A 144,179-nucleotide genomic window follows, 5' to 3' on the forward strand; every position below is an offset into this window, starting at 1 on the left:
TTATGTCAAAATCTGTTTTGTGGCCAGCTGTAGATTCAGTTTCCACAAATGGTGCAGTAAATTGCTGCTTTTGTCTAATCAGGCTTTGGTAAAAGTTTTAGCCAATAAAAAAAGATCTGGAATGACTTGAAAAATTAAGTTCTGCAAAATCTTGGGTGCCTGGCTTCTGGAAGCACTATTAAAATCCACAGCTGACAATTACTGCCTTAAGAATTTTATTTTAGTAAAATATCTTAATGGTCTAAAATTAGAAAGGAGCATGAGCCCTTATTGTTTGCTAAATAATCAGGGAAAAAAGTTTGGCTAACACTAGTGTATGCTAAGTATTTTTTCTTATTTTATACAAATACAAAAACAGACATTTTGTACTTCAATGTACTGTGGTCCTCGCATCATACCTTCTATGATATGTAAGTCTCAGACACCATAGTAGCTGAAAAAGCCCCAAAACATCTTCTTCAAGAGATGTTTTATGAACTGATTGATGTGAGATTCTCAAAGTTTCTCACCTGGAGATCTGTGAAGATGCAGACTTCTTTGACCCTGTACGAAGAAATGAGTCTCGTCACTGAATAACACCTTCCTCCATTCTTCTTGCGTTCAGTTCTTGTATTTCAGACCCCATTGATACCGTGTTTTCTTCATTGAGTTGGTAAGAAGTTGCTTTTTGACTGGTCTTCTTGCCCTTCTAACGCAATTTTGAATGACATAATATTCCTCAAAATTTCATCATATATCCCAAAATTAGATCAACCGTACTGCAAAACACAGCTAATGATGCCATCTGTGTGAAAAAAATGACTCTTAAAGGAAATCAGTGGGTCCAGCAAGCCTACATCAGCTACCATGCTGAAAATATTGTAAAATGACCATTTGTTTCCATTAATTTGCACAAGGGGGTACATTGTATAAAACAGTAGTCATGGTTTAGCCTTATGTGCACTTGTATGATATGTACAATTATAACAATACATTTGTATTTCAAGATCACTCAACTGTAACCAATTAAAACACTGCAAATGACTCAAAATAAATTTTAAGAGTCACCTATACAACCAAGTTAACAATCAGTCTTTTTAGTAAAAATAAACATTAATACATTAAAAAAAAACAGAACAAAGTAACACTAAGGGTTCAATATAAAAATTAATACAGGTCTTCAACTATAATGAAACACTAAGAGAAAGTTATTATTCAAGGCATATGTTAATTAAACATATGTCTTAGATAAATTAATTAATAAAAGTAATTATAAACAAACAACAAAAGAGAATAACAATCACTTTAATTAGAGAATAAATACAGATATGATTATGCCTTATACACTAGAGGTTTAGTACACTTCATTGAAGCTACATAGCCACTAAATGTTTATCTTTGCACTTCACCATAATAAGCTACTCCAATAGGCAAATGGAGTTGCTACGCAATGTTTTGGTGAAGTGTGCATTGAATAGCCAGCAATAACGGAAACCAGCAAACCACAGTTAAACAGTTCAGTAAAAAGGGCAGACAGCAGAATGACCAAGAAGAAGCAAGTAGCAAATGGAGAATTACAAAAATCTGACACGTACAATGATAGACAAAGAGGAAAGTTGGCAGGAATTGAGAAAAAGGGGGCTATGTGGTCAGAGTTCAGACTGAAGTGTGATGAAAAGGACAAATTCTACATGCAAGTATGTAAAGATGATATCCCTTGCTTAAAGGAGATCAGTGAGATTGAAGCAACAGAAGGAACACACTGAGAAATAGAGAAAGGTAGCGCATTAAACAAATACGTGAAGGAAACCATGGTTGAGCTGGCCAAAAGTGTCACCAATAGGGCTTCACAAGGAGTGTCATGTATCAAGACAAAGACCTGAGGAATGAACTGAAAAGTAGAGTAGGCATATAGAGTAAGATTAGAGTATTCCTGGCTCACAATATTGATGATAGCCACATTGAAAGGATAAAGAACTGGGAACCAGAATAAGGGAAGCTTGAAATTAAAAGGAGTTGCAAAGGCAACCTTCTGGCATATGGCAAGTGACAAGATGAGTTTGACTGGAATCAGCTCAGAAAAGGAGGTTGAACATCTGTAAGCAAAGAGCCCTAAAACAGGTGACCTCTTGCAGGTTGATGTAAGAAACAACCATGAAATTGTTGGGGTAAATCACAATCAAATGGTTCACCAAATGAAATTGGTAATGGAAATATGTTCAACAAACAATCAGAAGTTCAAGCATGTTGATTTGAAATGAACTTCTGTCTGGTGTCCAAATCATCATCATTTAGAGATAACACATAACACATAACACATAACATAACACATAACAGTTCATGTTAAGTTTAATACAAGAGTATTATTTAGTTAATATTTTGTAAGCATTAAAGTAAGATATTTTTAAGCAAAAATTCTGGACAGTGTGATTACATTACTGCTTAAGAATTATTTCTTGTGTAATAAAATTGTTGTGATTTGACGTTGTTATATGAGCATTCTGAATTTTTTTCATTTTATGCAAGTATTATTACATCATGATGTCTTGCAGTTAGCAAAAACTTCTAGTCCTCATTTTTAGGTAACCAAAACAGTGCAAGTAAGAAAGTTAGTGAAAGTTAAAGTTGTTTCAGTTTAACATTAATGAGTAATTTCTGAAGTGAAAATCACTGTTTGTATTCTAATAAAAGAGAAAGGATAACAATATGTCTTGTAAGTAAATCTCCATGTATGAACCTTTAATGAAAAAAGAGACTTATTTAAAGCTCTGGGTACAACTATGATGACTAACAGTGTAATGAAGTTTTGTAGATACTTATAACTTTTTTTTAAATATATTATTTTAAAACAAATAGACTGCATGCTGTCTGTTGTTGAAATTTATTGCCAACACATCACAGACATATACTTTAAAAATATTTGACCTCTATGAAACTGACATTGGCAAGTCAGCTATGATTACAGTGTTAAATGTGGGTAGAAGAATAAAATGATAGCAGAAGTAGGCCAACATGTGCACCAGTTACGGTGGAAAATTGTATACAGATTATAATCATGCTATATAACCATGAACATTGATTTTAATAAATGAACAGAGAGAGGTGAGCAGCTTATGGTAACTATAAGAATGACACCACCCTTCTGAGCATGTTACCAAGTTAAAATTAAAACTGCAAATTTTACCACCCTTAAGAGCTAGTAGAGAAGAAATTACATGTTTGTAATGCAGACAGTTTCTGTAGCTGGACAAAGTATACAATATACATTTTACATTATTTTTTAAGCCCTTGAAAAATTTCTCCCCCCAATTAACTGTTGTAAATGCTTTCTTAGTTGCATGTCAACAAAACCCATTTGGTAAGCTATCCTGTGTTGCTATGTGACAGTTTGAAGTTTATTAGCATGTTTATAACCAACAGAAAGAGCAAGTTTTGCTCTTGAATGTTTTTACTGTGATGCTAAATGTACATGCACACTTTCAATTTCAAACAGAATGAAATTAAGCTAAATCCACTGTTCTCTCATAGTATATGTAGCACTTGGCAATTGTTTCTTGCCTTATATGCATTAGTTTGATGTACAGATTACATTAAGGTGTTCATTTATATTCTAATTATGCATTACTTGTGTTTTAAAATGTATATTTGAAAGGTTTAATTATTTTCAGCTGTTTAACTTGTAGCATGAATTGTGAAAGAGTATTGGCATAAATAGTAAGACAAAGAATGGAAAAGAAGAATTAAAAATATACAAAGTAAAATCTTCAAGATTTGAAAATTCACATTTCAGCAGATTTCTGTAAAGAGCAAAAACATCCGTACGTATTTCCATTTCTTAATTTTAACATCTCATTGCATTGTACATTGATAACAATGACTGGAGGGAATGCAACTAAGAAGCTCAAGAATAACTAGTTAAAGATGAAACCTGGGGTAGCTGATAAGAAGTAGGATATCACCAAAAATGATCAGAACTTAGTGGACAAAGAGAAAAGATGCTATATTTGTTATAAAATGGGGCACAATGCAAATGAGTCCAAGTCTATTACCAACAAGTAACAGCAGAAATCTCAACTTTATAAGTGGCTGAAGCTACCTACAAAACAGTGTTGGCAAGAAATATGAAAAGACTGACTATTGCTACCAGAAGAAAAAAAACAAAAAAACCTCAGGTTCTTCACAAGAAGGAATTTCTATCACCAAGATTACTCAGTGCATGATTAATGGTCAGTTTAAAACTACAAAATGGATCAACAGTACCAGTGGTAATTGGAGAAAGTGACAAACATTGAGAGGTGCCAACAAACCACAACACATCAGTAGGTGAAGGCTATGTTATGGATGAGAAAGTGAAAGTCCTACAAGACACTGGACACAATGGTTAACTGTTGTTTGAAGCTAAGCATAAAGCTACACAATGGGCTTTCTATGCTGTGCCCCACCACAGGTATCTAAACCCATTTAGTATTGTAAATCCACATACTGGGAGGCATAACAGTGAGAACCAGTCTAGTATCTGATGAAAATATGATTGATAAAATAGACCTGTGTGTACTGTTTGAAGGGACAGTGATAAAGTTTTGCACAGCAAGAATAAAGGTAGATAATTCAAACTACATGGGAGATGTTGAGGCCATTTGTGTGAAGGCACTGTTCTATTACTTGGTGATTGGCAATAGACCAGGCAGTAGAAGTTTGGAGGAACCACTCAGAAAGAAGACAGATGAAGCATCTGCAGTCACCACATGAGCTTAGGAAAAGAAATCCAAGCACAAGATCAACCCTTAAAAGATAAGGTGTCTTGTGCTGGATCTGTACTGGTAAACAGATCATAGTAATAACATAATATTAGATTCAAGTAACAAAGCTAACTTGTGAGGTGATCGTAGGAGCAAAGATGGCAGTCAGTAATACTTCAAACTTATACTGGTCAGATGTCATCATGGACGTGACCTGGTTCAGAGGTTGTATAAGCAATTGATTAAATGTAAAACTTGAAGTTGAAACAAAGAGATCCCTTCATAAAACAGTGACATGCAAGGTTGAAACAAGAGAAAGGATACTGTAGTCAGAGGAAGAAGGAATTAAAATGCTAGGTGGAGTAGAAAACCCAACCAAGTTCGAATCGACTAAAGATAACCTGGCTATGAAATAAAAAACAGAGAAAAAAATAAGGTCAATCTTGGCTGACAACATCAACAGATGAGGAACAGGAGACCAAAAGAAAGCTTTGAGTTGAGTTAAAGCATCATTTAGTGAATTTCTTAATAAAGAGTACTCCCAACAGAAAATTTGATGATGAAGAGACCATTATGTGAAAAGAACAAGGTCCACTAAAGAGAAGTGGTCCAAAACAAGGTTTACAGCACTGAGAATATGATAAGCAAGGAGCAAATATGTAGAGAAACTCCAGGTTTTGAAAACATAGGGTTCTGCATCATGTGTTCCATAACAGTTGATATCCAAAATGACCACAGAGGTGTCTGAATACATCTTAACTAAATGATCCACCCAAAGGAGAAAAAAAGAGAATTAATCCTAGATCCATGTGCCTGATGTAAGCTTGTCTTTCAGAGATGCTTCTCAATCACAGAAGGACACATGAATGATGCTATCAGTTTGGTCTAGATAGATCCTCCAGCAGAAGAGAGGTAAACCATGAGTAATTCCATTGGTTGTGCAAGGTTGATTGATTGATTTAGTGTTTTATGGCACAAAGCAGCTAGGCTATCTGCGCCAAACGTCCAGTAAAAAGGTAAAAATAAATGAAATGTAGTAAAATATATAAAAGGAAATGAAGGTAAAACAAAACATCATTGAAAACCAGAAAAAAGCATAAACCCAATGTTGACACCTAGTTTACAATGTTAAGAGAAGAGCAAAGCAGAGTAAGAGAAGTTGTAAAAGACTTTCTCTAGCAAAATGGTAATGATCATACCCCACCAGGAAGACTAACAGGTAAGTACAAGAACCATCGTCAACCACCTGAAGTTGGCCTTTCCAGTCCTGGTTCCGGGTTATGTGTCATAACAGCCATTAACAAAAGGTAACGTAATAAAAGTGTGAAAAGACATGCAGCAAAATTGTAATAACAACTTGCCAGGACGACTAACATATAGTTCAAACAGCAGCGTTAGTCAAGTTGGCCTTTCCAGTCCTGGTGTCGAGTTATTTAATGTTCTTGCAATTTTCCAATTACAAATTGAACTAGAGAGATTGAGATTCTGAAAAGGGAACCACAATTACAAAGGTGTAATGAATAAATATCCAACACTTAAATAAGATTAAAAAGATTAATGGCCATTAAAAAACCAAAAACTTTATTAAAATGGACAGTGTGACCATCACCAATAACACTGTCCAATGTTACGAACAAATCCTGGGACAGAACATGTTTAAAATAGTGCCGTCGATGAGAGTCCTAACTATGGCAAGAAAGTAAAATGTAACTTACAGTGATTTGAGTGTTACACAAACTACACACTGATGCAACTGTTCCAGATAAAAGAAAACGATGAGTTAAAAACTGTGACCAATGCGTAGTCTAGTAAGAACAACTTCCTCCTTCCGAACCTTACAGATGTTAGACGGCCAAAACCCAATATAGGGTTTTATTTGGAATAGCTTGTTCTCCCGTTGCTCACTCCAAGAGGACTGCCAGCTGGCACAGAGCCGAGCCTTGAATACAGGACAATAGTCCATGTATGGAATAGGCACAGTGGTGACAGTGCCAGAGCAGATAGATTTAGCTGCTATGTCTGCAAGCTCATTCCTGCGAATACCAATGTGGCTTGGTATCCAGAAAAACTGGATAGAAGTAGATGTTAATGAGAAATGGATCAGTTGGTTTTGAATATCAGCAAGAACATGGTGTGAGCCAACGTGAAGCGATTCCATGGCCAGTAGAGAACTAAGCGAGTCTGTATAAATAGTGCAGTTGGAGTACTGCTTAGCTTCAATATGATCCAACACAAGAGATATGGCGCACCATCAGAGTGAATACAGAAGCTGAAGAGGGGATTCTGCGCACAACCACCGAACCGCAACAAACCATGGCAGAGCCCACAGAATTACGTGATTTGGAACCATCCGTATATATTGGAATGGAATGATTATTAGAAAGATGTTTAGTAAATAAAATGCGGTACTTCCAATTGGGAATATCTGCCTTTTTCAGATGACTTAAAGAAAGGACATATTTGGGGGCTGTAATAAGCCATGGTGGGATGGGCTGACCAGTGGATTCTGCAATGTTATCCAAGGACAGACCCAATTCATCCAATTGTGCCTGGATGTGAAGGCCAAAAGGAGCAATGGCAGATCATCTGTTCTGAAAAAGTATGGCCCACTGAGAAAGGAAAATACATCCCCAGGTGGGATGCTTTAGTAAGGAACGAAGTTTCGAAGAATATAGTAAAGACAGTTCCAAATGGCGAAGGTGCAAAGAAGGTTCATGAGATTCTACATATAAGCTTTGAACTGGGGAAGTGCGGATGCCCCAGTGCAGAGTCGAAGTCCTTGATGATGAATGGGGTCCAGAATCTTTAAAGCCATAGACCATTGATCCATAGTCGAGTTTTGATCAAATAAGAGCACAATATATTTTTAACATAGAACATCGATCCGCTCCCCAACTGACAGTAGAGAGGACACGGAGGATGTTCAGTGCTCTTGTGCATTTGACCCGAAGCTGCTTTAAGTGTGATATAAATATCAGCTTACGGTCATAGATAAGCCCCAAGAACTTGGTCTCAGGAATCACTGGCAGCGAAACTTCATCGATACAGAGTTCAGGATCAGGGTGAATACCCCGTTGGCGGCAAAGGTGCATGCAAACGGTTTTAGAGAGATAAAAATTAAAGCCGTTAGCCGTAGTCCACTTCAGTACATGATTGAGGGCAGTTTGTAGTTGCTGCTCAATATATCTCATGTTTAATGACTGGCACAAGATGTGAAAGTCGTAAACATAAAGCCTATTCGCAACAGTGAGAGGGAGTTGTTCAGTGATGGCATTTATCTTTATACTGAAACGTGTGACACTCAAAAAACAGCCCTGAGGGACTCCAAGTTCCTGTACAAAAGAACGAGAAAGTGTCGTACACGAACTTGGAATCTCCTGTGCATTAAAAATTTTTTAATAAACGAGTAAATGGCCACGTAACCCATATATATGGAAGTCTCGCAAAATGCCATACCTCCACGTTGTATCATAAGCCCTCTCAATGTCAAAGAATATTGATACAAGATGTTGTCATTTGAGAAAGGCTTCTCTGATTGACGTTTCAAGTTGAATTAGATAGCCCGTGGTGGAGTGCTGTCATCAGAACCCACACTGGGTGGGCAAGAGGAGTTTGTTTGATTCGAGGAACCAAACAAGACGAGCATTAACCATCCTCTTTAAGGTCTTACAGAGACAGCTCGTCAAAGCAATTGGATGGTAGTTTGAAGGAATCTTGGAATCTTTCCCAGGCTTAGAGAAATGTAAGATAACAGCCTGGCACCAGGCATCAGGAAAAACATTCTCCTGCCAGATCCGGTTAAAAACAATTAGAATAATATCAAGAGAAGCAAGAGAGAGATAGTGCAGCATGTCATAGTGTACATCATCAGGTCCAACAGCTATACTGCCAGACTGATAAAGGGCCATTTTCAATTCCAGTGTAAAGGGACAATTATAGTCAAAGAGACAGTCAGTTCGAAAGGAAAGAGGTGAACGCTCTGCCCGAGTCTTGATGGCCAAGAAGGTAAAGGAACAAGCAGAAGTGCTAGATACCCAAAAAAAGCTTTCACCTAGAGTATTAGAGATGCTCTGGACATCAGTTACTCTTGGTTATCAGAGAGTAAATTCGAGAGGGGGACAGAATTGTAGTGCTCTGTCCCATATGATCTTGGAACTGGTGGTAGAAGATATGTTAGTTGTAAACTTAATCCAAGATTCCTTCTGGCTTTGATGTCTTACCCCCTAGCATGTGCACGGGCTCGTTGGAAAGCGATGCAGTTCGAAAGTGTGGGATATCTACGAAAAGTATCCCAGGCCCATTTTTGAGCCTTCCGTGCCAAGTGGCGAGCAGGATTCCACCACGGATGAGAATATCGTGGGAAACGTGTCGAGGTTTTAGGAATACACTGAGCAACTGCTTGTATAATACAGTTAGTTACCGCTGCCACACAGTCATCTATTGATGGCTGATTCACGATGGATCAAGTTCTGTGAGAGCAGTGAATGTGGACCAATCTCCCTAATCCAGCTTCCACTGGGGCCACAGCCAGTCTCTCTTAAAAGTATAGGAAAATGATCACTGTCTAGTGGATTATTGTCAACTCTCCAAGAAAAATGGGAGAATAATGAAGGGGAGCAAACCGAGAGATCAATAGCAGTAAAGGACTGACAAGTTGCGTGAAAATAATTGGAAGAACCCTTATTGGAAAGAGAAAGATTGTGACCAGAGAGCATATGCTCCACAGAGTGATCCCTTTTATAAATAACAGCACTTCCCCAGAGGGGATGATGTCCATGAAAGTCCCCCAGGATTAGAAAGGGAGACAGCAACTGTTCAACGAGAGCATCAAGGTCTGATTGATCATATGTCTCTCCAGGGGATAGGTATAGAGAACAAACAGTGATGGTATGACCCAAGGAAACACGGTTGGCTACGGCCTCCAAGGGTGTGTTGAGTGACAAAGACAGGGTGGGCACATGCTTATCAACCAATAGTGCCACCCCTCCATGTACTCGTCCATTACACAGCCTGTCATTTCTGTATAGAGAAAACTGCCAAATGGTGACTGTATCAGCAGGTTTTAGAAATGTTTCTTGTAAGAAAAGATATACAGGATGGCAGGAAGCAATCAGTGCTTTGATATCATCCAGATCAGAAAGTAAACCTCGACAGTTCCATTATATCAAGATGGCCATTTTTAATGACAGATAGGCGAAGTGGCTGGAGAACCCTTCTGTTTACAACCAGGTCTTTTTTCGTTACTGTCCTTATTCGGAGGAGGTCTATCGACCTCCATGGATCCTGCTCTGGATCGATTGGGCAGGTCTATGTTGTTGGAAGGGGTTTCCAGTGACTGAGGATGCGAACGAATGATTGTTTTGCATCTTGGGGTGGGAGAAAAAGATGTATCAGAAGAAATGCCTGTATTTGAAACTAAAGGATGTGGATCTTGAGGTTTGTTGGAATTTATGGGAAGAACAGAAATGGGTGTAGAAGTCGATTTATCAACCTTTTTAACCATGGAGGTCAAAAGGCTTTTCATTTGTTTTGAAAACAATTCTGTTGGAGGCACAGAGAGATTTGTCTGCACTTCCACTGTAGTTGTGGAACGAAGTGCAGCAACATATGTCCTAGATGGTGTGGCGGACAGCAATTTCCAAGCCTCAGGATAACTAATGTTGAGTCGTTTTCAGATGCTGCACCTCTTTTCCCTCCAACCATTTTGGGCAAGAACAAAAGTAGGGAGGGTGAGAACCATTGCTGTTAACACAATGTGGGTGTGTCACACTCATAGGCATTATGATCCTTGCCACCACAACGAGCACATGTCAGGAAACCACGACATGATGTCCTTGAGTGGCCAAACCTCTGGCATTGGAAACATTGGAGGGTGTTTGGAACGTATGGCCATACCCTGCAAATTAGATAACCTGCCTTGATGGTGGCAGGTGCACGTGGTGAGGTAAATGTCAAAACGAGGATATCTGTCGGCAGTGTAACTCCATCTTTGCAAGTGGAGATGCGCCTCACTGCAGAAACTCCTTGAGTGGAGAGACCAGCGAGAATCTCTGACTCGGGGACGTTCTTCAAATCCCTCTCAACAATAACTTCTCGTGATGAATTCAAGATAACATGATGGGTAACCTCAATAGGTACATCCCCAATTGCCTTTGAATTCAAGAGGAGTTCACTGTGTTGGGATGTGGATGTTTTAACCAATATGTCTCCAGATCGAAGCTTCTTTACTAACTTTGGAAAGCCAGCAAGATCCTCTACTCCCTTCTGAATAAGAATGGGGGACATCTGCCCTAAAGGTTTTTCTGAAAGAGAATGTAATATAAGAAAATGAGGTATGTGTGTTACAGATGTTGAAGATTGCTGCTCAGAGTCTTTAAGACATGGTCGTTTACCTATTGACTCTTTTTTTACTATTTTATTTAAATTTTTTGTAGGAGAATCTATAGGAAAAAAGGAAAATTTCGGTACCCACTGACCCCAACTATCATGGAGTCCTACGAGGGGACGCACTACAATATCATGCAAGGACATTGCAGCAACTATACCCAAATACCAGCATCAGACACAATGTCCACAACACCCATTGAGAACTTCCAACACTGGCACTTGGTTGACTCTAGCCCAAGTGGACCAGCCGATTGACCCAAGGGGGGCCACCCAAAGGCTGCCCGTCTACAGGAATTCAGGGCCAAAGTGGTGTGTTAGGTTTGGACCCCTCAACCACCAGAATCCTCTCCTCCCCTTCACAAGTCACCATGCACGGCAAACACGTGGGTGGATGTTTAGATCCCAGAGGAGATAAACTGAAAGAACAGAACCTTCCCTGGGAGGTCCCCTCACCACGTACAGGAATCCACGCCGAGGCGTGGTTGTGCAAGGATCATTTGCAAGGTGCACATATGAACATGACTTAATAGGATAAGAACCTCCAGTAAAACTATGGTTCCCAGAATTGACAGAACCTTTTGTACAGTATGAATAGGAGAAGTGAAAATCTTAGTAACCAACAGTTTCAGAGCTAACAAGCCTAGCAAATTGAGAAAATAGTTGGAGTCCCAGATCAACAAGATATTGGGTGAAAGTGAGGAAGACAGGCAGCAAGGAAAAGCCCCAATAATGTGGTTAAAGATGTAATTATAAATTACAATCCTAACTGAAGAAGAGAAAGAAACATCATGAGAATGTGGCAACATGGTGGAATGGATCTGAAACATCGACCTTGTCACCCACAGTTCCAGTGAAATGAACCAAAAGAGGAAAAACATTTTTCATAAAAGTGTAAGACAACCAAAAATTGATTAAGGTAAGGTTGATAACTAGACACCAGTCCCCAAGTCTTGCTGGAGACTGCAAAAGGTAAGAGTAAAATCTCCAAGGAGGATTGAATACTCTTTCTATGGCTTGTTTGTTGAATAATTCTGACACTACCTTCTTGGGATATTGAAGAGGTATGGGGCTGGATGAAGGAGAAAAGGAAACAGGATGAAGACTGAGAAGAGAAAGTCTATGGAAAAGAACTTGAGAAACTCATCTGTCAGAAAAAAGGTTTAACCACTTGTGTGCAAAACAACAACAGACAAATTCCCACAGGCTTACATCCAAAAAGAAGTTGAACAGGAGTTTGTAACAGCTGAAAAATTAAGATAAAAGTAACGAATGATGACAGGTGACCTCCACCATTTATTAATGGAATTGAGACAATCCAAAGAAACTTCAGTAAGAAGAAGGGGAACTAGACAAGGATACCATACAAAGGATTTTTTTGGTATTTGGCATTTATTGGCATAAAGTAACTAGGCTACCTGTGCCAACAACTGGTAAAAAACTGTAAAAGTAAAATTGTTATAAAATGTAAAAATGAATGAAAGTAAAAACTAAAAGTTCAAAAAGAAGGTAAAAAGTTAGATAGAATTAAAAAGTCCAATGGCCCTTAAAAATTTTTAAATACAAGAAAGGTGGACACAGTTACCATCGTCACTAATACTGTCCAGCAGAGATAAACCTGTGGAAAAACATGAATATGGATGACACCACAAGAGTAAAACAGAGGCTATTGTGACTAGAGTGTCACTCACAAAGGCCACACATTAATGTATCAGTCCCAGATAAAATAAAACAACGAATTTAAGAACTGTGACCAATGTGTAACCTAGCCAAGACAAATTACTCCTTCTGATCCTTAAGGAAACAAAATGGCTGCAGATCAACAGAAAGTTTGATCTGGAAAAGCTTATCATGTTACTCACTCCAAGTCGACTGCCAAATGGCAGGGAGCCAAGCCTCAAGTACAGAACTGTAGTCCATATAGGGAACAGGCACAGCAGTGCTAACACCAGAGCATATAAACTTAGCTGTAGTGTCAGAGAGCTCATTACCATGAATACCGACATGGCCAGGAAAAGCAGATAGAAACAAAATATAAAGAAAAATAGACCAGTCTGGTTTGAATATTGATGAAAACAGAGTTAGAACTAGCATGAAGCAATTCTTCCCATCAGAGAGCTAAGAGAATCAGTATAAATAGGACAATTGGTGTACTGCAAAACATATACATGATCCAGGAAAAGAGAAATGCCATACATTTCAGCAATGAACACACAAATTGTATGTGCAACCACTTGTACCACAACAAACCATGGCATAGTCCACAGAGCCAACTGATTTCAGATCATATGCATAAACACAAATTGAAGAAAGGAAATGACATGGAACCAGCTGTGCTCATCCAAAGGTTTATGATGAGTCCACTTTGTTTTTGGACTTATAAAGCTGGTGCCCCTCATACTGACATCTTGGAAGAAAAGTACCTAGGGTTTGGTATGGAAAAATGTGGGGCCTTCCAATGCACATTACCCCCTTGGAGAGTCCGGAGGAACAGTGCTGTGGAAACAGTGCAATAAGTGAAGCTTAATTTTTAAAAGCAAACTGACTCTAATCTATTCAATTAAATGATCTGCTGGGATGGGCAGGATCTCTATCCTTTACTTATGATAGTCCAAAAGTGTCAGTCTAGTGTAGTATAGTAATACCACCTAGTCTGCCTCTAGGAGGTCTTATGGAACACTAAATTTCTACAGAGCCTGTTACAATCTAAATAAAGTATATTGTGTTAATGGTTACTTGTGTAGATTTGTTTTGATAAAATCACACCTGTCTGGGCATTACTTGCTATAGAGTAGAATTCTGTGAAAGAGAGGTAAGGGACCCTAGTAAATAAAGAAGAGACAATATTGGTAATGAAGATACTCATTCCTCATTATAATTTAGCAGATGTGGTTGAGACAACGATGGGATAATTGAAAACCCTCAGAGAAAAATACTGCCAGATCATATAAATGTGAGATAAAAGTATTTGGGGAGATCCACATACTAGCCCACAAGGGACATATAAATGTGACGAATCTGATGACACATGATTTACGTTAGTCTCCTTACCTCCACAAAGAGCCTAGAATTAGCAATACAGATCAACTAGGGATAAATATTGGGAAATGGAAGGATCACAATGAATAAAAAGTTATTTTCTGTAACATATAAAGACATTAATCAAAGCAATATAACAACATAACAGGATGTGATTGGTCACAGAAGTGAAAAATAGCAGTTATATGAATTAATGAAAAGGAATTATCCCCTTCCCTCACTGCCAGTTTCTTTGGTAAGATGGACTTGTCTGATTACAGGAGAGCATGGGTAGAAAGATAAAGCATTCTGTACACATGCTGTACAAATATTCATCGGGTTGGGAATGTCTTGTTTTACGTGTCTGACCATCGGGCGTTTCTCACCACATTCCGGGATTTTGTCCCCGTTTTTCGGAGCCCCAGTGTGTGGCGGCTCAACGTCTCTCTCCTTGCCGAGGATGAGGTTGGAGACGCTTTGCTTGCCCTTATTCGGGAGCTCTGTTCTGTCGAGTCTGTCACTGGGTCTTGGTAGGCGGGTCTCAAGGAGGCCTGTGCCTCCTTGCTGAGGCAAGCTGGCATGCAGCTTTCGTGGGCCCGCCGCATGGCCTTGCGAGGCAAGCAGGACATCTTGGCTGCCTTGCTTCATGGCAGACCGACGGATCGCTGGGTCCTCTAGAACATTGAGACACTCCGTCGGGTCATCGATTTGGATTATTCCAAACTGTTCCATGCAGCGAGCGTCTCTAGTCTGATCGAGTCACTCGATCCCAAAACTGCCACCAGAGTTCCGCTGTGCAAGGCACGGGAGATGGCAAAGACCCGACACATCTCCAGTCTGGTGTTGGAGAATGGTCAATCTTCATCTGACATTTCCGACATTCTGGACACGTGCCTCGGCTACTATTGCCGTTTGTTTTCGGCCTCGCCCGTGGACGAGAGGTTGTGGGATGACATTACTCGATTTTTGCCCTCCTCGACCATTCCTTTCATGAACAGCTGGTGAAACCAGTCTCCTTGGGTGAGTGTTGGTCGGCCATTCGGTCCATGCCGCTTGGTAAGTGTCCTGGGCCAGATGGGCTGCTGGTGGAATTTTACAGCCACGTGTGGCATGCCGTCGGACCCTGCTTTGTCCGACTTTTTAACGACTGTCTGGCTGCACGGTCTCTGGAACGCTGGATGGGCTAATTACACTTATCTCTAAGGATCCCAGCCAGTCTGAAGATTTTTCCTCGTGGCAACCCATTTATCTCCTGAATGTGGATGCAAAGATTATTTCTAAGGTCCTGTGTGCCCGTTTGGGTGTGGTCATGCCTCCTCTGGTCTGCTGCACTCAGACTTGTAGTGTGCAGGGCAGAAGTATCCAAAAAAATCTGGTTCTTCTCGGGGACCTGTTCCATTACACCATGGATCGGGATATCCCTGCAGTCTCTGTGTCCCTCGATCAGAGCAAAGCTTTTGATCGAGTTCACTATGGATTTCTGTGGTTCGTTTTGGAGAGGTGTAGCTTCCCTCCAGTTTTTGTACACTATGTAGAGGCCTTGTATGCAACTGCTTCGAGCAGGTTAACGGGTACCTAATGTTTTCCTTTCCCATCTTGCAGGGGGCTCATCAGGGCTGCCCGTTGTCCCCAACACTTTATGTGTTGGTTATCGAGTGCCTGCTCTCTCATCTGTGCCACTCGGTCTCGGTGCGTGGCCTTCAGATGCCGGGGGGTTCGTGCCTGTCGTATGTCGCCCATGTGGACGATGTGAACCTGTTCCTCGAGAACCTCACATCCTTAGGTTCAGTGCTGGCCATCGTCCATCGTTACTCTCGGACCAGCGCCACCCAGCTGAATGTCCCCAAGTCTCGTGCGCGGGGCTTTAGCAAATGGGCCTCGTCTGCCGACTCCTTGTTTGGTCTGGATTGGACCCCCTTCCCGATCACCTGCTTCGGGGTTCGTTTTTTCGTGGGCCCTGGGGCTGCTTGGGAGGGAGTGGTTTAGCACGTTGGTTTGGCAGTGCACGATTACCGCTACTGCCATGTTAACCTGTTTGACAGGGCAGAGGGGGTGAGGAGGAGGATTCTCCCCTTGGTCTGGTACCTGGGGGCCATCCTTCCTCTGGATGACTGCACTGCTCGGGCCATCGAGCGCCATGTCTATGCCTTCCTGTGGGTTGGCAAGCCTGAGGCGGTGCCTCGGCACTCCTTGACGCTGCCACCTCGTAGAGGTGGTCTGGGCATCCCATGTGTCCGGACCCAGTGTATTTCCTTTTTTCTGTCTGTTTCCTTTCGCTTCCTGTCTTTGGAGGGTCACCCCTGTTTCCACCTCATGAGATTCTTGGTTGGCACGGGCACAGCCTGCAGATACCTATATGTTTTGACCCTCCTCCCTGGTACGTCGATGCTGCTGCTGCGTTACGGCAGTGTCGTACCGTGTCTGCCAATGTATCGACAGGCTCCTATTCTCTCTACCGTCCGCTGGTCCCTGCATGTACCCACAGGATAGAGCGATACCATCCTGCTCTGCCGTGGGACGTTGTTTGGGGCCGCGTTGCGCTGCGCCATGTTGATCGCTACCTCCAGGCTTTCAACTGGCGTGTGGTGCATAACCACACGCCTGCCGGTGAGGGAGCGTACCTACCTGTGGAATTCATGTGCATCTGAGTTGTGTCCCGTATGTCGCACCCATGTGGAGTCTGTCTTGCACAGGTTGGTCCTCTATCTGAAGTCGGCAGAGATCTGGGAAAGGGTTATGGGCCTCTTCCGGGTCCCGCCGCTCTCGGCGGAGACCATCCTAAATCACGTGCCGGTCCCTGTTCCCAGCCACCTAGCCTTTTCCTTTCAGTATACACTTACCATCTTTAAGTACGTCATCTGGCTTGCTCGAAACAACTTTTCGATACTGGATAGGGCCAGATATCGGCTGTTACTTCGCCTAGAGGCGGACTATCAGCGCCTGGGTTCCATCTCTTTACCATCTCTGGCGGCCGGACGTCTCGCCCTTTTGTGCGTTGGTCGTGGGTCGGGTGGAGGTCGGCTTCTGAGCTGCCCTGCCTCCACTCTCGCTTTTTGTGTGTTTCTTTTTCTCATTTGTAAATATTCATGTTTGTATATATTTCATTTGTTTTTGCAACTGTTCATGTTTGTATATATATATTTCATGTTTTTTCCCATTTGTACATATTCATGTTTGCATATATTTCGTGTTCTTTTTTTGTAATTATTATTGTTTATATTTCATGTTTTTTTTCCCATTTGTACATATTAATGTTTTTTGCTTGTTTATATTTCACGTCTTGCCTTTTTGTCCTGTTTTCTCTGTTGTAAATAACTTCAAAATGAGAGCAAAAGAGCTGTCTGAGGCCTTCAGAAAGAAAATTGTAGCAGCTTATGAGTCTGATAAGGGATTTAAAAACATCCCAAAGGATTTTGAAATCAGCCATTCCACTGTACGGGGGGCTGGCATGGCCAAGCGTGTTAAGTCGTGCGACTAGTAATCTGAGGGTCGCGGATTCGCATCCCCGTTACGCCAAACATGCTCACCCTTTCAGCCGTGGAGGTGTTATAATGTGACGGTCAATTCCACAATTAGTTGGTTAAAAAGTAGCCCAAGAGTTGGCGGTGGGTGCTGATAACTAGCTGCCTTCCCTCTAGTCTTACACTGTTAAATTAGGGACGGCTAGCACAGATAGCCTTCGAGTAGCTTTGTGCGAAATTCAAAAACAAACAAACAAACAAACAAACCACTGTCCGGAAAATAGTCAACAAGTGGAGGGCTTTCAAAATAACTGCCAACATGCCCAGGTCTGGTCGTCCAAGCAAGGACACCCCGAGAGCAGACCGCAAGATACTAAAAGAGGTCTCCAAACACCCTAACATGTCATCACGGGACCTACAGCAGGCTCTGGCTACTGTTGATGTAAAAGTGCATACCTCTACAATCAAAAAGAGACTGCACAAGTTTCACTTGCATGGGAAGTGTGCAAGGAGGAAACCTTTGCTCTCTAAGAGAAACATCAAGGCCAGACTGAAGTTTGCCAAAGAGAATGTAGACAAAGACCAGGACTTCTGGAATAATGTTCGTTGGACAGATGAGTCCAAATTTGAATTATTTTGACACCAGAACAGAGGATATGCTTGGCGTAAACCAAATACAGCATTCCAGAAAAAGAACCTCATACCAACTGCGAAGCATGGAGGTGGAAATGTCATGGTTTGGGGCTGCTTTGCTGCAGCAGGACCTGGACAGCTCACAATTATAGAATCCGTCATGAATTCTACTGTGGATCAGAGGGTGCTTGAAGAATATGTGAGTCCATCTGTAAGAAAATTAAAGATAAAGCGGAACTGGACCCTGCAACACGACAATGATCCAAAACATACCAGTAAATCCACTAAGGACTGGCTGAAAACTAAGAAATAAAGAGTCCTGGAATGGCCGAGTCAAAGCCCAGATCATAATCCCATTGAGATGCTGTGGGGTGACTTGAAACATGCAATAAACCCCTCAAACATCTCGCAGCTGACAGAATTCTGCATTGAGGAGTGGGGCAAACTTTCTTTAGACCAATGTCAGAGACTGGTAGATGGCTACAAGAAGCGTCTCGCTGCAATTATTTCAGCCAAAGAGGGTAACACCTGCTATTAGGGGATAGGGTGTCCTAACTTTTTCCTCAGTTAGAATATACATTTTTGTAGAATTACACTTTCAGAAGATCTTGAAAAGTCTTTTCTTCAGTTTTAATTGTTTAGTTATATTCCTACAATCTATCAGTATTGTTGAAATTGAGATTATATATCTATATATCCAAAAATGTTACAAAAATACGCAGGCTTTCATAGGGCGTCCTAACTTTTTCACATGACTGTATACTTGTTTATACTTAAGTTTACTGTTTCATTGTTCTTTGAATCATGTTTAACTAATAATCCCGCCACACTCAGCGAATGCGTAACTCTTGTTACTGTATCAATATACGGAATAATAGCAAATTTAACTTATTATGTATTCAATGGTATTTATTTTCATCTAATTTGTTTATAATTTATTTATTCATTCTAAATATTCAAATTTTTGTGCAAACTTATTGATTGCATTGTTACACTTTCTAGCATTAGAGCTAGCCATTACAACCAGACTAACAACGTCGGAATTCAGTGTACATTTTAACAGTGGCGGTGCCAAGGGGTTTTTGAGCCCCCCCAAATGAGCCAAGCCCCCTTCAGCCCCCAATATTGTTATCTACATATATTCTCAAAATATGGAAAACACAATCATCGTTGTTGCTTAACAATTAACATCAAAGAGACATAGATCTGTAGAACTCAACGTCTTCATTAAGATGAAAGATAGTTAGCCTTACTTTTCCTCAGAGTGTATTAACTTCACATGGGATAATTCGTTTCTGCTAAGTAAACTATGTCTTTATGTTATATTTCTTTTGATTTGTAGCTTTACTCTTAATGGTATATTAAATGTTCAATCTAAATTAATTTTGATTTTCTTTATTATTATGGAATTTAGTTCTTGAGTGGAATTTAGGTGAGCTTCCTCTTTTACATGTACGTATATTTTCATAAACAGATTATTTCTAATTTGTAATAATGAATTATTAATCAGAGTATGAGTTTCCAAAGAAAACTGCATTGAAAACGCAGTTCAAAATAGCACACCTTTCTGAAATGTACCTTGGTATTTACATTATTATAATTTACAATCTGTACTTCATATTGATGGCATTTTGGGAAGCCCCCTCCACAGTTTACCTCAGCCCCCCCCCCTTCCCCAACGAAAATATCCTGGCGCCGCCACTGCATTTTAAATATAATAATACAACAAAGGCGAGATGAATTTAGGCTTGTTTACATTATCTTATCTAGTATAACCTCATCTCTCATAATATGTTTCTTATTTTTACATTCTAGTTACTTTTATAATAATACACAAAGAACACACATGAAAAACAAGTTTTATATACTCAGCTTTAAAACTTTTTGCAAACATTTCAGTTTCCTGTTTTTAACCCTCACTTCAAGCGTTGTTCATAAGTTGATCACAACTTAAATTTTACACTGAACTATTCGGTTAGAGAAATATCAGAAGTGAACCATTTTTTATAACAAGATTAAAAGATTGTACACCTTTATCGAAGAAAAGAAATGAGAACGAAATACTATCTTCACTTCTTCTTCCTCAAGAAGTATCTATTGGCACTAATATTAGTTTGGAAAGGCTTTGTCATACCCGACGTCGTCACGGTATGAATAGGCCTTTGCTCCGAGATTTGATATTTAGATATCATAAAGGCACTAACAAAAGTCATGCTTTTGAGGAAAGATACAAATAAATTCAATGAGGCTTTGGCGTGACAGAAATCTCTGTAAAAGAAAATTGTTTTACTTGTTGTACCCTAAACCTAGACTTTGGAAGGCTGAAATGTTGTGTCAAAACTGCTGTAGTCTAAACACACAGGCCTTTACAGGGCAGCAGAATTTGCTAAATAGTGAATATCTTGACACAATCAGAAATGAGTTCCAAGTAGTCAAAACGCTTCACTTGAGTTATCAAAAAAACGAAGAGGACAAAGTCTGAAGAAGTTCACAGGATGAAAGTAAAATACCACTTTGACGAGTTACGCAAAGGTGAAAAATTTCCCAACTTCGAAAGTTTATCATTATGAACGTGCTTTATAGGTGCCTTAAAATAATCACTTCACAAATTTCCAATTAATTTAAAAGCGTACAGGTAGTCGAGCAAATTACACTTGCTTCTTCAAGTGACTATGATCTGTATGTATTTTTGTTTAGAATTAAGCACAAAGCTACATAATGGGTTATCAACGCTCTGCCCACCACGAGTATAGAAACCCGTTTTTTAGCGGTGTAAGTCCGCAGACATACCGCTGTGCCATTGGAGTGTTGTAAAACTTGCTAATCACTTTTAGCATGACATTTTTCCTTCTTTTCCTGTACAGCTGCTGTCATTCAAATCATATTTAAATCAAAGTAGTTGTCATTAAAAGATGTGGTAAAAGTGGTGATTGTTGACCACAGTGTGTTAGTGTCAAGTTTCCCAAAAATTTAACCGGTACTTTTGCAATTTTTCAACATCCAATAATAGTGTCAAGTGATGAATATTCATTTTTCAAATCAAATTGGAAAAGAACTATTCAGTAAGCACTATGGAGTAGGATGAATTTTGAGGATTGGGAAAGCTATCCATTAACGATGAACGAACTAGAAAATTGAACCTGCAGCAAATAACTGACGATTTCACTGAACGAAAGACACACAAAATGCCATTCATACATGTGAGTATAATATTTTTCTGTTATATATGTTTTCCTATTGTCTCACATATGGTAATACTTCGACAATTAAATGTTACTAAGTTTTAAAACATTGTACTGGTTTGCTTATAAATGCTATTCATTCAAATTTAAAAGGGGTGGGAGCGGAGAGATCCATAATGAAAATTTGTGGCCCATGTTTTCTCTTCCTCCACTTCTGCTTGTCCTTAAAAGTTAATTATTGCTTTGAGACAAATATTATACTTTGTTTAGAAGCATAAAGTATGTATAACCACGGTACTTTGTTGTAATAGAAAATTTCTCACCAAATGTAATCTCTTTTCTTCTTTTACTTGGCTTACTTCATATGATTTATAATCTGTTTGAGAAGTGTGTATGTGTGTTTTTTCCTTTTGCAAAGTCACATCGGGCTATCCGCTGTTCCTACCGAGGGGAATCGAACCCCCTGATTTTAGTGTTGTAAGTTCGAAGACTTTCCGGTGTCACAGCGGGGAACGTTTTCTATGATAAATGTTTGCGTATGTAATATTTTATGACAGAAAAAGTGTATGGCATAAAAATAAGATAACCTTTAAGATAAATGTCTATACCTATTGCACCGTATATTATTTGATCTATTGCAAACAATTTAGTATGCATTTTGTGACAAAGGAGTGAAACAATGTATGTTACATACAAAATTGATTTCTTTATTATAGGATATGAAGTGTCACCATGTTCAGTGTAATGATTTTCTTGTTATATCGAATTCCAAAAAAACCAACAAACAAATAAAAATACTCCAAACTCGAACGCTTTCGAATAACTGACCATTCTTCTTCAAGAAATTTTTTGAAGATGCTCGAGTTCTGGGCCTTTTTATTAAAGTTCATTGTATATTTTGCTTGTGATCCTATTTGCTAATTCTTTTATCGTAATTCTTACTATTTTTATATTTTACATAACTCAAGTAAGAATAAATAAAATTTTCTAAAATCATTTGAACTCAGATTTAACAAATAAATAATTAATTTGAATTATCGCAGTTTAGTTTATTGTATTAATTCTTAACACAAAATACTTATCATTAATCACTTTTGGTCTATATTTTTAATAAATGATAAAACAAACAAACCACTCATTTAATAGGAAATTAATACAAAAGCAGCAAAAACAGGTAAGAGTAAAAATAGTATCAATATAATTGCGTCTTAATGTCGCACGTTTCAATGTCGTATTAATCGTTAATATCAATTGTACTGTATTTTTGTTAAAAAAAAAAGAAAATTGCATGTATCAATCTTGTTGACAAATATAAACTTTATACATATGACACTTCATTAATTTCTAGATTAACATTAAAATTTTCGGTTATTTGAAATAGAAATACGTAACGTACCTAACATAATAAATCGGAGACCCATCCTATATAAATTATAATACGTAATACAAAGCCACATCGGGTTATCTGTGAAATCCATCGACAGGAATCAAATCTTGATTTTAGCATTGTAAATCTGTGGAGTTACCATTGTACCAGCGAGGGAGTGAACTGTATTTATTGATAGTTCATCACAAAGCTACACAATGTTCTCTGCCCATTATGAGTACCGAAATGCGGTTAGAATCTAACAGGTGTGAGTCTGCACACATACTGCTGTGCCACTTGGGTTTGGGAGGTGGGTGAACTGTATTGAACAATGTATGTAAAATAGTCTTTCAAAACTTTATACCCGTGATTACTTTTTATAAATCATATAAAAATATTATCCACATAACTATGTGTGTATGTTTTCTTATAGCAAACCGAGGGCAATCGAAATTCTAATTAATATCATTGTAAATCCGAATGTCCGACATAAGAGAAGTAAAAACTTACTGGATTTAAAGTCATGTTAATAGCATCTTCTAGTACGAAAATTTTAAATAGGTAAAAATTATGTTAAAATTACTTAGAATAAGTATCCCTGTGAAACTTTGTTTCTGGGAGCAAAAACTTTTTTTCAAAAGGATCTATGTAATTACGTATATTATATTCATACTAACCATTAAGGCTTTCAAAAATTTTAAAAATATTTGAGTCTTTTATGAAATCACAAGAATTGTTTCTAAACGATAATTTTCGAATTACTAGTTTGAAGGTAAACCAGAAGGATATTGTTATTGAGAAATATAAAGCACATCGAGTATAAGATAAAAGTCTTTAATTTCTAAATCAGTTCATTAAATTTAGGATAATCATTTCAAATGTTTTTGTCTTTTTTCTGCAAGAGCGTGGTAATACAGAATGGTAATACGCTATCAAGGTGTCAGCAACGAAGATACAAGTTTAATTATAATTTTTAGTTTAATATTAATTACTGCTTGATTTAAATACCGAAAAATATGTCAGTGTCTGCTCTTGTTAATTGTATACAGACTTCATAAAATAAGCTTAGGCTAAAAATATTTTGTTTAAATTTGTAAACACGAAAATATTTCGTATCAAAAACCATTTTTTGAGTGTAGATTCGCAGTATCTATTTTGGTTTATCATAAACATTTGGTTTGTACTTTAGAATATGTTGAAGTTTATCATTGTTTTGTTACAACGGTAAACAAAGCCGTTTTGATCACAATTCGAAAATTTGGCAAAATTATTTCATAAAAATGTAACCACTTGATCTAAAATTACGAAAGTCAGTTCTCACAGTAACAATCTCATTACTTAAATCGGTTCTTATTAACATTTAGACTTATATGGTTATCATTGAGTAATAACAGTTCCGTGTCGAATAGTTACAATACGAGGTCGAATGTGATATATTATACAAATACAGAAAATATCTTTTCTCTTGAAGTAGAGCAAAATATAAGTTTGTTTATTAAGCAGATATTACAGTATATAGTATGTTTATCCAATGAGAATTTTTTAAAATAATAACAAGCAAATTAGCTAATAATATATATTTCGTTTCTTAATGAAAGAACTGGAAAATAACCAGTTTATTAAGTTACTCACGAATAGAATGTTTTATATTACTTCACAATATGTGTTTGAAATATTACCATACGCAATACAGAATATAATTACTTTGCAATATTTATTATCTTGCTCAAACATTGTGAATTATCTCTTTCAAAACTATTTACGTTTTCACAATCATTTTGAACTTAAAGTTAACTAATGAAAGTAAGATACAATTTTCTTGTTTTGCTATTTAATAAAAAACTGAAATAGAAAAAGAAGCATTCAATGATTAAAAACAATTAAAGATAAAAAATATTAAGCCCAGAGAAGCAGCTGGTAGACAATGAACTTAAATATAAAAAATTAGCCAATAAATTATGTTGAACAGCAAGAAAAGAAGTGGAAAGACGACTCTGCATTTCTTGTCTAACCCATTAGCGATATCTTGCGGAGTAAGAGGAAGTTCAAAGAAAAAAGGGAACGTACAGTTGTCTTCAGGAGACTGATGAGATGGTGTGAATGTTTTGCATGAAAATTCATCTTGCTGGAGATCAGAATTATTTATTTGTAATTTTGGAGGAAGTTTGGGACTCTGCAATAAAAATATTGGTTAATTAATTAAACTTTAAGTTGCTCTTCCTCCTAAAGTGTCATGTTCGTTAAAAGAGATCATGCCCGTATAAACCAATTTATCTAAACTACTGAGACCACATACCTGAGATGAGGTCGGTGGTGTTATGATTTATCGATAGGACCCATTTTGATTGAAAACGTGCCTATTTTTCTTAATTACGTTCTGAGATTTTTTACTACTATTTAACATCAACTGTTGTAGCTACATACAGAAGTAAACTACTGTAAAGTAAGCTGCTTTAATGGTGTGACTTCGGCGAAGTAATTATTTTAATCGGCTGAGTCAAAATTCCACATTAACACGTCGTACAGTAATATTTTTATTCAACACATTGGGTTGGATTATAGACAAGCGAGTTAGGACATTCACACCATCAATGCAGCTTTCTCCATTAGCTAAGTTTCTGGTTGTATCTTAACCGTGGTAGGTTATTAGCATAACATCAACTAAATTTTAAAAACCCTACACAGCATCAAATCGAATGTGATACAATAACTGAGAGTGTAATATGTCAATCTTTGGTAATATATTAATTTTGAAGGTGTGATTATTTTTACATAGCTATGTTAATGATGTTACAGGGCCGTTAATAGATGCTTTGAAAGTTTTATACACTCAGAAAACTAAATTTTAAACTAGGATTTGTTTTGTAAAATTATTTCACTTTTCTATTTCTTACAGAGTGAAGATTTCAGCAGTTCAGACTAAAAATGTTCATAAAACATTCAGGAAAACATCTTAATCTTTATGTAGATGGTAGATAATTTATTTATTGGTGATGTTTATAAAAACTTACTCTAGCTCGCACTTGAGTTAAAGGGGTTTTGGGGATATTCTCACTTGTTAATGAACATAAGGTAGCGCTACTTTCGATCCTCTTTAATCCACCTTGCCGTCTTCTTTTTTCCTTGAAGTAGATGAAATTGACTACAGCATATTCAATAAGAGATGCAAAGATGAATGCTAAAAAAAAAAAGACATATTTGAATAAACTTCAAATTAAGTGTATTAATAGAGAACCCACAAGATAAAACATAAATACTTCATTAATTTTGAGCTATTAACACGTTACACACTTATCAAAATGACGGTTTAATTAATCATACTAAACATTTCTCTCTTTACGAGGAAAGTTATTTACTTCTAATCACCAAAACTGACTTAACTAACCCAATATACAACAGAAACTTGTACCAATGTATTGTTTCTACACAAGAAACTTGAATCAATGTTTTTTTGTTTTTAAGTTGAGCACAAAACTTACACAATGGGTTATCTGCTCTCTGCCCACTGTGAGCATCAAAACCCGGTTTTTAGTGTTGTAACTCTACTGTAACTCCACTGAGGGGTTGCTGGAGTATTTACAATATTATTTAGATAAGTGGTTGTTTGTTTTTTGAATTTCACGCAAAGCTACTCGAGGGCTATCTGCGCTAGCCATCTCTAATTTAGCAGTGTAAGACTAGAGGGAAGGCAGCTAATCATCACCACCCACCGTCAACTCTTCGGCTACTCTTTTACCAACGAATAGTAGGATTGACCGTCACTTTATAAAGCCCCCACGGCTGAAAGGGCGAGCATGTTTGGTGCGATCGGGATTTGAACCCGCGACCCTCGGATTACGAGTCAAGCGCCTTAACACGCTTGGCCATGCCGAGCCTTATATAAGTGTTACTATAGATATTTCATATTTTTAATAAAACAAATTACTTTATGTTCCTCAAAACCCCTTATAATGTTATTCTTATTAAAAATACAATTATAAAACAAAGTGTTTAATATCATTTTCTCGTTATTTATTAGTATAAACATTAGATATACTAAATATTATCAAATATATTTATTATTTCTTACTAAGCAAACACATATATCTTTATACGTTAAGTAGGTTGTTAGGAAATATGGTTTTGTATGCTTTACAAGGTGTAGTTTACTTTACCGCGAAGCTACACACTGAATTATGTCCATCACGGGGAATGTAGCGTGTAAGTCCATAAACTTGTCACTGACTGACCAAGGACATGCTTTACACATTCAGCTGAATACAATTTCCCCGAAATGGGAGATGAAGGCCGCCTGGAGGGGGTGTCGGTTAAACAGGAATGTTCAGTTTAAGAGTTATTATTCACTTTATGCAGTATTTTAATACTTAACGCTTATTTAGGTCTCATAACAAGGGTGGTAAAAACTAATTATTATAAACGCGATAGTTAGGTCAAATTTCGTTACGTCTGTATGGAAGTTAACGAAACAAAAACTCTGCATACGACTGTGACAACCAATAGTGTAACGAAATGTTAACTTCAGTAAGCAAGTTTTATCTTACTTACCCCCCTAGGCCCGGCATGGCCTAACGCGTTAAGGCGTGCGCTTCGTAATCTGAGGGTCGTGGGTTCGCGCCCGAGTCGCGTCAAATATGCTCGCCCTCCCAGCCGTGGGGGCGTTATAATGTGATGGTCAATCCCACTATTCGTTGGTAACAGAGTAGCCCAAGAGTTGGCGGTGGGTGGTGATGACTAGCTGCCTTCCCTCTAGTCTTACACTGCTAAATTAGGGACGGCTAGCACAGATAGCCCTCGAGTAGCTTTGTGCGAAATTCCAAAAACAAAAAACATACTTACCCCCAAATGGTTGTACCTTATTTTCATTATTTATTTATTTATTATTTTTCATCTTTTCGTGTTTATCTTTTCCTTATTCTAACTTAGGAGAACAATCATCTTCCTACAGCTGTCTGCAGGCAGTAAAGGGTGATACAGATGTGGGGCGTTGTGGGCTTGAGCACCCACATCTCGCTCTCCTAATTTCTAAATTTCTAATTTTCTTATGTGAGGCTAGCAATTGGAAGTTAAGATTGATATACGGTATATTCCACAGCAATGTGGGTCCTAATTTCTCAGTCACCTCCAAAACCTAGGATACATTTTATAATCTCGCGTTGAAGCTTGTACCCTAGGATCCTTTTTTTTTTTTTCAAAGTGCAGCGTATTTAATATCTTTTTAAATTTCATGTTAATGTGTTTTGGTTTATGGTTTGAATATTTTATGGTTGTAATACAACTAATCAGAGGCTGGGATTTGCTGTTTTTAACGCAGTCCTTCCTCGTGATTTTGTTTATTCATTTAGAAATAAATTATTTAATTTCACTATTATATATATATATATATATATATATATATATATATACACACACACACAAGTTTGGCTTGTTTTGAATATAGTATGTTAAAAACAAGTGAGTTGTGCGCTGTACTATCTGGCCAGGTGGGTTAAGGCGTTCGAATCTGAGGGTCGCGGGTTCGAATTCCCGTCGCACCAAACATACTCGCCCATCCAGCCATGGGGCAGTTATAATGTGACGATAAATCCCACTATTCGTTGGCAAAAAAAAGTATCCCAAGAGTTGGTGGTGGGTGGTGATGATTAGCTGCCTTCCCTCTAGTCTTACACTGAGAAATTAGGGACGACTAGCTCAGATAGTTCTCGAGTAGCTTTGAGCGAAATTCAAAAACAAACAAACAATAACAAAACCGTTTACTATCACAGATGTCTACTATAAAGAACCTCGTCCCTATAAAAATCTTAAGAGGGGTCATCTGTTTTAACCTCTGGCACTGTTATACCGTGGTGTATTATCTGTCACATAAGGGATATTCAATGTTGTAATTGTAGTGACATCGGTAAAACGTGCGCAAGTCATAAAATACGAGAGGAATTATAGAAACTGTAGCCTACAACACAGCATCACAAACTCTGTAACACAAAGTAATAAAAAATACTTTTAGCTTGATTTAGAGTTTATACAAATAAAGAAACTATCAACCAATATATTCAAAAGCGTACCCGTACATCCAACGTTCCATACGTCTAAAGCGTGAATATATGAAACTTTTGGTAGCTTTTCTCTGGTAGATTTGGCACTGGTTACAAGAGTCAACAATGTTGTAATACCTAAACTCACTCTAGCGGGAGCGGCAGGAATCTCAAGCCAAAATGAAGTCCATGATGTTACAACAAAAAGGATACTGGGTATATATATTTCAAGAAGAAAATTGCCAAATTCTCTTTCTAACTGAAACGTTACCAGCAAACGACTAAAGTTGCCTTTGGAAGAAAGAAAAAAATGTTTGATTTAAATAGAGATAAATAAGGTGGAATGAGTATCCCGTCAAAGAAACACGAAAACGTCAATTTTCTCATGAATATGAAAATTATCAACGAAATAAATAAAGCCTAAAATTGTAATATCATAATACCACCATATTTATTATAGTCTACTGTAAAGCACGGTTAAACATATTTTCATTAGGTCCAAAAGAGAAAGGATTGCGAGTAAGATTATTTTTAAAACACTTTATATAATCGCAAAATTTAGCTTTACCTGTCATCCAGTATTCAGCTTGGCTTGAATATAACGTATACTCAACAAGCTTAAACCCCGTCAAATAGAAATTGTTATTCAGCGCAAGCGGCTCACCTTCTGCCCAAGCTAAAAGCATTTCTTCCTCCCGCAAAATACCTGAAATGGTTTTAATAAACAAAATATTTATATCGATTAATATTTTTCTTTTCATACATTTCCATTTGTTTCTCTTTTCTTAACGCAATGAAACCACCAAATCTTTTTCATACAACCTGTTGTTTCTTTTCATAAATTATTTATGCATTTATTCAGCTACATATATAAATGGAGCTTATATCATACACTTTATCAAAAACTTCACACCTACTTACTCCTTTGAAAGCATTTACCCTTCTCTTTATAAAACTCAGGAGCACTTGCTTACGCTTTCTAATACCATTAAAATTATTTTCGTTCACAATATTTCCGAGATTTAAGTACATTGGTTTGGTTACTGTAATATTTAATAATTTGTAATTGTTGTTATGGCCGTAACCGGATGATGATTTATAATTTCATGTTGTTATAGTATTTCTCGTTAGAGTAACTTGCAGGTAATGTCCCTCCCCGGTTGTTCAGCGGTAAGTAGGGGTTCTAATTTTTGTCAGCTCGTCCTGAGTGACATCTAAATGAAAAACATTATTCCAATTAAAATCACTTTCTTTGGCCATAGTGCCCAGTTCCACCAGGATCTTCATATATACAAAACCGTAAACCAATAAAAATCAAAACAGAGTAATACATCATGAGAATACAGTTCAAAAGCTACTGAGAAAAAACATAACATAATGGAAAGTTAGAAAAATATGTCGGTTCAAAGTCTTGATAGAAATGAATAAAAATCCTATAATACGAGTGCTTTCAAAAGGTTGACCTCCGTTTATAAAGTTTTTATTCGTAATAGTAAGCTAAACATTAATCATAGCTCACAATATTAAAAATAAAATGCTATAAATACAAGAAAAGCAATGATAAAAACTTCATACAGATAAAAATAAAATAACAGATACGCATAGAATCTAGATAAACAAATATACTAAACGTATGACAAAACTAAAGTTAATCAAGAAATGAATAATAAAAACACAAACAAAGTATAAGAGCAGCGATATTAATGTTGTCATAAATTATAGAAGAACAAACGAAAACAGGTTCACAGATCTGCACATCCACTGGGTCTGTAAGTTAGGAAAGATGCCTCCCAAGTTGTTGATAATCGATTTCTACTCCATGAGAAATAAATTACGAACTTCCATTATTTTGAAGGTCCTACGAGATCTTGGTTAGATTATTTTGTGTGTATTTATTCTTGCACTGAGTCTGGTCAGCCCTAAACTTGTTATGATGTCTTTATCAGTTTCTACAGTTGCTTTTTGTGGCCATTGTTGGAGTAGTGACAGCCAGAACTGGTATTATTACTAATTATTTATAACCTACGGGTATGTAACAATTTGCAATATCCTTGTTATATAAATTCATGTTATAGTTAATCACTTTACAGTCTCTACTCAAACTCCTCTCCCGATTCTAGAATAGGAATGTATATAAAAATAAACGACTAGTTATTACCTTAATTTTAATTATAGGTTCTTTTTATCACGTGCTAGCCAGCAGTGTAAACTAAAACAATATGTTTTTTAGTACTTACGGTGATATTTGGTACACTTTATTAACTAACGGTGTGATAAAGACATTCTTGAAAATGGATCATACAGAGTAATGTACGACCGCACACAACGTTTTGGTGAAGATGAAGTATTCTTTCATAGATAAATTGTAACAAATATGTTGTTACTAATATCATCATTACATTATCAACTCCTACTGAACATCAGGCAATAAACTTCAATCAGGATTGGTGGAGATGTTCAATTGGTGTAGTCTTCCAAAACTCAGAAGAGGTTCTACACCGAGCATTTCTTATTTTCCACATAATTTTCAAAAACATTGTGAAGTTAGAAAGCCTCCTACGAAACAGCAACCAATAATTTCAAGAAGTAGCTTAGCAGCTCTGAACAGTATATAGGGTAAGATACTACACAGTAAACAATTTTAAATATATCATGCTATATTTATCGAAGATATTCCACTGTGATGTCAAAAACTTTGCAATTTAACAGCAGTAGAACATCTTAATGTACACAAAGACCACAAACTAGTGATTGTTAGTATCACTAACTTGTAGACAATGACTTTAGAGTTGTGGTCGAAAACTTGTGTACATTGTAAAGTTTAATGCTATTTAAAATACACAGTTTTCGTTGCTAAAATGGAAAATACTTGGTATCTATTTAGCTGCGAAATGTTACATTCTGAAATCTAGATTTGTTTCATTCCCATTTACAGATTTGTGCTAGGTGAAACAATATCTTCAGAATAACATCCAGGATCTGTTGCCCGTGAGAATGACGAACCTTGCACAGAGAGATTCTCATAGTCGAAACATATTTCAGTGATTTAAAGACAAGTGACATTACAGCACCTCAGAAGGCTACGAAGTGTCTTCAGATTTCCCAATCTATTATTATTGACAAAAACAAAAATGATTAGAAATTTGAAGCAAAAAAGTCGACATCTAAAGAACAAAGTCACAATTTGGAGACATTAGTTTCTTCTTTTCTGGAAAGAATGTTATTTCTAATGAAGCATGAACAGTTTTACTGGTAAGGGCTATTGTAAAAGATGAAAAACTTCGTTACAATATTTTACTTGTGATAAACCAAGACAGTAACAATTATCTACATGAGCATATTTGTTTTACTGCATAATTTTCTAAACATATGAAATCACTTACATGGACTAAACTACTGCAAACTACCACATTTTGAGAATCTTTCTCTATATCCATAAGAAGATTTCGCATACATGGCAGGGTTTGTGTTTCGATGTGTTACAAAAACTGTCCATTTGTCAGGTGTTTTAGAAAGCATTAGAAGACCCAACTCAAAATTATAAATTCTACAAATCATACATTCAGTCATCAAGGTTGCGTCGTATTATTTGCCTATGTAAACTAGCAGAATCAGAAGTACCCTGAGAAAAGTTTTGAATTGTTGTTTTTAAATAAACATTGCTGATTCAACTGTGTGCTGGGCGCTTGAAAAAGCACCTAAATACTCATTTAAAGAACTTCGTCAACACATCTTTGAAGAAGCGCCACGAAGTAACCATATTATAACACAAATGAAACTTACTGTACACAAATATGTAAACGCAAGACTTCATGATGCAGTATCTTGACTAAGACTGTGCCATTGTATCAATAGGCCTTAAAAAGCTTTGCTTACGTTACTTTTCGTTTAACTTGATGTATTTATGTTCAGCTGATGTTTATGGTTTTGTTGTTTTATAAATAAATTAAATGATTATATAATTACCCATTATGACAATTTTTCTTATTTACTTGTGCTGATGTATACGTAAGTACAATTTGGTGCACTTATAAAGCTCTGCCTCTTGTTGTACCTAGTGTTTTAATATTCGAAGTCGATTATACGATTATGCTTACATATTAAGATTTAACTGCAAGCAGGCCGGCATGGCCAGGTGGGTTAAAGCGTGCGACTCGTAATCCAAGGGTCGTGGGTTCGCATCCACGTCGCGCCGAACATGCTCACTCTTTTAGCAGTGGGGGCATTATAATGTGACGGTCACTCCCACTATTCATTGGTAAAAGAGTAACCCAAGAGTTGGCGGTGAGTGGTGATGACTAGCTGCCTTCCCTCTAGTCTTACACTGTTAAATTAGGAACGGCTAGCGCAGATAGCCCTCGAGTAGCTTTGCGCGAAATTCAAAAACAAACAAATTAGCTGCAAGATTTTGAGACGGTGCTGTTTTTTGTTTTTGCTTTTTTCAGAAATTACACAGCGTGCTCTCGCATGTCTTGCACATGCATCTATAAAATATTGCCAGATCATAGAATTAATATTAAGATGATACGACAATACTGTGTGTGAAATATCTCACAGCTTTATACTATATGTGTGACCACCCTCCAAATATTCTTGTCAGTCAGTGTCCACGCTGTTTGTGTCTAACCTTTATAATTATTATATTCTTAAACTTTTGTTTGCAGATTGTATGTGTGTGATTTCATATTCGTTTTTATTTTATTTAGACAGTCAGAAAGTTCTAAATTATAGTCCTGATCATCTCTGTGTGTTGGTAAAGTCAATATCTCCAAGTTTTACACTTCATCACGTACTGTCACAAACAACTGTCTACATCGTAGACATGAGATATGGGTTCGTTAGTTTTATGAACTTGAAACGACATGTAGAAATTTCATGTTCCGTGATAGACAGTCTGAAGGTTGCGGTATTTTAAATATTGTTTTTTAGTAACTCGTTCATTTAGCTGTAGGGGTGATTAATGGTTATGTGTGATTGGTAAAGTAGTGTCCTACAGAATATTCAAAGAATATATGAACAGTTTTAAATGTATTCCATGCTTTCACAAGATTTGTTTACATTTGCTAGTGATCTATGGTTATGTAGAAAATGGTCGTCAATCATTTATTATTTGTATTACAGTTAACGATTTTTAACATAATTAAATCTAGCGTTGATAACTTGTACTGTTTCGGTATATTTATTGAAATCCCACAACAATAATAGAAATTAACTCTAAGTGAAGGTCCGCCTTTGTAAAACATGAGATAAATCATTATATCACAAGTTAGTAAAAGTGCTATTGCATAATAATTTTTTTCATTAATAATGCAAAATATTGTACAAAGTAAAAGTTTTAATTATTGCATGATATTGCTCTTTTTAGGGCGATTTAAACGTATAGTTTTGTGTTGTGTGCGTCTGATTAAGATGTAGTCCTTTTAGGGCATGAAATGTAGTAATTTAGTCATGTGACTGAGCTAGGCCCGGTATGGCCAGGTGGGTTAAAGAGTGCAACGCGTAATCTGAGGGTCGCGGGTTCGCAACCTGGTCGCGCCGGACATGCTTCCCCTTTTAGCCGTGGGGCGTTATAATGTGATGGTCAATTCCCCTATTCAATGGTAAAAAAGTAGCCAAAGAGTTGACGGTGGGTGGTGATGACTAGCTGCCTTCCCTCTAGTCTTACACTGCTAAATTAGGGACGGCTAGCGCAGATAGCCCTCGAGTAGCTTTGCGCGAAATTCAAAAACTTGATTTAGTTTTAATTTGTATTGTCCTTGTGGGATGAATTAATCATAAGTAAATTTAATGTCAGTTTTAGACCTCCGATTCAGAAAACATAAAATAAAGTAGCAAATTTAAATTATTTTGTCACAGATTAGTAAAAAGGTTATTGCACAACAAACGTTTTGTTAATGATGTCCATTGCTGTTTAAAGTCAAATTATTAAATGTATAAGAGTTAATTATTGTATGATATCGACCTTCTAGCATGATTTAAACCTATAGTCATGTACTGTATGCATGGTAAACACGTATATAATTGTGTTAATGTTACATTAAATAATATATCATGTCATTTAAAATTCTTGATTCATAATTAAAAGAGTCAGTTTTACCTAAGCTATCGTTTTCTAAGACAGGAAATTTGATTAACTGATGAATAATTGTTAAGCATCCTTTTTTATGATGAATTAATTATAAATGATTTAATGAGTAATTGTAAACATCATGGGACATGTATTGTATGGATCAAGGCCGCCTCTCATAGCGACATGTTTTTTACTTTTCGGTAGGATGATTTAATTATTAATTAACTAATGAATAAGTGTTCACTGTTCTTTTTATGATTACCTAGTCAAATAATGTTATTGTTTTTTGGGAGAATTAATTATAAAGTAATTAGTGTCAAGCACCCTATTTATCATGGTTTAATTAAATCACTGTATTTGTGTTGGGAAATGTATGAGTCATGGACGCCTGTCATGGCGATCTAGGAACGCGTCCATAAATGAATGTTTGCAATTATGCCATCGTCATCTTCGATAACATCACTTTTTCTTCCCCATACCCTGAGGCAACCAATCTGCGTGAGGCTGCATCCTTTGGACAGTAAATTACTTGGTTTATTACTCATGTTACATATTAATATATTTTTCGTTATTATTGTTTTAAGAATAATGGGGGTTGGCTAGAACAAATCATATGCTCGTCAGAGTACCAACTGATATATCTTCTCTTGCTGGCCAAAATCTTAAGGCCCATGAACATAATGAAAAACAATATGCATTTTGCGTTGTTAGACTCAACCACTTCTTTGAGTAGAGCTACGAAAGATGAAAATAAGAAAAGGGAAAATAAAAATAAAACACTTTTTTAGCATTTAATAGGGAAAATGTGAACACTATGAAATTAGCCTAAATACTGGCAGGTCAAAAGTTTAAGACCATACCAAAAAGAAGTCCTAAACAGGGTAAGAAATACCCAACAAGAGGTCTCAGTAGTGAGTTTCACGGTCGTCATTGCGAATAACTTCAAACATTCGCTTCGGCATGGCCGATATAAGAGTTTGAAATTGACTTCCATTTCTATAGACTTTCCTTGCCATCCACACCCAAACAATGGGGTTCAGTTTGGGCGAACACGCTGGACGGTCCAAAAGAATAACGTTATTTGCCATGAAAAAGTCCTTTTTCCTGCAGGGATTGTTGATTCCAGCGTTGTTCTGCTGAAAGATCTAGTCATTTCCACACAAGCGAGGGCCTTCAGTCAATAAGGATGCTCTCTCCAACATGCCAATATAGCCAGCTGCTGTTTGACGCCCCTGTATAACCTGAAGCTCCATTGTTCCATGGAAGAAGAAAGCACCCCAGATCATGATGTAACCTCCTCCACTGTGTCGTGTAGAAAATGTCTCCGATGGGATATCCATATCGTGCCAGTAACGTTGGAAGCCATCTGGACCATCCAAGTTAATTTTTTTCTCATCAACGAACGAAACCTTCTTCCACTTTTCTACATCCCATGTTTGGTGCTTCTCAGCAAAGTTTAACCGAGCTGTTTCGTGGTGTGGAAGGAGGCGTGGCGTTTGAAGACATTTATGAAATTGGCGTTTGGCTTTCAAAATATCTTCAATGTTCGGTTTTGAATTGCTGCATCCAATCATTAGATTTGCTTTCAAATGTTCATCAGTCAACCTTGATTGATGTACCGACTTCAGATACTTCATTTTTTTAAAATGCTTGTTCACAGACATAAGTTGTTCCGAACACTGATGCCATTCTAGATGCGAACTGCTTCAGCTTTGGAAAATCATCTTCAGGTATGCAGCTGTAAAATTCAATAAGTTGCCCCTCTCTGTGTTTTGCTTTCAACAAGTCATTTCCTTGCAAATCGATGACCTCCAGTCCAGCTGAAGTTCTACTGACACGTCATCAATGACACAGTCAAAAGGATTCTGAAAAAGGAGAATGTCACTTTCGATTCAGTCGAAATCCGAAAATCTCTCTAAAAATGCTTATTTAAATCACCAATTATCTTTTTCTGAAACTCCAGGTTGACATCTTCTGTGATTCCAGCATGAAACTCATTGAAACACTGAAAATTAGAGAGGTTTCCTCCTTCCAAATGCCATTCAAACAATGACAGCTTTCTCCGAAATCCTTTAATGATTTTATAGAGATCACAGACAAGGTTATTCTTCCCCTGAAGTTTCAAGTTCAATTCATTCATGTGGGATGTGATGTCAACCAAAAATGATAACTTTGACAACCAGGTTGAATCAGACAAAAGTGGATCGGCTCTACATTTCTCGATAGGAAATATATCTATTTCTCTTCTCAGCTGAAAAACGAGACAAGACTTTACTGCAGCTGAGCCACCTCACCGCTGCGTGATAAGGCAAGTCACAGAAATCCGAACCAATTTCTTCAAGAAACACCTTGAACTGGCGATGATTAAGTGCATGACCCCGAATAAAGTTCACTGCAGAAATGACTGGTTTCAGTACGCAAGAAATATCTGTCTTTTCCACAGAGTGCTTGCTGATGTATGATGCAGTGTATGAACAGAGCACTTGGGAGTTGAAGATCTTCCAACTGTTTCCTGATCAACCCCACCAGACCCTTCTTTACTTCAGCCATGTTTTTTCCTTCATCAACTGTTACACCTCTAAGCTGATTGCACTGAAGTATATAGTCTTGCAAAGTTTTATGTACTTCCATGAAAATGTCTTCTCCAGTTATATATATGTAAAAACGGCTCGTTCGGGTTGATAAAATATTTTACGATGAGGAGCGAACAATGTTTCGACCTTCTTCGGCCATCGTCAGGTTCACAAAGAAAGAAAGAGGTAACTGACTGGAAGCTGACCACATGTTTGAAAGGAGTTGTGTAACTGAGAGACGGAATGTAGAGGGCGGTGTTAGATGTTTGAATATATAATTTTATATTATTTATTTTATTATATAGGTATAAAGATGTTCCTTTGTATTGGTTTATTTTGGGTTTAAGTTGTTGTATAAGTAAGGCTTCTTTAATTTTGCGTTTGTTTATGTTTGTTTCTTTATTTAGTATTTAAGTGTTTTCTATGGTTACGTTGTGTTTATTTGACTTGCAGTGTTCGAAAAAGTGTGAAGGTAATTTTTTATGTTCTTTGAATCTGGTTTCCCTTTGTCTACTTGTTTCTCCAATATAGAAGCCGTGGCAGTTATCACATTGTATTTTATAAATAATGTTGGTGTGGTCTTTGTCAGTGTAGTTTTCACATAGTACAGACCTCAGTTTTGTGCCTGGTTTTTGAATAAATTTGGTATTAACTGGAATGTCATATTTTGTTACTAGTTTTTGCCAAATGTTGATTATTTTTCTGCTAATGTCGGGAATATATGGTATGCAGCAGTATATGGTTTTGTGATTTTTTGATTCGTGAGATATATTTACTTTTGCTTTCTGTCTAGGTGTGTGCGTATAATGTTTTCTACGGTATGTGGAGGAAACTTATTGGTGTTGATGAAGTATTGTATTATTTTGTCTAATTCATCATTAATTTTATCTGGTGAGCATAGTTTTATGGCTGTGTTTATTTGGTTTCTTAGTATGTTGAGTTTTTGTTTTGTTTCATGTGCTGAGTCCCAAGGAATGTATAGTCCAGTATGGGTGATTTTTCTATGGATTTCTGTTTTGAATTGTGTGTCGGTTCTTGTAATTTTGAGGTTAAGAAATGATATTTGACTGCTTTCTTCTTGTTCACATGTGAAGTTAATGTTGGGATGTATAGAGTTAATGTGATTGAAAAAATTAAGTGTATGTTCTGTAGATCTGAATCCCGCAACTGTGTCATCTACATATCTGTACCAGTATAGTGGTGGATTTAATGCTGTGTTAATTTTTGTGTTTCAACTTGTGACATAAAAATATTGGCTAGAACTGGTGATACTGGGTTGTCCATGCTTAGGCCATTTGTTTGTATATAGTTGTGGTTGTTGAAGATGAAGTTTGTCTTCTTCGTGGTGAATTCTATGAGGGTTGCTAATTGGTTGCTGAGAACGTCTATAGATGGGTTAGGGTCTTGGATGTAGAGTTCAGTGGTTGGAACTTCTGTAAAGAGGGATATAACATCAAAACTGGCCATTAAGGCTTTATGATTAAGTAGATTTAGATTAGACTTGAAATTAAAAGAGTCTTTGATGAATGAGCTGGCTGATGTTACATATTTGGAGAATGCCCATGCTATGTATTTACCAAGATTATAATTAAACGATTCATATGTGGATATTATTGGTCGTAATGGAAAGTCTGGTTTATGAGGTTTGGGGATGCCGTATATTTGTGGTGTGCGTGAGTCGGTTTTATGTAGGTAGGAATAAAGTGTTTGTGAAATTGTGTTGGCTTTTTTTCATTTTCAGTAGTATTTTGTTTAGTTGCGTTTCGTGTGTCTTTGTTAGATTTGTGTGTATTGGTTAAAATTTGTTCATGTGTGACAGGATGTTCTTCATTTTTTGGATGTATTCATTCGTGTTCATTATGATTATAGCGTTACCTTTATCTGCTTTTAGAATTTTTATGTTTTTGTTTTGTTTTAGGTTTCTTATGGAATTAATGTCTCTTTATGTAAGATTGTTTTTTAGCTTTCTCTTTTGTAAAATTATGGTGATGATTTTGTGAGAAAATTCTTTGAAAAAATCGTTTAAGATGTTGTTTTTAGGTGTTTCTGGAAAATATAAATTTTTAATTTTTACTGGAAAGTTTGGCTGTTGGATGTCAATAAAAATGTCTAAGTTGTCTTCTTTATGTTGGTTGTTTTTGGTTGTTTTCTTGTTTTTGTTTTCTGTAGAAAGTATCACAAGTCTCCTGGCTCGATCTTTTAAACATGTTTAGATTTTTAAGGTTGGAATGTACCTAGGTGCTATCGCAAAGTTGAGTCCTTTGTTAAGTAGATGTATCTCGTCTGTGTTTAATTATTGGTCGGATCTGTTAATTATGAGGTTAGTCAACGATTTGTTGTGATGTCTTTTCTGTTGCTTGCATCTTAGTTTTTCTAGTTTTTGTTGTGGCAGATCTTTTTGTCTCTGTCATTCCTAGTGTTGATTTGGTTTATGTTTCGTTGTATAAGTCCGTAAATCTCTGGTTTAATGCAGCATGCCAGTTAATGGTCTAGGTTCATTTTTTGTTTCTGTAAGTCATGTAGTTCTTCGTATTTTGTGTTCAACATGGCTTTAAGTAGTTTCTTCTGTCAATTTTGAATAATGTTTGTGCATTGATTAAACATTTTGATAGTTTTAACTTTACAAAGTTAGGGGTTAGTTGTTCCTTTCTACATTGTTGAATGAAAAGTCACCTTCACACGTTTTTGAACACTGCAAGTCAAATAAACACAATATAAACATAGAAAACACTCAAATACTAAATAAAGAAACAAACATAAACAAACGCAAAATTAAAGAAGCCTTACTTATAGAGGTTTTGCGTGAACCTATTAGTGTCACGTGACCACAACGAGGTTTGTAAACATACCTCCATATTGGGTGCCAAGTGTCCCGCATGACTGAACGAGTTAACAACTGCTGTATTCAGTACTATTCACATATAAATGGCTGCCGCTGGCTTTTCATCACTTGTAGCACACCTGACAGGTGCTGAAAAGGCCAGGTATGAGGAAAAAGTGAAGGAACTGGGTGTAGGAGACCCGTATATGCTCCCGCCACGTGTATTTACGCCAGTAATATCCAGCCAAGACAACGTTGCTCAGAGTCAGACTGTTGCCGGAGTAGATCTGCCAAATATTACATATGGTGACATTTGTATATATTTGATAAACAGGACTTCCACCTATACAAATAAAAGTCTAAAAGGTTACAAACGCCTTGATGCGTACAAGTACTTTGTGGCAGGATTTGTACAGAATGTCCAGATAACCAGGGCAACGTCGGATAAAGTCATCATTACAGCAAAGGTTTGTACATCATGTTATATTACATACATGTATCATGTACTCTGTATGATAGATTTAACTACATTTTAGACGAAGACTAGATACTGAAGTAAAGTAGGGCCCCCATTTTAATAAATGGTTCAATATTATTGTACTACATGTGTACTGACTGTTGTCAAAGCTCTAGCCTAGGAGCACTTCTATACATGTTTGTATAATGATATTAAGACACCTAATTGTCTAGGCTGTTTCAAAACTTAATTTTTGATTTATGATTAATTTTTGGTAAGGAATCAATATATAGATAATAATTAGTACAAGTAGACATAGACCGTTAAAGCTGGTCAATAGCCATGTTATATTTCTGTAAAAATAATTTAATATATAACTGTTCTATTATTTTTTATATTATTTTATTATTTGAGTGACACATGTATCCCAACCTGATGCCCAGTTGTCTTTAAAAGCTTATATATACACAACCTAATATTTTCTTTGTTATTTTACAGGTGTGCCACTCTCAGCGGCTAAATGAACCACCACTAAAGCCATGGGTTGCTAGCTGCAGGAATAGAGAGATAGTATCTTCCCACTGCACCTGCAAGGCTGGACTAGGTGAAGTCTGCTCCCACGTAGCAGCAACTTTGTTCTACATGGAAGCTGTCGTGAAGAGACATCACAGCACAGCTTGCATATCAATGCCTTGTAAGTGGATTGTGCCATCCAGAGGAAAGGGACACTTAAGCAGGTCACAGACATGGACTTCACAAGTGTCACAACCAAAAGAAAACAAACTGACCGAGCAGTCTACAACAGCATGCCAAGCAACAGCACCAGCATGCCCCCAATGACTGAGGAAGAAGTAAAGGCATGCTACCTTGCAATTCAGAACACTGGAGTGAAGTCTGGCTTCCTCTCATTGACTAAGAACTATGCAAAACACTATGTGCCTGCTGCAGTATCAGTGCCATTGCCACAACCATTGACACTGCTGCGCAGACATAATCCAATATCAGTGGAAGAGCTAAACCAGGTGTGTGATGATATTTTTACTTCACTTACGATTAGTGTTGAGGAAGCAACAGCTCTTGAGAAGCTGACCAGACAGCAATGGAAAAGTAGGCTATGGTACGATCATCGTGCTGGTAGAATAACACCCTCAAAATTCAAAGCTGCTTAACGTACCAGTGTCGCCAACCCTTCTAAGTCACTTTTGAAACAAATCTGTTACCCCCACGCTACCAAATGTTCAACCAAGGCAACAAGATGGGGATGTAAGCATGAAGAACATGCTCGATCATTGTATGTACAAGTGAGAAGGACACAGCACCAGCAACTAAAGGTAGTAGACAGTGGGCTACACATTATCCCGCAATACCCTTACCTAGGTGCGACACCTGATGGTCTGGTTGAATGCCTTTGTTGTAGGAAGGGTGTACTTGAAATAAAATGCCCACACTGCAAACGAGGCAAGTCACTGGATGAAGCTGCAGAAGATGGACAGTTTTGCCTGGAAAGGATTGGTGACAAACTCTCACTGAAGAAAAACCATGCCTATTATTATCAGGTTCAGGGGCAGATGCTTCTAACTGGTGTGAACTATTGTGATTTTGTTGTGTGAACAGATGACCAGCAGTCTCTCCATGTTGAAAGGATTATGCTGGACACTGACTTCATAAATAGAATGGTAGGAGAGCTGGAGACATTCTTTAGACTGTGTGTTCTGCCTGAGCTCATGGGGCAGAAATTCACAAAGCCATCAGAACAAGCTGATGATCAGCTGTTGTGCTACTGCCGTACAAGCAGAACTGATACAATAACACTACTGTGCAGCAACATGGGCTGCAAAGTTGTGCATTTCCATATGGAATGTGTCGGGCTGCAGAGACAACCAAAGAAATGGACCTGCTTAGATTGCAAAAAACTTAGTAAAAAGAAACAATAATCATATCAGGTTGTCACAATTTCGTTATTGGCTCTTGTGTAAATTTTAAATTGTTCACTGTTCATGTTACGTGAAAGGGTGCCAGCTAACCCAACTGTTCATTTTCTGCCTCATACAAATAATCAATATTTTTTAGAATTTCACCTCTTTAGCATGGATGTTATATACCAGTACAGTGTATTTTATCTCAATGTGCTGTCACTACACATTATAATTTATATTCACCCTTTTTAGCCAAGGATATGAAATATTATTAATGGATGAAAATAATTAGACAGAGTGCAATATGTAGATATTCATGCTGTTTATTATGCTTCACAACATACATGTTTGCAGGCAAAATAAAATTTAAGATATGAATTTCTAGCATACATTATGTATTATTTAAGATTCCCAGAAGTACAGTTTTTTTAACAAGGTAGTTTTAAACTATGCAAAAGTGTAACTCTTAAACAAGCACCCATGAATGAATACAGAAATGTAAACAAAATGAAGGTGTGTCTTATGTACAATAAATATATATAGGACAATGTCAATCAAATGGCACAACAGATGGAGAGATGTTTGTTAGAGCACATGCCACTCTTACTGTTTTGTCTAATGTTGTTAAATTACAACTTTGATCAGTTTGTAACAGCGTAATTGTAATAGTACTTTCAAGCATAGAATACTTTTGGCGTACCATGCCGATCATCCTCTCAACATGTATTCTCGCATAAGAAAGGACACGTGAAATTTCAACATCCAGTGCACTAAGCTTTTATTTTCCTTTTGTAAAAGCTGGTATTTTAAGTTCTGCATTACAGAAAGCAACAGATTCAGATATAGTGAACCCACGGTCTGCCAGTATAACATCACCAGGAATTATATTGGCTAAAAACCCACAGTTTTCGGTAAGATTATCATCACTTGTTCGTCCTCCCCATCCCTTTGAGATAAAAATTATAACTCCTTGCGGAGCAATACCTATGAGGTATTTGACAGTATTATGGGACTTGTAACTTGAATAGGTGTCTGCTCGTGCCTGGAGGTCTGACGGCCGCTGTATGAATATTTTGAAACAATCAATGATGCAGGCACACTTTGAAAACTTCTCACGAAAAGACACGGGCAACATCATTCTTAGTTCCTCTCTCTCAGGCCAGAAAACAAATGTTGGTACCAGTCGAATATTCATGACATTTATGACCTCCTGAAATATGCGTGATACTGTTGAGGTGTGCAATCCAAATATGTATCCTAAGAGCTGCAGTGGCACATCCAATCGCAGTCTCATGAGTGTCAATATGAATTATTGAAATTTAGAGACTGACTGTGTATCTCGGAAATATATGTAAATTTGGTTGAATATGATCATCATCACTGCATATGACGGCAGACCTGTACAGTATTTGACCTTCTCGTCGTCATTTGCAAAAGTAGCATCTTCGAAACAGTTCGCTTTTGCTATACTTTTATAGTGGAGGACTTCATTCCGCAACTGTTGGCATTCAGATTCAAGTCTAACTAAGTCTGTGAATGATATTTCCGTCTGCATACATGTCTCAGTTGTATATTGTGATGTACACAAGTCAAAAGTATCACATGTAGCTTCAAGTTCATCAGCAGAATCAGTACAGCTGCTATCAGTGGCAGCAGTGCCAGCAGATTCTATGAAAGCAAGGTCAAGCAGCCCAGCAGCAGCTTCATGTCTCTTTTGTTGTTCTTTTCTCCTTTTGGTCACTTCTTTCCTGTTTTCATATGTACACAATTCAGCAGTTTTCCTTCTCTTCAGGGGAGAACGTGTAAAATGAAATATGGAAGGTACATAGTCAGGTGATAGGGGATCATCACTCTTCGTCCCTGAAACAGAGTACAATAACTTAGTTAAGATATAGATCTACAGGCATCATCAGGTAATATTTATATATATAACAGATACACTGTACACTTTTAATTGAATATATATATATATATATAACTGAATATGCTGAACATTGTTTAACAACTGAATGTACAGCCAACAAAGTAATTATTTGCACACTTTTTAATCTTGTGCCAGTTGTGGTTTTCTGATGAATCACTTAAATTGGTCCTTTAAGAGATATTAACATTTTGTCTTAATGTACAAATGGCTATATAACCTATTCATCATGAATAATATTGTTCCTTCAGTAAATTTACTATTCAGTTATTTAAAAGTAAAAGAAAAGTGTGCAAAAAATTTCTTTGACTGGTGCTGCAGTGTGTTCTGCTATACATATATCATGCATGTAAGTTTCAATTTATTCAGCCTGGCTATAGATGAATTATACATACCTGACACAAAATGTTTACTACAAAGTCTGGTGTGCTCTGTGGGTGTCCAGTTTTTTCCTATTGACAGCTGCAATCCATCGTCTTCTTCGGTCGGGATCTTTAGGAAATCTGTAGTATGACACGTTTTCCACCTGTCCATGTCGATTTGAACAGTTAAATGCACAACACGAGTGTACCATCGCGCACTTTTGACTATGAATCACCGTTGTGTTGGAATATAAACACGCCGAACGTGCCATCCATCATGGCGGTCAGCAGTAACTAGGTCAAGAGTGACGTCACACGCAAAACCTCTATACAACAACTTAAACCCAAAATAAACCAATACAAAAGAACACCTTTATACCTATATTAAAAATAATAAAATAAATAATATAAAATTATATATTCAAACATCTAACACCGCCCTCTACATTCCGACACTCAGTTACACAACCCCTTTCAAACATGTGGTCAGCTTCCGGTCAGTTACCTCTTTCTTTCTTTGTGAACCTGACGATGACCGAAGGAGGTCGCAACGTTGTTTGCTCCAAACAAACAATAATAAACCCCACGATAAAACAAACTATAAAACCTTATATTGCTGCATACCATATATTCCCGACATCAGCAAAAAAATAACTAACATTTGGAAAATACTTATTACAAAACACAATATTCCAGTAAACACCAAATTAATTCAAAAAACCAGGTACAAAACTAACGTCTATACTATGTAAAAATACAAATACAACACCAACATAATTTATAAAATATAATGCAACAACTGCCACGACTTCTGTATTGGAGAAACAAGCAGAAAAATGGAAGCCAGATTCTAATAACACAATAAACACTTTCACATGTTTTTGAACAATGCGAATCAAATAATCACAACAAAGTGTAGAAAACACTCAGATACAAAGGAGGGAAACAAATATAAACAAAAGAAAAATCAAAGAAGCTCTATTTATACAACAACTAAAACCCAAATTGAACCTATGTAAAGGAACACCTTTATACCTATACTAATTAATAACCTAGCATCTAACTTCAACGCCACCTGCAATCCCGTACACGCTTACACTCTCGTTCCTATGACATGTGCCTAGCAACGGTCAGTTGCAAAGTCTCTATTTGTTAACCTGAAGATGACCTAAGAAGGTCGAAACGTTGTTCTCTGCTTATCAATAAAAGTGTTAATACTCATACCAGCCGTCTTAAGATATATTTGTACGATGAAGATACGTTTTTACTCTACGTTAATATCCACCATGCGTGCATCAAGAAAAGAATAAGTTGTTGGAATTTCTATTTATTAACCAGTTTTTAATATTGGTTTAATATTTCCCCGCTGATTTCTCCAAGCCCGTTCCCTTGGTTATGGTTTCGCTAGATAGTAGATAGGGACAGTGGGAATCTCGTTAATCCATTCATGCGCGTCACTAATTAGATGACGAGGCATTTGGCTACCTTAAGAGAGTCATAGTTACTTATGGAATGACTACAAGTCATAGTCATTTTGATTCCTGTAAATCATATCAGGTGGGTTGATGGATGACTTGAGATGTATACTACTTATACTAAATAATTAGCGTATTGTAATTTGTGGAATAACTATAAATTAATCAGTCCTTGAGTTCTTCTAGAGCGGTCTTGATGAGTCATATATGACAACAAAATAATTATCTCATGTCACATTCATGATACTTTTAATTCAGTACCTTGTGTTTGTGACAATTCTATCGGATTTTACTTTCATCTATGTACAGAATTAATGACGCCTGCTCGCACTTGAAGTACTGTTGAAGTATTTTCATTCTGAAAATTCCTGTTGATAGTTCATTCCAAACATTTAATTTTTATCTGACTACGTTTTGTATTGTTGCAGGTCTGTGTCATTCTGATTTTTTCTATTACATGTATTATGTCTTACCATTTTTTAGATTAACCTGTGATAAGCTGAAGTATCAGGTTTATAGTTTAAAATGCAGTTTATGCTTTTGGAAGTTGATTTTTGAAGACATTTATCATTCATTAATTATTATTTAATTAATTTTGAATCTGTTGCTAGGGGCAATTTTAAAAGTATAAGTGCTAATTGTAGTTTCTCGTTTGGCTCTGTGGAAGCTCTAAGGTTCATGCAGCAGAAAATTATTGGGATACTTTATACTAGGCATACCACAAATGAATATTATGCAGGTTTCCACTTAGAATAAAGTTAAACTACTTAAAATAAAAAAAAAACAACAACATTATTTATTGTTGAATTTGAAGATATGTTTCCATAATTAGAGAAATTTGTGTCGCGTGTATTTCTAGTGTTTTTTTTACTTCTTTTTCTTTCAAAATAACGTTCCTTAATATTAGATAACTAGATCTTTAGGGCTACTTACTACTTTCAAGTTCAAGTCTGCATGTTTGTTTGTCCATTGGATATTTCCAGAAATCCATTTTACAAATTAGTCGAAGATTTACTCTAATGGAAGAAATAATTTAAAAGAAGATTAGAAAAACAATGTGTTTAAAGGTACGTAATTTTCCTACTGTTTATTTTTCTGATAACGGCTGATGACCTCTGAAATAGTAAAATAAAATATAATTGCACACTAAATGCCAAAACTCATTCCTGTAAGTTGGAGCTACATCGTAACAGGTTGTTGAAGGATATGCTATAACAACCATAAACACACATACATACACAATAATAATAAAATTTATATGAAATAAATTATGACATTCAATAATGTATTTACTTTTATTTGTAACACATGTTCTTTATTTCATATTTGTTACATGTATTTTGTAGATACATCAGGCTTCACATTAATATTAATTAGGCCTTTTAAACTTATTTGCTTTTTCACAATTTTTCATAGTGATAATCGAGGTTTTTTTGTTGTTGTTATTGGTTTGTGTAACATGTAATTTCAGAAAAATCTAGTCAACCTCGATTTAATTTTTTAAGGTTTTATAAATTAGTATTCTTTACTTGTTTCTCTTTGGTGTCACAAGTTGTTTTGAAAATCTTATAAACATAAGCTAAAATTGGCAGATGTACTTAGGTAGACCACAACAAGATCAAACTTAAATGGATAAGCGATCAGACAAACTGTGTCAAAATACTATGAATGTGTGAGGAGGTCCAAAAACAATCTACCTAAAGCCATGTCAATCAAAAGTGATATTTAAAGCCACATATAGCAAGGTTACTTTTACATCAAACAAAAGTTTCTTGCAGTAGTGGAAACTGAAAGCTCACTCTCCAATTTAAACGTTACGATTCAAATATAGCATCAGTGGTGTATTTAGGTACGGGTTACAGGGGACTCTGTTCCCAGGCCCATGGTTTTAATGGAGGCCCATTGTTAATTTTATTCTAAGTAAAATTATATGGGATGTAGGGTCTACAAAAATTATTAACCCCTGGGCCCACACAACATTAAATCCGCCACTGTCTAGCATTACTGGGTGTCTCTGCTGGTAGTAAATACAGGGTGTTCGGAAAGTCACTGTGCACTTATATATTTATTAACGGACAAAACTGCACAGTGACTTTCCGAACACCCTGTAGTTTCTGCAAGGGAAAGTCAGCACACTAATATAACAGTATTAAATTAAACCAGTTAAGTAGCATCCCACTAAATGCCACTATTACTGTCATCCAGGACCATTTTCTTCACCCATCAAGATAATTATTATTAACAATTTGTATATAAACAATCAGTCCTGTACAAAATAATTCATAAAGATCTTGTTCATTTAGAAAAGTATAGGCTATGACTACTGAAGCTGCGCTTCAGACACGCTGTTAATAAAAAGGAAAACTATAAAAAACTTGAAAAAATACTTTGCAAACTTACGTGAAAGCTGGCAGTTTGTTATAACATAATAAGACCCAGGCATAGTGTAACAAGAAACAGAAGATTTGCTAGTGAAGATTATTTCTGTGGACCTTATAACTGATGCAAGTTCTTTTTTTTATTATGGAATGGGAAATTTACAGTTCATATAATGTACAGTACAGCATCTCGTTGCTATCATGACATGACATCAATGTGTGGTTAAGACAATAAGTGCATATAATTTGTGTCGAATTTACGTCTTATTTCATGATTTCTACACTGTTAGAGATAAAAAATTATAATATGCTTCTATTACACATCTAGAACTATGTAAGTAGTTATCAGGATACTTTGGCGTCATAAGGACGCTGTCTGAGGAATATATAACGATTACATAATATGTAAATTATGCTGACACCTAAGGGCTAGATAACTCTCATGTAATAGGCACTAGAGATGACGATGTACACAAAGTAGCACCATAAAGCATGGATGCCTCAGGTGATGGGTAAAGATAATGACATCATATTTCCACGAAGTGAAAGCACAGAGCGTGTTACTATGGTTCATAGTTTCATAACGTGCCACAAGAAGATGCATTGGTATGATATTTGTGCAGATAGTTTGTGAATAAACCACCAGAGGGTGATTTAGATTATCATGTCATCTACAAACAGTCTTAAAGTTAATAATTTAGTTCTAATTTGCATAGCATTGAGTTTATAATTAGCAGTTCCAAAATGCATTTTATCACAATTACATCTTTGCTTTATAAGTAATCATTAAATCTCTTAATATATTCTTATGAACTTTGAACTTTATAGTTGTACTTATATACTACATACATCTTACAAAGGCAAGTGGTGTTACTAAGGTTCTAAAGGTGGACGGTATTACTATCAAAAGGTTGTTTTAAAATCCATGTGAGGAAAGTAATTATTTTGAAATAGTCAACAAACCAGTTTTTCTGACACTACAAACTGAAATTTTATATACTTAGTTTGCATTGAATCTTTATTTTTTCATTTTTGCAGTGTCAGTACTTTAGTGTGATGTTTCGTGATAAATTCAATGTTTGTTCTAATATAATGTTACACAAATATCAAATATAAACTCTAACTGAAATAATAATATCGACAGGGTCTAGAAAAATATGTATAAAAGTTAATCCAGTATTTTATAAGCTAAGGTGTTTATAGTATGGTAGTGTATTTTGAAGTTTTTAATAAATGTTTCAGTATGCTTGTCAAGTATATCATTTTACATTGTCGTTTCAATGATAAATAATAAATTTGTTGGGCTTATAAAATGTGAAAGCATAATCACTTAATTTATAACCAAAAATACTTTTAAGTCATGATTGTCAACTCTTTTTGTATTTCTTTTTCCCCAGATATAAACTATCTTCAGTTATGGATAATTTATGCCATGCTCTGAAGAACAAATAAGCTTAAGTGTTATAGTGTACATAAAATGAAGTTTCGAAAGCTACGGAAATATAATTTTATAGTTTGTTTTACAATTTAATAGAAACGAAAGCGTTACTTGTTTTATTTTTAGGATTTATTGATTTGTGCATCCAAATCTGTGTGCAAACTCTTGAGAATTTGTAGTTTGTTTTACAGTTATATAGAAATGAAAACATTACTTGTTTTATTTTTAGAGAACACATCACTTGGTCGTACACAAAAGTAAAGCTTTCTTAATTTGCAGTCAACTGGGATGCATTACGAAAAGGTAGAAAGAACAACTAATATGTAGTAAACGTTCGTTTTTTGAAATGGTAAGAATAGTACTTATGAAACCTGCCAAAACATTTCAGTCAGCAAAAAATAAGCTACAGATAAAGATTTGTGAAAATATATAGAGAAAGGTGCGAATAGTAACAGTTAAACATAACTATTTACATAGATCATTTACACGTCAGTGGAACAAATCAACTTATGAAACTAAAAGTGACATTATTGCATGTTATTTAAAGATTTAAATAAGCGTACTTTTCAAAGTGAATAGATGTAATAAATAATTGAAATGAATTAGCAGTAAGTGTTTGATATATAAAACATCAAGAAATGCAAAACGTATGCCATGCAAATTAAATACGCAAGCAAAAGTATTAATAAGTATGTAAAATGTATACTAAATTGATACTTAAAAATACAATCAGCTGTGATAATTATCTCATTCAGTATTTATAAAAATGATACATTATGTATGATAAAACCTTTTAGGGCAGATAATTATAAAGTGTGTTAATAAATTACTGACTACAGTACTTGCTTCATTCTAATAATGGATAAATTAAGAAAGTATGTTTGATAAAAGTATAATAGTTAACATTGTTATAATAGTTATCTCTTTAATTAAAATAAATTTTTTCTTGGAACTGTTTAGAACATTAATTCAACCTAGATTACAATATTGATGACATACAACATGTTGAGACGCATTGAGAAACCACGTGATGAGCTCATCATCATATTGAACTATCCATTTATAGCAACACCATCCACTGTAGACCATTACAGTTTGCCTGGTAACACCATCCATCTATAGAACCTTTGCAATACCACCTGTCTTTGTAAAATGTACGAAATATGTTAGGGAAAATAATAAGGTTGATAAGATCAAGATAGCAGATTTAATGTTTTATTCATAAAGCAAAAAAGGTAACTGAAATAAAAAAAGTACCGATAATTGTAAACATAATATTTTGCAATTTAGTTTAAATTAATTTTAAGACTCTGATTGCTACTATAAAGTTGATAAAACATTGAGCTACATCACTTTATGGCGGTTCACTTTTGAATTATCTGTGTAATCATTATAAAAACATGCCCTCTGGTTACACTTCGTGTATCGACCTTCCCCTACATCAGAGGCGGCCACGTCCTTAAATGTCACTTTGTGGACGTCATCGAATCATAGTAGGCGTACTATCTAACAGTTATGTAATCTGCAGGTGTCGACATTCTTTGCATATTAAGCAAATGTTATATAACCCTCAGGTGTTATCATAATTTCACATTATATAATAGTTATGTAATCCTCAGGCGGCATCCTTTGATCTTTTTTCACCTAGCAACCCTCCACTGAAACAACATCTTTTGGAGGCCGATAACTATTTATATATCCATGGGCTTTGTTTGTGTAGTTGTAGTAGCCGACATCAATATACAGTAGAGAGGCAAAGAAAATCTCTTATCTAGACGTGTGGCTAAAGCTAAAGATATTGTTATAGTGCGTAATATTTGCTACCAGGTTGGATTAGTGATGGAAGAAGTAATTCAAATGGTTGTACAGGACGAGAAACATCGTTCTTATACAGTGCATTTGACCCTCTGCACATACAAGTTCACATTCAATTAAAACTTTAGTTATAAGAAAGGGTTTTATTAACATATTTCATATGGTGAAATAATTTGGTTTATACTTGTAACTGCAATACATCTAAATTTCTCCATAGTAAATAAATATAAGACTGACAACAACTGTTTTCAAAGCAAAAATAAGTATATAAAAACCGTCTTTTAAACATTATGCAAATAAAAACAAAAAATTATTGATTGTCCATATATATTACTTTTAAAATACAACTTAGTAACTAGGTATCACATTATTGGATTTAATAAAGCGTAATAGCTATAAAAACATTGATAAACAAATATTAAAGTAGAGATAAAGTTGATCGGTGATAAATAACATCGAGGCTACCTTGCTGATTGCATTGCATTCTGATTCTTATATTCAATATATGTATATTAAATCAGCTGCATTCATCACCTAGAATGATTTTTAATTTTGATTTATATGGGTAGCTTGCTTTGACCTAAGTTAGTAATAATCAATAATAATCCGAAACAAAAATCAGTATATAAATTTCAATAATCGAGGTACAAACAGTTCTATTAGTAATAATGTGTTAATTAACTTCTAATATTCTATAATATTGAATTACTTTATCAACTTTATTAGAATGTCTTCTAAAAGTCAATTTATTAATATGGTATGTCAATTTTTAAACAAAAGAAGTATTTGTCACCAAAGGCATAACTATGTTAGTGTTGGCAATGCAGAAAAGGATATTTTCAAATAAAGTAAAATATTTTTAATATGGTCGTAAAATGAACTTGAATGTCGATAAGCCACAACAATATCACCTCTAAACTCCTTAATTAGGCCCGACATGGCCAAGTGGTTAAGGCACTAGACACGTAATCCGAGGGTTGCGGGTTCGAATCCCCGTCACACCAAACATGCTCGCCCTTTCATCTGTGGGGACGTTATGTGACGGTCAATCCCACTATTTATTGGTGAAAGAGTAGCCCAAAAGTTGGCAGTAGATGGTGATGACTAGTTGCCTTCCCCCTAGTCTTATACTGCTAAATTAGGGACGGCTAGCACAGGTAGCCTTACGGTAGCTTTGCGCGAAACTCAAAACAAGCCAAAAACTCTATGATTCTGTCTGCTGTCACAAAATATTTATTAACTAAGGATACAAAGTCCTAATAACAAAATGTGAATTATATCTATTAGCACAAGATAAATGTAGTATATGATACTATATACTGTCAATAATGTAGTTTTAATTACAATAAAAAACAATACATAGATCAATGACTATAATCTGTCAACTATAGCTCTACCAAAAGTAGCTAAATGTTATTTATTAAACGACTAATTTACAACTGTAACTTAACATTATTTTTTGCAATTATGCTTTCACTTACCTTCGACTCAACAGTACTTGTCCATTTGGATGGATATCCAATAAGACATTTCCTTCTCCACTTCTGGTATTCAGTAAATTGTCTGCATTCTTATCATTCACGATGAAGATTAAAGGTGTCCAGATATGCTGTGCGTGCCAATTATCTCCAGTCACACGAGTCACTGTGCAGTTTTCAGGAAAACTGAGTCTTCTATCAATCCAAATATGTCTAACCAAAACTCGCATAGTGTATTCCTTAAAAAATCGCAAAATCATGAAGCTGAAAATACTAAGTAGATTCTGTAATTCATTCACAGTGTATGTTAAATAATTACTAACAGTTTCTAAATCCTTAGCAGTTATTTTTTAACTAAATCTGTAGAAATAAAATTAACAATGTATTTTTGAGTATTGCATAATCATTAATTTAGAAACATTGTCAAGACTTATATGTTTGCCGGATATTTCTTAAAATAACTTATTTTCATAAGTGAAAGTTTAAATCAGTAGAATAGCTCTTTAATATTCAAAATAGTGACTTAAAACTATATTAAAAATAATCTATACTTGTGATCACAAACACTAAATTTCTATGCAATGAGATTTTAAAGAAAACTAATGACACTTTTATTGTCGTTTAATCCTTGTTAAAATATGTCTAACTCATGTATTTAACCACATTTTTGCATTTGAAAAAATTACAACTACGAACAAAGCTCAAAGAAAATTCCACTAAATTATCATGAAGTAGAAAAACTTCAGGTTTGTCTACTTGTACCCACCGTGAAGATCAAAACGCAGTTTTTAACACAATAACATTTCAGACTTACTAGTGTCCTTCGAAGGAGGAGAAACAAACGTGTCAGGAAATGAGGCCTTTATATAAGCTAAAAGTAATACATTTTTATGTTAAAAGATATTAACCAAGAATCGATTATTTTTTCTTGAAATTATTACAGTTCTTGCCGTTATTGTCCTTAAGTGGCATAGCAGTTTATCTGTGGACTCACACCGCTACACACTGGATTTCGATACTCGTAGTTAACCGAGCACAGATAGCTCATTCTTAATGACGAGAAACCCACCTGAAATACAAATGTATATCAGAACGGCTGGTATGGGTATTAACACTTTTATTGATAAGCAAAGAACAACGTTTCGACTTTCATAGGTCATCTTCAGATTAACAAAGAGAGTTTGCAACTGAACGTTGCCGGACTTATGTATTCGGGACGACAGTATAAATGGGTACGGGATTGTAGAGGGCGTTGCAGTTGGATGTTAGGTGATTAATTACTACAGGTATAAAGGTGTTCCTTTATATTGGTTTAATTTTGGTTTTAGTTGTTGTATAAGTAGGGCTTCTTTGAATTTGCGTTTGTTTATATTTGTTTCCCTACTTAGTATCTGGGCGTTTTCTGTGGTTATGTTGTGTTTATTTGACTTGCAAAGTTAAAAAACATGTGAAGGTGTTTATTTTGGTTCTTTGAATCTAGTTTCCATTTTTTTATTTGTTTCTCCAATATAGATGTCGTGGCAGATGTATTGTATTTTATAAATGATGTTGGTGTTGTGTTTGTCAGTGTAGTTTCACATAGTATGGAGTTTAGTTTTGTACCTGGTTGTTGAATAAATTTTGTGTTTACTGGAATGTTGTGTTTTGTTATAAGTTTTCTCAAATATTGGTTATTTTGTCGCTGATGTCGGGAACATATGGTATGCAGCAGTATAAGTTTTTGCAGTTTGTTTTATCTTGTGATTTATTGTTTGTTTGATGTCTGTGTGTGTGTATAATTTTTTCCACGGTTTTTTGAGGAAATTTGTTGGTGTTGATGAAGTGTTGTTTTATTTTGTTGATTTCATCGTTAATTGTATCGGGTGAGCATAGTTTTGTGGCTATGTTTATTTCGTTTCTTAATATGTTGAGTTTGTGTTTTGTTTTATGTGATGCGTCCCAGGGATTGTATAATCCAGTATGGATGACTTATCTGTTTATTTCTGTTTTGAATTGTGTATCAGTTCTAGTGATCTTGAGGTTAAAAAATGCTATTTGGTTGGTTTTTTTTCCTGTTCACGGGTGAACCTAATGTAGGGGTGTAACGAGTTAACGTGGTTGATAAAACTAAGTGTGTTTTCTGTAGATGTGAATCCATCAGTTGTATCATCTACATACCTGTACCATTATAGTGGTGGGTGTAAGGCTGAATTGATCGCTTGAGGTTCAATCTGTATCATAATAATGTTGCCTAGAATTGATGACATGGGATTCCCCATAATTATACCATTTATTTCTAGGTAATTTTAGTTGTTGAACACAAAATCAGTTTTGGTGGTAGTGAATTATATAAGGGTTGCTGATTGGTTACTAAGGATGTGTATCAATGTATTGGGATCTTGGATTTAAAGTTCTAAAGCTATCTTGAAGGCTTCAACTGTGGGAACTTTTGTGAAGAGAGAGATTACATCAAAACTTGGTAAACGTTAAGTGAAATTTTTCGAGTATTTTTTAGATTTAGGGGCAAACTTCTTTTTTATTCAAAGGCTTAGTCTGAAAGAAAACTGACAAATACATAGTCTTGTAACTTAAAGGTGTTAACGTTTTATGGTAGTTCATTTTGAGTACGTCCATAATTCATTGTTTATCCCACGTCTCTGAATCTGTATTTTTTATTTTGATCTATTATTTGCATCATGTTGGTTAATGCTAGTTCTCAATGTACTAAACGAAGTTTTTGTATTACAATGAATTTAGACATCAAGTATTAACAGATAAATAATAAGTACTTTTTAAAATTAAGTGAATTATAAAACTTAGATTTTTTGAAATTTGGTTAATTAACTCTGTCAAAATGTAAAACAAGATACAAAGTATTAATCGCAGTATCATGCATAAACCACAAATCTGTTGTTCATCATTTTTAGTAATATAAAAACTACGCAACTATAAATTACAAATTATATTTTCATGACCAAACATTTGCTTAAAATTCTTGAAAAATGAAATACATCTTATACATTCTTTGGTGAAAAAAAATCTAACTGGACAAGATTTATTCATTTGTTTATGATTAAACGCAAGGCTAAATGCTGAGTTATCTGTGCTGTGGTCACCTCAGGTATTGAAACCAAATTTTTGCGTTATGTAATGAAACGGAAAGTAAAAAAAATTAAAACGTGCTAAATGCGAATGTAAAAAAAGAAAAACAATGGTTATGAATTTCAAACCAAAGCACTTCGCTTTTAAATCCAGAATGAATTTTAATATTCTCAAATTTAGAATATCTAATGACTCTTAGTTTGTTGATTCCATTTAAAAATTTTGTAAAAATACATTTTCATTAAGATATCATTAAGTTACGTTATGTATTACAATTTCAAACAGTCTGAACTCAATTAAACTGTAGTTTTGATTTAGAAATTAATTAAATGTCGCTATTTATCAAACTTATGATATTTGCCAACAAGATTGATTTACACAATTCTCGTTCTTAATACAAATATATTTTAATATAAAAACAATAATACAATTTCTAATAACGGTTATTTCATATAATGATTTACGTACAAAAGTTTTACAAGCTCACAAACAGTACTGGGTCTTCTATCTGGAACCTAACGTTTGATCGACAGTTCACGTTCATCAAATTAATTTTGTGTTGATACAAATACACTTAACGGGTAGACTCGGCATGGCCAGGTGGTTAGGGCGCTTGAGTCATAATCTGGGGGTAGCGAGTTCGAATCACCGTCATACCAAACATGCTCGTCCTTTCAGCCGTGGGGGCGTTATAATCTAACGGTCAATCCAATTGTTCGTTAGTAAAAGAGAAGCCAAAGAGTTGGCAGTTGATGATGATGACTAGCTGCCTTTCCTCTAGTCTTATGCTGATAAATTAGGGACGGCTAGTGCAGATAGCCCTCGTGTAGCTTTGCACGAAATTCAAAACAAACCAAACCATTGTATAATTTTCGTCGTCAGGTATCAAGTACGGAATGTTTTCTTCATTGCTATAGTTTTAAATTTAACGATTATAAATTGTTCTTTATATCCATTTTAACTTTAAAAAATCAGCCACCCATAGTTGCAATGTTAAGCAAAATTTCAAAACAGACAGCAATAGTATTGTTGACAAGGGTTATTACTAAAGTGAACAAACAATCCATGTGAAAAGAATTGTTTTAATCCATTGTAATTTTGTGTGAAATTCGAAACAAATTTAACGGGAAGCTAGCTAGTTTATCACCAACAAAGATATGTAATGTCCGGGTAGAAATACTAACGTTCAAAGTTAATTCACGAAAGTTAAACAGATTGCAATTTTCGAAATTTATAAACGTTCATGGTCAAATATCTATATGTTCTCGATTAACAAGCGTTTATCACAGTTATAGCTTCCAAGGTTTATAGTGTACTAACTGTAGCGAACCAACAATACATACTGTCTTCTCGCATGTTGCGTGGCTGGGTTTTATAATCATTAGTCGAGGTTCTCAGTATTTTCGTTGGCAACAACACTGCAATCACTAGTGTTTACATAAATACATTGTTGATTTTTACACTTGAGAAACTTCAACAAATTTAGGGAATAGGGTGAATTTTGAAATATGTATTTAACAGTATAAGTTAGATGCATTTCTAAATATATATTTAAATAAAACGAACATCGATATTAAAATAAGTGTATAATAGTAAATTCGCCATACTTATCACATACATTGAAAATTAATCAGTTCATGGAGAAATAGAAAAGCACGTATATCGTTTTACGTATATTATATTACGATTCAGCTTTATATAAGAACAATTCATTACCAAAAATCAACTTTTAATTTACTAAAACTGTAAATGTAAAGCTTTTAAAAATTGCAAATATAAAGCTCACCGTTTGAATTTCGTCAAATGACGTCATGCTGATCAGAGACAAACTTGTGTTTACGATGGTAGGTTCACCTAAAAATAAACACTCTTAGACCGTATGACTGAATTAATAAATACTTAATATTGCAACAATTGCTAACTTATTAGAAATTTATGTTCTGTATTTTATGGATATATTGAACAATATTTACTATACCCACCCCAATATCCTTCAGAAGCAAATCCGTGGGCTAACACCCCTAAAAATCGGGTTTTGATATCGTGAGAGGCAGAGTACACATAGCTTATTGTGCAGCATTATGTTTATCAACAAACAATTATAACATTCATTAAAAATATGTGGACAGACAAATACTTCCTAAACAAATTATTTACGTTTCTTTTAAATCTTATCCCTAAATATCGCAGGTTCTCTGAAAGTGTTCTCTTTAGAGAGTAAATAAAACCAAAGTTAAAAGTAACAATTCTTTTTCTTTTTTTTTTTTTTTGCTTTTGAAGTTCATATGTCATACTGCGTTGTCACCTACAGAGTGCATAATTCTTCTCGTGATTTATGGCACACACGTTTTACTGACGTTAGACAGTACAAATCCCAACGTTGAACGTCCCTTATGTGACGTCATTTTAGTGTATACTGACTGACTGACAACACACTATTGGATGGTGCTGCGAATGATTAAAACAGATCACTCCTCTAGGCAGTATTCGGTCCCTTTAATGGAAAATGAATTATTTACTTAGAGAAGATCTGAAGGTTAGTGACGTCAAAGACCAAAATGTGTTGCTACATCTTGGTGTTTATAATCATGGCAAAACTACCTAGGCAAACAGCCATCGCCCTAATTTTATGGGTTACACACGTTATGCACCCCTCTAGTACAGCGGTATGTCTACAGATTTACAACGCTACAATCAGGGGTTCGATTCCCCATGGTGGGCTCAGCAGATAGCTCGATGTGGCTTTAATAAGAGAAAACACATACACACGTTATATTTCCCAAGCCTTTAATTTAAAACAAATCAACATACTCACCTGCTTTAGCACTAGCAGGTCGAAGGCGTTTATTGTATACTGAAGTGTCAGTCAGAGTAGCAAATAACTCCTCTTGGTGATTCCATTTCTTTTCTAGGCGTGCAATCTCGTATTTGTTGTCAGTTGTGCAGATACTGTCAGTTAAAGAATATTTTCAAAATTTGTTCTCTTATGCTTGTACTTTCTAAGTGACAGAATAAAGCTAAAAGTTGTACCACCTTACTAACGATTAAATAAACTGTTGTACCTACTTCTTACTTCAAGAGAATGGTGCTAATTCTGAAATGTAAAACATGGTTGTGATTCAGTTTGAGAAGTATGAATTCCTAAAGTTTCTTGAATGAATATTACAAGAATGCGATAAGCTAAAATGTTTATACTTTCTTAAATTTGTAAACAAACACATATACATAAATGTGACATGCAGAACTATTTATTCACTTGTGGCTCTGTTAACAAATTTTTAATATGTGAAATATTATTCTGTAGTTTTAAATACAAGTGTACAATAATGCGAAATCGTTTATTATTTCATATTATTGGATTTTACATCAATATGATATTATAAATTGTTTTATGTGTCGCTATTATTATTACACAGCTAAACATCAATGTTTCATGTAGCTTTATTCTAGTATTGTAATTCTAAACGTAGATATAATGTTCTGAATCTTAAACTTGTTTCATGTAGCTTTATTCTAGTATTGTAATTCTAAACGTAGATATATGTTTCTGAATCTTAAACTTTTTTTTGTAATCTAGTGCACGTTATTACACAGTTACACTTTAATGTTATATTTAAATTTGTTTACTGCCTTCTACTTTTGTAAAATTGTGTCTTCTTGTTGATTAATAACTTACAAACACAAGACTAATAAATTGTAAGAAAAAAAGAAAAAAAATTAATAATTTTCTATTATTGTTGAAATGTTACATTTTCCGGGATTTCAACGTGCATGCAACATAAATTTAGTAGTTTTGTAGTTGGATTAAAACATATCTGCATACCTTGATATTAATCAAAGTTTCTACATAAATCTTTGTACCTATTCAATTAAAATTTTAATTTCACAATGTTTATACAATATTTAGAACTGTAAATGAGAAAAAAGTTAATACTATTTTACACGAATTTTGTACTGTTAGTCGCGATATAAACATATTATATAAATAATAGATATTAATAATTTCAATCATTAGCTGAGACAATTGTTTAGAATAACTTTTTCTGCATTAACGCGACGACAATGACGAAAACCCGATAATACATAAAATGGGTTTATTAATTTTGTGTAATTTTTTATAATTGTTTCAAATGTACCAGAAAACCACACGCCAGCATCAACATTATTGTTTGTAATTAAGCAAAACGCTGTACAATGGGTTCTGTGATGTGCCTACCATGGATATTGAAACCCGATTTCTAGATTTATAAATTCACAAAAGTATATCTGTGCCAATGCTGAGTTATAGATAGTAATGAAAAGCAGTTAATAAAACGTTCATCATTCCAAATATGCTTATTTCGGAAGTTTTCCCATTCTTATTAATTGCATGAAATGAAAACTACGCAAGTACACAAGTTACAACATTTTCTGCATTAGGGTTGTATTAATTATGTTTTGTGTGATATTTTTAACAAGAGTTTCACAAAACGCTTAATATTGCCTAGATTCATTTTCGTTATCGTTACGAAATTTGTAAGAATGAGTAGCATTAAGATATTTGTATAAAAAGATTTCCACAAAATTGAATAGTTATTCTTAATCGAGTGAGTGTGTTTTCTTACAGCAAAGCTAAATCGGGCTATCTTCTGAATCTACCGAGGGAAAATCGAACCGCTGACGTTGTAAATCCGCAGATTTACTGTTGTATCAGCGGGGAACATTCCTAGTGGATCAAAACAGATAAGACTATAAAAGTTGTGTTTCTTACCAGCGTTTGTTTAGTAAAATGGAACTTTGAATTAAGTATTAGAATAAGATAAAAATATTAAATAATAATAATACATCATAGTATATATTAATTTTTGATACATTCGTTTTAAGAGAAAATGACATTTGCAAATTGTGTACGGGAGAATGTAAAAATCTCTTTAACAAATGTTTTGTTGAAATACAGGCAATCAAAACATTTCTATACTATTAATTTTAACAAGATTTATTACGCGTACAATAAAATTTTAAATGATCCAAACAATAATGGTATTAGTCCGCATTTTATATTTGAATGTCATTAATACAACATTAACGACAGCTCCAGCAGTCTTACTGTGTTTCTCAAAAACGTATATTTCATCTGCTAGTGCAAGAAGTTAATCAGAAATAGCCTTAAATGATCAGACTTACATTTTATCATAATACGCAGCTATTTTTTATGTTATTTTATTTTGGAAGCTACTTGGGAATTAAACACCTCTTCGTTTAGTAACATAATCCAAAATTGCTCACCTTATAAGAGTATGCAGTAGCAAGCCGATACCCAAAATAATCATGGTGAAGTTAGAATACTGTATCACTAACACAATAACTGTGTGTAGTTATTTATACTTATGATTATCTTGACCTATGCTGAGCGGAGATGATAGTGGAGAGCCATAAGGTTAAACCTCTCATAAATTATCTAAACCTTCGCTGGGATTTCAACGTTGTTAGATAATGTTTCATGTATTCTGTAATGTTTGTGTTTTTTACCAACTGTTTTTTTATTAAATATTTTGAAAAAACCATGAACAGTAATCAAATGGTATGAGTTAATTATCGATTGTTTAATAAAAAGTTATCAATGTATGTATATGGAACAACAGATTAAACAGGGTATTTTTGTTGTTTTTTCTGGCAAATTAACTTTCTTCATATTTTAATTAATACATTAATTTATTCAGTATATGAAAATATATAAATTAAAACTTTAAAATCTCATGTTTTTACCTTTTCTTTTGCATATTGTTTCGAAATAGAAGTAGCATCATTAGAATTCTAAAATTAGCTAAATAATAAAAACATATTGTGTTACAGTTATGGTTAATCAGTAAAAGTTACTAGCTATATTTATAACAGGTTCCTGTGAAACTGTTTTATCACATTTTCATATTTAGGGTGAATTAGATGACATTTCCCATACATTTTGTTTTGCTTCACTACTGTCTTGTTTGTAAAATCTGAGCATTGTCTAGTCCAGAACAGTTAAATCCTCTGTTACATCTACTATACTAAGTAGCTTTTAATGAATGATGATGATTATTTCAGTTAATTTCAGAGATTTTGATTTACAAAAATTTTAGAACGTTATTTGCTTAACTACACTGAGAGAAGAATTGTGTTGACGAAAGTATGACGTAATAATGATGAGCAGAACGAGTGTATTGTTATATTCTTCTGTATTTCTAAGTTATTTTATCCTAAAGAAAACAGCTGTTGTTGGTAAATGCTTTTTGCATAATAAATTATATATAGACTCGAAGTTAAAAGTCTTGATGATGTATGTGAATATACAATAACTAAAACATATTACACCAACATATCTGACTTTGGATAAATCAACCAGCTTTTGTTTAAATGATTAAAATGTAGTTACCCATAAAGTGCGCTTCCTAGAACTAAAAAGAGAAAACGTAGGTTATTGAAAAAATACTTGACATAAACAATATGAATGTGAAAACTTTTTTAATAATGAATAAAACTAAGCAATATTACTGAATTACATACTGTATCATCGTTCTTATGCGAAGTTGATCAGGTGGTTTCATCGCGAATTGAAGCTATCAAAATGACCCTTAACTAAGATGATAAAATCCAAGTGGCTACTTATCTGCAACTAAATTTGCTTCTGACAAGATATATATAAGTTTCGTCATATAAAATTATTATGAACTACACACGTTATTCTAAAAATGATTAGTACACCATATTTGTTTGTTGAGAAGTCTTCCGGCATTATAAAAATTTTCACACAGATATAATATATCTTTATGTTATATTACGACAGCAATAGAACTACAGAATATGTTGGTGCTGATACACAGGATATCTAACCTATATAAAAGCTAGTGATTTATCTTAATTTCTCGAAATAGGAGGAATCTTAAAAGTCAAAATGCATTTATCCAGACAGAATGGTTCCCTTATTATACTCTTTACGATTTTAGTGATGGGGTACAAGAAGGCCGTGAAACCTTATAAGTGTAGTGAATATTGGTATAATAAGCCTAAAATAAAGAAATAGTGTGAATCTGATTTTTATCAATAACCTTTCTATGAATAGCCACATATTCATTTTATGAATGATCTTAATCTTGATTGGCTCACAAAGGAATTTACATACGTTTCACTGTCTTAAATGCACTTTTCTGTCTCTTTGTTAGTCAAGCTTGATGTAGAAAAATGTATTCATTTTTTAGCCATGAAATATGAAGTTAGGTTATGCTTTTGAGTAGGGGTAGTACCTGCCCCGTCATTTTGGCAGGCTATATGATAGTAGTAATATGTCTAACAACCGGTTTTTAGCATCGCATAGTAATATATTTCACAGTAAGCTTTGTAACACAGTAACAAATTTTAAAAAGTAATAAAAATTGTAAATGTAAAATGCTATAGGGATGGCGGCGCCAAAAAGAATGCAAACAAGAATATAGGGATGATACAGCTATACATAGATCATCCACACACGACTTTTAACATTACAATTTCATGTTGTACTGTATAATGCACGATCACACAATGGTTGTGATGTTAATCACTTTATCACTTCGAAAAATCTCGTAGCTATTCAGTAACAGCCTGTAATAATCAAATATGTTTTAATTCAGCTTGTTTTCGTTGTACGTAATTTCTAAGATGTTAGTTACGTTACATTGATCCTACACTTACATGATCATGATATTATGATAAACAAACTGGCTACCAACAGTCAGGAATATATAACTTCCCACTGCATTATACAGTGTAACATTAAATTTTAATATTAAAAGTCATATACAGAAGAACTCCGTATAGTTGTATCATTCATCTAGTTATGCTTGCATTCTTTGTGGTATTACCATCCCTACATCATTTTACATTTATAGGATATTTTTATTACTTGTTTTGTGGCAATTTTCCCTCTGACTGGAAGTTAGTGTATTCTATGAAAGTGTATAGTAAAATTTAATATTATTTATCTTGATTTATTTTTATTCCTTAACTTCATAGATGATATAGGTTGACTCCATAAAAACACTGATTGTATAATTTATAAAGCACTGGGTATTCTTGGCCAGTAATTTTTGTGTCATCCTGTACTTAAGCTTCAAAAGAACGTCGGATTCTGAAAAAAAAAGCTAACTTCAAAGGGCAATGGAATTATGAATTTTTTTTTAATTATTACTATCTAATCGATTACATTGTATACCGCCCAGAAACACAAAAAGTTGATTTAAATTTAAACTGGCATTCGTGATAAAGTAGTTGGAGTTATTTCAACTGAAACTAAAGGAAGAGAGATGATCAATTTGATAGTTTGGTCACTTTCTGGTTTGATATCTTAGCGATGTTTTCTTGCCTTGATTTTGAGCTTGTTGGGTAGAAAAACAAATGAAAGCGAATAGCAATCGTCTTTTAAAGTAAAACTCTGTTGTTGTTGACATGGCGGATATGATTTGTATATCGAGTATCTTGGCCATCCCTACTGACTTTATATCATGATAGGTTTTTGTAGTACACTAACGTACCCAGCAGGGGGCCCGGCATGGCCAGGTGGGTTAAGGCGTTCGACTCGTAGCCTGAGGGTTGCGGGTTCGAATCCCCGTCGCACCAAACATGCTCGCCCTTTCAGACGTGGGGGCATTACAATGTGATAGTCAATCCCACTATTCGTTGGTAAAAAAGTAGTCCAAGAGTTGGCGGTGGGTGGTGATGACTAGTTGCCTTCCTTCTAGTCTTACACTGTTAAATTAGGGACGGCTAGCGCAGACAGCCCTTTAGTAGCTTTGCACGAAATTCAAAAACAAACAAACAAGTATCCAGCAGTAGACTTTACAGTGTAGTAACATCTCTAACAGTTTTATACTGTATTAGTGTTGTATTTATAAACATATGTGTGTTTTCTAGAGTTCGTAATCTAAAGGGATCTATAAACAAACATGTGCTCTTTAGAGTTTTTAGTCTTCAGGGGTCTGTGAACAAAATAAACACTTGAGCTCTCCATCTTTCTTTACAGCGTAGAGTAGCAAAAAAAGGTTGTAATGATAGTTTGTTTTTAGATTATTTGTGAAACAGTTTTGAGGAAAAACAAAACAGAGTATGTTTTTTACAAATCTGTTTTGAAAATCTGAGACAAAAAATACATTCTGTAATGAGAAGTTTTAAAAGAATCAGTTCACAGTAGTGGTACACAAGCCTACTTTAATGTCTTCAAATTTCACTGTAGTAATGTAGAAATCAACTTTAATTTATTCGACATTAAAAGTAGTCGTTCACACACTATAAAATATTTGAAGATCACAGAAGTCGTGCACGAACTCTATTCGAATTTTACAGTAATCAATCACAAACATAGTTAATCCGAAACTAGAAAACATGTAATAAAACTTCGTCCTATGTTTAAAACAGGATATTTTATACTTTTTTATTATAATACAAAAATATTAATATTTTATGGAATGACATTTCTCAAGATAGGTAGTACCAGTTCAACTATACAAGTTAGGATGTATTCTATACTGGTAAGATTAAATATTATCAGCTAGGATTTACTCTACAAATTCAGTTTGTTAGTTAAGAGTTCACAGCAGTACTTTACATCTCACTCTGCTTTACGACAAAACCAAGTGTATGTAATGATAATGAATGCTAGCGTGATGTAAGCAACTATATATTATGAACATAACCCAGAAAATCTAGAAAAACGAAGCAACTAATTTTGAACTTCATTAATTTCTCAAACAAAAATTGCAAATGGTTGTAAAAACTTGTCAAGCCTGCAAGCTCATAAAAGCCCGTTGTCAAACCTGCAAGTTCATAAACAAATCACTGACTCATTTTCTGACAAGCACAGTCAAAGAAACTTCAAAATATATAAAATAATTTATGAAATAAAAAGCACCATTTATCTTATAGTGTAAAAATGCAATCACCAATATGTAGATCATACACAAAGAACTCTTAGAGAACGTTTCAACAACCGTAAATCTTCTATTAAATATGAAAAAGATCTCCCTGTTGCTCAAAACTTCAACCAACCCAGTCATTCCATTAACAAGGTTACTCTCATCGGCATTGAAACGGGATTCAAAACTAAAGCAGATAGGGAAATAAAAGAAGCTTATTGAATTGCTAGTCTAAACACTTCAACTTTTTGGTATTAATATAGATCCTGGAATCAGTGGTCTGCATTCATTGGTTTCATCTCTGTCAGAAAAAGAAAAATAACTTTATTCTTTGCTTATTTTTTCATGTAATATAAAAGCTGAATTTCCTAAAACTTACTATTTGTTTAAGATAATTTTTCATACCTGTTTTTATCAACTGATTAGAAAAACATATTTTTTCAACCAGTTTCCAGATGTCACTTTTATTTTACTTAAACACCCAAATACAATTTTAAATATACATATGTTTAGCCATTTATAATTTAAAATATACCTAACACCTTTTCACATAAACTCTCGCCATCGGCTACATCGTACTGGAAATGAGACGCTTACTATAGTAATAGGCAAATAAACATTTCCTGGTAAACCGGATAGCCTTCATAATGTCACTAAACTCTTACTGTGTATATCACTTGTTCGATTACACCACCACTCTCAGTTTGCCCCTGAAGAAAGGTCCACCTTTCGAAAGCTCTCATGTTATAGGGTTTCTATTTCATTTTTATCAAGACTTCTTGAACCTACGTGTTTTTCTAACATCATGAAAAGACATATAAATAATACCAATTAGAGAGTTTATCCAAAGATGATTACTGTTGAGATATTTAAATTATACATAATTTATACATAATTATTATTGTCGATACATGTTAAGAATAACCGTAAAATAGTCTCATACATACTTAATGATGAGAAACCCACTTGAAATAAAAATGTATCTCAGAACAGCTGGTATATGTATGAACACTTTTACTAGTAAGCATAGAATGACGTTTCGACCTCCTATGTCATCTTAGGTTAAGAGAGAGAGTTTGTAACTAAATGTTGAAGGGCACACGTCTTAGGGACGAGAGTATAAACGTTACAATATCATAGAACGCGCTGCAGTTGGATGTTAGGTTATTAATCAGTATAGGTCATCAACAATTACTTCACCACAGCCATTACACGAGAAGTGTAAGTCTGTTGCGTTTCTCTACGTATTGTGTTATCTGATTAAACTCCATTATGCCTGAACTTTCCTACATTACACCATTGTTAACCGTACATGCTCGTGCGATCCTAACGAAACTAAGAAACTTAAACAAAAAATATTATCAACAGAAGGAATGACATTTATTTTATCCAACAGTGCAGAAAGGAAAAACTAATCCCTAATTTTGTGAAGATAAAACTATCGAAACATTTTAACCAGTGTACAAACAGTATCCATAACTTACATAAAAAAAACTGTTATAAGCATGTTAAACTCGAAGAATAAAGAACTAAATTACCTTCAGAAACAAAAAATGAATCTAGACCATTCAACCAGACATTTATGGACTCATACAATGCAACATCAATCAACTCAATAGTAAGAACGACAAGGAAAACAAGGTCCGCCACAGCAAGAAACTAGATAAACTAAGGTGCCAACAACAAAAAAGACGCTAACACGACGAACCACCAACAAACCTCGTAATTAACAGATCCGACTGAAAATTAAGCAATGAAGAAATACATCTACTCAACAAAAACTCAACTTCGCAGTAACACCTAGAAATATTCCATCTATCGAAATGAAAGCCTGCTTGGACGACCTACATAGAAGACTGGTGATCCACTTTACCTAAACTGAAAACACCAACAAAACAACTGAAAACAACCATCAGAAAGAAGACAACTTCGACAACAGGCCACCGACAACCAACAATCTATCAAAAACATCTATTTTCCCGAAACGCCTCAAAACAGTATCTTAAACAATTTTTCAAAGAACGTTCACACAAAACCATCAATATAATTTCATAGAAAAGAAAACTAAAAAACAACCTCACACGAAAAGATATTAATTCTATAAACAACTTAAAAAATGACAACAACATCAAAATTCTAAAAGCAGATAAAGGCAATGCTAGAGTAATAATGAACACAAGTGAATACATTCACCAAATGAATAACAACTTATCAGATACAAACACATTTAAACTACTAAACACAAATCCAACAAAAACACATGAAAACTAATTAAACAAAATACTACTACAAATGAAAAAAACAACAACACAATCTCAGAAAATCTATACGGCACCCCCAAACCTCACAGACCCGACTGTCCACTACGATCCATAATGTCGACCTGTAAATTATTTAATTATAACCTCGGAAATTTTGGATTGAGGAATAATTCGAGAGCGTTTTTTCAAGTTAAAAAAAATATATTCATAAATGAAACGCTTTCGCAAAATATTTCATGTCATTTGGTAGATAATTTTTTGCTCTAATAGATGGTGTGTTTGATTTTCATATGTCTTTAAGTTTTGCTTTCATTTTCAGCTCATTAAATGGAATGTCAAGTGGACAAAATCGAGCATTTTCGACACCATCTGCTTTTCGCATTTAATTTCTTGCAATTTCGTTTAAAACAATGCATACTATATACCTAGGTATTACATGAAATAAAGTATCATAATAAATGTTTTGGGTGTAATGTGTTCATGCATTGAAGTATTGTATAGTCTTGCATGTAATGCTTGAATGAAATTATTTAAAAACGCTCACGAATTATTCCTCAACCTAATACATAGCATAGACATTTTCTAAATATGTAAAATCAGCTAGATCATTTTTCAAAGAGTCACCCGCCAGTACAGCGGTAAGTCTACGGATTTACAACGCTAAAATCAGGGATTCGATAACCCTCGGTGGGCTCAACAGATAGCTATAAGAAAACACGCCATTTTTAAAAGACTCTTTATTTTAAATATATTCTTAATCAGCTAAATCATAAAGCCTTAATGGACAGTTTTAATGTAATATCCCTCTTCACAAAATCCCAACCACTGAAGCCTGCAAGAGAGCTAGGTTTAGAACTTTACATCAAAGACCATTGATACACATCCCCAGTAACCAATTAGCAACCCTTATAGAATTTACTACCACCAAAACTTTACATTCATTAACCGAAACTACCTAGAAATAAATGGCCTACGTATGGGGAATCCCATGTCACCAGTTCCAGCCAACATTTTTATGACATAGATTGAATCACAAGCGATCAATTCAGCCTTACACTCACCACTATAATGGTACAGGTATGTAGATGATACAACTGATGGATTCACATCTACAGAAAACACACTTAGTTTTATCAACCACGTTAACTCGTTACACCCCTACATTAGGTTCACCCGTGAACAGGAAAAAAAATAACCAAATAGCATTTTTTAACCTCAAGATCACTAGAATTGATACACAATTCAAAACAGAAATAAACAGAAAAGTCATCCAATCTGGATTATACAATCCCTGGGACGCATCACATAAAACAAAACAAACACTCAACATATTAAGAAACGAAATAAACATAGCCACAAAACTATGCTCACCCGATACAATTAACGATGAAATCAACAAAATAAAACAACACTTCATTAACACCAACAAATTTCCTCAAAAAACCGTGGAAAAAATTATACACACACACAGACATCAAATAAACAATAAATCACAAATAAAACAAACTGCAAAAACTTATACTGCTGCATACCATATGTTCCCGACATCAGCGACAAAATAACTAATATTTGAGAAAACTTATAACAAAACACAACATTCCAGTAAACACAAAATTTATTCAACAATCAGGTACAAAACTAAAGTCCATACTACGTGAAAACTATACTGACAAACACAATACCAACATCATATATAAAATACAATACATCTCCCACGACTTCCATATTGGAGAAACAAATAAAAAAATGGAAACCAGATTCAAAGAACCAAAATAAACACCTTCACATGTTTTTGAACACTGCAAGTCAAATAAACACAACATAACCACAGAAAACGCCCAGATACTAAGTAGGAAAACAAATATAAACAAACGCAAATTCAAAGAAGCCCTACTCATACAACTAAATTCAAAATTAAACCAATATAAAGGAACATCTTTATACCTATAGTAACTACTCACCTAACATCTAACTGCAACGCCCGTTACAATCCAGTACCGTTTATACTTACGTCCCTAAGACATGTGCCAGGCATTGGTCAGTTGCAAACTCTCTCGTTCTTAACTTGAAGATGACCTGTGAAGGTCGAAACGTTGTTCTCTGTTCCGAGATATTTATTGTTGATACATATAAGTAATACTCTCTCTCTTTCTCTAGGCGTTATATACAAACAGGTCGTTGGCGACTATGATCTTTCTCAGATCTCTTCTTCTTAAGGCACAAGTGAGTTCAAATATTTATACATTTGTCTGTTTAAAGACCCCCAGTCTTTCAGTTTAGACCAAACTTTAAATTTCTTCTTTTCTCATAACATGTCCAAAAATCTTCAACTGGCTCTTTCTGACATTAATCAGCGGCTTCCTTTTGCAATCTTCTCTTGACAAAAAATAATCCGCGGTGGTGTTATAATGTTAGATCAATCCCGCTCATAGTTAGTAAAAGAGTAGCCCAAGAATTGATGGTGGGTGGTGATGACTAGCTACCTTCACTCGAATCTTGCACTGCCAAATTAGGGGCAGCTAGCACAGATAGCTCTCGTATAGCTTTGCGAAAAATTCAAACAAAACCAAACCAAAATATCTTCGTTTGAGTTGTGACTTATTCAGCATATCTTCAACTACAACTCAGTTTCTTCAGTTCCTTTTTCCTTGTACGGCAATATTGTACAAGATCCTGATGCATACGTATAAACTGGTGGAACAGAGCAATCCAAAACTCTTAAGCTTCATTCCTATAGAATTTTTATTATTTGTTAATGTCTTTTTTTATTTTCAGAAACGTATCTTTTGCTATTCCTATTCTCTGTTTTATTTCATGATCATCCTTACCAAGTAATGTTATTCAGCTTGACATGTAATTTATTTTACTAGCCTGTTCATCTTTTCCTTATCGACTTTGATATCATCTACAGGAATGACCTTCTTTATAAACACTTTGCGTCCCGTTTTCATACATTTGCTAATTATAGTATTCTCCTGACTTTCACTAACATCTTTACCTAATTTTTCTGCTTTTCTTCTGAATCAGCTCTTAAAACTGTGTCATCAGCATAACGCAAATTGTACAAATTCTGTCCGCAATGATAGGTTCTGTTGTATCCTCAGGATGTCTTCACAGCAGAAATTAAATACGTCAGGCGAAAAGACATTCTTGCCTCACATCTCTCTGTCTTCACTGTTGCAATTTGATCTCAATACAGGTTTATAAAAAATTCTAAAAGCTTTTACTATCAGCATCATACTATAATGCAACTTTTGCTTACATCAAGTTACATGACACTAAAAAAACGAGAATTTTCATCCTCTGTGCATGTATTTTTGTAATAAGGGCCACGATTTTCCCATTTCGCCCTGTTTCCCGTCACGGAGAACTTTGTTTTCTCCATTCTTATGGTGCAGTTATGACGTCATGAATATATCATACTCGGATCTAATCCACTGGCGTCTTCTATATAATTATAATAGTACTGTCTGTTATATGTCCCTGTAAGTACTTCGTAAGGTGTGCATGGATCGTCACCAAAATTGTTATGGAGGCTCATTAGGCTTATAGGGAAATACAATTTTTCAATTTTGCATTTTGCGGTTTTCTTTTTATCACTACTTCGCCCCTGTTGATGGATCTTCACGAAATTTGGCATGAAGTTCATGAGGAGATGCATGCAAATTTACGGTTTCACATTTTGTGTTTTGCTGTTTTTATGAGCCTTTTTAATTTTTTTTTTTATAAAAGAAACAACTTTTCATGTCTTAAGATAACCTTTCATTAATCATGAATTTACATAACTTCCGTTCAGGACAGGGGTACTCTAGCTAGTTTTCATTAACTTCACATGCTTGATTTTATCAAAACTTTGATATGATAAATAAAACACAAGAAATGGTCATTGCTCATTTGTCTGCAATTTCTAGTCTTATTTTACATTTAGCTTTCTTCAACATCATATTTAATAGGATCTTTCTCACATGGCTTATTAAAATGATGGTTCGATGCTGTTCACATCCAATGGCTTCAGGTCTTTTGGGGAGTGCAATAAACATCGACTAACCGAGATCCTCAGAAATTTCACTACTTTCATAAATTTCATTGTTTACAATTGTTAACATTTTTATATTAAATTCTTCTAAACTTTTTAATTTGTAATGTTGAAATCTCATTTGGTATTGTAGTTTTATTGGTTTTCATCCTATGTATATTGATAACTGTTCGTACTTCAGAATTTTCAATCTGCCCATTTTATTCTTCGGGGCTAGATGGAATAAGTCTTCAATACAACATTGTTTTCGTTCCATCATTACACCACCATTCTCAGATTTTATAAATCCACAAGCAGTGCATCTCTCGAATTGTATAAAGAATACGAGAGAGAGATTTTTCGATAAAGTATTACATAAAGAATTAAGGATAATGAGAGTTTATTTATAGATTACTGTTAAGACATAATTAATATATGTTACTAGAGACATGGAGACAAAAAGAGCAGTAGTAAAAAATATTATCCATAGATGATTACTATTGAAAAGCATAAAGAATACTAATGAGATAATTTAAAAACAGGTATTTATTGTAGAGTACAAAAACTAACTGCAGTACCTATCCTCTGTACAGAAATTATGTAAATTCATGATCAATGGAAGGTTGTCTTAGGAAATGAAAAGTTGCTTCCCTTACACGTAATTGTAGAAACGCAAAAACACCCATAAAACCTACTAAATACAAAATATTTTTGCCTGTTTATGTAGGGATGATGCAAATGCCATTTTTTCCTACTATCTTTTTTATATTGTTTCCTAACGATTGATATTAACTATCCCTATATTTACTTCTCTATGTAAATATTAATAATGAGATAATCTATCCAAACTCATTATTGTCGAGTGATATGAATAACACTAGCGAGAGTTTATTAATAGGTGATTAGCGTTCAAAAATAAATACAAAAATAGTAAACGAGTACCCATAGATTATTATTATCATTTTGTATAAAGAATACTAGAGAGAGAGTTTCTGCGTACGTAATTAATGTTGAGAAATAAAAATAATACTAGACAGAGAGTTTATTCATATGTAACAGGTGGCTTTAATAGTTGAGTTCGCACTTGCTACGAATAAACTTATTTGGTACAAGGGCATTTATTGTAGATTTGTAGAAATAGACAAAAGCTACCAAATCATGGAAGTTTATGTAAATAACAAAGACACGACTCTGTGACTAGGAAATACATAAACATACACTCATTTAAACATATTCAGGAACAGTACATGAAAGTAATTGGTTACAACGCTCGGGTGTTTGTTTCTAATACAATAAAATTTCAACCATATATAATAATTCTTCGAATAAATTAATTCTGTTTAATCTTTCAAACATATTCTAGCAAGAATGTTACTAGAAAAGAATCCAAGTGTTTTAAACGAAGTTTATTAGGAGAAAGTTTTTACTATCGACAAGTAAGAATATATTAAAGGAAAACAGCAACAAAGTCTGAAACGGTAGGCAATAACTTGGAGTTGGAACAGAACGTTCTCTGGAAATCATGATTTTTTATAATGACTGAACAAGAACCCAGAACCCTATCTCTAGCTTTTAGTGTACTATATTGAGTACGTTACAAGGTTTTATTTGATTTTCTAGAATTTGTCGCGTCCTTATACCGAACGACAAGCAAGAGCCTAGAAATCCAGGCCACTTGACCTCTGGCCTACATAAGTTCTTTATTATCATCATATGTTCTGTAAAGCAAGCATTTTTTACCTTATGTTTATTATCTTCTCAACTTGAACGTGATATGCGATATCTCGTCCATATTTCGTAAACACTTTGCTGTTGATTAAAGTAAATCGCTGGTTTCTCTCATCTATCATTGCAGTCTTGGAATGTTATTCTAATTAAACGCGTGTTTTGTTGACATAAAATTTTGTTGCCTTATTTTATTTACATTAATATTGAAAATTGCAATCGATATGTTCAGTTACTCCTTATTTCTCATACTTTTTTCTTCTTCTCTTTGTCATTCCATATGCTGTAATTATTACTAACTAATTTATGTTCGACATCCATAATCTCAACTGAAAACAAGTGATTTAAGTAAATGCTTTACAAAAACGATTATTGTTGAGAAATATAAAAATACTATGAGATAATTTACTTGTGTGTGATTACTGTCGTGTCATGTAAAGAATAAAAGTGAGATAGTTTATCCATAAATAATTAACGTTGAAGCATATAAAGAGCGACAGTGATGAGTGTTTATTTACAGATGCTCACTGTTGATATATATAACAAATCCTAGTTAGAGAGTTTATAAATACTTGATTACTGTCGAATCATATAAAGAATACTAGTGAGAGAGATTATTTATAAGTGATTACTGCTGAAAGATATGAATAATACTGTTTTCCACAGATGACTATTGATTAGATATATAAAAAATACAACAGAAGGAGTTTATCCATAGATTATTACTGTCGAATTACATAAAGAACACTAAAAGAGTTTATTCATAGATAATTGCTATGAATTGCTTTTGAATCTTAGAAATAATATAAGAAACAAATTTATTGAACGGTGATTACTTTTGAGAAGTATATAAAGGTACTAGTAGTAGAATTTATCCATAGATGACTAGAGTTCTGAAATATAAAAGATAGTATAGATCGTGTTTTATCAATATATTATTACCGTGGAGATATATAAAGAGTAATAGTAAGAGAGTTTATCTATAGATCATTACTGCTAAGATTGGTAAAGAATACTAGTGTGAAAAGGTACTCATAGATTATTACTGTTCAGGCATATAAAAAAAACTGAATTTACTCATAGATGATTACTTTCGAATTATATAAAAATGCTAGTGAGAATGTTTATCCATAGATAATTACTACTGAGAAATATAAAGAATAGGTTAGAGAAAGAGTTCAACCGTAAATGATTACTGTTGAATCCATAGTTGATTAATATTGGATATTTAAAAACTGTTAAACTGTGAAAATTCTGAAACGTATCAAATGATAAAGAAAGGAGAACAAGTCCGTAACTGAAAATGATTAAGGAGAAAAACTAATAACACAAGGGAAGGGACCAAAAAGTCCACGCATTGTAATAATTAAACAGATGTTACTAAAATAAATAGAAATAAAATCAAAAAATGATTAAGAAAACAATATGGCAAGAATAATATGGAAATGTGTAAAAGGGGGAATGAAAAAAGGAGCAGGAGAGAAAATGTAGAATTTGTGAGGAGAAGCGAGAAAAGACATTCAATATGCTTTTAAACATATATATGTATATTCGTATACGGAAATTATGATTCTCATTGAGCCTCAAATGAAGCTTTATTCCCTGGAGAAGAACATTTTTAAGATGTAAAAATATAAAATGTGGGGTTTTACTTATAATAACTGTACTTCGTTCAATAATAAATTTCTCAAAAAGCATTAATAAATATAAATTATACTTTTACTGATTATTTTATATAAGAGTTCTCTAGCGATCTCTGTATAGCAAAGACTCAAACTCCCTTATTAAAGCGACACAAATCAGGTCACCAAAAGCTAAGTATGAAGAGCTACCTGGAATACTCGCTCTATCTCCAGTGTAAATGCTGCTTTTCAGCTATCTAGAATGTCCCAAAGTCGAGAACAGGTGAAAAGCCAAAAACCGAGATTTCATATTTTTGCTCATCGTCGTATTTCATTAGCAGGCCTAGCGCCTACCTAGTTATATTAGTAAATATAATTTTATTATCATATGATAAAGCAGAACAGTCTTCAATATACTCGACTCTTTATTTGATTATTCTACGTAAAATTAAAAAAAGAAAAATTCTAGTGTAAGTGATGTTTTAATCCATATGAGTTAGCTTTCTTAAAGAAATCTGGTGTTCCTTTGAAAATATTAAGTGCAGGGTGAAACAAAAATTACCAGCCAATATAAGCGTGTCTCTTTATACAGCAAAGCGACATCGAGGGAATTCTAACCCTTTATTTTAGCGTTGTAAATTCGTAGATTTATCACTGTCTTATAAGCGAACTACCTGCCAATAATAGATCAAATTTGATGAGTGTAACATGTAGAATACTAAATGCTTTGTGCACAATACAGTTGGTGTCCTTAGGAAGTCAGCCCCTATATTATGTTTGAAGAGCTATCTGACATAGTCATTCTTTCTCAGGTATACATGTCGCTTTTTTTTAGATATCCTAAACATTCCATAATCAGAAACAGGCGATAGCCAAAATACAGAGTTCTTATTTCTGTTCATAATGATTTTTCTTCAACAACCCTCGCATCTACACAGTTCTAGTACTAACTATATTTTATCATCATTTGATAGAGTAAAACAGTCTTCACGATCATCGACTACCCATTTTATTATTATCCTACACACAATCTACAAAGCTTTAGAATATACTTCGTAACCTACTAACCAATGCATGTTATTTTATAAAAAAAAACAACAACCAAGCAAACAATTATTAAGAAAATCAGGACACAGACCTCGTGAGTCATTGCCTAATGACGCAGCTTTTTGAGAGTTGTTATATATCTATCAAACTATTGTGTGACAGAAATAAAATAAGTGATTTACAAAATGCTTGACTTTCTAATTCAAAGATTTTCAAACTGAGATCACAGACCCATGAGGACTACACATAGGCGTCATTACGCACTGGCTCACGGTGTCTGTGTCCTGATTTTGTTGGGTAATGCCCTAAATCCGTAATTTGTGTCTTGAAAATCAGAATAGAAAATCATGATCGATATCATACTGTAAAGTCGAAAGTTTCTGATCCTTACTGCCCGAGCCCAAACTTTGAAGTAGTTGGCAAAACCTATACAGCTACATAAAAGTGTCAGGAGGCCGTAGAAAATATCAAAATTACACAATACTGTTAAGGTAATTACTATCTGTAGATTCATTAGGTGAATTAGTCTCAGTCAAGATATGGAATGTATTGAAAACGTTTGAGAACCTCTGTTCTAATCAATTAAAATTATGTCACTAGCTGCTACCTTATTATATATGGTTTGATTGATATATAGTATCAGTGTACTTGAATCCAAGTGATATTTGGTAATATATATTAGTATCTCTCAGGGGTGTAGCCAGAAACGGCCATTGAGGGGGTTTAGTTTGAGTGCTTAATGCAAGCACCGCAGGCGCGAAGCCATGCTAGGGGGTCCGGGGCATGCCCCCCCCCGGGAAATTTTTTAATAAAAACACAAAAAAAAAGCCTGAATTATGCATTCCGAGACCACCTTTTTGGCAAATTTCAGAACGGCACACTAAGGTGTTTGTCTTATTTTTTAATCATAAATAAATATATAGGCCTATAAACATAATATATAACTTGAAGATATCAGGCCTAGCAAAGTAGGCCTACAGTCCTGTCATCAATATATAAAATATAGTCACTCAGAAGAGTGCAAAATATATGTATAGTGTCTGTAATCTGTATTCAAATAACATGGACAGTGTATTTTCAGATTCCCTGGATTTCAAGATTTAACTTCACAAATGAACAGTGGGTGGCACCGTGGCAAGCTGGCAGCACCATGGCACTAACTTAGTACCATTGGCGCCATCTAAGCCTTTCTCTTCGAAGTTATTGTACTCTCATAACAAACTTCATATGTGCAAAATAACTTAATTAGAACTATATCTTTCTGTCTCTTTTAGATAAACGCTGAAACCAAAAAATGCCTCTTTGAGAATGCGTGTAAGCCAGGGAGTGATTATGTTTTCCCCCAGTGTGGTCCAAAAAAGCTGCGTTTTCAGCATTGTTGGCTTTCACAGTGGGAATGGCTACTCTACAGTCAACATGCAAAGGGTGCTTTCTCAAGTACTGTTGTCTTTTTGATCCTGATGGTGCTAGCGTTGGAAGCCAGAAATTGGGACAACTAGTGAAATTTCCATACACAAACTGGAAGAAGGCTGTTGAAGACTTCAAGGCACATGAATTGAAACAGTACCACCAAGATAACAAAGAAAAAGCTAACAATTTTCTACAGATCGTAAACACAAGTTCATCTATGCACTTGCAGCTTGATGCAACTTACAAGCTAGAAACTGAACATAATCGGCAATATTTAATGCCTATTATTGATACTGTATTGCTGTGTGGGAGACAGGGTTTAGCTTTGAGGGGAAAATATGATTCTGGTCCAATGTTTGTTAGTGAAACTGATGAAGAGCCCATCAATAATGATTGGGAATTTTCAGGCAATTTTGCGCTACAGGGCAAAGGGTGATGTCAAGCTTTCACAAAGCCTTAAGAGTACAAAGAGGAATGCTTTGTATCTGAGTCCTCAAATTCAAAATGAAATCATCAATGCCTGTAATACTCATGTTTTTGATGCTTTGGTCAACAGGGTTAATGCTGCAAAGTGTTTCTCAATATTAGCTGATGAAACAACAGATATTTCAGGCATTGAACAGTTTTCGCTGTGTGTTAGATATTTGTATGTCAATGACAACTCTTTTGCAATGAGAAATTTTTGCAATTTACACCTGTTTAAGATGTGATGGGCAGAAACTTGGCTGATGTTATCATAACCAATCTGACAAAATATGGTATTGACATGGCTTACCTGTGAGGACAAGGATGCAAAGGTGCTGCCTCTATGAGTGGGAAATTCAATGGTCTCCAGAGACACATAACTGATAAATTCCCACTTGCACCCTATGTACACTGCAGTGCCCATTCCATAAACTTGGCAATTTCTGATGCTTGAAAAGAAGTTCCTGTGCGAAATTGCATGGGAGTAATTTCTAGCATTGAAAACTTTCTCAATACACCCAAACGAAAGCACGTTTTGGCTCTTTCGGTGGAGAATAAAGCACCTGAATCGAAAAAGGTTTGAAAGGTCTCTGCTCCACCCGGTGGGTTGAGAGGCATGACTCAGTCATTGTCTTTCTAGAATTAATCCATGCAGTTGCAGATGCCCTTGAGACCATAACAGGTTGGCAAGTCAGAGATTCTGCCACGCAAGCCAATCAATTGTTGTGTTCTATAACACAGCCAGAATTCATCATCACTCTACTTGCCATTGCTAAATTGTTTTCCTTTACTTACTGGAGCAACAGAACACTGATTTAGGTGATGCGATGCATCACGCAAAAATAGAGGAAAATTTAATCCGTTCATTCAGAAATAATACTGTGAATGAATTTAACAACATTTTCTGTAAGGCTCAAACTCTGTGTATTGAGCTTCAAATTGACATCACAATGCCAAGGCAGGCTAAAAGACAGAGGTACCATGCTAATCCACAAACAACTAGCCCTGAGGAGTACTTTCGTATTGTTGCATTTATACCAATTGTTGATCACTTTCGTTCACAAATATTTGACCATCTGTCCAGTCACAAAACTCTCCTTACAAACTTCATGTGTCTACTACAATCAGGATCTACCACAGAATGGTCAGAACCTACAGCACAACAATGTGACCAAATGAAAGAGTTCGTCAATATATACAAGGCTGACATTGACAGTACTTCACTAACTGCAGTAGGTGAACTTAGGAATTGGTACAGATCACTTGCGAACAACAGACCAAAATGTGTCATAGATGCATATGCAATGTGCAATGCAGAAATGTTCCCAGTCATTTGAAAGTATTTGCCACGGTGTCTGTGTCAAAATGTATTTGAGAAATACCACCACTGAAGATCGATTGAATGGCCTGGCCTCATCATACATTCACCGTGATATTAAAGTTGAACCAAACTGTGTTGTAGATGTCCTGGCAAGAACGAACAGGCGTTTGAGCCTTTCATAAATATTCTATTGTATTTCTCTAGTTTAATCAAAAGAGTGTTCAATCAAAAATTTGCATTTGACCATTTGTTGTGTGTGAAATTATCTGCCATGCAATCACGGATCTTTATGAAACTTCACTGGTGGCAACTGAACTTGTCTGAAAAGTTTGGGTCCATGAGGGGGTATAACCCCAACTCCTTCCTTGGCTTCGCCCCTGGTATCTTTTACAGATTGTCTGGCGCAATTATTATCGTTATTGCAATTTCGATCTGACAGAACTTTCGCCATGTAACTTAGAATTAGCAATAAAGTTTATTTTGATCAATATTTATTTCTAACTTCTAAAGCAAAATTATATTCGTACAAGAGTAGGTGAGTGAGTGAGTTCGTGAGTTGCGGCATACTACGACAATCTGAAAATTTTCGCAGCACACCTGGAAAGCCTTAACGATTTTTTTAGGTACACATTATACGGCAAGCGTTAAAGGCCTTAGAACGAAAATCACGGCCAAAGCAAGCGATAATAATGTCATTGTGCATCCTGTTTAGATACACGTAACACAGAAGAGTTAACTTAAAAAGCCTTAGAACGAAAATCACGGCCAAAGCAAACATTATTAATGTCATCTGCACATTGACAATACTATCGCTTGCACTGGCCATGAGTGTCGTTCTAAGGCTTTTTAACGATTTTGTTGTATAGCATAAAAATCAAAACTTTTTTATTTTTACACATGTTTTCAATGTGATGCTTGTGCCTGCTTCCGAGAGCAAATCAAACTTAATCATCGACTGTAAGAAGCCTCTCTCTCTTTCTGGCTTTAATTTCAGTCAATGCTGAGAATACAATTTCGCAAAAACCACGAAAATGCAAATGAAAGCAGAACTTCAACTGCTTTTGAACTGATTGCAGGATATGAATTTTTAATGGAGATCCAAAACTCATCCAAGCTCTTTTCGAGAAACAATGACTGATATATTCGTCGACAGCAAGTGACGGGAAGTAATGTTTTAGTGCGGACTGTAAGTCGCTTAATGTGTTCAAAATTTGAGGGACAATTTTCTTCTTTGACGGAGATTCGTTAACAGAAGGAAAACAATCAAGGGCTCCTTTCGAGATCTTATTCTTCCACAGCGTCACCTTCTTAACGAGGGCCTTCAGTTTGGACGTTGAGATAATAATGTTTTCAGATGGCCCTTGGAGGCTTAAGTTCAAAGAATTTAATTTATCAAACAAATCGGAGAGAAATTGAACCTTCAGCCACCAGATCTCATCATGAAAAGAAAATTCAAAACCTGCTTCCTCAACCTCCAAGAAAGAAATTACTTCAGTTTGTAGTTGGACAAGACGCTTTAACACCTTATTTTCGAAAGCCATCGAACTTCAGTGTGATACAGTAGCTTTTTGTAGTCTGAATCCATCGCCTCACAGAGAAGAGATTGAAGTGGCCGAGACTTGATGAAATTCACCACTTGAATAACTTGATTCATAACAGACTGCAAATCTTTTGACAAAGATTTGGAGGCGAGCGCCTCTCTGTGAATCATGCAGTGAACAATCCTAATGTTTGGATTTTGTTGGCGCACCAGAGTGACGAATCTCTTCTTTTTTCCTTGCACCGAAGGACAGCCATCGGTGCAAACGCTGACACAGTTATTTCAATGTAATTTGAAAAGCAAAATGTTTTCACTCACCAACTCGAAAATGTCTTGGCCTTTCGCTGTAATTTTTAACTCTTTGCAAAATAAGTATTCGTTAACGATTTTTCCATCTTTTATGAATCGAACAAAAGCCAGAACTTGAGCCTTTCCACTAACTTCAGTAGATTCATCAACTTGAAGAGACCATAGCAGAGACAATTCATCTTCAGACGCTTCGAAGTGTTCGCAAACGTGATCCTTTAAATCCGACGACAAGTCTACAATTCTGCGCAAAATTGTGCCGTTGGACAGTGGAACTTGCTTAACCTTTTTGGCGGCATCCGTTCCAAGCATAGTTTCAACAATGATTGCAAACACTGGCGAAATGACTAATTCGGCCTCCGTATGCGCTTTCTTGCGTTTTGCCAACAATTGAGCAGCCTTATAACTTGCAATCAATCCTTTTCGGGCAGCTTCATGTAGTTCACAAGCTTCATTGATTGTTCATGTTGTTGAGCCGCGAGATTCTCGAAGTATTATTTTGGCTTATCCTTCACAGCTGAATGTTTTGTTTCCAAGTGTCTCTTCAGGTTGCTAGGAACAAGCGCCTTGTTTGATAAAGCTGCATTGCAGAGTAGGAAGAATGGTAATTGAGAATGTTCCGATTCCAAAGCGATAAAACCGTATTCGATGTATTCGTTTTTGTTCTTTCGTTTGATTTCTTGCTTTTGGTTCAACACATTCTTCTTTGCAGCACCAGACTTACTTAAATATTTTTCCATGGATAAATGATAAAGCTAATTCATACACGATAAGCACGAAGTTCTGCAGTTGATATAAAATTTCTACTTACAGCGTAGTAGCTGTAGCTTACCGCAGAATGAGAACGTGTTCCAGAAAGCAGTTTGATTGTTTGATGCATCATTTATGACGTACGAAGCGCTTGTTGCGCCACAATTAAACTAACAGTCGAACCGTTGCAGTCGAGAATGAAATTTAAGTATAAACATCTCAGTGCTCGAGTTCAATGAAAACCATCGAATGTTTTGGAAGGTTTCAGAGTGTCTATATAGTAGCTTTTATTAACTGATGTGTTCGACTTGCTTGTAAAATCCCAAGAAAGCTGAATGTGTTTCAAAAACACCGCGGCACACCTGCCAATCTCTTGCGGCACACAGGTTGAGAATCGCTGTTCTAGAGTAAAGTTAGATTACAGTTTATTTGTGTTCTGTCCTGAATTTTAACGTTGCAATGCTTGCACACTAGAGGAGTCGAACTATGAATAGGCTTTTAAGAAAACAGATTGGTAGTAACTTTTGTTACATTTTAAAAATATAAATTTAGCAACCACGTAATTCTTTGGAGCAGTTAAAATAACAAAGAAAACCTAGGTAAAACGATACAATTTCACTGACGAATCTTTCGGGTATGTTGAATGATGGAATTGAAACTATTAATATATATATATATACACGATCTATTATAATTTAACTCGCATATATATATTATTAAGGCCCGGCATGGCCAGGGTGTTTAAGGCTCTCGACGCGTAATCTGAGGGTCATGGGTTCGAATCCTCTTCCACCAAACATTCTCGCCCTTTCAGCCGTTGGAGTGTTATAATGTGACGGTCAATCCCATTATTCGTTGGTAAAAGAGCAGCCTAAGAGTTGACTAACTGCCTTCCCTCTAGTCTTACACTGCTGAATTAGGGACGGCTAGCGCAGATAGCCCTCTTGTAGCTTTGTGCGAAATTCAAAACAAACTAAACCAAACTAGATTACTAATGATACTTTAACTTTCTATATTTCCTGTCTCACAGTATCACGGTATCGCTTTTATCGTTCTTAAATTTCTCGCAAAACTGTTCGGGAACAATTTGTGCTAATTGTCCCTAACTTAGAAGTGCCTGTTCTTGAGCTATTCTTTAGCAATGAAAAATAGAATTGACTGTTATATTTGAATACCTCTACGGTGAACATGTTAGATGACAGGATTCAAGCCCACGACCCACAAAGTACATGTTGAACATTCCTTATCATCAAATTATGGAAGAACCAACAAAATATTATTAGCTAAAACTTCTACAGATTTTAATTATAAATATGCATTATTTGTTATTAAGGGTTTTTAACAACAAAGAAAGAAGACAATATTTGCCTATATAGAATAAAATGTAAGTGATTTGTGAGTCTAGCCCCCTCCACACACACACAAAAGATAGTGTTACGTAGAACCCGGTCACAAGAATGCATTGAAAGTGGATCCAGGATTATTTACCAAAAAGTTATTTGAAGGTCTTGAACATAACTCATTCAACACTTGAAAAATCATGAATTATAGTGGACTTAATCTGCGTTCAACATAAAAACCTCTATAACCATAAAACTGCCACTACTTCAAATATTTATTGCGCCCCCAGTGGCACAGCGGTATATCTGCGGATTCACACGCTAGAAATCGGGTTTCAATATCCGTGGTGGGCAGGCATACTTCTTTTTGCAACTAAACAAGAGTGAACATATACAGTCTGCATCTCCCTGCTCATGTCGCCATAACACACCTATTCTTCGTCAGTCTAGCTTCAGACTCAACCCATCGAAGTTTCCCTTCAGCTCCACTTCTCGGCTCTCCCCCAGCCTCCCGGGATGGTTTCGCAGCTTCTCTCGTCTCTCTTTTTCTAGATCAGGGGTCGGCAAACGTTTTTGGAGGCGGGCCGGATTAGAAATGTTTTTATGACTTGCGGGCCAAGAAGAATAAAAAAGTGAAACCATGATCATACAAGGCTATGGAAACAGCTTGTTTTTTAATTACCTCAATGTTTTTCATTATAGGAGAATATATGTACATAAACTTTCATGTACTATCAGTCAATGAGAATTATTAATTTTTTTTTTGGAAAAATACTGTGAAATTGTGGTTCAGATTTTGTGGTTCCTGTAATCAAAACTGACTGCAAGTGGCGATCAGTTAACACTGACCTATAAACAGTTTTAATATACTTTATCTTCAAAAGAGTTTTTTTCACCTAAATAGGTTGTGCCAAATGCTGAAACCCATCCTAGAACAAAGGATTTTAAAGAAGTATATCCTTCATCTGGGAAGCATTTATAAAAGTCAGTAAAGTTTTCCATTTTGCACTTGTCTTTTAACATGTCATTTGACTGCAAGTCAATAATTTACAGTTGAAGATCTGACGGAAGTTCCTCGATAATGCAGTCAAATGGATTTTGAAAGATTTTTAATGCTTTCGTATTTTCATCGAAATCTAAAAAACCCTGTTGAAACTGTAGCTTCATACTAGTGAGAATGTCTTGAGTGAATTCGAAAGGAAATAGAGAATTTGCTTCTTGGTTGTAAGGAAAAGTAAGGAAAGTTAGTTGAAGTTAGTTATCATTAGCTGGGAGTGAAAGAAGGTTAATTTATGTCGAAAATCTTTCACTGCAGAGTATATGTCGCATATAAGCTCAGAATCGCCTTGCAATATAAGATTGAACTAGGTAAGATGCGTCATTGAAGCCACCCGCTAGTACAGCGGTATGTTTCTGGATTTACAACACAAAATCAGAGGTTTGATTCCCCTCGGTGGGCTCAGCAGATAGCCCGATGTGGCTTTGCTATAAGAAAACACACACGTGTCATTAAGTCAGCCGAGAATGCCAATTTCTACAACTATTCATCGTTTGCAAGTAGCGGCTGAGCACGATTTTTATCATTCAAAAAAATATCACTCTCCATCCGAAGCTCAAAAATCGTGAGATAACTTTACCGCTACTCAGCCATCTTATAGCAGTATGGTACAGCAAGTCGCTATATTTCATCTTACAACAGTGTGGTACAGCAAATCTCTATATTCCATCTTACAACAGTATGGTATAGCAAGTTGCTATATTCAGCTTCTATTTGTTCAAAAATGTTTGAAACTGGCGATAATTGAGTGCATGCGATAAAATAAAATCCACTGTTGATATAACTGGTTCTATCACAAATGACAGATGATACAACTGGTTCTACCACACATGACAGATGATACGACTGGTTCTACCACACATGACAGATGATACGACTGGTTCTATCACACATGACAGATGATACGACTGGTTCTACCACACATGACAGATGATACGACTGGTTCTATCACACATGACAGATGATACGACTGGTTCTACCACACATGACAGATGATACGACTGGTTCTATCACACATGACAGATGATACGACTGGTTCTATCACACATGACAGATGATACGACTGGTTCTACCACACATGACAGATGATACGACTGGTTCTATCACACATGACAGATGATACGACTGGTTCTACCACACATGACAGATGATACGACTGGTTCTACCACACATGACAGATGATACGACTGGTTCTATCACACATGACAGATCTAAATGTTTTCCACAAAGTGCTTGATGATGAGGTGACACACTTTATATTTTGTACATCCCATATTGTCACAAGCTTTGAGGACTTGTCCAACGAAACTTTTTTCTCCACCATACATATTTTTTCAACCATCACTTGTAATACGCTTTAGACGTTTCCAAACCAGATTGTACTTAGTCAGTGTTTTCTCCACCTCTTTGAAAATGTCTTCACCAGTAGTTCTTCCATGCATGCTACTCACTGAAGCTTGTGTTTCAAAGTTAGCGTTAATTCCCCGAATGAACAATAGCAACACCGAATTGTCAGACACATCTGTTTATTCATCAAGAGCCAGAGAAAACCACTGAAAGTATTGTACTTTATTGTATAATTGGCACACGATGTTATCTCCTATGTATTCGACTTTCCTAGTTACTGTTTTTACAGAAAGAATAATATTCTTGGATAAATCTATTTTTCTGGACATATTTCTTCAGCTGTTGCTATCACACAAGATTTAATTAATTTACCATCAGTAAATGGTTTTCCTTTCTTGGCTTACAAATAAGCTACTGTGAAACTAGCTTTAGTTGCAGCTTCATTGTTGGCATTTATCCTAGTGTAAAACGACTACTGTGATAAAATGCTCTCTTTTAAGGCTTCATATTTCTCATGACGTAGCTTTCCTGTTAGATGAGAATAGTGAGATGAATGCTTCGTTTGGTAATTCCTACGTATATTACATTCCTTTAGCACTGCAATAGCCTCACAATACTTTTTTGTTTTTTTTTTCAGTTACAAAATATTCCACCCTCAAATGTTCTTTAAAAACACGAAATTCAGAGACAATTCTTCGTCTTTTTGCTTGTGACATTATAAATGACGGGTAACTGCAAGCACAAAATATATGAAATTAGAAAAATTATTAAAGCAGTTATGCAAAAATTATATATGTAAAAACGGCTAGTATAAATAGAGAAAGCACTATGTAGAGGAGCGAACAACGTTTCCACCTTCTTCGGTCATCGTCAAGTTCACAACGAAAGAAAGAGGTAACTGACCGATAGATAACCACATGTTTGAAGGCGGTTTTTACATATATAATTTTCTCTTCAAGTGGGTTTTCTCGTCATCACGGAGTTTTGAACAAATAATTGACCACTTTAAAAACTAGTGATTAAAATGCTTCTTATCAGAAACAATAAGAAAAATAGTTTCCTACAGGAAATAATTATAAAATGATCCACAACATTAAAAAAATTGCAATCAAATAGTATTTTAACTTACCAAAATTTACAAAGAGAATACTTTATACAAATTATGGACTTTAAAAAAATTAAATATACTGTATTTTCTTTATTGACCGCAACCATAACACATGAAAAGTACGATGAAACTGCTGCCATAAGTCTGTCCACTGGCTAGCAGCAAAATTACTGCAGTTTAAAAAAAAACATACTCATTTACTAAGTATAACATGTAAGATAATTTTTATTAAAAAAAAAAAAGGAACAATGTCAAGACTCTTATTCAACTAATAACATTGTTACTTACCGGTAAACAGTCCACATACATACGAAAAAAGACGATACAACCTCGATGCTCGAGGTTGTTCGAGCAGCAACGACACGGACAAAAAAAGATAAAGAAAGCAAAGAATTTTGTATGCAACGTCACATATTCAATGAAGTTGGAGGGCCGGATAAAATGAGTGCGCCGGTCGTAGTTTGCCGACTCCTGTTGTCGATTATGAACTTTAACCAAGGATATCAGTCAATACCATTGCCAAATCGCGAAGAATCAATGAAACCTAAAAGCCTTGTGCCTTAAAAACATTAGTTGCGTGTGGAGTGAAAAGAAACGAAAGTTTCTGACCGCTCTTGATTATTTTTCATTCCCCTTCGGGGATGAGAGAATAATTGAACCTAAATACCTTCCAAGTATCAAGGTAGTGAGTAGAGCACTGATAGTACATTGTATAGCTTTGTGGTTAGTTTTAAACAATCAAATCAATTCAAATACTCGTTGCAAATTGACGCCTTGAAATCAATGTTGGTTTTATCAGCTTAAAATAAATAGAAATGCTAAACTTTCGAAATAGCAATAAATAAGCCTACAGACCTCCCTACTAGGAAACCTGAAGAAATTGGTACAGCAGTATAGTACTGCTACCCATCGTCTATAACAAGAAGTTAATCATAACTTCCGAAGTAGTTCAACGCGTTATGGCCCACTAGGTAGCCAACAGGGACACAACATAATAATTTATCGCGTTATCGAAGTAGCCAACCACACTTCATGTTATATAGAGCATTTTTACACTTAAGGAAAGCACCATATCCGTTAGCTTTCGTATCATGTAAAAAATTACGGATGTAAGGAGAGTGAATTATTTATAACAGAGACCATATGTTATAGCCTGTTTGTTTCTTTTGTTATTATGTACAAAGCTACACCAGAGGTATCGAAACCCAGTTTCTATCAGTATAAGTCCTCACTGTGCCACTGAAAGCATGTTATAGTCAGGAGGTTAGCATTTGTAATACATACCCCCGATACATTACATTTCGCCTAGAGAACCTTTAAAAATATGTAGTTTTATAATACAAATCAAAACTGACCATACGCTTCCTTCACTGTTACTGCTTGGGTACTTACTAACTACTCCATGCATGTAAGCTCAATACAGAACAGGACTGTAATTTACTGTGTTATTTCGATCCAAACACATTTGAATGATTAATATAAAATACTATTATGAAACAGTGTTGATCAAATGTGTCAACAATTTAGTATAATCAATAAATAGATTTGAAAATGCGCTAAAAACATAAAACACTCAAAATTTACTTTATACGGATAATAATGTTTTACTTTTACAATTTACAAATAGCCAATTTATTTTTAACGTTTCTTCAGTTATAATGAGTGAAGTCGAACTGAAGCTCAAAAGTTTGTTCATGTAGATTGAATACTAACTAAACCTATACTAACACTTTGATTTATAAACTTCTTTCTAATGTAACCCTCCAAATCCTTTTAATAAGTTGATTACCAATGCTTCATATTTATTATGGCTTCCTGTTCGAAGACTTCTTAATGTTAATTAATATAATGGCGACAATAGCGTTCTTTGTTTTCACTGCAATTTGCTAAAGTAATACAGTAAATTATGTTACGAGAAAGAATAAGCTTTTACTAAAGCCTGCCTGTAATGTCATTTTCCCCTATCTACAGCTGTTGTTTAGTAGAATTGTAAATGATAAATTAAACTTTCATTATTACTACAGGTAGTTAAGGTACTCAACTCGTAATCTGAGGGTCGCGGATTGGAATCCCCGTCACACCAAACATGCTCGCCCTTTAAACCGTGGGGGCATTATAATGTTACGGTCAATCCCACCATTTGTCGATAAATGAGCAGCTCAAGAGTTGGCGGTGGGTGGCAATAACTAGCTACCTTCCCTGTAGTCTTACACTGCTAAATTAGAGACAGTTAGCATAAATAGTCCTCAAGTAGCTTTACGTGAAATTCAAAACAAACCAAACCAAAGCATTATTACAGATATTTTAAGCTAGATAAATAAAACCCTGAAACAGAGAAAAAACATGAAAATTCGGATAGCCCAATCTGTTATGTGAAATCAATAAAACCGAAATAGCCTTTCTAAAGATAGATGTTTCAAGATAGTAATCAATTACCTTAATACAAACACTGAGGAAATAAACTACATATCAACATCAATTTTAATGGTAAACTTTTGTAGCGATTTGACTGTTCAGGTAATTCTTATTATTTTTCATAATGCCAAATGCCATAAGCATAATCAAAATATTTGATATAATTATTAGTTTCCTGGACATATTATTAAAGGTTACTGTTTCGAAGTTATTAATAAAAAAATTACATGATACAGGAAACAACGCAGATTTTAGAGTAAAATCTTCCTTCTGCAAATATAAGCGAATCATAAAAACATAATGTAGTTAGATTAATAGTGCCAGAAATCTTATTCAAATGAGTCTACTGATCAATTAACCATTTCTCAGAAATGAGTAAATCTTTATCAAATAGTACGTTTCGCAAACAAGGATATTTCATTAAAAGATATGTGAATGCTATTTTAGTCAACATTAAGATTCTTATTTTCTTTTTAAAAACTGGGTTGAAACTCGAACACAAGTAGTGTAGACGCTAATTGGGAGCTGGAAGTAAACAAACATGACCTTGATCAAATTTTCACGAGCTTATATGACGTACTAAAGGCATTGACCTAGAACAAACTTATACGAAAAACCTAGGATATTAACCTAATATGACATATATGACCTAAGGGCATTGATTTAATATGTATTTCATTTATACTGATATACCAGGGGCACACTGCTAAATGATAAAATAGGCCTACGCCATCTACTCCAAAGGGCATGAAATTTTATGACTAAATAACTATGTTCAATAAATAAAATATATTCATAATATTTATTTTCTTTCATCTATGAAAACAATTATCATAATACAAGAAGATTACTATCTTATACAAAATGCAGATCCCTCCGACAGTATCTTCATGATTATATCTTTACAGATATAATCCTAAAATGCAATATTATGTTATTAAGATAAATAAAATATCATCCCCCGTGTCACTGTGGACTCCCATTGCTAAAAAGTGGATTTCAATATTTATGGTGGGCAAAGCACAAACAACCATTGTGTAGCTCTGTGCTTATATTTTAAACAAGCAAACAATAAAATATTTTCATGAGATTTATTTTGGCTAATCATACGATCTACAAAGAAAATTGTTATGATACAAGAAGATCTTCTACATAACACACATCACTCTGAAAATGTCTTTGATTAAAAAATATTATTTTTCAAAAATAAAGGTTTCGATATTTATATACATAAAATAAACATAGCTTTATCTTATCAGATTTGTTTTGTTTCAGCTATAAGTGATGTTATTTTGATATGGAAATATTAATATACATCATTTTGAATTAACAATGAAAAACGATTTTCGTATGTCACTGAAGTTAAGTCAGTAAAGCATAATTTACATAACTGTGTACAGAAAACACATATTTGAAATTTAAATATAACTTTATAAATAGAAATTACCAAGATCTATACTAAAGTCTAACTCCTTAGAAATTTAATGATTTAGATGTTTAAAAGAATGACAATATTGTCCGTCATCTTACAATTTGGACTGTGTCATCGTTTCACAGTTTGGGCTGTGCTCTTTACATTTTTATTTCTGATTCTGTGGTTTTTATTTGTTTTAAAACTGAAGAATGGAATTTGTATGTTCATGCGATTAAGTTAATTATTGAAAAACATCTTACATTCCAAATTACACTTGTACACATCTTCCATGTTGAGAATAAAAATTATAATCTAAAAACGTGAGCAGTTTAACAATAAAGAACGGATTTTATATGTAACTAAGTTTAACAGTCAATAAAACAAAATTATATATTCATGCACTTTACAAAATTACATTGTTCTGTTATTTTAAAAATAAGTGCCATGAACATTTTTTTCAATATGGTGATATGATTCCAAGTTTTAAAATCTTACAACAAAAGTTACAGACTATAAGAAAAAAGCATATCTATCCTTTACGTAAAATCATTTCATAAGAGCGTCATTATAAATTCACGTAAAAACAGTGTCAGATATTACCAACATAATTAGATTTATCTATATTGCACTTTACACAATTGTACAGAAAACTAAATGTATAATGATAAAATTCTCAGTATTCGATGTTACCATAGGCTATTGTTTTCTGCTTCTAAGTTACTACTTTTTGTTTTCGAACTATAATTTACCTGTTCATCATTTAATTATAACAAGTAAAATTTGCCAAAAGTTGAGCAAAACGAATTCATCTGTTAATGCCATTTACACAACAATAAAGAAAACACATATTTGTCACTTACAAATAACTTTACAAATAAAACTCACCAAGATCTATACAAAAATCTTCTTTACTGTTGAATTTAATCTTTTTCACGATTTCATTATTTTCAACAGCATTTTTTCTTCACAACAGACTAAAATATAAATAGTACATAATTTGTAAATCAGAGCAACATTATTTATTAGTACAATAAATATGACTGAAAACAAACATTGCGATGTCATAGAAACACATAAATTGAGTTTATAAGCAAAGAAATATATATAACACTATACTTACATTTAAAGATTGGTCCATCATTCTTTCTTCCATGGAGTAGAACTGAATCAGTCTAACTGAATTAGTGGTGAAAGAAACAGGATATTTATATTTGGAATATTACCCAGATTTGACTAAATTTTAGATTGTTTGTTGTAGACAAGTATTAAAAATTAGGATATATCTGACCTTGTAAACAATCTTATCAAAATTTATCAGAAACAGCTAATTCGGTCGCCATTCAAGTACATAATTCGTTTTATTGTGTAATGAAACCTCAATACAGTTGAATCGACCTTTCATTTTGAAAATTATTCTAAGTTGACTGAAACTGTCTGAACTTCTGACCATTTTCAGGCACAAAATTAAGTAGAAAGTATGCTACAATTGTAGGCTAGATTAAATGACCCTTCAAATATTGAAAACATATAATTAGTGTATTGTATCATTATATAAATAATAAATAAAATAACTATCATTACTGACGTTTAAATTTCAGTGACATTAGTGTATTAGCTAACAATAAAAGCCAAAAAGGTTTTCTAAACTTTATCTGTTGCCTTATATATAACCAAGCTGAATGTCAAACACGTGACTAATGTCAGGAAGCACGTATATAAACTATATTCAGATAGTGAGAAAGAAAATCTACAAGACAAAGAAATAATAACTGTGATTGTTATTTATATAGATCCTTTAAATTCAACTGACTTATAAAGCTAAACATGAAAATAAGTGTCTTTCAGGACAAATCGTGATATATAGCAACACTGTGACATTGTTTTATATCAATTAATTATATTTTATGAGTCTGTGAAAATCATAACAGACTTGCTCTTTTTGTGATCTATATCTTCCACCCTCACCAACTGGTTTAGCCTTTGATTTGATTGGCTTATTCCTACATATTGCCTTTTTTTCATTCTTTGTTCTAGGTGTTTTCCTATCATATTCGATACCTTACATTTTTGTTTGGCATCTTATCTTTTCCATCAGTTGGAGAAAAGCTTTCAATAGGGAACGTGGACAGCTTTTAATAATTTAATACGTTCATGTTTCATTATTTGCAGTTTCTTCTTCATTCAGCTGTCATTCGGCACCTGTAGCCATTCTTCATATTTCAGTGATACTTTGACTGGGTAAGTTATCTTTTATTATTCTTTTGTTCTCTTTTCAGGGGGCTTATTTCCTTTTTTATTAATTATTAGAGCATCCCACCAAACATACTCGCCCTTTCAGCCGTAAGAACATTGTAATGTGATGATCAATCCTATTATTTGTTGGTCAAATGGTAACCGAAGAGTTGGCGGTGGGTTGTGAAGACTAGCTGCCTTCCCTCTAGCCTTACACTGCTAACTTAGGGACGGATAGGGCAGATAGTTTTCGCGTAGCTTTGTGCGAAATTCAAAACAAACAAACAACATGAGGTGAAATGTTCAATTATCACAAAGGCTTTGAGGAAAATTAACTATCACAGAACTGAGGTAAATGGCCTGGCAGAAAGATAAAGGAATAACACCCAATTAAGAAATTCAGTTTGCCTCATTGAAGTTGTTTTATATACAAGACTGTTCAGTTTAAGGGTTATTTCTTGGCTTGTTCGGTGATTATTGTTACTGATTACTTAGTTTTCACAGGGAGTATTAAAAGTACTTGTTATGAAAAGTTTTGTTACATAACTCGGTACGATTCGTAAGTTGTGTACAAAGTTTAATTGTTGTACTAGGCTTTTGCAATATTGTTGAGATCATCTTACCTGAAGCATCTCAGTTTTCTCATTACGTTTAATATTGTTGCTGCTAAAGGGCTAGATATTTTTAGCTTTTCCTGTTACGTGTTATACATATGTGCAGGTACACAAGTAAGAAAATTTAAGTTAATCAAATTAAAACTGAGATAACGTTACTGAAAGATCAAGATCTAGACTGTATTTGTACCTTCAGCTATAGAGAGTGTATATTGGCGACTTTTAAAGTGTTATAATTGCAGATTGTATTGTAATATATAGAGCAGAGAAGAATAATTCGTCTTGTCAATTGGGTTTTGAAGTAACCAGCCTATGGGGACTTTTGACATAAATGAGAATTATTTATAGCTCCGTATACAATTGGAGTAGCCTATGGGGCAAAATAAGTGAATTTATTACTAATTATATTGTGATAACAGAGTAGAAGAGAATAATTTGTCTTTACAAAAGTATTCTAAAATTAATTGAACCCACCTGTACTATTATCATTGTCTTTTCTCAAAGAATCAATGGGGCAATAATTTTACCCCTTTGAAGTCAACAAGAACTCGTTATAGCCCACTGAGTCCATCTGAGAACTTTGAGTCCGTTAAAAATAATAATAGGACTAAATGATAATCTTCTTCTGGGCAACCGATAAAAACTGTGTGGAATGTCTATTGTCTTTTTATTTATTGCCTTATCTTATGTCATGAGTCTTAAACATTTATATAAGTGAGCTGAGACGAATGTTTTTAATTTTATCTGAAGTTTTGACTTGTGTCTTTTTGAGGGTCTTTGAGTACCACGGTTACAAGATTGATAATAGATTATAATAACCAAAACGTATATAAAAATACAACTTTATTCTTGTGTCTTTTCTCTTTTGTTAGCAGGTTCTTTTAGCAAGCAATCCAACTTAACAGAAGTAGAAATGATTAGGCAGTTTATAGGAACTATTTGTCTTTTTTTTTTCTAAACATCTACATGGATATACATTATTACATGAGTAATCTAGTTATGATTGGGTTTTTTTCAATAAAGGTGAGTGTTTTTTTTCTCTAATTCAGACAGTGGTCATGGCATTAGTGTAGTACATTATTTATGGAACATTCAACATTCCCAAACATTTTGTACGATCTGTGAGGAACTGCCGAGACAATGAGTCAGAATCTCTTGAGTGTACGTTCTTGTCAAGATAGAAAGGAATATGGATTCATAGTTAACCAGCAAATGTAAAGTAGAAAAAGGTTTCTTAAATTTTGGTGTTATAAGTATAGCAGATGTGGGTACAATCATAATAGTACATTGGTTGTTCAGAATATTTGGTGGAAAAAGATCTGGAAAAGTTTAGTAGAGAAGGTGCTGTCAAGTACTCAAAATGAAGAACGTTTGTATATAGGAGTGTAAACTTATTTTAGTTGTAAAGTATATTCTGTAATTTACTATATTGTACAGTAGGTGTGATGAAATATGCAGCGTATTTTGTTTAATTTTAATGTGTTTTGTTTATGGCTTAAAAATTTATGGTTATAATATAATTAATCAAAGGTTGGAACTTGCTGTTTTTAACGCAGTTCTCTCTCATGATTTTGTTTACTTATTTGCTTCATGTGTAATTATTTAATTTTACTAAAATATATAATATATATATGCATATCTAGACCAGATAAAAGGCAGTATAATTTGTAAAACTTTTATATATAAACTATTATTTGTAATAACTATTAGAAATAACCGTTATTATTAATTGTATTACTTTTATGTTAGTATATTAAAATATATCTGTATTCAAAAAAAGTGTGTGTATCAATCTTGTTGACAAATAACATAAATTTGACACATATCAACATTTAATTAACTTTGAAATTCTGATTCAAATTTTCGGTTGTTTGAAATAATAATATGTAACATGATAAAGCAGAGATTAGTCCAAGGCACAGTGTGACCAGGTGGTTAATGCACTCGACTCGTAATCTAAGGGTCGCAGTTTCGAATCTCTCTCACACAAAACATGCTCGCCCTTTCAGCCATGAGGGCGTTATTATGTGATGGTCAATCCCACTATTCGTTGGTAAAAGAGTAACGCGAGAGAGGGATTTGAACACGTGACCCTCATATTACGAACCTGGGTTGTAATATAACTAAATATAGATTGGAAAAATATGATTATAAGCTTAAAAATTACATGATGACCGAAATTATAGTAACACTACCCTTGGTAGCACAATCAAACTATAGTAACCCAATTAAACACGTAAGTAAAAAATTATAATAAAATGAATATTTTTTTAATAGCTCTTTTACTGTAATGCTAAACTTATACAATCAACAAAAATACAAACAATAATTTGGTGAAGGTCTCTTCTTTTTTCTCTATCTTTTTTGGAGCTTTCTTCACATACATTTTATTCTTGTGCAACAGTCCGAACCTGTTGGACAAGTGCTTAATAATCGTTATGAGAATCAGTTGTATGGTTACTTAATATTATCAAACCTGCTTCTTTTATTTAAATAAACAGTAAAATAGATAGCTTGTTGTCACTATTTCAATCTTTTCCTCTGAAAATGAATTCAAACTAAGCTCAACTCACCAACTTTTAAATGATGCCAAAGGAACTGACTCGATTTCCAGTTTTGCACAAAAGTAAAGTTTTTTACTCAGCTCCTTAGTGAACCCGGTTATTCTGTAAAAGTACTTTTATGTGGAGTTCATAAAAGCGAACCACAAATTTGTCATTTATTCACATTGGAGCACGTAAATAAATACACTTGCCAACGACCGTTCGTAACTTGGTTAAAGAAATTAAATTAGCATCACAACAGCCTTGCATATGTGGGTCATAAGCCCACTGGTTTTTTTAGTTAAAAATATAGTTTACAACAATATAAAATAAGTACACAGTAAATCGTAGTAGGAATTACTGTTAAAGAAATTATGGAGTCACTGATTACAATAATAATGGCAAATAATCAAATTAAATAAAATAAACCTTACATTAAAATTATAATAGTTTTGGAGAGGTCGGACATTGTAACGGTTACTAGAAGGCCGTTTGTATTAAAACATTGGGTGAACGGAAGGAACAAACATAAAAAACAACATAACTCTGAATTTATTTGTCATTTTTCTTGAATGTGGTTTTTATCCTTTAGTTAGCACTAAAAATTCTATGAGCTAATATAAGCATTGTTTAAATTACGTAATGCTAACTGAAGTACAGTTAGATTTATTTATAATTATGTATACGACCGTGAGTTCCAAACTTTCAAAGTTGTTTTACTCTCACTTGATACAAGTGTAGAACAGTAAAAGTTGAGCAAATAAAACACTTTGATAGTTTTTTGGTGTTCACAGTCGTTTCATTTATTCATCAATAAAAACAACAGTGACATGTCTGTGGATCATGGCCAGGTTAAGTGTTTTATTGGCCTCAGTCTTTTCAGCTTATAGAGGCCCCCTTGAGACAAAACCTCTGCGTGCAATACATTTATAGTAATTGTTTGAGAATTCCTAATTAGTGTGAAACCCTGGGCTTCAGCCCGATAAGTCCATGTTTCAATCCAGGATTGCTGCGGGCTTACAACGCTAGCGAATAGATAGCCCACTGTGCAACTTTACGCTTAATTACAAACAAATAAAGTTATTCATTTCAAATTATTTTCTAAATTTTGCATTGTTGCATTCTTGGGCATGCTCGATCCACCTGCTTAGAATATAGTCTGAATGTTTGTTTCCAGAAGATAAATCAAATGAAATGGGAAAAGGTGAATTTAATTTCCAATTTGAGGGAGAATGTAATTTTCTTCTTTTCTCTTTTGCACGATTGCGGTTTTTTTATGATATTGACCAAAGTGATGATTTAATAGACCAAGGTTTATTTCCAATAGTAATCCTTGTTTTGTAAATTTCAGGATATTTATTTATTAAGTATTCATTGTTATTGCAAATTTAAAGCGTAAAATAAACGTTATTTGTGCAAGATATTCTGTACTATGGAAACATATTTTACGAACATTTCCTTCGCCACCTTGTTGACATCATTCTTGTTTACGTCAGTTATCTTATCACCAATGTAGTCAAGAGAAACGAAATAGTCACTTTAGTGCAGAACTTGAAATTACTCACGTTCGTGACGATGAATCGAGTGTACAGTTTGTTCTAAATTCCAAAGATCGAAATTTGTAAACGACCGCATTAGTTTTTAGTACCGGTACCAGATGAAAAGCATATACCGTATAAACAGTATTGTTGTATGTACCATCAAAATGATAATATACTTTTTCTAACACAAAGTGATTTTTTATTCAGTAAGTACCGTGTTTTACTATTTTTTCGTTTATATCGCGTACTTTTATTTCTTTGCATAATTTATAAATTTATGATAATGTAGGCCTAACTAGTTTAAGCAGTTAACTTCGTATGGAAAAAGTAATCATACACAGGTAATGTGTTGTAAATAATTTAAGTAGTAATTCTAATACTAATAGCCATGCTTGAAATCAGACTGATCATAGTGTACCGAATCTAATCACTTTCAATTTCTATGCAAATAACTTTGACAGTATAATAATGAACAAACAATAGTGATACTATTGACATGCTTAAGTTGTAAGACAGTTAGGTGCAATTGATATTTTAATTTTTTAATCCAATTATTATTAGGCTTCGTAATAAATACATTTGTTGACTACTAGTACTGGTCTCCCCAGGTAAATTTACAGATATTTAGCTAACATTATTTTATAGTAATTATATTAAATTTTGTAGGAGTAATAAGTTTATTTCAAATGTGGCCTGAATGTGTCTAACATGCTAACAATTGTTTGGGAAACAACTGTTTATTTTTTACTTTGTGTAGGTGCTTGCAACTTGCACAGAAATGTAGGCCTACACAAGCAACATTTTGGTATACCTTTGAATAAAAGGCAATATCATATTATACAGACTGTAAAATATAGGTAGTTAATGATAAGGTTGTATGTGTCTTGGCAACAATGGAGGAATTCGCTAAAAACATGAGTAGTGAGTACAAAAATAAGATGATATATGCATGTCCAAAGCAATTTGCTATGTTTTTGAATTCAAATGGTGAGTGAAAGTGCACTTCAATATTGATTCAATACTGTATATGTACTTGTCTGCCTCTTGCTGATTCTGCCAGTTCACTTCTTTTTAGATCTTTTTCCTATACTTAGCAGAAAGCTTGCACCAAATCTTTATTACAATGTATCTTTCTGAAGTGTTCTTTGAAGAAGAAAGATCCCATTTGTTAATGAAGATTCCATATGTTGAATGTTGATAACAATACAGTTTTGCTAATTGAACTAAACCTGTTTACAAATGAAAGTGAAACTAGAACTGAACTATGAATGTGTCTGATTAGTATTACAGCTCTTGAAGCTTTGTATCATGAAGAAAATCAAAGTGTTTTATCAAATGAAATTTAGGTCATGATCAAATCTGTTAGTTATTTTTTCCATTTTGAATTTGTTAACAATAACCAATTTTGTAATTCAAGCTGACAACAAATTGATTTAACTTCTCATTTATAAGTGTTGGATGTCTATGTAATAAAATAATGTAATTCTAAGATATTCTATTAGTGTGTATGTAATGTTAGTCTAGGCAAATTAGGTACATTCTAGCAGCGAGTAGGATTGCAAATCATTACAATGGTGTGTCAAATGTGAAGGGAAAAATGATTATTGTTTTACACTTTACATCATGTATTCTGTTTGGTTTCTTAATTTATATTTGATCATTTAACAAAAGTTTTGTTTGTAAAAGCACATCTATATGATACTCTTTAAGAAATCAGAAACAAACTTAAGGGGAAAGAACTTCAAAAACTTCTTTTGGCATTTTTCATAACAATTGGGTATTCGAAACTAATATTGATACTTAGCTCCATTGCTGCAAAACTTTGTAAAAGAACATTGAATAAAGTAGTATATAGATAAAACATTTTGATAAGTTTTAACTCCTTATTGATATTTCTAACAAATCTTTATTGGTCCTTTTTAAGTTTGCAGTAAGATAATAATAGTATCTTGACCACCCAAGCTGCTTTTAATAGTTTTACTCAGTATCAGAGCTCAATAAATTTGACTGGGCATGTAACACACGTAATCTTTGTTCAGATGCTGTTTATATCAGCATTTGTCAGATAATTATCATAGTGTATGTGTATAGCCTTATTATATGTGAAATACTGAGTTAAATTAGTCATGCAAGATCAAATGTTACATTCAAACATATGCTTTGCATTTTATCTTGAAAAAAATAATTTGCTCTCACAAAATGCAAAAGTCAAAATTCTAGATTTTAGTTGAGTGTTCTCAGGTTTGACATTTTGGTTTTAATTCTGAATACCAATGTGTATTTCCACCAGTTAAACAAATTACACTATATTAATTGAATGTTTTTGTTTCTTTTTTGACATTTATACAATCCTATTCAAGAATTATCTATATTAGCCATTTCTAATTTTGAACAGATAGTCAACAGCATCTGCCACAAATTCCTATGCTAAATTTATCTGACTGAATGGTGACTCTTGATACAGTCACAGTATCAAAGTACTACTTGTGTTTCTATGGATATCTTATTTCATGAGAATGAAGTAAAGAGTGAACACAATGTAAAATTCAAAAGCATAATCCTTATTGAATGAGATATACAAAAACATGGCAGGTGTACTTGTTTAGATGATGGACTGTTGCACATGTTGGATTGGTACTATTATGTCAAATTATTCAGATTAAAATCATCTTTCAGTTTGTTTAAATACAATGTTCCCTATTTTACACATAACATCAAATTTATCCAGAATAACCAGTGCTACCAACATGATTGGTCATTTTCATTAAAGTATATAGTAAGCCATAATTTACAGATATCACCCGACTTACTATTAAATGACACTGCTGTTCATTTTATTGCACAATGTGCAGTATTATGGTCATTCTACTTGTGGACAAATGAGTGTGAAAATAACAGGCAGCTAGATTGACATCAACTTTACAACTTTCTTGACCAATATTATGCAAACACTGCTTACTCACAATAACTAATGAACTTAGATTTAATACTATCTTGATATTAAAAGGTATAAAAATATCATGTTTTCTACTTTTAATATCAGCTGGTTGTGAGTGGTCTTTAAGCATTTACGGTGGTGGAAGATATCATGTGTATAAAATTTATTGGCTTTAGAACTTAAATTCATTCAGTGCCAGTTTGAGGATAAACCTGAAGTAATGGAGAAAGGAAAGCAGATGGCTTCTGCTAGTTACTACTACTCTCTGTAGATATAGGCAGCAAGCACCCATATGGAAAGACCCTGAATCATGGGGCAGTAGTAAGCCTCTTTTAGCTGGAATGTTTTTTATATTGATGGTCAGGCCTCACAATGAAACGTGTGATTGTGTAGGGTTGTATGATAAATTGTTTGAAGCTACTAATCACTTGTCATCTTGAACAAAGGACAGATTATATGCACCCAGAATTTGAAGTTTGTGAAAGCATCTATTGCTCTGTATCTATGACATCTGCAATTTCTTGAAGTGTTTTAGGCAGGTAACTGCCTGGAATCTGCAGATTTGGAGGGAATAATTCCAACGCTTAAATTTTTGTTTGGACAGACTAGTCCTGGATGTGACTAAGAACAAAGATCAAGAGTAAAAGAAAGGAATTAGATGCAATTGATTCTCAGTTGTGCTGGTGATTTGGTGGTGTGGAGGATTGCCCATTTTATTGGGCTGAGTAGGTTTGATGAAGAGTGCCACCAAGGATAAGGTCACATTTGCAGGTGATCTATGATGATTGCATTGTAATGCCTACCTTGCAAAAGCAACAGAAGATTGTGAGGATATCCATGTGTATCCCTTTAAGAATGGACTTCCTGGCAAAGCCATGAAGCACAACCTGAGTGTGGGTGACATCCTCACCTTGATAGAAGTAGTTTCCTTCATGAACTAGTATAAAGTTATAAATTCAAACCAGTCATTAGAGAGAAAAAAGTATGTAACAATAGCTGCAATTGCTATACCTCTGACAGACTAACTTATTCAGATACATCCACCACATGAAATTAGAGATGTACTGATGGTTAAACAGCCATCCACACATCCCAGCACTATGATATCATCACACTGGTTTCCAGTAGATGAGCAGAACTATCCAGGTGCAATTGCAGCTAATGCCAATGATGCTTCCACCTGGCCATCATTCAGAATAGAAGGAGCAAAACATCTGTGATCTAGTAGACAGTGGATGAACTGCCAATATTTACTGATTGGAAAATATGGCAGTGCTATTGGTTTCAACACGTGCCAGCCAACTAACAGTGTTCATACTTTTCTGTGCAGTAAGATAATCATAGTTATTAGTAACATCCAACAGGTCCAAGATAAACAGCTGCAGAAAGCTAATGGAATCCAAGTAAGGTTTGGGAAAAGAGAGCAGTGTCCTTGTGCAAAATAGTTTAGTGGTCAGCCCAACTCCCTCAATGATGGATGGAGGTGGTATGTATTAGGTCATTTCATATGAAATGGTTGAATTTTGCTTAGTTGAAGAGTGACTGCAATTAGGATAAGTTGGATACAGTGACTTGACTGTATGCTATTCAGTATTGATGAGTGTGCTGTACTTATCATTTGTCTGTTATGCCAAGTTGTATTATAATTGTTTTTGTGTTTCTTTGGAACTCTATACAAGATGATGTCTTCAATAGAATTGAGACTATTTTTTTGTGTAAGCTCAAATTGGGAAAAAAATGCAGCCAAAGCTACTAAGAAACATCATTTTGGGGTTTGGACAAGGGACTACTTCTCAACAAACTATTTGAGATTCGGTTTCAGAAATTTTGTCCTGGCAGTATGAACCCAGAAGAAAGCCTCAATCTGTTGTGAGTGAAGAAAGAGTAAGAGTTATTGTGGAAGCTAACCCACAAATGGCAGTTCAGGTGCTTGCAGCAGACTTAGAAGTTTCCAATGCAACTGTTTCTTGTCATCTGGCTGCAACAGGAAAGGTTAAAAAATTGGACAGATGAATACTGCATGAATTAATCAAAGGGTGAAACTGATTAGGAACAAGAGGGACTCATTCTTGAAGTGAATTGTTACCTGCGACAAGAAGTAGATCCTACATGACAACTGGAAGAGATCAGGACAATTGTTAGATGCAGGTGAATCTTCAAGATGTGCCAAAATTGCCTTTTGCACCCAAAAAAGGGTATGGTAATAGTATGGTGGTTTGCAAAGAGAATTATCCATTACTGTTCTGCAACCAGGTGAAACAATTACAACATGATCTTACTGCCAACAAATTGATAAAATGCAGCAAAAATTAACCACAAAATAGCTATCATTGGTGAACAGGTATAGACCAATTCTGGTGCAAGATAATGCCAAATCCCATACCTCATAAATCACCACTTCAAGACTGAGAGAATTGAAATATGAAATTTTGGAGCATCCACCTTACTCACCTGACCTATCTCTAACTGATTATCACCTTTTCTGGCACTTGTAGCTGTTTTTTCAGAACATAACATTTTGGAATCAGGAGACTATTGCCTTTGAAAAGTTTATTGTTTCCAAAACAGCAGAGTTTAATAGAGATGGGATATTTTCATTAGTATTCTGCTGCGATAAAACCATTGCAGCAAATTGAGCATATTTTGATTAATAATATCTGTGAGGATATAAGGGCAAGAGTTCCTGGTTGCTCTTATAACCTCACAGGTAATAGATTGTTTCATATGAAATGATATGCATTATAAGGGTAAGAGTTCTTAGTTGAAGCAGGAACAACTAGAATACTGATGAATCTCATAATATATCAAGCCCTCAAAATATAAATACCATTCTGGTGAGTGGATATTGACTTTGTTGAACTTATGATAGACTAGATATTAGAAGACAAAGATCTCTGGCTCTGTCTAGGAAATTTCACTCACACAATGAAGGTAGTCATTTCCAATGTCAGATCTGGTATTGAAATCCTCAAGGTAGATATGGTGTAGAAATGATAAGTTCCAATACAGTCACTTATCTCTTTTCACAGTTACAGCTATTTTTTACTTCACTGCTTTCTAATGTATAAATTTGCACTTACCACAAGCCTTGAATCTTTCACTTAATTTCATGTGGTTCATCTGCATTTAAGTGTGCGACAGTTCTCCATCAATAGGAATGTAACTAACACTCATATTGCAGTTGACTCCCTCTATGAATGTGAAGCCAGTCTTCACTCCTCAGTTTGGCATGACAGATAGTCATGGGCTTAACTATAAACAAACAAATTATTCATTTTAATCATTTCATAACTTATGCATTGTTGTCATGTGGTCATGTTTACCATTGATTGGGCATACTCAATTCATCTGTGAAAAATATGGTCTCAGGGTTTATTTCCAGTTGTCAGGATGGGATGTGTGCTGAAATAAAAGAAGATCATGGGCCATTAGTCTCAGGAGAAAGAGTTATGTTTTTACATCAACCTTTTGGAGTTCTGTTCATTGGGCAGTGGTTCATTTTCTGTTATCTCTGAGTGGCATGACAATTATGGTTCATTTCAGCAACTTGATAGTAGTCAGGGTGGCATTCAATCCTGGTCCTAATTTTTCTACACTCTAGATCTTTCTTGGCTCACAGCCATCAACTTTATTTGCTGGCCTGTCACATACGGAGTGCTCTTGATCTTATTGCAGATTGTTTGTCTCATCCTGATAAGATTTTACCTGCAGGGCGGCCTCTCAATTGAAATATTTCAATGACTATGTTCTCAGTTGGATTCTTCTCATCTGGATGTGTTTGTCATTCATTTGAATGCCAAGCCTCCCCCTGTTTTGGTCCCCACTTCTATGCCATTTGGCTTTGGCAGTGGATGCGTTGAGCCAAAAATGGATGGACCTCTTTCTTTATATGTACTTTCCAATCTGTCTTCTACCCCACATAATTTTTCTCATTTAATCTATTTTATGTTAGATTCTTTTTGTGGCTTCTTTCTTCCTGGCTAAGCCTTGGTTTCCATCCCTGTCCCTTCTTTAGAAGCAACCTTCATAACCTTTCCCTCTCTTCTGGTACCTTTTCTGGCAATGTCACTCAGGGCTTTTCACCTTTCTCTTCCCACCTGCTAGTTCCTTGCATATCAGGTCCCTTGCATAGGCATCAGGACTATCCACACCTATAGTGTCCCTGTTGTCTCATATTGTCTGTATATTAATGCAAGTGGAGAATATCCTGTCATTGGTTTATCCAGCATGGATTTCCCCTTTTCTCATGTATCTGATTTTTTACATGGTTGTTTGAAAAGGATATTTTCTCTTCAACTATTTTTCCCATTTTTGCCACATGTTTTCCTTTCCAATTATTTCCCTTCCTTCCATATTCAGTATTTGATCCTACTCTGATCTGGATCATCTCCTATGTCCAGTCTGTGCTTTATGGTGTTATGTGTTGTGCACGACATGCTTCTGTGGCTTTTTCTCCTGTTTGTTTATCTACTGAAAACTGTCCATTTCTCTTGATATATCTTCTATCACATTTACCACTTGGTTATGTCAGGTTATTCTTGTATAGAGTATTTTTCCCTTTATCCTAAATCTTGCCAGTTGTTCTTTGTATAGTCCCATCATTTCACAAAACCCTTGAACTGCTCATTTTTGTTATCCTTTGGAGGAGATTATCCAGTCTGGCATGTACACCATTCCCCACACTTTTGAGTCACACTACTTGCACTACCTGGCAGTGTCACTGTTCTGACAGGTATCTTCCCTATGTTGTCTCACACTATCTGGTCTTATCCAAGTCTGTATATCAACGTAAGTGGAGAATATTCTGTCTTTGGCTTATTCATATTTTAGTACAATTCTGAGTGGATAAGTTATATTTTATTTCTTTATATTTTTTTAAAGGGCATGCTTTATACATTAGGATCCAATCCACTTTGTGTTGAGTGGTGTCTGTTTAGGAATATTGATATCCAAAATCTGTAAAGGTCTACCATGCTCACTATTGAGATGGCATGTTACACAAGACTACTTGCAGGTTCTTCTTCACACTGTATTTTCTCCTAAATATGTTTGTATCAGACTGTATGCTTGTAAACTAACATGAGTAAAGCAGTAAAGCATTACTGCTCATCTCTAATGTCCTTTAAATTGCTGAATTGGTAAAGGTTTGTATCTGTTTAAAAATAGGGTTTTATGGTCACTCATTGCATTTTCTTTGATAATGTATTCCTTTGGACTCTCTCACTCATTTTTTCCTCTTCTTTCTGTGTATTTACCCCTTACCAGCTCTTAGCTACTGGGGTGGTTGCATTCTGCCTGTGTAGAAGTTGTGACAGCCACCCTGCAATGGGTCTGATGTTTTATTCCACATGTCACAAGCTTGGGACAGAATTTTCCATCTATTTTGCAGTTTGCCCCTCCAGTTGGGAACCTCCTCCCTCCAAATGCCACCCAGATGTGAGTTCCTGAGTGATGAGGTTTGGTTGGAATTGGATTAGCTAGCATAATCCTTGTAAGTGGATTGGGAACTTTTTCCTACCACAGAATGGATGTTACATCCTTAATGCAGATCAGTTTTGGGCTTCAACTGACCTTCCACAGTCAATTTCCATATTCTTGATATTATCCAGATGTACATTCCTGGGATTTATTGTTATGGGTTGTGCTGGATTTTCCCACAGGAAGGTTTAGATTTTTGGAATAGAAGGTTCTCTTTCCTTCTGATTCATAGACCTGAGGTAAATGGTTGAGGGCACTCCTCTTGCCATGGGCCAGTAGAGTTCTTCATAGTTCCACTGGTGTGTAATGGAGTTGACCTACCATTTATGGTTCGATTGGCCACAGCCACTCTACACACATTTCTTTTCCTTAAAGATTTGTATTTGTTATTTTTTTTTTTGGCTTTATGTGAACAAAGGGTATATCTGGTTCAGATAGTAGTCTTCCATGAGTGTGTTTCCTTTCCCTAAAGATAACACTCTATGAGTGCTCTTCAGACACTTTTTGAAGATGCTCACCTATGTAATTTTACATCAGTCCCTTCACTGGCCCAATGTGAAGGGAGGCAAGTAATTGTGTCCAAAATTAATATTTTCCTACATGGAAAATATATTTCTAATAGAACAGGAACAAAAATACATATTGGAATGTGTGTGGTGTATCACCACATGTATTGAAACCCAATTTTTAGTATTATAAATTGTCTGACTTACCAGTGATGGTTCTTTCCATTAGTATATCAAGTGTGTAATATTTTCGTTTTTTGTTTGGTTGCTTTTGAATCTGTGCCTTTTATGATGATGGGAGTAGGTCTCCCTTCATCTTATGATATTGAAGGTCATGCAGGAAGATTTACTACTGAGCTACATGAAGAGAATGTTATGCCTTCTCTGTCACACTTGTAGAGCAACATGATTTCATCTGCCACTGTCAAAAGGAAGTGCATTTAGACTCTTAGATAATATACACACTCATGGATATGTGGGGCTCTATAACAGAGTCTGTGGTCAGTCTGAATAAATCACAATTTTCTAAGACTTGTCTGACCCTACCTGAGGTATTTATCATTCCCACACTTTTTTTTAGGAAGTATTTCAGCATTCACCACATAACTTTTATGACAAGATGGGACAATTGTTAGCATCCTCCTTGGTTCAGTTGTCAGCTTCAATACTTTTCTTAAATTCTTGACTTTATACTGTTAGGATTTGTTGGACAGGTATGAGTTGTTGGAGGATGTGTGTCTACTTGTTACTGTCTTTCATGAATTTTGTGAATCCCTTTTCTCCAAAGAAAATGTGAAGTTAGCATGTGAGCAATTAATCTTAACAGGTGATTTCTTTAGCACTCCTACGAAAAGTGGGGCCTAATAGGCCCCAGAGCAACTTGAAAGGTTATTAATATTAGGCTAATAATTTTGTATTTAAATGAAATTGCCATTTAAATCCATTAATGAATGGATTAACGAGATTCCCACTGTCCCTATCTACTATCTAGCGAAACCACAGCCAGGGGAACGGGCTTGGAGAAATCAGGACTAGAAACGTCTTTTCGTAGGAGTGTTAGTGTGTTTCACAGCTGTATTGTAACAACAGAGATTGGAAAAATAAAATAATTTTTGTCAGTTTGGTTGTAAAGTAACTCATCCTGCTTGACTGTTGATGAAAAAATATTTTTTAAAGCTCTGGATACAACTTTGGTAACCAACAGAAAAAGTTAATTTCGTGAAAGTGTAGTTAAACTGTGTGATTGTTAATTTAGCTGTAATGGATGATATTTTAAAGTGAGCTTCAAGGTTTAACAGAGATAAGGAATATACTATGTCTTATTAAAGGGTGTTCTAAAGTAACTGAACCTACCTCTGTGGACTTTGATGAAAAGGAGATGGTTATTTAAAGTTCTGGATACAACTCTGCTAACATACGGGAAAACATAAGTGAATTTATTACAGACTGTATAGTAAGAAACAAAGTATAAAAAATAATTCATCTTGTCAGTTGAATTATAATGTCATAAATGCCTACTGCAAAAGTATTCAAACTTATACAGTTAAAACCTTGACAGTATGTCTTTGGGGTCTGAGGGGACTTGACTCTGAGAATATTTGGATATATGGAAAACCTTTACCACAAATCCATGGGTACTACAGGTTCTTGCTTCAGAATTAATCATTCAGTCCACATTGCCACAACTGCTATTTTTCCCTTGAGCAGTGTTTCTGCCTCTCACAGGTTCTCAGATTTTGGAACCTTGTTCTACAGCCATCAGAGATTTGTGGGCCATGGGGACAATGGAGAGAGTCATTCCAGTTGTTCCAGGGTTTTATTTCCATCTGTTTGTTGTGCATAAGAAGATAGGAGATAGGCATCCAGTCATCAGTCTTTCTTGTATAAATCAATTTCTAGACCCTCATATTTGATGATGGAGTCATTTCACACACTGCATTGGCTTTTTTTTTTTACCAGGACTATGAATAGTTAAGTTCAATGTTACCAACACCTATTTGTGCATTTCTGTAAGGGCTTTGTCCCACTACTATCTTTGCTTTGTGCACAAAGATCTGGTATTGCAGTTCAGGACTCTGCTCTTCAGACAAGTATCAGCCCCATAGGTTTATGCTGAATTGTACAAACCTGTTCTTGTCACCTCCAGTTCCTGGGCCTGGGTTTACACCATTCCATGGATGTTAAGCTACTACTGGCACCATCTCATCAGTTGATGGTACATCACACCCAGATACTGCTTTCCAGAACAACCAAAACAAAGCTGAGTCATCTCTGTTCCCTCCAACACTATGTATTATCCATCTGGATGTCTTTCTCCACATGTATCTCAGTTGGGCTCAGTTCATTCCCATCCAGCTCCACACTATGGTTTAGGCAGTCCATGTCTCCTTTTCCCATGGTACTTTATCTTTCGGGGATGTGAGCATTCCTCATTCCTTTTGGGATGAGTGCACAGGAGATTCCTTCATTGATCTCTGCATGAACAATGATTCACTGGATTCTTGAGTTTCCTTATTCAGGATTGACATCATCAATCTCGAATGGTGATTGGATTGGAATAATACTACAATCAGTGTTCCTCTGCCACCACCTTGTCCAATGCTCCTGGATGCCTTGTTTCAGGATTGAGGTGCATATCTTAACTCTGTCAGCATGGGCTTGGTTTCTGGAACAGACCTTGTAACCATTTTGTGCTTGTTATAGTTTTCATGCTAAAACATTCAAATTTGGCAGATTATCAGCAAACATTACAGGCTTTCATATAAAAGATTTTAGATTTTGTTTATTAAACCTTAAGGTCTGTTAAGCATTGTTTTGTTCGTGCTTTTTACTTTTTTCTTTTGCATGTTGTCTATCCAACATTCCAATTAATTTTCATTTCAAGATTAAAATACTTTTATGCATCAGAAAGTTTTCAAATTTTAAATGACACATCTTTATAATGTCTAGATAGTTACCAAACATTTCTTTAAAAAAAATTATATTCCATTAGTTATTTTCAAATATGAATCTCTGTATGGGTTCAGTCAATTTGAGTGATCTTGTAATCACCATAAACAATTAGGAAATATATATATTTATTATATTGATCTTTCAGTAATGCCTGGCTAAGAACAGAGAAATTACAATGGTGCAGTGCATGTGCACTCGTATTACAATATCCAATAATATATAACTGATCCGTAGCTTTTTACAAAGTAACCTGTCTTGACCATGTTTTAGGGGACTAGTATTTTGTAAAATACAGTTACATTTCAATTATTGGATATTATATAAGTATATAAATTATTATTATTTACAAATAATTTCTGAAACTTATTTTTTTCAAAACATAGAACAGTAAATAACGAAGTAAAGCAAACAATTATCTCTTCTAGTTATGACCTTTGTACTCATTTATTGCTTGTTTTACACTTTGAGGATGTGAAACAAAACTTTTTTTAGGTTTTATATATATATGCATTTGAAATAACCAAAAATAATAAAGTACTGTGTTGATACCATAGATTTCCACTATAATTTATCAAGCTTAGTAACTGAGCTGTATGGGTATAAAAAAATATAAAATTTCGAGCAGACTAAAAACTCAACTTACCAACTTGAAGATATATATCAAAGATGTCATCTGTGTGTAAAAATGGCTGAGAAAGCCAGTAGGGGACATTTTGAACTTTCAATTGGTTACTCACTTGTCATAAACAGAAGTAATTGTATATAAGGTAGCATTTCCAAAATGAGTTGGGGTCTTGGTTATAAAGTTTTACACATTGGGGTCTTGGTTATAAAGTTTTACACATTGGGGTCTTGGTTATAAAGTTTTACACATTGTTACACAACTCCAGCAGCCAATTAGCAACTCTTATAGAATTCACTATCACAAAAACTAACTTTATGTTCAATAACCAAAACTACTTACAAATAAATGGCCTAAGTATGGGGAATCCCATGTCACCAGTTTTAGCCAACATTTTTATGACGCAGATTGAATTGCAAGTGATCAATTCAGCCTTACTCCCACCACTATAATGGAACAGGTATGTTGATCATACAGTTGCAGGATTCACATCTACAGAGCATACACTTAGTTTTTTTCAATCACGTTAACTCAATACACTCCAACATTAAGTTCACCTAGGAACAGGCTAACCAAGTAGCATTTCTTAACCTCAACATCACTAGAACTGATACACAATTCAAAATAGAAATCCATAGAAAAATTGCCTATACTGGATTATACATTCCATGGCACTCAGAGCATGAAACATATTAAGAAACCAAATAAACACAGCCACAAAACTATGCTCATCCAACAGAATAAAACAACACTTCATCAACTTCAACAAATTTCTCCAAAAAACTGTGGAAAAATTATATGCACACACCTAGACCAACAACAAACAAACAACTGTAAATCCCAAGATACAACAAACTGCAAAACCTTATACTGCTGCATACCATATGTTCCCAACATCAGCAAAAAAATTACTGACATTTGGAAAAAACTTTAAAACACAATATTCCAGTGAACACCAAATTTATTCAAAAACCAGGTACAAAACTAAAGTTCATACTATGTAAAAACTACACTGACGAACACAACACTTACCACAAATCTTCCCAGTGGACAATTTGTTCTCAGTCCAGTATAGAGAATATTAAACACCAAAATTTAAGGTTGTAGGTATGTTTAATTTACTATTGATAGAGGATCTAAAGATAACAGAATAATATTTGAAACACCTCTTCAAGTGAACACTTTTGGACTGTCACAAAATTTGAAAAGAAAAATGAATGCAATAAGTAGAAAGACAAAAGAGAAGGTAATTTCAACCAAGAATAAGAACTTTTTGTTCAATACAAGGAAAGTAAAATATCAGCTTGAAAGCATTAAGTTATGGCTATTTTAGAGCTGAAACTGAAAAGATTTTGGATCTTATCAATGTTATTAAATGCATGGTTAAACTGCTTCAACATTATATGTAGGACTATCTGAAAGTATTGTCAAATTCTTCAGATCATAAGAAAAACACAGCATTCAGATGTGATGATTCACAGACATATATGATGTTATAGAGAATTGAACAACTGTTTTTCAAGAAATAAATTTGTTACAGAACTTTGCTGGACAACTTGTAAATGTGTATTTAATATGTTAAATCATTGTGATCTATATTAATTGGACTGGACAGATTGACATTTGAATTTTAAGTTCTTGCTCATATTTGAGTGTGTAAACTGTACCTGGAAATTTCTCTGGCAAATAAAAAGTAGTCATGTAAGTTGCTTTTAATTTTGTGTGCACAATCATCAACAAATTTTGACTTAAACATAAAATTTCAGTTTTTTTTCAAACTACAAACAAGAGGAGGATATATCTGGTTGATAAAAAACTAGATTACATTACCTAGCTTGAGAATCTAGCTGAAATATATTAATTATAAACATTAGTTAAAATTTCTTTTTTGAATTACAAGATAATTTTTTTAAAAATTAAGTTAATCTATAGTCATATTCTCTACAGCCATTTGGTTTTAAGAAATTTGTTGCAGCATTTATGTGAAATTTATACCTGTCACCTCCAAGAAACAAAGTGAATGAACAATTTATTGTATTAATTAATCAACAATATATTCATTATAGTTTTTGTTTTGGACTCCTGAATTGTAGCACAACATAAGGCACTTTTTATCTACTTCAACTACTTAGCTACCTACGAGCATCTGCTAATGTTCTTTCACTTCAGAAATTATTAGCAGAGTACATTTAATTCAGGAATCAAATTATTAATTTATTTTTACTATAAAATACACATAATTTTATAAAAAGTGTCCTTTTTTAAAAATTCAGTTTGTGAGATATGGATTGTTTAAGCTTAAGGTATTTTTTGCAAATGAAATTGGAGAAATAATTTCTTCTTGTAATTGAAATCCTAGTTGAGCTGTCCAATTTGTACAATGAAAAATGAAGATATATAAACTATGAAATTTTTTTTCTTACAGCTTGTAAAATAGAGTGAAAAGGAATTTTGTGAGTCATGTTTCCTGTACAACAGCTTGAATTTTGTGTCAGTGGAGATTCTGATTATAAAACTGAACTGACAAAATTGTACATTCCTAAGGGGCTCTTAGATGAAATTATTTCACAAATTAAGCTTCAAGAAACTCGTACAGGTATTCCTGAGATACCAGGATATTACAAAGTAACATATTTTATACTATTATTTTATTGACTTTCAAAAACTAAAAAAAATGAGTTTTACTTTCAAACTCAAAAATTTATCTATAAAAAATAAAAGTAGTAATATTATATATTATTCTGTAATATTGACAGTTGTGATGATGTTCTCTGACATGTACAACTAGACTGTTGACAGTAGCCTTGATTAGATCTGTAATGGCACAATTGAGTGATTCCAGGAATTGTTTGTTAAATTATGAAGATGAGTTACACAAGACAATTTATAAATACTGGACAAGTGACATTCACATGTTGAGTGATGAATTCCATTAGGTACTAGTAGGTTAAAACCTACATAGCAATGCCTGCAGTGCAAATTATTAACTAGTATCTCATATCTTAACTTAGTAGTTAAGTATTTATATCCTGTATTTCATCATACATCAGTGTTGCATGTACAATAGTTAATATAATGCTGTTACAAGCCAATCAGTGATAAACATCACTTTCACAACATGTGTTACTTCTGAATTATATTTTACACTGTAGTTTGAGCTTAGACAAGATGATTACTTCATAAATTCCATTGAAGTATTAACACTGATGATGGAATTTAAGAAAATTCTGAAATATCCATACTAAAGATGTTTTTGGTATTATCTTGTTTTTGATATTTATTTTAAAAATACCAATATTAATTGTCTGTTTTTGTATAATGCATGAAACATGAAATAGTTTTATTCACACATAAAGAGAAAACCTCAAATATTCTTGATCTTTTGATAGCAGATAATAAGTTGTATGCATTACATGATTGTCATACTGCTATATATTCTACTTCGTGAGATATGCTTTGAGCAAAAGTTAAGCTGGTTGGACTTGCAGAACACTTTTTTTCTGGGTGAAGGTGAATTATGTGCTAGATATGGACTACATGCAGACTATGAAGAAGATTACTTGATGAGAAAAGTTTAAAAAAATCATGGATAATTTAAATTTGCTTACTGGTGAGGGAGTCTGGGAAAATGGAAACTAAAGCAAAGCAGAATTTAGAAAAAGAAGGAAGCAATGACTTGTAATGGAAGTCATGGAATTTGTATTGGCTTGTAAAATGAAAAATGGTATATCTAGTTTCCTTCACTTTGTATTGCTCTGGTCTATAGTCAGTATCAAAAATGACTAGTGAAAGAGGAACTAAAATGAAAAGATTGACATAAGTGTCATCTTACAGTAAAATGAAATAAAATAAAATACAAAATTGATCTTATGCACATAGTTACTCAGCTAGGCTGTATACATTTACAGATGTAGTAACAAAAATTACTAGTCATTAGCGTTTACAAAATATGATAATTATGAAACTTCTTAAAATTAATAATTAATAGTTAATTATATTAATCTTTAAATTGAGTAGCATTACTTTAATGAAATGTTTTTAAAGTAAATGTTTATATTTTATTTTTCATTTTTTTCTCTTATATAATTACCCCTAGATATTATCATTAATGTACAGTGCAATGAAATATTTAAATTTAAGAAATGGAAGTATGTACATACCTTTTAACTTTTCTTAGAATACCTTTCAACTTCATTTTTCTCCTATGCATAATTTCACTTAGTTTATATTTAATTTTCCTTTCCAGTTCATTGTATTTTATTCTAGATGGAGGAATACCAACCTGACCTTGTGATGTTCTATAGTTATTATAGGGTAAAAGTAATCCACAAATTTTCACTAACACTTGCATATGCAAATGATATCACTTTGCTTAAGCATTTGCACAAGTCAAACTACATCAAATTGAATGTATGCAGTCATAAAATTTTCAAATATATATTTATAAACACAAATATTACATAAATAACTAAAATATAAATGTGAAACCTAAATGCAATTTAATTGTTTAGCAAATTAATACATATAAGGTGAGAAACACTTGCCAAGCACTATGTCTCAAGAGCACAATAGACTAACTATCTTCTCTGTGTTACACTACAGATTCATACACAGTTTAGAGTTCTCGTCAGGCTAAAACTGAATAATATGAAATCTCTTTTTGTTGGTTATAAACATGCTATTCAACTTCAACTGTTACTTTATTCAACTGTTACTTGGCAACACAGCTTTGACTTTGAAAGTGAATATGGCTGACTTAAACTTCGAAATAGTAGAATATTGTTTCACATGGGTAGAAATTCTTGGAATTAACCTCCCCTGTTAATGAGACACAGCTGGAAATGTACTTTGTCCATCTATGCCAACAGTTTATATTAGCTACTCACTGTTTCTTGTGTGAGAGCTCTTAAACTTGAGAATTTTAACCATAAGTAGATCGTGGGACAGCAAAACATGCAGTTTCAATTACTATTTTAGATGTTTCTTTTTAAAATAAAGAAAAAATAATAATTAATATAAAATCTTAAATAATGAAGTACTAACAATGTATACTTAATAAAATGGAAGAAACTGAATGACTTTTTTGGTGAGATATGCTGCTGTATTTATGGGAATGAATGGTGTATTTGGTCAAATAACAGTCATACAACATCATACAACGTATAACTACCTGTGCTGCACATCTGATTAATTCTCTCAATGGGCAGGACAAAGAATGCATGTTGCAATGTTTTAGAGAGTTATCTTCAAAATTTGATTTAACAACTTTATTATCATTGTATGTCAATGAAACTGGTATAATGGTGTTGTTTATAAATTAAAATTTCAGTATATGTTTTAATTCCTTAATCCAAAAATATTAGAAAAAAATGTCACAATGTATATAGTGTTTAAGGAGTAAAAAAGTCAAACTTCAAAAAGTTACAAGCCAGAATGTAAAATAAAAATTATCTACCTTTTTCATATGCTGAGATATCAATATATTTTGCAAACTTGTGAGGGTAACCACATTCATAAATTCCACTCTTTTGAAACTTCAGGTCTGCTAGTACTTACTTCTCTTGGGTACATATTTATAAATAATAGAAAAAATGCACTGATAACTACATAAATCTGACAATTGTTTGTGATTGGTTTGAAGGGGAAACTTGTAATTTGAGTGGAAATATTGAAGACAACCGAGTTAGTCAATGACCTGAACAGAAATGAGATTTTTCTAAATCAACATGTAGTTTAGTTAGAAAGACAGGTAAGTTACAGTATAGTAATTTTATATTTTTTTAAATGTATCTTTGAAATTTACAAAACTTAAATTCTCTTTCCCCTTTATTTTAGAGAATAAACCAGGTTTATGGTGAGGCTTAGCAAGTGTTGTGTTGTAAGGAAAATTATTAAAAATTAAACATTTATGTGTGAATAGTGGTAAAGTATGTACAGTGTTCATAAGCATTTACACACTTTATACACCTGTACTGCTAAATTCCAACTAACCTAGGAAGATAACAAATATCTAAATACCTGTTTTGAATCAGCTAAGACTTTAGAATTCAAGACAGTGTTTTACCTCCATGACTGCAGACTCTCACTTTAAAACAAACTAACTTTTGATGTTGTATTTCTATTCATAAATAGTTTTACAAAAATTTGTACTATGCTGTAAAAATTTGATGTTACTTCGATAAAGCATAAGATGCATACTTTGTGAAAAATTATAACTATAATACTTGAATTCAGTAATCAAATGAAGTTGGCCACCAAAATTTCTATAACTTTTATAAATATTCAAGAAGTTTCAATTGTGTGCAGTTGCTTTAAATTTTTCTTTACGTGAATTGAATTGTCATATTTTTTGTATTGTGTTTTTTTCGTATCTTTTGTTTTCCAATCATTTTTTGAAAATTTTTCTTTTGTATTCAAATGAAAAACATGTTTGACAGTTACTGTATTGAAACAGAATCATTTTTTGAATGAAACACCTATTTTATTCAACAAAGTGCTTACTTTTTTGTAACAATGTGTAATTTTTCATCTTGAAAAATACAAGCTATAATTCTCACTTGGGAAAAAAATAACACTTTTGAAGTAATTTTCCTGACATAAATAAGTTGTCACTTTTTTTTTTTTCACCATCTTATGAAACGATAACTACTCCACATAGTCTTGTGAATATTTGTTGTGGAGTATCTGCTGGAAAGGGAGAATCGTACATCACATCTACAGGGAATATTTTCATTGAAGAATCTGTAGAACTCGACTCAGTTGCACAATACACCATTATATAATCATCCTTCACAAGCCCTAATGTTTTGCCTATTCTTAACTTTTTAAACAAATTTTTATTATTAATTTTTGCATTTTTTAAAAAATATTGTAAGAGTCTTAGCTCAGAGGGACCACTTTCACCACTTGTTCTTATTTGAACTCTACTGTGGTATAGTTATTAATGCTCATTTTAATGACTGACATGCAATATGAACTCACTAAGAAATATAGAGCAATATTGCACTATTGATCACCTGTGATAAAATTTGATTTTTGTTAAAGCTAAACAGCATTGGTGTGAAACCTCTGTCATACATTTACATGTTTATATTACACTCTGCAAAAAACAAAAAAGTAAATTTTATTGAATGGGATGTTCACTCAATCACTTAAGTATACATTCTATTAGCTGTATGTTAGACATTTTCAATGCATCTAAGTTTAGGATTCAGTTCTTTCTCAGAATATACTTTTTGAGAACATACTCGCATACAGAGAGGTATATTTACTCACTTCTGAGTTGAAACAATATTTTCTTTCTCGTACTCAGTCTTACAGCACTTTTATCAAAAAGTATTTCTGGAAACAACTTAATGTGTGTATTTAGGTCATTAACTTTACATGCACTGACTCGTGAGATTTGTAAGAGTGAGCTCATAAGTAAAGCTGCACCTCTCTCATAAATCCTGCATTACAGCTCATCATTTCCTTAATTTTTACAGGATCTTCCTTCAGATTGCTTACTCCTCAAGATTGTGTACCACCCTGTTGAAATCTAATGTTCATACTTTAAAAGAAATGTATTTGCCTAAAGTAACTAGTTTTACTGATGTTACTGTTAGTTCTCATTCAAATGTAAGGGAGACTTTAACTCTGAAATACCATATGCTGTCAATATTTTCATACTATGTGTAGTATTACAGCAACATCCCATCCGACCATCAGCAGAACAGGTATTTTCTCTTAGAGAATAACAGATGAAGAAAAAGAACTAGATAAAGGTTTTTCAAACTTGTGTTGTGTAAAATCTGAACATATGCAGAATAAAGGATAAATGGATAAATAATCATATATCTTATAAAAATACAGAAAGATAGTGTATTTTGTATTTGTATACCATTATTACATAGCTATTGTTTGCCTTTTTTACTGACATTTTGTAATTTTTAGACTGTATGAAAGTGTTAACATTTTCTGACTGTTTTCTGCTTGTGCTACTGGGGTGTTCTCTAAACATATCAATCTTTTAAACTCATACATGGACAACTGCAGACTAGTCCAGACCACCTCATTTCTCTACAGCTAAATAGATGATGCTATTAACATTCTGCATGAGGAGCTTCTTGCTATACGGGATTCATCCATGTGTAACAAAGTGTGTCAACAGTTCGTGTTTATATTCCCTATGTTCTTAAGCAAGATAATGGTGGAAAGGAATATAAATGGTAACATTCAAAATCATAAAATGATCATAAAAACTCCAGTTTCAATATCCCTTGGAATATTAACTTTTCATTGTATGAAATAAATTGAATTAATAATTTCCATTTGATGATATTTGACATACTTTATGATTTACAAGTAAGAAATTTGGCCACATATCTCTGAAGTTCATTAATTTTACTGTTAATTTCATCTCTCTGATAAAGTGACATCTTCATTTCCTTTTTTTCCTCTAAACCAAGCAAGCTTTGTGAAACTAATTAATTTGGAAACTGTTCATTTTTGTTATACTCATGGATAAATTACAGAAGGGGAGAAACACCATGGTGATGTTCAGTATTTGACTTATCTTTAAATAAGACATTTGTTTAGAATTATATCTCTGCCACATGTGGATATGAGCAAGTTTAAAAGGGAGAGACTGTCAGATACACAAGACTATTTTGTTTAAACAGTTATTGTTAGGTTATTTAATTATTATTTAGGTTTCATAACAAGGGTTAAAAGTTAATTATTTTAGAAGCAATAGTTATGACAAGTTTCTTTAAGTAAATGTGTGAGTCATATATTGTGTATGCAGTTTGATTGTTGAACTAGGGGTTTGTAGTATTGTTGGTATTGTCTTATTCAAAGTCTTAAAGATTTTTCTTATGTGAATGTTGTTACTAGAGGGCTTGATATTTCTAGATTTTTTTGGTTGCATGTTATAAATATGTGCAAATGTAGAGCTCAAGTAAGTTAAAAAAGTGAAAAACAGTGAAGTTAGACTGTGTGATTGCCAATTTAGCTATAAAGGGTGATTTTTAAAGTGAAGCTTTTACAGTTTTTATTGTAATAGCAGAGACATAAAAATAAATTGTCTTGTCAGTTAGGTTGTAAAGTAATTGAACCTGTTTGGGTGGAGTTTTGATGTAAAATAGAATTATTTAAAGCTGTAGATTCAACTGTGGTACATAATAGTGTAATGAACTTTTCTGTATACATTTGACTTATTTTATATATATATATATATATACTGTTTTAAAACAAGCAGATTTTGTGCTACCCATTTGTTGCTTACACTTATTGCCACACTTCTGTCCCACTATACTTGCTCACCCTTTCAGCTGTGGGGGCAACAAAAGACATTCAATCCCACTATTCCTTGGTGAAAGAATAGTTCAAGAGTTGGTGTTGAGTGTTGATGACTACCTTCCTTCTTTCTGATTTTTTCACAGCTAAATTTGAGGCAGGTAGCCTTTATGTAGATTTACACAAAATTCAAAACAAGCCAAAAATTTGTTGTCAACAAATCACAGGCACATACTGTAAAGAATCTTAGCTCCTCTCAAACCCTGACAATTTGGCAAACCAGCCAGGATTATAAATTCGTAGATAGCAGTAGCAGAAATAGAATAGGTCCATATATTGGCAACTGTAGTGATGGTAAAGAAAGTGTAGAGATTATAATAAAAATTTAAGACCATGTTGATAGTCAGCATATAACCTTTAGTTAGTTGCTGCAAGGTAATGCATTTATCTGATCAACCTAATGTTGTTCATAGCATATTGATTGCAAATATCAAAGGAAGTTATTTCTCTATACAAATAAGTAGGTTAGGCTTCACAAAGAATATTGTGTACAGTTTTGCTGTCTTTACTCAATAAATATGTGGAATTATTTGAAAAAGTTCATATGAGGGTCTCCAGGGTGATTTAGATGATGTATGCGTTACTTAAGGGTATATATTATATTATTTTGAGAAATGACTCTCGTTTATGGATGGTCTTATTGAAGTTTGCAAGGTTTGGGGTATTGATAGGATGTATGTTTCCAATTTCTTTATGTCAATTTGTGATAAAAGTAGGATGAAACAAAAAAATAATATAAAATAGCTGGTTAGGCTCCAGGCAAGACATTTTATTTTTTATAATGTTGTACTCAGCAGTAATGGAAGATACAGTCTTAACAGAGACTTGCATATTACTTAGCATCAAGTCCATGGAGCATAAAGACACATAAAGGTGTTTTCTACCCCCCACATATATTAACAATATTTATGTAAAATTCTTCAAACTTCTTATGGATACGAGAGTATATTATCCTTTTCTGTAAAATACTGGTGAAAGAAGTGGCTGATTTTCTTTCATCTTGGTTACCATTGTGGGAAAGATTTCTGTAAAGATGAACTGTGCTGAAGTAGACAGTGATTTTTCCTACTAGAAAGTTAGTTTATACTTTGAGAATACAACCTCCCATATTTCCTTATGGAAGTGACAAACAAGCCTGCAGTGGTTTTATTGTCTTGAAACTTGTACATATTCTACAGTAATTCCTGTATGCCGAATCCAAAAATGATATCAGTTTTCGTCCCTTACTTACAGGGTTTTCACAAAACATCATATTTACAACTGCAACGTGAGAGTCTTGTTGATCATTCTAGAAGCCATAAAAAACACTGCTAGTATATAAACAGTTAACGAGCAACATTGCATGCTATTTGTGGTCAACCTGAAGCTAATCTAGGAAGGTAAAAACATTGTTCTCCACTTATCAGTAAAAGTGTTAATACCCATACCAGTTGTTCTGAAATACATAAACATATTTTGTTATACTTGTGATAACTTTGTTGTAAAGAAATAAAGGCAAACGTCACAAATCCTACAGAAAAGCATATTATGAATATTTTGGAATAAAACTTGGGGACCAAGACAAATCATGAGCTCCACGCAAAGTTTGCACTGTTTATGTGGAAGATATGACACAATGAACTAAAGGTTAAAAAAAAGAATTCTCTTTGCCTTTTTTAGAATGCCAGTGGTCTGGCGTGAGCCAATAAACCATGATGATATCTCTTTTTGCTTATGTAATGTGCAAGGTTACAACACTCAAGATAAAAGGGATTTTTTTTTTTTCTTGTCTGAACCTTCAATCACTATAATACATGGACCTGATGTATGTGTACCTACTGTATTGGTGACTCTGGTATAGTTTCATGTGGTTCTGAATCTGATGTCAATATAAATAATGATAGGGATTGTTTTGAGTTTGAAACATCTGGTGAATGAGAATGTTTCATATGAGGTAAACTTAATAATTTGGTGAATGATCTGGGCTTTCCAAAGATTTTTAAGGTATTTTGAGGTCCAGACATTGGGCTATGACCTTACTTTCTTCAGGAACATCATTTTACTGGTGCAGAAATTGTGAGAGTTTATTCTACATGTTTTGCAAGAAGGTTTACTGGTTTGTCACAACAATATTGCTAAATTAATACCAATGCTAGAAGCTGTAATCTATGAACTGTTGGGTACTTTGGGGAGACTTGAAAGTCCTTTGTATTTTGTTGAGTCAGCAGTTTGATTATATAGTTTCCATGTTTTTTGTGTGAATAGGAAAGCAGATCGTGAAATAGCCATACAAAGTCAGCATGATACCAGAATCAAAAACATTGAATATGAAAGTTTGGTTGACATGAAGAAAGTCCTTTTACTTCTACTTCACATAAAACTACTTCATCAAGCTCAATTTTATGTGTACTTGAAAGAGTCACTATGTAGACATTTCACAGCTCTTTTTAGAATCAATATGTGAAGAAGGGATTTTTGTTGGGCCTTAGGTTAGGAAATTGACTTTGGATGAAGAGTTCAAAAGGACAATGAGAAAAGGTGAAAAAAGAAGAGTGAAATGCCTTTAAAGATGTCATTGACAAATTTTTAAGAAACAGTAAAGACCCAAATTAGGAAAATATTGTCAATAATATGTTCGATAAGTTCAAAGAATTGAGTTGTAGTATGAGCTTGAAACTTTTCTTACAATCACATGTCAACTATTTCTCTGAAAATCTTATTGCTGTCAGCAGCAAACAAGAGAGAAGGTTTCATCCAGACATCAGAGAAGGTGGAACATCAGCATGATGTCTGAACACTGTTGGTCATTGAAACAAGGTGCTCCACATGCAACACATAAAAGAAAGACCATGATACAAAGTTTGGAGACTAAAAGACATAGATTTCATCAAAGAAATCAGGATGAATAAGAATACACATCTGTGTGACATCAGTGTTCTCTTTTCTTCAGTTGGTTTGTTTGTATATTTGTTAACAAATATAACAATAAGAAATGTTCATTATGGTAAATGAAATAATAATTTGATCTCAATAAGAGTTGTTTTTCTTTATATATATAAAATACCCTTACATGATGGAAAAACAATTACTTTCAAAATCTGCATTGCTGAATTATGGAAAATCTTTTACTAAAATGAAAACTTTAAAAAAATTTTAAATCTGCAGGTCTGTGTAATTCATTGTACCATGAATAAATATGCTCTAAGGCATTTTTATGTAGTGTTATTAGTATCAAAGTCATCTTGTAGAGACTAAATGGTATGAAATGCATTTTCACAAAACTTGTTTGGTAATTTCCCCATTTTAGAGGAGGATTACTTTTATTTGCACAAAAAGCATCTTCACATATAGTTCACTATATGTAGGGGAAGATGCTTTCCCTAAAATGTCTCAAGAGCACAACTTCCTGACTGACTTGGGGGAGTCAGGAAGGCTCTTTAATCCTTGAATGAAAAAGGGTAAGACATTTTCTGTATCATGGATTTTTAAACTTTTCCTGGTACACATTCCCTTTGAGAAAAAATGATACACCATTTTGATTCTTGATTTCTGATTATAGGTTTATTGGCTGGAATATTAATTATTTAGGCTTCACAATTTATTTTTCTACTTATTTTCCTATGAAAATTATAGTTTCTATTATGGCTTGCATTTTAACTAGCCCATTTCTTTAACTTATTTTCTCTATATGTATCTTTTTCTCCATTTATAAGGTTGTGTCATTGTTAAAATAATTATTTTATATTTTTTCTGTACATTTCTGATGTCAATTCTTATCACTCCCTTTGATTTTGATTTTTGTAGTGTAGTTTTTTTCGTTGCTGGTTTCTTTTATATTATGTGGTGAAAATAATTTAATGATAATAAATTACCTTCATTTTCTCCTCAACTTTTGCAGAACTTAACTGTGAAGGTGTTACAATAGGATTGTTAAATCACACTATTTCCTTATTAAAATAATAGCTCAAACATTGGTGTTTGGATTTTGGGGCCCCTTCACAAAAATGCATAGCCTGTATCTGCCAAAAAATAAAATAAATATAAGCACAGAATAAATATGCTATATTGTTTAGCCTCAACCCTGCTACATTGTAGTTACACCACTATGTTAGTGGTGTAAACTAGCTACCTTCCTTCTAGTGAGTCTAGTCTATAACTTCTAACTTAGAGATGGTAACCTTGAGGAAATATTCACATATGAATACTGCAATAAATTGGCTATAGGACTAACCATAAATGGCATTAACTGATTTAAAACAAATCAGTTTACTTGTGCAAAGTGACAGCTAACACAATGGCAGATTCAGTTTTATCTTCAAATAACTCCACACTATTAACTTTTTGTATTTGTTATATTCTATTTTTTAGTGTTTTGTTAACTTTCCTTCAGAGACAGATATTTCTTTTTCTATATTTTCTGCTATTACTGCATTAACTTAATTCTACTACTGTAATCATAGGTAAAGTTATTTTGGGATAATGTTTTTGTCATTTGATTTCCAATATTTACATAACAATATATACATATTAGCATTTTATTTATGCATTCTGTATACATCTAAGTAGTGATTGATAAAGCTCTGGTAAAAATAGTCATTTTATGATATTTAAGTACTGAAAATAAAATTGTATAAATACATTATTAGCATCAGCTAATTGAAAATAAATTATCAAGAACAATTTTCACATTTGTATATGGCAGTCAAACAACATCTTTCAATTCAGAGTAAGGAAATGTGAATGTATAAATGTATTTAAATTGTACTTTGCCAGTTTAGACCAGTGTTGAAGATCCTAATCATTGAGGTACCATGTGAAATGAAGTACTTTAAGCAAAATATTTGAGTTGCAATTTGGTTGTTTAAAAGCAAAGCCACATTGTGAGAAACCAAACCCTAGAGTTTTGTATAATAAATTTCTGCTCTCCCATCATAGTACTTGAGTTATGGAGCCAGTGGGTAGTAGATCTGCATAGGCTTAGAAACAGTGGATATGGAGTCTAGGGGCTGTGATAATCCTAAGTATGGTGTGGTGATCAGATATTTCAAATGTTTTAAAAGAATAGTTTTAGTTAGTGTAAAATGCATCACAAACAGGATTTTAAAAAGCAAATGTTTTCTAACTTCTCCTGAGGTATCATAAAACTATCTCTATGATTAACAAAATAAAATGTACCTTTGTGGGTTGGTCAGTTTACAGACATCTAATTGTAAAAATCCAGGATTTGATTCCCTGCATGGATAGAGCTCCATTTTGTGACTTTGAACTAATACAGTAAACAAACAAAATAAGAATATATCATGGCTAGAATAACTCAATAATTTCAATATGCATATCTTAAGACATAATTAAGGGGTAAATAAAAGTAAATTAGGTAATGCATTACCAAACAAAATGCTATTGGAAGAAAGGAAGATCAATTTATCTTCCCTAAGTCATCATCTCACTGAAGTAGGAATAATAGGTAGCAAAGAAACATAATTTTTTTTATCAAATCCCAAATAATTAAATGATCAAGAAAACAAAGTTTAAACAGCAAGAGTGGATTTTATTTTATCTCAAAAGTTAAAATGATGAAATTTGCCAGAAAAATAAACCTGTTGAGCAAAACAAAGCTGATTTAATTTATTTGTAAAGACAGAAACACGACAATAGGTCTTCAACTGAAAAGAAACAAACAGTAAATCTAAGTGTGGATACTGAATCACAATTTTTAGCACTTAGGTCACGGTAGGAATTTTGGTTAAATTATGATTTCGTTCATTATGAACGAAAAATAACCAGGGGCGGTCAGAAACTGCTGTTTCTCTTCACCCCACACAAGGCAAGAATAAATTAATTACCTGATTACGGAGCGAGAGATATGGACAGGAGTGGCATGTTAGTTATTCGTACAACGAGATGGTCACGAATGACTTAGAAGTTGATAATGTGTTGAATTTAATTGAGGGGCATCAGGAAGAGCTGAGAAGAGATCCTGCCGGCTAGAGAGACGACGAAGAAAGATGAGGAAGGTTCAGCAGAACACCCACAAATCATTGTTTAATTCTCGTTCGTATTCCAGCGGTGCCGCTGGGAACTTAAAAAAAAACAACAACTTTGTTAATTTTGTGCAGTCGAAAATTTAGCATCATAGCCCTCAAAATTATAATTCAGCTGCTGGGGATTGTTTTAAGATAATGGTTAACAACTTTATCGTTTTAATTATTTTATAACTAAAATTAAAATAACAGTAAATCAAATTAAACATACAAGATTCATTATGTATTTTAAATGATAATGTAAAACGTGTTTTGTGACCAATATATGTATTGTTGGTCAGGCCTGCAGGGCAGATTTCCCAACTGGGGTGCCAGTCAAAAAGCATAAACATAAATTTTCAGTGCCATGATTTCTCCAGAAAAGTAACAACATATATTTGATTTTAAGAATCAATAACTGTAAACATAAATTTTTCTTTGCAACTCTGACATTAAATAAATGAGTGAAGAAAAAATTTAATTTTAATATTGATACTCTTATGGCAATTTTTTTTTGTCTTTCTATCCAATCCATATTTCTTTCCTATTCCTTCCATATTTTCGTTTTTTCTTTTTCCTCATTTTTTTTTTTTCAATCTTCCTATGAAGTGGAGGTCAAATGATCCCACTGCAGCTCAACACACGAGTAAATTGTTTATGGTTATACATTTGATGCCACTTAGATCGAAGATGTTGGAGGTTATAGATGTTAGTGTGAAACTATCAACTTTTATGGTATAAACAGAAGCTTGCATTCTATTGTCAGACAACAATACCACAAAATACCCAAAACTTCATCTCACAAAAAAAATGTGTTAGGTTGTATGTAATTTCTATTATATGTGTAAAGAGCTTGCTAAAATACTTATTTTAATGTAAATATTATTAAATTGTTTGTCTTACAAATTTATCATATAATTCATTACATCTAGATTAGCAACAAGTACAAATGGGATCCTCAAAGGCTCAAGGGCTATCAGGGCCATAATTTTGATGTTAAACATGTGGATAACTTTCATAGATCTACTTCTGAGCTTACTGCTAGAGTAATTCAAAGGTAAGTTCCATCATTTTAGAAACTAGTTAGCAAATGTTGTGTGAGATTCATTGTTAGTTCAGTATTATTTCTATGCAAATATAAAACATTGACACAGTCTAGTATGTTACTTAATTGTGTAACAACTGTTTAAGAAATATAAAGGAATTTAGACACAATTATACTTCATACCATTAACAATATCCTATCCTTAAAAATATTCTACAATAAACAAATTGTATCATTTTTATAGAGAATATGAAAAGGAGAGAAGGTGGCAAATTCAAGAGAAGCAACTTTTAGGCAGGCCAAATGATGACTTTTGCAAAAAGACCTTAGTAGAATTGAAACAATGTTTATCAATTAGTCAGGTAATAGCTGTGACTGTAAAAGCTTAGCAGCATAGTTTTCATGTTTAACTTGTATAAATTTCTTAATCATTTTACTACTGCTAAGTGGTTTGAAACCATTTTATTTAATTCAGAACGAAAAACTGAAAAATGAAGAAATCAAAAAGCATGAAGTAGAAATGATGAAGGACCATATTCATGAAGAACTACTCTGGTGTAAACGTGAGAAAGAACTTACAAAAGAACTTGAAATGGCTAAAGGAATGTTCTTTCAATTATTAGATGTTCGGGTAAGGTAGATAGGTTTTTATTTTCCATTTTCCAAAGATACACAAATATTGTCTTCTCATGTTCAAATTATACTAGTATATGTTTCTATGTAACAACTAAAAATTACTTTGGATTTCTTGCCACAAACTTACAATTCCAAGTATAGGTTGAGGTCTTTATGGCTAAACATTTACTAGGATCTACAAATATATGTAATAGGCAGTTGATTATACTATATAGTAAGACTGTAATAGTGTTTGGTTGAAAGAGTTTATAGTTCTTTGTAAAATAATTAGTTGGAAAGACACTACCAGCCACAAAAAAAAACAATTGCATTGTACTCAGTGGTGTTGTGGTAGAGTTGCTTCCCACTGCAGTTAAGTTAGTCATTCAAAATTTATCAAGAAAAAAAAAGTCATTTAATTAAACCTGAATCTCCAGGTTTTTAAAAGATATAATGGGAATCAAGAAGCATATTTTAATTTCATTATATGGTATGTTACATATTTAGTGGATGAACAAACTATTTTGCTGTAACAAGAAATTCCACTTTTCAATTACTCCTTCACACTGTAGCTATTTCTCGCACATCTGCTTCTGAACTTTTGTGCATGTCGATAACCTTTAACTATCTCTCACCTAATCACATGTTCTGACATGAACTGCTCTAGTATGTGAGTACAAGAAAAGGTCAACACATTCTCCATTGGCAGTTGATCTCTAAAATCACTGGCACTCATAATTAATTTCATTTTTAAACTTAGTACTGCTGTTAATTGATGAGTCTTGTTTGCTGTGTTGTGCCCAATAACCTTGAAACTGAATATCAGGTCTTATCTCACCAAATTTGATATTTGGTTAGAGTGTTTTTCGTCCTGTTGCAGAATTCAGTGGATGACATTCTTGAGGCTAGTTTGTATGTGAATCTAAATATCTTTTTAATCTTTTGCTTACTGTCTTTTAAACTTCAGGATTTCATTTACTCTTTGATGTGATACTTCTAGCCAGATTGAATCCTTAATAGAAAAGTTCAATAACACATTGAAAAATTTAAAATCGTCACATTCCTTTTTTTTTTTCAAACATATAGTGAAAGCTCCTGATAAATTTGCATTGCTACAAGATTATATTCATTACATCCAACCCCCTTTAATATTTTAATAAAAAGGCATCTAAGGTGAAGAGCTACTCTGTTAAGAAGAATGCTTCCCTTTCTTATGTCTACATTTTTAGTCCAGTTTCTTTCAGGGATTGATTTTATTCACTCACTTTTTCCAGGTGAATTTAGTCTAATGTCTTTTGCTTAGATTCTGGACTCTGCTGAAGCTCTGATTGATCTTACAACCCATGCTGTTATGGTCTAGATACGTTACATTTTCTTTCTAAGAATTTGGCATTCAGCAATTTGATTGTATTCATTTCTGTGTGAGTATTCTGGCTTATAGTGTTAAAGAGGCGAGGCTACCCAATTTGAATTTTACAATTTTAAAAGTAAGCTGAATCTCATCCATGTATTTACCCCTGAAATACATTTTCACCCACTTCATCACCACATTTGGGGGATATATTTTAAACCAACATTAATCATATCATTTAATCACTATGTTACAGATTTCTTAGACCAGTTTTGAGTTCCTTTTAACTCTCCATATAGCAACCTACATTAATTTAGCTGTGTGGATAATATTATGGCTTTGCATCTAATTTATTGTTCAGTATCATACTAATTAATTAAATGGCCCATTAAATCAAACTTTTAAATAGTAATGTCAGTGTTGTGTTTGATCAAATTAATCAATCCTCTTATCGACAATATTAGAATAGTTCATTAATATTTTCTTTCTGATTGTCATTACCTTTCCAATAGTTTTAGGTTTTCAAAAATGTTTTTGTTAATAGCACTTTCATAATATTATCAATAGTATTGTTTAGAAATTTTAAAGTTGCATCATTTTATTGTATAAAATTTAGTTCAAGTAAAAATAGCAGTACAAAATTTTTTAACACAAGAAATTATTTCCTATTGTTGAATCAGCATCATAATTTCTCAAATTTCAGCAGAAAGCATTAACCATCAGGGTTAAAGGACAAAAAAAGGTTGTGGACCAGTAAGGGAAAGTTTGGTTTTGAGAGAAATGGTGGAGGCATCAATGAAAGACGTGCTTAACTGAAAGCAAATACAATGAAAAACCTCTGATGGTTAAGTGACCAACAATGACTTGATTGCAAGGAGATTAAGTATGTTAGTGTGAATGAATGATTTTCTAGAGCCTACATGAATGAAATCATGTTGTCATTCAGAGGTGTGCTCAAGCTTGACAGTTAAGCATCTGTGAAGGGACAGAGATCCAGTCTGGGGGAAGGGGTGGTAAAGGGATGAACACACCATGGTATTGTCATGATCAGATGTACCAAATATTGGGCCCATTGTTGTGGAATCTTTGTGGTGAAGACGCCCTCCAGGGATTGTTCTGTTTGTACAGTTTCCCCCTCTGGAAATCTAGTTTCTACCCATGTGTTTGCACGATAATACATGAAGGGGAAGAAAGTTTTTTGATGTTTGAGTGGTGTCAGGGGCAGGTAAAAGGGTTGTGGACATTGTTTCTGATGGTGATGCTTGTGTATAGTGTTAATGAAACTGGTATTGTGACTCTATTCTCATGTAGCAATATAGCATATCTCCATGGTGGGTACTGAAATATAATTGTTTTTTCATGAAAACTCCCAAATATGATCCTCAAAATGAATTTTAAAACTGTGATTGGAAACTATCATGATTAGAAAACTTTGTTCCACAGTCCCCATCTCAGTTTGTTTCTGTATATTGTTTTTGATTATACATTTTTAGTCTGACAGGACATTAGGGTAAATGTCTCCTCTTTGAATACAGACTGGATTATAGGGGCTTGCTTGTTTTCCAAAGTCAGTGAAGAAGGTATAGCCTGGAGACATCTTGATTAAAACATCTACATTACGTCATGGTGAACTCCTCCTGAAGTCCAAGTGTATAAGGAATATGCCCATTGAAGTTACTCCACATGATTCTTTGAATTTCTCTTGAGGAGTAATCATTGAAAGGGATTTACTTGACATCTTCAAGCCAGGGGCTGTCCTAGGTTTCTTTAGCCAAGAAGTGTTGGCTGTGCAATATATTTCTACTCATAAAGATGGAATTATGCAGCATACCAATGTTTTTATACTTATGTTTGCATAATTGCACCCACCTACCACTGCCAAGACTGATTACATCAACTGTAGGTATGGCCATATATTCTCATTCCTCTCAGATGTTTCCAATACCAGAGGTTCTTGTTGTAGTGGCAAAGGCCATGACATCTATAAGTTCCAAATAGATAGTTTTTTACCCCTCATACTTTCATTATTGCTCTAAGTGGGTAGAGAAAAAGAAGTATAATGTTTATGAACTGTTAAAAGCATTTCTTATCCTGAGACATGGAAATTGTTTTTCCCTCCTCCTCTTCAGACATTTGCTACTGCACTCCATTTCACTGCAGGGCTTACCCTGGACTAAATTTTTCTGTAGCCAGGCTATTAGCCAAATGATTTTTTTGGTAGCCAATTTTAGCCAGTGTTTTAGCCAGATAGGTTTGATCCGTATCCAACCCTCCAGCCAGTCACATACGATAAGACAGTCAAAGAATAAATTACAACTAAGTTCTTATCATACATTTTATTTCAATGAATTTATCATTTATCAAATTTATTATAAAACAACAGTTTCACAGTTACAAAGTTCAATGTTTTTCACACACAAATCATTACAATAGTAACATGGGAAGACGAGTCACTAAATTAAAAGTAACTGTTATTACATGCTGCTAAACAGGGGTCTCTCTAGACTTGCAAACTAGGGAGAAGTTTTGCTCTAATTTTACAAAATTATGGAACAGTTTACAGTCAATAGCATTCTTTTCTTCTATAATATAATCTGTATAAGATGACTTTTTGCTAATCAACCACATATAAATGAGTTATTCGTGTCAAGCTGTTAGGTCGCTGTTGATTGAACAATTTTTCACGTTTGTCGATCCTGACCATGACCTTGCATGAATGCAGACGGGTTATTGATTTTTATCTGCTTACTGCATACTTGCATTAAAAAAATGATGTAGTGAACCAGTCTAGCATTTTGTAATCAGTGTTTCGCCAGTATATTCACCAATTACAATTTTTCTTCGCCAAAAAACAAAAAATAATAGCCATTGGCAAATATGGCGAGTGACAGCATGAGCCCTGCCAACGCTACAGTGTGGGTGTAGACAGATCTTTCAGTGCTTCCTTCAGAGTTTTTTTCTTGCCATGCCAAGTATTTTGTTGTGTGTGGATTCCAGAGTTTACAAGTCCACTTCTACTCCTGTCTCTATACCCACCACAGCATATAGTGCTTGCTTAGGCCACTTTTCATTGGTGCCAGATAATGATTTGGTCATGCACTCAGTCACTGGAATCTTCTTCATCTGATGAGATCTGTCTGAGTGACCCAGGTCAGGATGAAGTCTGAGGTCAACAGACTTCTGTCAACAAAACAAAATTCTCATGGTCAAAAACATTTCTTCTCTTCCTCCAAAACAATGACTGCTTTGATACAGTGGAACTGTCAAGATTTCCATTCCAATTTAGATTACATAAAGACTGATTGATTCTTATCATCCGATGTTTCTCTTTTTACAAGAAACATTCTTTCAGCCTGCTGATGCTTTCATCTTTTGACAGTTTTCATTGCACAGGTTATGTGATGGATGAGTTCATGTGGATGGGGTACTTCTAGTTAACCAGTATGCATCCACCATGTCTGGGCTACTCTTTACATCTTTGGAGGCTATAGCCAACTGTATCTCCATGTGCTATACCACCACTGTGTGGTCTCTTTGTCTGTTATTAGGAGAAGATCTGCAATCAGTCAAACCTTAATGCTCTTACTGACTAACTGCCATCTTCTTTCTTCATGCTAAGAGACTTTAATGGACACAGTTCCCTTTGGGATGGTGCTGTAATTAATGGAAGGGGTTGTTTTGTGAAGTGTATTCTCTCAGATCACAACCTGTCTCTCTTCAATACTGGTTCATTTACCTATTTTCACACACTTCACCAGCCTTTTACTGCTATTGGTCCATCTATTTGTTCTCTTCACTTTTTCTAAATTTTCTCGGATGATGTACAGTGACTCATGAGGCAGTGATAATTTTCTGATAACGTAATCACAGACCACATAAAAAATGATTTTGATGTCAGAAAGTTCAAATGGGAAGGGAAAGGGAGACATGAATTCAGCAGGCCTGGATGTAGAAGCAGAAGGGTAAGATTGAGAAAGATGAGAAATTAAGATATACAATAATGATTGATGTTGTGCTGCCTCAGCCTGGGTCTCATGTGAATCAGAAACATCCCCAAAATTCTCTGAGCAAAATACATTAAGATGATAAAAATCAGTTTTAAGTATGAGGAAGGCATACTCGACCTAGCAGAACATTCCATCAAAATATGACCAAACAGCATAGTAACCAAGCAAAGTGGAATAGAATTCAAGAAGAATTATGGGCCAATGTGGTGAAAAGAGGCCAACAAGCTCCTCTGGAAAGCAATGAAATGCCTCAGTAATAAGGTGAAATGACAGGTAAAAGCAAGATGGTGGTAACAAAGAGATAAAAGCATGAAAATTAGGTATTAGAAATGAAAATCAAAATTAAGAGATCTACTTCTCAATCAGATAAGAGAGAGATTTCAAAGATTATGAATCTTGGAATGGAAATGAAGAACATCTTTAAGCCAGGACAAAAGAACTAAGTAAATGAGGAGGACAATGCATGTTAGTATGAGTGCTCAGTTGTTTGGGATATGAGTTTCACATGGACCCTAATATCAGGTAAAGGAGGTAAGACAATATGTTTCTCATATATTAAAAAATGGAAAGAATTAATAGACACAGGGGAAAGAAAAAGAAAGAACATATCTACAAAATTTCAAAGAAGAGGTTAGATTGGAGAGTTTACCTCTACAAGTAAAGCTGTGCCTAGATGTGAAAGTAGCCAGTCAAAATTATTATGATTATCCTGTTTATGTTTAAATCAAAAAGAAGAAACAAAAGCCAAATGGAAGGTAGGAGGCATTCCAGCATGCATTAAAAACCCACAACACATTGAACAGTGGCTGTCACATTCTCTGCAGACAATCAGTCTGCAGCAGGCACAGATCCCATGTTAGAAACACTGTCAATATCACAGGATGAAGTAGAAGTTACTACCACTTGAGAAGTCATAATGGTGGGTATTTACAAAATATTTTGTTTTTCTAAGTGGAATTGAAAACTATGTTGTAAACTACAAACACTAAATCTAGTAAATGTGAATAAATTTTAATCAGTCATATACTATTGCAAATATCAAGTAATTCATTAACAATTTTAAACATTTATTTCAGATAATGTCAATGAAAATAAATTAATTAGATCCCAAGTATTTAGGGAAAACTACTGCTTTAAAGAGGTTGTGTAATCAATTCTCAGACTGGTGGAGTACTATCATAACATGATGATGATATTAGGCACTAGTGCAATTCATGTTAACCCTTTGGCTGTGGCTGCTTCAAAAACACAAAATCTTTGCAAGCCATACACTGTTTGCAGCATACTTGCTTCAACTGCTGAAAGCAAACTGTACCGTATGTACAGTTAATCAGCAGCTAGTGGGTTAAGCACATTTTTTTTAGGTGGGAGGTAGTTCAAGCCTAATAACATGCAAATCTCATAGGCAGATACAAAAAGGGATCAAGCTATTCTCTGTATAAAGGTGAGGTATCATCTTGAAAGGATGAAATAAAGCTCTCTTTATTGTGTCCAGCCTTTAAATGTTTTTTTATACTTTAAAACTTGAAAATATTTAGCATTTTAATAATAATAACAATAAAACAAAAACTTCATGAATTTTACAAAAAAATAAAATCTTTCACCACCTCATTCTTTGCTATAAAATCCATACACCAAATTTTTTATCCTTATTATGTAAGTTAACTTTTTATCACTTGCTTTAATCAATTATCATTGAAAGTTTTACTTCTATTGTTGTTTCAAATTGCTACTGACGTATGATAATTGTGAAAAGCTTTATTGATGACATATTTCATCTTCACAGCAATTTATAGCTAATAAGAGGAAACAAGCCTTATAAAAGTATCAGTGCAATATTGTAATGGAGTCTTCATTGCCTGATGAAGAGTACCTGCTTGAAATGTTGCACAAGATAAATTTTAAAAAATAATTTCATTTAGTTGTGTCAGTTTATACCTTCTTATTATACTAGCCTATAAACAAATATGTTAAAAGAAAGAAATGTTAGAATGTGTGTAGTACAAAGTAAACCAAGTTCCATGACATACAATACAGCATGTCTGTTGATTAGAAACAAGTACTGTAGGGGCATTTCAGTTTGTTTGTCTCTTTCTGGGCTTCCACTAGAAAAATAATTCTCTTAGCCACTGTGGCTAAACAAAGTAATTTCTTTTAGCCACAGTGACAGTTGTTTAGCCACAATTTTAGGTCGCCAAAAACAGTGTGGTGTGTGACTTTTAATATGCATCAATTCCAACCAGTAAAAAATAGTTGTAATTATGTGAAAATCTACAAGACATTAAGTTTTGTACTATTTTTTTTATTCTCCAGCAATCTTCGCTGCCAAAAATAACAAAACAAACAAAATAACAAAATAAACATAATAAAGAGGAAAATAAAGAGATACATTTCTCAAAATAACACAGAAACAAAAAAATTACTCGAAACTAGAAAACGGTAGCATGACTAGTAAGTAGATAAATCCAATGGCAGCTATTCAGCCAAATCATTATCAACAGAAGATGTGGTAGAAGTCGACACCTGAGGTTCCGAAGCACATTTCTTCAACAGGGAATGGTACCCACATCTGTCTTTGTGAGTGACCCAGTATCTGAATGCAGAGTTGAAGTTAAAATGATCTATGGATAAGTTCAGTAACATTTCTCTCTTGGCCTCAGACAGACTGCTCCTGGTATCTGTTTTGATGCTGTTGTACTTGCTAATTCCCCACTCACAGTCAACAGATGTAACTGGAATTATTAATCCAATTGCTGCAAGCTGAGACAGATTTGGAAAAAGTTTGATGGGTCTGGTGGATGTATTCCTTGTAGAAGCTCTTCATGTTTCTGTTTTTGTGAGCATCCTGTTCCATTATGTTCCTTAGTAGTAGCTATTCAGTCAGTGCCTCATCCTCATTGACCAAAAGAGAGAAATGCTGGATGAATTTCTTCAGATCATCCTCATAAGATACTGCTCTGTTGTGACATGGGCTAAATATTGAAAAAATGACATTATGTTAGTGTCTGGGAATGCTACTTGTAGTCTTGTGACCACCTCTTCAACAAATGACTCAGCTGCTGCTCTGTACTTTTCACATTGTTTATCAGTATCTTTGATGTCATGGCCTCTGTAAGAAGTGTAACTACTGGCATCAGGAGCTTGTAGGAGTTCCTTCAGTGCAGTCTGTGTGTAAGGACCAGGGATGTGTACCAGCAACTGAATTGACAGAACTGACCCATCAATAATTGCTTTAGCTTTATCATAGGATAAATCAGTTCTCTGTAGAGATCTTGACAAAAGTCCAAGAATGACAAAGCTGTAACATGACATTTGCTGGACTAGACCATGTTGCGAGGCTCGGCCTAGAGTACCACGTTCCATTGCTACAACCTGCAGGCAGCTTATTATAGATGCAATACAGTTGAGTAGTGCTTGGACGGAATAATTAAAAGAGAGTCATTGTGTGAAGAACACTTGCTTGATTTTGTTACTTTTCTCTCCATGCAATGCTCTGCTCTCTTCCAGAACCCGACACAACTTGGGAGAATATTTCAGGCTTTTTGCAAACTGGTTCAAAACTGAAATGTACTTCACAAGGTATGGCAGCTGGTTTGCTGCCTTTTCAGCTGTCAACTATTATCTGTGTGCCAAACAATGACTTGTTATTATCCAGGGGCATTCCTCCTTAAATTTTGGGATGGCTTCCTTTGCTTGTACAAGTAATGTGGCTGTCTGTGCCTGAATGCCATCTTTACACTCCATGTACACATTCACAGCAGCAGTTGACCTGTCCTTCTTTAAAACTTGTAATGCAACTGCACTGCGATGATCTTCTGACTGTGCATGCTTCATCAAATCGTCTTTTTTAGGCTTAGTAGCAGTTTTCCCAGTGGTAACGTAAATATTTGTCTTCTTGTTGCCCCTGCATAATTTGCAATGAAATGTATTTTGTTGGGAAACATGTTCCAGCCAAGGAAACTGTGAAAACCAAGTTTCTTTAACTAACTCTCTGAAATTTCAGGTATATTTTTTTCACACCGACAGTCTGATCACTGCTGCAAGCTTCAGTTTCTTCAGAGCTGTCTTTTCTTTTGGAAGTGGATTTCCCACCATCAGTTGATGTTGTTGCTTCAACCTTCTTTTGAAAAAAACTTTATATATCTAACTGTTTAGACATCTTTTTATCTGATCTAAGAGTTGTCATGATCTCAATTCAAACACATGTCAAGCGAAACTTGGAATTTCCACTTTGACACAGACTATATGTTGGTTTGACGAAGGTCAGGTTTTCTCCGATTACTGTTTGTGTACCACGGGCAGAATCAAACATGTTGCATAAGAAATGAAAATAAAAGAAATCATTAGCACAGCTGAATAATAATTTTTTTTAAATTTAATTTGTTAGTTGTCATATCCCTGAAATCATAAAAATACATATGTAAAGAAAATATAGATTACAGTCAGTAGTAGTTTTTAAAAACATTTCTTGTTTCTTCAACTTGCTGGGGGTGCCTCTGGTCATTTGTCATCATTAATGGCGTGATTGGCAATAAAAACTATGAAAGCTGTTAAGACCGAAACTTGAGCAGAATAAATAAAGGAAAACCATCCAAGACCGAAAAATTATTATCTTTTGCCACTGTGGCGAAACCAACACTAGATTTTTTAGCCATAGGCTCTTTCTTTTTGCCAATGGCGATGTGGCTTATGGCTAGCAGAAGCCCAGCTCTTTGAACTTTATTTGCTATAAAGTTGGTTTTATTTTAATTGCATTGTCAAAAGTGTCAGTTTGAGATCAAGACAGAACCCAGTAACAAATACATTTTATGATTGAGATTGTCATTTACAAATTTATAGGATAATTAAATGGAACCTGTAGAAGGAGAAGTGAATATTACTAGCAACAGTCCCATTGAACAAGCAATAACTCCAAAATCTATTACATGTTGCCACTAGGTCTTAAATTGTGCTTTCTAAAAATTGATCTCTAAGAAATTATTATCTGCTTTGGAAACTGTTAGTCATGTTATTCTCCCTTTAATAGCAGACTTCATTGTATTTGTAACTTTGAAAATTCATCTAAATGTTCAGGATTTACAATATACTTTTTTTTAATTGAATTATAATAATTTGTTAGTACAGTTATATTCTTGTTAAACACTTCTGTATCATGTTTTATGTAGTAGCTTCTTTCTCTCTAATTGTGTATTTGTGAGTGCTTGTTTGCTGTATTACAAAATATAAATGTGTAAGTACGCTTTATCTTTCATTGTAACTTAATGATTCTTTTATAGTTAAATATTGATGTAGGAGTGTCCAGACTGTAATTGTAACTCTCCTATGGAGTGTTTGCTATGTATCTGGATTTTGTTATTGTTTTCATGTTTAGATGTAATTGATACTGAGATATAAATGGATTAGATTGCTAATTACTGATGTGAATAAGCTGAAGAGCTCATCATGTGTGAACAACTCAAAAAGACCTGGAAGTAAATGTAGGTCACTATGAGCTGACACTATGTTGTTCCTGTAGAAATTATAAACTTTGTATCTTGAGTAAAACTAATAATAAGCAAGAGCAACAGGTTCTTGAGAGTCTTGTGATTGCTAAATCATTAGAAGCAAGCTTTGTCCTTTTCTTTGTAACATGCTTTGTGATGAAAATACACAACATATGTAAAGGAAACATGTTTTTAAATAATCAGACCTCTGGGAGAAAATAGAAAATCTTATTGTATGCTTGCAGACCTGTTTTAGTTTAATTCAAATAGGGATTATATAAGAAAAGTAAGCAGACAAAGTTAGAAATATTGTAGTCATTACCTGCTCAAACTACAAACCCTTGTTTTTGCTCCAGTATCATAGCCTTGTTTGCTTACTTTTCATGATCATAATTTAGAGATTTCTAGATTCCCAATTTTCTATTTATCTTCTTTGCTGGCTTTTTTTATGTTAAACTATGGACATGGGATCACTTGATATGTTAGCTAATTTAATAGATTATAATGGTAATAAACATAGCTAGAAGCTAGCTAATGTGGTTGATGATGATTTACTGTAGACATTGAGTATTTGATCGAATTAGTTTGAGGTGTAGAATATTAAGCTGCAGTTGGATATTGTCGTGGAGATTTGTTTGAGAAAGTGTAACTAAATTATCATTATATAATGCACAACAATGAACAAATATATACATAGTGTAAGACACAACCCCTACTAAGTGTGTATATAGTTTTACTAATAGAAAAGTAGTATTTTCAAGTGAAACATACATGTCTAAAACATGTTTTATAGGCTGGCAAGAGAAGAATAATAAGAAAAATAATTATAGATAGACCGTTTTGAGGATGTTTTTCATGCAAGACTAACATGCCTACTTTTATTGTGCATTTTTATATGTAATAGCCTTAGCAGTCAGTATTAAAGTTTTTGAAGTGTTGTTTGAACTAAATTGTTATCATTTAAGTTATCTTTTTTTATGAATGTATTATTATGGTTTTGTGCAATTCCTTGTGATCCATATTATGAATCACAATTTAAGAAACTATTCTTTTGGGATCTGTTTTAAAAAGAGTTGTTAAATCTAAAATTATAACTTTTAGTACCATTATTAATGTATAAAAATGTTCAGTATATGTTTATAAATGTTTTATTTGATCTGTAATGAAAATAAGGCATTTCATATAGTTATAGCTTAACCCTTTTCTTTTACTGAGGAAGTAGGCTTGTATGTTTCCATACCATTCCATTTCATTTTCAACCTCTGATTAAGACATGTTCCATTATACCTCAAGCTCATCTTTGAGTTCCACATTAAGGTAATACTTGAAAATACAAGTTATCTGTATCTACTTATGAAACCACTGGTTTACAGTCAATATTCAAATTGTAATATTTTTTGTGGATAAACCCTTGAATACGAACTTGTATTCATGGGTGAGGGAATTACTCAAAATTTTATTTTAAAAAATATAAGACTCATATTAAAAAAGGCCAATAAAAATAAACAACTCAAAGTTCTAATATAAGTAAATCTTAATATATAGTTAATGCATCATTTTCTAATATTTAAAAGTATGGAACCTTACAAGCTCTACAGTATCTGTACAACTTATTCCAATATGCCACCCTTTAGTGACACTGATGGACTGCTTCAAAGTAACCAAGTTAAGCAAATAATAGTAAGTCTTCTAGTGTGGCTATACTTAAACAACCTAAGAGAATATTAATAAAACTGATAAACAAAACACTTTCAAGTGATAAACATGACAACTAGACATATTGGAAAAATATCTGTAACAGTTACATAGCAATACAGTTAAAAATGAAATTGCATTTTGAAACATTAGCACAATCCTTCTCATTATTTTTTCAGCTCATATCTTTTTAATCACATACTGGTACACAGAGCATAAAAAAACAAATGAACATCCTTTTGATAGTAAACATATGACGTGATATGAACCTATTTTTGCATTTCCTCTCATTTTGCTAATGTTTTGTAGCCAAGTCCCAGTAACAAAGCACAAATTGCTATTATTTCATTTGATAGCAACTGTCAATGACCACCTTGCAAGCATCATCTTCTTTCTTCTACTAAAAGCTTTTACAGCCAATTTTCTTCTGTCAGAAAATGAAAAGAAAGTAAAAAAACTAATTGACTCAGCTTAATGTATCCAACTTTATCTCATCTTATTGAAATCAATATTAAGCATGTAGTAGCAAATTTATTGAAACATTGTTTATTTAATGTAATTAATTTCTAGTTTTCAATAAAAGCGAATGTCAACAGTCATGTTAGGAAAACTGGCCACATTTCACCAGCAAAAGCAAGAACTTCATCAAGTGATCAAACAGGCTGTAGGAGGCCTCTGTATAGATGAACAAAAAGAAATTAAGCTACAAATAGAACAGATTCATGACCTTAAGTTTCAACTGCATAATGAGCTTAGAAGACAAGAGATGTTCAAAAGACTTCTAGAACTGGTAAACATTCAAAATATGAATATATTAGTATAAATTATAAATATGTTAGACTGTTTAGTAATTGACAGCATATAAATAACTAATTTTCATAATAAAGGTTAGTAGATTTATTTTTGAAACATTTTCAGGTTTTGTGGTAGTTAACTTAAAAGATAAAAGAAGAGTATTGTCCAAAAGTGAAAATATTTTGAAACTTTTCTACAAAATGCAACTTTGTATTGCATATGATAATTTTTTCTTGTACTACCAGAAAGCCAAATCAAGAATTTTTTGGCACAACTACTTGATGTCTACCTAGCACTGTGTTTTTTTATTTCAATAAAATGTCACCAAAGTTCTTTATTTCACATAGATTTAGTATTACCTTCATTAAGAAAGAGCTGAATCTAAGCTAATAACTACAATGTAGAGCTGTACAGAATAAGATATTCTAATATTTTTATTCACAGATGAAGTGACATTAAGTTTAGATAAAAATACTGCCCAGCTGCTTTATTATGACCCCATAACAAACATTGAAAAATCATATTCAAAATATTCTTGTTATGAGTCGAGTGATTCCTGAAGCCCTGTAATAATTGCAAAGATGTATTCATATGATGATTTATTTACAAGACAGTAGATAAGAACAAGGATTTTTCTGACTTTAACTAAATATGTTTGTAGGTGTATGATTACTAGTAGTATAGTTACTGAAAACCATTTCTTTTCATTTACTAATCAAGAGATTTGTTATCAGAAGTAGCTGAGAAGTGATAATGCATTTTCTTCTAGGAAAAATTTTTACGATCATACAACCGATGAAGAGAAAGAATAGTTAGAGATGCTAGAGTGTGTTTTAACTGACTATGCAGTTCAACAGTACACTATAAAAGATTTTAGAAAAAAAACAACATTATATGGCACTCAACTAACAACTAGTCTGAAAACGAATTACGTTAGATGCAAAGAGAAAAACAGGCTCCATTGGTGCTTAGAACACAAGTTATGTATAGTGAATCACTGGTAAAATGTTTTACATAGTATAATGGGTTGTCTTTCATCCTTTTCTGTACTAAAAGTAATATACAAAGAATATAATAGATAGCACATGAAACAGCTTGCATTTTTGGATGGTTGCACTATTGTTTACAATTCAACAACAATTTCCAAGAAGAAACAGGCAACCTTGCCAAAGGATTGCCATGCTTTCAAGCTTTAGTAGATATTTTCAAGAAATATTTTGAACAAATGGCTTCCAGACAAAAAAAGAATTTTACCGATGCTACAGCCTACTTACAACATCTAAACTCTGTAGATAACAGGATTCATTTGACCATGGAAATGAAAAACAACAGTGTATCACTCCTTCATATCTTCATCAGTAGATAGAATGACAAACCCATTACATTGTACAAGAAATTAACTCACAATGACAGATATTTACATTTTCATTTTACCATCCACTGTTTTCTTTTGTTGCTGTGCTCTATAGGAAAAAAAAAAAGCATGGCACAAGCCTTTTATCTCCCCTGTACTGACTGCATCATGTATCAACTCCACTGGTAGAAGTGCAACATACTTTCATGATGCAGATGACTCCCTCTATTCCATTCTACATAACTATCACTTCTGATTTAATAGTGCTTGTGTTTGGGTGTTTTTTTGCTTTTGGTGCACTTTGTAACCATAATTTTAATAGTTTCAATTCTGAAGTGGGATTTCTTCATTAATCTGTGTTATATCGAAGCCTTTTTTTTTTTTACTTAAAATCTCAGTTATTAATTTTTGTCTCTCACATTTGCATTTTGTCTGTCAAACAGTTTTGTTTGATTCATATTTCTGAAGTGAATTATGAGGTTTGTGTTACCACTTTGGACATCATATCTCTTACAAGCACTCTTTTGCAGACTGCTGGTGGTGGTGGCCCGTCAGTGGATTTATCTACGATTATCCCTCAAGAGATTGATTGTTATATGGATCAACCACCTTTTTCTGATCTTGTCCCATTTCCTACTCAGTATGTGAAACCTGTTTGAGTCAATAAGGATTATGATAGCCTTTTTCCACTACAGAATTAGCCAAGCCTAATATGACATTTTTAAACATAATTTTTCAGGCTATGTGATGTTTTACCCATTTTCTCAATTTCCTATGATCCTTGTCCTTCTTTGTTACATGATAATTCTTCCTTTCCATGTTCAGTTTTCTCACTCTCCTTAGATACTAAGAATATGCTGAGCCTTTTGTTTCACAATTGTTTGTGGTAAAAGTATACCTAGCCCTCCATGGGCTATGAATCAGTTTGCTTTGGCTTATCTTCAAGGTGACTGTATGTTTCTTGACTCAAGAGTAAGGGTCTATTTTACCTCTGTGTGGGGTGACCCCCTGATTTATCTATGCATTTATCACATGCCCACTTTTTATACCTTTGTTTTACTCTTACTTCACTTCTGTGGTGATACACCAAGATCCTGAGATTTTTTTCAGTAATAGCCTTTCCCATTTTAACTCTTTGTTGGTTCATTTGTCATCTTTGACCCTTGCTTTACATAGAAAATTTCAGTGTTTTTTAAGTAACAACAAAAATTCACACACCATTAGATTCCATAGACATAAATTACTACCTTTGTACTCCAAGTTCAGTTATTTAGTTTATAATTGATGGACTAAAATAAATATTGTACATGAAAACCAGCCTTCTTTTCCATGCTACTGTCCCATTGGAACAATGTCAACAAAGTACGAGTGATTTATCACTTTACCTGGCAATCAGATACTGCTTGACACCTATGTCAAGGCAAGATTAATTGTAATTCAAAGAAAATCAGTGTC

General features: G+C 34.1%; 5 protein-coding genes and 1 long non-coding RNA gene across 15 annotated transcripts in view; 2 read left to right on the forward strand and 4 right to left on the reverse strand.

Annotated features, from left to right (window-relative positions):
* Positions 1 to 24,233: 24,233 nt before the first annotated feature.
* On the reverse strand, positions 24,234 to 88,213 carry LOC143258507 (glycine receptor subunit alpha-2-like). Of its 6 annotated transcripts, none has more exons than XM_076517570.1 (9): positions 88,078 to 88,213; positions 59,392 to 59,525; positions 58,363 to 58,430; positions 53,499 to 53,734; positions 47,320 to 47,402; positions 29,360 to 29,497; positions 28,822 to 29,082; positions 25,774 to 25,940; positions 24,234 to 24,935 (listed from the first exon to the last, which is right to left on the reverse strand). In XM_076517570.1, exons 1-9 carry the CDS (start codon positions 88,092 to 88,094, stop codon positions 24,693 to 24,695), a joined length of 1,347 nt encoding a protein of 448 aa, XP_076373685.1. In that variant the 5' UTR covers positions 88,095 to 88,213; the 3' UTR covers positions 24,234 to 24,692. The 6 variants fall into 6 exon arrangements, with proteins under 6 accessions (XP_076373685.1, XP_076373684.1, XP_076373686.1 ...); XM_076517569.1 differs by lacking the exon at positions 88,078 to 88,213 and adding an exon at positions 61,842 to 62,209; XM_076517572.1 differs by lacking the exon at positions 88,078 to 88,213 and adding an exon at positions 61,842 to 62,228 and having other exon boundaries at positions 24,757 to 24,935; positions 25,818 to 25,940.
* On the forward strand, positions 40,287 to 42,691 carry LOC143223838 (uncharacterized). Its single transcript, XM_076452319.1, has 4 exons — positions 40,287 to 40,722; positions 41,211 to 41,537; positions 41,630 to 41,829; positions 41,890 to 42,691. Exons 1-4 carry the CDS (start codon positions 40,360 to 40,362, stop codon positions 42,320 to 42,322), a joined length of 1,323 nt encoding a protein of 440 aa, XP_076308434.1. The 5' UTR covers positions 40,287 to 40,359; the 3' UTR covers positions 42,323 to 42,691.
* On the reverse strand, positions 43,084 to 43,922 carry LOC143258509 (uncharacterized). The gene has a single exon (XM_076517578.1). It carries the CDS (start codon positions 43,920 to 43,922, stop codon positions 43,407 to 43,409), a length of 516 nt encoding a protein of 171 aa, XP_076373693.1. The 3' UTR covers positions 43,084 to 43,406.
* On the reverse strand, positions 43,938 to 45,258 carry LOC143258508 (uncharacterized). Its single transcript, XM_076517575.1, has 2 exons — positions 44,945 to 45,258; positions 43,938 to 44,488 (listed from the first exon to the last, which is right to left on the reverse strand). Exons 1-2 carry the CDS (start codon positions 45,081 to 45,083, stop codon positions 43,938 to 43,940), a joined length of 690 nt encoding a protein of 229 aa, XP_076373690.1. The 5' UTR covers positions 45,084 to 45,258.
* Positions 65,664 to 67,855, reverse strand: LOC143258510 (uncharacterized). Its single transcript, XR_013032328.1, has 3 exons — positions 67,423 to 67,855; positions 67,141 to 67,272; positions 65,664 to 66,776 (listed from the first exon to the last, which is right to left on the reverse strand). It is a non-coding gene; the product is annotated as an uncharacterized LOC143258510 (long non-coding RNA).
* A 10,173-nt stretch (positions 88,214 to 98,386) lies between the features above and the next one.
* LOC143258511 (uncharacterized) overlaps positions 98,387 to 144,179 on the forward strand; it is a 72,684-nt gene continuing 26,891 nt past the window's right edge. The window contains exons 1-6 of one of the 5 annotated variants that reach the window (XM_076517582.1): positions 98,387 to 98,754; positions 113,470 to 113,669; positions 127,312 to 127,436; positions 127,669 to 127,786; positions 127,900 to 128,055; positions 141,159 to 141,365. In XM_076517582.1, coding sequence (XP_076373697.1) covers positions 113,505 to 113,669; positions 127,312 to 127,436; positions 127,669 to 127,786; positions 127,900 to 128,055; positions 141,159 to 141,365 — 771 coding nt within the window. In that variant the 5' untranslated portion in view covers positions 98,387 to 98,754; positions 113,470 to 113,504. The remainder of the gene's footprint in view (positions 98,755 to 113,469; positions 113,670 to 127,311; positions 127,437 to 127,668; positions 127,787 to 127,899; positions 128,056 to 141,158; positions 141,366 to 144,179) is intronic. The other 4 variants (XM_076517583.1, XM_076517579.1, XM_076517581.1 and 1 more) reach the window with 4 other exon arrangements.

The sequence above is a fragment of the Tachypleus tridentatus genome, chromosome 8 (assembly GCF_004210375.1).
Source record: "Tachypleus tridentatus isolate NWPU-2018 chromosome 8, ASM421037v1, whole genome shotgun sequence".
In the NCBI taxonomy this organism is placed as follows: Eukaryota; Metazoa; Arthropoda; class Merostomata; order Xiphosura; family Limulidae; genus Tachypleus; species Tachypleus tridentatus.

Excerpts from the sequence above, each read along its gene's own strand:
- LOC143223838 (XM_076452319.1), top strand. The coding sequence starts at position 40,360 with ATGGCTGCCGCTGGCTTTTCATCACTTGTAGCACACCTGACAGGTGCT. Across the intron at positions 40,723-41,210 it reads AAGTCATCATTACAGCAAAG|GTGTGCCACTCTCAGCGGCT; the intron begins GTTTGTACATCA and ends GTTATTTTACAG. Across the intron at positions 41,538-41,629 it reads CATGCCAAGCAACAGCACCA|AACTATGCAAAACACTATGT; the intron begins GCATGCCCCCAA and ends TCATTGACTAAG.
- LOC143258509 (XM_076517578.1), bottom strand. The coding sequence starts at position 43,922 with ATGAGACTGCGATTGGATGTGCCACTGCAGCTCTTAGGATACATATTT.
- LOC143258508 (XM_076517575.1), bottom strand. The coding sequence starts at position 45,083 with ATGGACAGGTGGAAAACGTGTCATACTACAGATTTCCTAAAGATCCCG. Across the intron at positions 44,489-44,944 it reads TAGTAAACATTTTGTGTCAG|GGACGAAGAGTGATGATCCC; the intron begins GTATGTATAATT and ends ACTCTGTTTCAG.
- LOC143258507 (XM_076517569.1), bottom strand. The coding sequence starts at position 61,885 with ATGATTATTTTGGGTATCGGCTTGCTACTGCATACTCTTATAAG. Across the intron at positions 59,526-61,841 it reads CTACTGCATACTCTTATAAG|TATCTGCACAACTGACAACA; the intron begins GTGAGCAATTTT and ends TTTAACTGACAG. Across the intron at positions 47,403-53,498 it reads CAAGTACTGTTGAGTCGAAG|AGTAAATCTTCGACTAATTT; the intron begins GTAAGTGAAAGC and ends TTCTTCCATTAG.